General features: G+C 39.1%; 1 protein-coding gene across 1 annotated transcript; it reads left to right on the top strand.

The window, feature by feature from the left end:
• Nucleotides 1–32156: 32156 nt before the first annotated feature.
• On the top strand, nucleotides 32157–86491 carry KCNMB2 (potassium calcium-activated channel subfamily M regulatory beta subunit 2). Its single transcript, XM_042903031.1, has 5 exons — nucleotides 32157–32194; nucleotides 53187–53309; nucleotides 69135–69305; nucleotides 71691–71886; nucleotides 86207–86491. The coding sequence occupies exons 2-5, from the start codon at nucleotides 53254–53256 to the stop codon at nucleotides 86489–86491; spliced, it is 708 nt and encodes a 235-aa protein (XP_042758965.1). The 5' UTR covers nucleotides 32157–32194; nucleotides 53187–53253.
• Nucleotides 86492–144179: the final 57688 nt, after the last annotated feature.

Here is a 144179-nt window from a genome sequence, read left to right as displayed (position 1 = left end):
ATTGTTTTTAAATAGTGGTCATTCCTAGACATCTCCTGGAAGATGGTTTGGTTTTTCTGTCTTCAAGACTTTTGCCTTCTTTGCCATGTGTCAATCATAGGAGGCTAAATTATGCTACAAGTAAAACAAAAACACAACAAAATCCCAGTGGCTTAAAACAGCAAGGGTTTATTCCTCACTCATGCTACATGTCCTTTGCCTATTGACAGGGGTGGGGGTGGGGGATCTCATTGTAGTCACTGGGAGGGGGGCACCCAGACTAACAAAGTAGCTGCCATCTTGCCATCTCAGTAGAAAAGAATCCTCTAGACAGTCTCACACTGACATATATGTAAATGCTCTAACCCAGTGTGATATACATCACTTCTATTCACAACTTGTTGGCTCCAAACAACCACAAGGAAATGAGGAAACAATCCAACCATTTTTAGTAAGTTAGAGATTTAAAATATTTGACAACACTGATGACAGTCATGTGCTGCTGTAAAAATTTGTGTTTTGATGTGTCATTTGATCCACAATATCAAGTTGTATACCTTGCCCATTGTACAGGTGCTTATTATTATAATAACCTACTAGATATTTTAGGTAATTGCATGTAATAAACCAGAATACATCTATGTGTTTCAGTTTTTCATATTTTAGCTGCTTCTCTCCCTGTCTCCATTGTCACTACCATCCCTTCAACACACACACACACACACACACACACACACACACACACACACCTCTTCTCCCACCCACACGGCTCATCTAGTCCTGAAGGACTCCAACAGCTTCCAAACCGATCTTATTTCCACCCTTGCCCTCCAAAGGCCATTTCCTCACATAGCATCCAGATTGTTTCTTTTCAAAAGGAAAATCAAATCAAGGTTTCTCCTACTTAGGACCTTCCAATTTCTTCCCACGTAACAATAAAATACAAACTCTTCACCATGTCCTATAAAGATCTTCACCCTGCCTACCTCTTCAACCTCACCTGGCACCACTTCTCCTTACCCACTCTGTTCTACCCACATTTGTCTTCTTTTTGATCTTCAAATAAGCCAAGCTAATGCATGCATCAGAACTTTTGTGTTAACCCTTTCCTCTGCCTGGAACACTCTTTCCCCAATTCTTCACATGGCTGGCATCTTTGTCATTCAGTCTTATATTAATGCACCCTCTAGAGAGACTATCCCTGATCACACAATCTAAAATAGTACCCCCTCCAATGATTCAATGTTATTTATTCATTTAACACATATTTAAGTGTCAACTATGCATCAGAGACTGTTTTAGATACTTAAATATACTAACAAAAGAAATAGATATGCCTGCTCCAGGAAGTGGAGACATAGATAACAAATATATTAAATAAGTAAGTTATATATTTTATTAAATGGAAGGAGGAAGGGAAGGGAGGACAGAAGGAAGGAAGAGAAAGAAAACAGAGCAAAATAGATACCTACTTGAATAGGTTCCTACTGGCCAAAAATGGTACAATATTGAGCACTACTGTGTTTAAATCCTGCCACTTCTATATGATTTGCACTTCAGGATAATTGAAGTTGATGATAAAACTTTGAGGGGAAGTTTTTCTCTATAATCAGGGGCACTTGGGTGGCTCAGTTGGTTAAGTGTCCCACTTCAGCTCAGGTCATGATCTTATGGTCTACGAGTTTGAGCCCTGCATGAGGCTCTGTGCTGACAGCTCAGAGCCGGAGCCTACTTCAGATTCTGTGTGTGTGTGTGTCTCTCTCTCCTCTTCCATCAGCTCATGCTCTCTCTCTCAAAAATAAATAAACATTAAATATACCTATATGTATACATATATATGTACATATATATGTGTATATGTGTGTGTGTGTATATATATATATGTATAAATAATGTATATGTATATGTGTGTGTGTGTGTGTGTGTGTATATATATATATATATATACTTTTTATATTTTCTTTTTAAGTATTTGTTTTTAAGTATTTTTTTTTCTTTTTAAGTATTTCAGCTAGAAGAGCCTGGGTGGCTCAGTCAGTTAAGCATCCAGCTCTTGGTTTAAACTCAGGTCATGATCTCACGGTTTCGTGGGTTCAAACCCTGCGTCGAACTCTGTGCTGGCAGCTCAGAACCTGCTTGGGATTCTCTCTTCCCCCACTTGGGCTGTCTCTGTCTCTTTCAAAATAAATTACTTTAAAAAAAAAAGTATTTCAGTTGATCAACAAAACAGGAATGATACAATTAGTGCATCACCATTATCCAAAATTTTGGTCTGGATAATTCTTTGTTCTGGGAGACTGTCCTGTGCATTGTGCAATATTTAGCAGCATCCCTGGCTCTACCCTCCAGCTGCTGGTAATTGTCTCTAGACATTGCCAAATATTCTCTGGGAGGAAAAATCGCTTAAGAACCACTGATCTAAGAAATGAGCATCAATAGCTGTTTATATGACAAAATAAGAGACAGAGATTATGTGCTCTCTGATGGAAATACAGAACACAAGCCATAAAATAATCTCTCCAAAAAAGAAAAACAAACAAAACCTGAAACTGACTAAGCCTCCACATCTAACCATCAATATGCAGAAAGTACAGGGCACAAAAGACCATATTAAACAATACCAGAAGGACAATCAGCAAAATCCAGACCATCAGAAAAAAAAAATCTGTTCTTCATGACAGGATTGCAAGATAAAAAGAAAAAGAAAAAGTGAGGGAAGTAGAGAAGTAACTACAGATTAAAAGAGACAGCAAAAATTGGGGAAATGCAACAATAACTGGATTTTTGGTGATGCCAAGTAATTGTTAAAATTTTGGTGAAATAATAATACTGTGATATGTTTTTAAAAGAAACTCCTTTTGTTAGAGGTAAATATTGAAACATAATCTTTATTATTTGCAAATTCCATATTTGCAATTTCTCCTACACGCTACAATTTATTTGGAACACCAAAATCAATACTCATAATGTTGTTGCAGTCACTCATGCACATGCACAGAGTGGCAAAATATTTAAGTCACCTGGCACATAAGCTTTCAACTGAAGTCAAACAAGGAAATGGTCTACTTTCTTGTTTCAGCTTTTGTAACTATAAACAAGTGTCCTTTTCATGGTCTCTTTCGTGCCACACATTTTTCACATTTTTGTACTTTTTGTGAGTGATTTTGCAGTTTAAAATGGCCCCCCCAAGCATAGTGCTGAAGTCCTGTGTAGTACTCCTAAACACAAGAAGGCTGTGATGTACCATGTGGAGAAAATACATGTGTCAGATAAACCTCCTTCAGGCATCAGTTATAGTGCTGTGGGCCATGAGTTCAATGTAAATGAATCAATAACACATATTAAATAAGGTGTCTTTAAATGGAAACACACATAAAAAAAGTTATGCACTGACCACTTGACAAAAATATAACCAGATGCTCATAGAATCCTAACCCGCTATTTCCCTTAGAAGCAATGGTTCTCTATTTGCTAATTCAGTGTTTGTAGCAACTTTATGGAACATAACAACCAAAACCAATGAGAATTGACTATATAACAAATGTAATTATATGATTTTCAGACTTCTACACTTTAATAATCTTCTAGTAGACACTTTATGTGTCCTTAAACACCCACCTAATCCATGTACATAAACTATATCATACGTGCATTTATAAATGTATACATAGTGGTTAAAATAAAATTATGAATAATAAAAAAATAACAATTGACTGTATAACAAATGAAATTATATGGTTTTGGATTTGCTTCAAAATAATCTGGGATAAGGAGTAGTGGGTGAGGGTAGATGAAACAAGATTGGCCATACTGTATCATTGTTGAAATCGGGTGATAATATTTGGGGCTTCATTATACTCCATTTCTGTATATGTTTGAAATTTTCTATAACAGAAAGTTATAAAAATAGAGCTAGAGTAAACTAGAGATTTGAGGAGGTATGCATAAGTTTACAATTTCAATTAGGAGGTCAGGATAAGTCTCCCTGAGAAGATGACATTTTAGAAACAGGTGACAACACTGGCCAGAAAGCAATTTAACCAGAAGGAACAGTCAGTGCAAAGGCCCTGAAGCAAAGTGTACCTAATATATTCAAGGCACTGAAAAGGAAACCAGTGTGGCTAGAGTACAGTGAGCAAGAGGAGATAATGTCAAAGAGGTAATGGGAAGCCAAATCACATTGGGCCTATTAGTCCTCATAAGGGCTTTGACTTCTATTCTGGATTATACAGGTAGTCACTGGAGGGTTTTGAGAAGAGGGATGAAATGATCTGACTTCAATTTTAAGTGATCATCTAGCTTCTGTCGAGTATAGACTTTAGTGTAAGGAATCTGGAATGCAAGCAAAGATACCCAGAACACTGTGACAATCCAAGTAAGAAAAGATGGTGGCTTGGGGCCAGGAGTGGTAGCAGTAGAGATAGTAATAAGTAGTTGATTCTCAATATATTTTGAAAGTAGAGCTAGGAGGATGTCCTGACCAGTTGAGTGTGGGATATGAGATAAAGAAAGGATCAAGATTTTGGACCCCAGCAACTACAATGAAGGAGTTTTTAATAACTCATATGGGGAAGAAAATATTTACAAAATATTGAGGTATCTACCATTAGAGATGATACAATTTTGACCAATAAAATGTTTATGAGTACAAATAAAACTGATCCACATCTGACACATTTCACACACCCCTTTTACTACTCACAATGTACCTGAGGCTCAGAGGGGCCAAAGGGCTTGTCTTGGGACACAAGACTAGTGACTAACAGAGCTTGGCTGCAAACCCAACATCTCTCTGGACACTAAACAAATGCCTTTTCCAAAAATATCACAGTAACTTGATAATCATTATTTTAAGTATGGCAAAGAAGATAACTTTCAATTAATAAAAACAGTTAAACAGAAATATTCATTTCCTGCCACATAAGAAAACTCAATGTTCCTTAAAAGGTAGCTAATCTAAAAGAATCAACCATTTAAAATGCCCAGGCCACGGTGAATGTTGGCTTTGTATCTTAAAAGGGGCTGTTTCTAAATTCTGCACTTACTTGCTAGACTGAGACTCCCTCATTCACGCCCACTTGGGCTTTCTTGTCTTTCTCATCAAAGAACAGCCTGTACTCTCCTTTTGGGACCTTGCCATTCCGCAGCTAAAGATGAATGTCTAAGACCAAGCCCCACGAGCTGTAGAAGCATCTGACCCAACACCAGAGGCTCATTCACCTCTGCCCACGCAGTAACGAGTTTGATGGATGGCTTTGGATGACATTCATAATGTGCACCAGCTTTCAGAAAAAGGGCTTCTAAAGGAGCCTCTTGGATATATAGACTCTGCGAGTTCCAGGTGGACATCAGGAATATTGTCAAGAATAAGTTGGAAAGTCAGGGAGACAAATAATACTAACAAAGTATTTTTAAAAAAAGAAACTAACCAAGAATATTTAATCTTTTAAATTAATTGGATTACTAGTGCCAAACAATGGTCTATGATGCATGAATGACATTGCCCAGGTAATTTTAAAAAAGACTGTAAAATAATCATAGAAAGGCTGTCTACCAGCTTCATTAAAGAACGGTAGAAGCTGACGTAAGACCAGAACCCAGGTTATTCCCTTCCCACACTGTAACCAAACATTATTACAGTGGCATCATGGCAAACTTTAGCTACATCTCTTCCCCAAAATCAAGCTGCTAAAGGATCTGAGTATACATCTTACAATTTAAGGAACTAAAAACAGTTCTTTGCACTTTAATGAACTACAGCCCGAAAGATTTGTTTAGGTCTCAAATTTCCTCCTCACTACTTTTTGGAAAATGTTCCTACAGTCACTATAGTACATTGTCAGTGGGGACAAAAATGAGACAAATGAATAACAAATTTAAAACATATCTATGATATAAAACATTTACTCAACAATCATTTGCTGCATAAATCCCATGTGCCCAGCAATTTCTGGACACCTAGAAAAGAAATGTGAATGTGACATTGTCCCTGCTTTCAAGAAGCTTTCAAAGTAGTGATGGTAAAAACAACAACAAATTATAGTTTAATATGAAAAAAATATATAGACTTATGCCTAATGGTTTAAGGGAGCTGCACATAAGATGTGAGTTGAGGGTAATATCAGGAAAGACAGCTCAGACATGACAGAATTACTCAGAATTAAATTAAAATTCTTCTAAGTGGATCCCCCCTGCCGTGACTTTTGCCAGTGAAACCCAAGATGCCCACTTTGAAGAGAGCTGTGCAATAGGAAATAACCACATTTGCTGACAGTATTGCTATTTAGTAAAACTCAGCTAGGTGCCAGTAAATGTTTATCTACTGAATGGCCACAAACTGGGAATAATACCTTCCCACCCAGAGATCAGAAGACACTGATGTTTCTGTCAGTGAGTAAAAGTTGGCACGTTTGCCCATTGACAAACCATTGGTATCAATTCTTTAGTGTTAATCTCACCTTCACCACAACTGCTCCTCCCACCCCTTGACTCAATGAATGGCACCACCACCACCCAGGACAGAAGCCTAGGGGTAATCCTGACACTCTGCCTCTACTCCCATGCTAAGTCTGTCTCTAACTTCACTCCCCCTTTGGTCCCATTCATCAGCCCCTCCAGCATTGTAAAAATCCACATTCACTATCGGCCCTGCTCCATCAATCTATTCTACTATAAAATATCAGCAACATGGATGTTTTCAAAATTTAAATCTGATCCTGCTGCTCCCTTGCTTAACTGTTACTAATTCTCCATTGCCTTCAGAATACTGTCCAGGATTCATGGCCCCAAAGTCCCATGTGGTCTGGCAGCTTCAGGTTGTACCACCCTCCCCTTCATTATTTGCACTCTAACCCATTAGTATTCTCCAACTTCTCCCAAGAAGCCAAACTTCCTCCTGCCAGCGCCTTTTCATATCCCCTTTCCTCTGCTTAGAACTCTCCTACCTAAACCCCAGCCCCACTTTAAACCTCGAGTCAAATTTTACTTCCTAAGAAAATCTTTCTCTGGGTCTCCATAGTAAATCTTCCCCATTACTCCCTCACCCCCACACCCCTCCATTGTGCCCCTCTTAGCACTCTCAATCCTTACCCTTCACTGGGACATAAATATCTCTCAGGGCAGGGACTATCTGTATTGTCCACTTCTAATTCCGTACTCTGTGAATATTTGACTATGTCTGTTTCCCCTCCTCACCAGACTGTAAGAGTCATGAAATCAGGCACCATATCTAACCCATGGAATGCCTACAATAAACATTTACTGAGCCACTCTATCTCTCAACACGCAGAGAGTAATGAAAGTACATGCCAAGGTTATATATTTCAATTTTTATAAAAATATATAATTTCAAGTTATCAGTTGATATGTAATTAGGAAAAGGTCATAAGATACATGGTGTGTACAGGGGGGAAAGGGGGCTCCAGTGTAGAGAAATGTCCTCAGGTAACAGGAAAAGAATGTGTGCATTCATGCATGCGGTGGCAAGGGGGGTGTGCTATGGGCTATGTGACTTTAGCCTATGCTGCTTAACCTCTAAATCAGCTTCTTTATCTATAACACTAGAAATAAAAACACTTTTCTGTCCACCTCAAGTGATATGTTGAAGGAAAGACTTCTATGTCCAAGGAAAGGAACTCTATAAAAGTAACAGACTGTTATTGGATAGCCATGGAAATAATATCTTATTTCCACTGTTTAAATGTTTCAATGAATTTGCCTCTGGGGGACAACTCCAGATTTTTTTTCCTTGCAGAGCTAAATAAATTGTCTAGTTGGACAGTCTAGGTCTGACCAAATTTTCCAGTGAATTACCAAGGCTGGCAGAAGCTCTCCGTAGGGCAGATGCCACTTCACAGGACATTACCTTTTCCTTACATTCAAGAGTGATTGGTGAGTATAGTTTCTAAAGGTGGAGAAGCTAAATCTTCCTGACCTCCAAACTGATGCATCCTTTGGAAAGCAGTGTGCTATTGAAACAAAGTCAAGAGGAATAAGATGCCCTTAAAAAATAGGGGGGAGGGGGGTGTCACAAATTCAAATGCTTACAGGGGCAGGCAGATAACATAAAGGTGATAGGCAGTTGAGGTGAGTAGACAGACACCATAGCATACTAGAGATGAGGGCAACACATAAAATGTTGTCCCATCCCCAAAAAAGGGCATATTACTATTAATTATCCTAGGGAAATAGGCATAAACAAGGCTATCCCAGGCAAACCAGGACATATGGTCACCCAGACTAGGAAGTATGACTGGTTGGCTCCAGTTAATGTAGAACACCAACCTACCATTGACAGGTCTTCCCACTTTTCAGGAGAATCAAAAGATTGGGGCTTTTTATATAAACTTATCTTATTTTAAATACTGGAAACTACTTTTAACACTGAGTATACCACACAAAACACATATTTAGGCAGCCAGCTTATGACCTCTGTCTTTAAGGATTTTCTTCATCATTACTCACCATCATCACTGTCAGTAGAATTATTGTTCTCCAAAGAGACATGTCTGTACCACCTTCCACTGTACAGAAAGAATCTTTTGTGAATATATTAATGAGCATACATATGCTAACCACCCACCATCTGGGCAACAGATGTGCTCAGATGTATTACCTCATTTAAACTGCCCAACATCATGAGGTAGGGATTCTTATTATTCTCCACTTTACAGGGGAAAAATCAGAGGCTCAATGTAACAAAATGATTTAACTTCCCTAACAGTAGACCAGGGATGCAAAGTCATCAATTTCTTACAAGTAACAAGTTCAAAAGAACTTAAAAGGGTACAAAACAGAAGACAAGGACAGAGAGCAGCATTAAAGTTGAAAAGAAAGGAATGAGAGAAATAATCTTGACTGTCTGATATATCTTAAGGTCTCGGTTTTTGCCGAATGAATGAACATGCTTGTGAATTTGCAGTCAAGGCATTGGAATCTGTTTCATGAAAGAGAATGTATTTGGAGTTAGACACACCTGTACTTGAACATCATCTTCACTGTATACCGGAATATGAATTTTGGTAGTTATTTAACCTTTCTGACCTCAATACCTTCCCTAAAACTGGACATAACATCTACTTACAGGGCTGTTTTAAGAAATAATTGGAGCAGCATGCATGAAACAACTAGCACATAATAAAAACTCAGTGAGGATCACCTGGGTGGCTCAGTCAGTTAAGCATCCATCTCTTGATTTCAGCTCTGGTCATGATCTCAGGGTTGTGAGATCAAGTCCCACGTCAGGCTCTGCACTGGGTGTGCTCTCTCCCTCTGGCCCTCTGCCTTTACTTGTGCTCTTGCTTTCAAAAACAAATAAAATGAAAACACTTAATGAATGCTTACTTCTTCTCCCAGCCCTCTTTGGAGGAAGAGGAGACAATCCTTGCTTTTCTTTTCCCATTGATTGTATTTGCTTTCTATAAGGGCCTCTTAACCCTCATCAAATCTGTCTCTATCCATTCCTTCTTGCTTTATTTTCCCCTCCTTAACTGACTCTGGTTTGCCCCTAAGAATAGGGCTTTCTTTCCTGTTTCTCCCACAAAGGCTCTTCCCTCTACAATGCTTTTTCTCTGGGCTGGGGTTGAAAAGAGAAGGTGTTGATATGCTCTGGGCTTGCTGTTTTTAAGACAAGGATCTACATCCTCCATTCAACTATGAGAACGTAAGACCTTCAAGAGCCAGCCTCTTCTTTTTGGTCAGACCTCCAGCCTAGCTTGGGGTCAGGCTGACAGCAGACCATCAGTACATACCTGATGAGTGAATCAACTTGCCTTACAGATGATTTAAATCTCTCTTTTATAAATCCAACTCCACATCTAACCAAGGCTCATAGGCTAGATTTAAAGTTGTCCAGTGATTATAGAGAAGTTCAACATGACTGGGTAATTAACAAGCACCTGTCCAGCACTAAAGATTATTATGTGAAAAAATAAACCTAAGTTTTAACAAATTCATCTTTCTTAAATATTGTAGATGCACTGATTTATAGATATAATGGGCTGGTAAGAAGAGTCTAACCAACTGTTAATATCCATCATAAAAATACATTTCACTGAGGAATCATAGCATTGAAAGTCATAGAACACCTTATAAAGGCAATTTCACTGTCAGTATATATTTCATGGGGTACAGCCATTAAAATTACTCTGCAGTAAATGATTAGGGAAATTAGGTACATTCATTTAGGAAGATTCAAATGCTACTCACATTCATAAAACCTCCAATGGGATAGCACACTCTTCCAACAAGTCAGGGGCCTTTATCAGATGGGTTCTGCACCTGCACACCCAGGTCTCAGCTATAGTAAAATTTCTCTGATCTGACACTCACTCTGTGCTTGTGGAATCATGACCATGGCAAAACAAATAACTCCAATGACATTGGATGCTCCTCAAAATTTACTCTTGTCTGACCCCTACTGCATCATTACTCAACTCATAGGAATAATGATCATTCTTTGGTCAAGGTGAAAACAAAAGCAAATTTTTAAATTTTCTGAGACTGGGGCAGAGATACCAATAAAGGCCCATTAAGGCAGGTCTGTCACCAGCATAATTAACATCTTAGTTGAAACCTGAGGCTCTTCTCTCTGCCTCCCTACACAGCAACAAGGCATTCATGGAAAGCCCTTGTGGAGGCAGCAAATCACGATATAATGGAGGAAACGTCAAAAAATGCCCTAAGTGATACAGGAAGACAAACATACCTGTAGTACCAAGCATATGGCTGGGGATGGGGGAGTCCCTGAAAGGGTTTTGAGTCAATCGCCTCACACACTTTGCAATATTGTTTCAATATGGCTATGGGGCACCATCTCCCATCACTGTGCTCTGGCATATGCTGGCCAAGAAGTAGCCAACGCCTGTCCTGCCAAGCGGGCACTGGGCAGTTGAGGCAAAGGCACCGAGCCTTGTCCAGGCATGTCTCTCAGGCCTGTGTGGGGTTCAGGGCAGGGTAAACCAAGTGAGTTTTGGGTGATACCTTGAGGAAATACTAGGGCTAAGCCTGGTTGGCAAAGTGAGTGAGATTCCTAGGGGGGAAAGCAAAAGAGAAGACAAGCCTTGAGATAGGACCACTGTTTGCTCCATAGCAGTACAACAAAGCATGCAGAAAGGGGCCCAGGGGTCCTGTGGCCATAATCGGGCACAATGTTCTCCCTGCTCAGCACAGGCCCTCTCCCCAAAGTTTCAGCCCTATTAAGAAGTTATAGTCATAAGTGTCTAAATATGTTAAAATAATAAATCAACTCCAGAAATGAAAAACATATATTGGCTAAGTTTTTTTCAAGACAAAACCAAAAAAAAAATTATGATGGTAATCTGTCACAGCCATATCAGAGATCAGATTATATTGACCCCACCTCCACCCCAATACCCCCTCCCCATCTCCTCTTTCTAGCTCGATCCTCCAAGGCTCAGAAATTCTCAGAACAGCTGGGCTTTCTCATCTTCTGAATTTTCCCCAAGGAAAAGCAAACAGACTCTCAAGTGCTAGTACAAATGACGTGAACCCCCAGGCTCCTGCCGTGTTGACAAAATTCTGCAGGTGCAAATGGACTTGTTTGGAAAGAGCCCTGCTCACTTTAATTCTTTAATAGTGACATTTTCCAATCTCTGCATTGTGTCAACCACAAAGTTCTTCTGACAGGAGAGTGTTCTGACAACAAACTGTTTTAGCAGCCATGGGGGGGAAAGGTGGAACACAAACACAAAAGCCTGCACAGGGATACAGCCCAAAAGGTTGACTTTTCATTTACTTCTCTCTCTCGAGCTCATGGCGCTATAAGCTCCAGCATTAAATTTTAAGCATTTAATGCAGGAGGATCAAAGGGAAGCCAGAGAAGTGCTCAGATTCATCGACCACTGGTCTTGCTATGAATTTTCAGCAAGAAAAAGAGGGCCATTGCTTGAAGAGAATGCAACATTAGTCAGAATGTAAAACATCTATTTCTGGGGATTCGTGAAATGATATCATTAACAGATTTTAATTTAGAGTGCATAGACATGTGACCCTCAAGAAGGTCAATATTCAGTAGCGAATGATGTGCTAGGGTGGCAGAAGTTAAATCTTATTTTAACTACTAGCAGAGATGGAAAGAGACTGTGATCTCTGAAATTACTATGGTTAGGATGAAATACACTTAATGTAGCAAGTTAATAACACAGTATTTCACATTAAATGAAGCTATAATGGGCCTTTTATAGTTAGGCATGCCTGATAAATTGTTGACATGATAAATATGGAATAATAACCTGAAATGCCTTTTTGCTCTCTTAGTCCTTCAAATAAAAGAAATCCCAACCACTAGTTTTATGACTATAATACAAATCCTCAATTTTCTAGCAGAACGTCCTTTTCTGTAACTATTCAGACTTGTACATGAGAAATTAGTCTTTGAAAGAAAGAGAATAGTGATATCAATCATTAGAAGGAAGTAATTATACTCTACATTTGTTTAATGCATCACAGTTTTTCACTCTTTCATTCAATGAGTATTTCAGTAGCCCCTACTATGTGCTATAATAAATGATAGGTAGATGGTGAAAACCAAAACAAAGCGACCCCTATTTCATCAATCCTAGAGAACGAGACAGACAAAGGGTCGGTACCCACTGGCTCACCTCATCCATTCCTCTTTGTTGCTCACTAGAGCCCTCTCATGAAAGGAGATACTTTCTAGAAGGATACACAAGGATCTCGTGGTACTCCAAGACCAGGAACAAACATGGTAAGGTTTCCTTGGACTTGTAATTGGACCCAGGGCAGCCATAAGTCTCCTCAAGCTGATTTTGCTCTTCTTTAAACCAATTTCTAGCCATCTCTAGGTCTCAGCCACGCTTTGCCCTGCTCTGCTTTCCTCTTGTTGGGACATATCAATTGCAGAGAGGCAGTAGAAAGTCATGGTCAACAAGCAGACTCTGGAGCCAAAGAACCCAGGTTTAAATGCCAGCCTGCTTCTTCCTAGTTATGTGACCATGAAGACGTCAGTAATATTTCCGTGCCTTATTTTCCACATCTTTAACATGGAGATATTAATAGAACCTACCTCACAAAGTTGTTGAAGGATTGACTGACATAAATCAATATACAGCCTGTGGTATGGTGCTTCTCAGTCAATAACAGTTATCACAACACTGACATAGGATGTAGCAAAGTGCCAAGTAGTGTTCTAAGGGTTTTCCATGTATTAATTCATGTAATCTTCACAACAATCCTATGATGAAAGTACTATTATTATCTTAATTTCACTGAAAGGAAACTAGCGTCCTAGAGAAGTTAAATAAATTGCTGATAATTATATAGCGTATGGGAATCCACAAACTCCAAGACCTGTGGTCTTAATGACTGTGCTACCATAATAACTGACTCGGTCTTGTCCTTGAATCTGTAAATCTTTTCTTGATCTCAATGTTGCTCGATTGAAGTACCCTTAACTTCCACTCACCATGACCTGTCTTGGCCTCAATTCTATTTCAAATCTCAGCTCATCTTTTCATGACAAATCCCCTCAAAGTTTGCTGGCCCACCTTATGTCATTATCCACCCAGGGTCAGTTTGCTGTGGCTGTAGGCAGTAAGTTTACTTATTTTCAGTAGGGTCCAGATAAAAGGGGCTATAGGCATGGCAGGAAATATGACTGACATGTCTAATGTACTCATTATGCAGGTACAGCAATTGAGGTTTTAAAAGGTCTGATGACTGGGGTGCCTGGGTGGCTCAGTCGGTTAAGCATCTGACTTTGGCTCATATCATGATCTCACAACTTATGAGTTCAAGCCCCACATCAGACAAGATCCTCTGTCTCCCTCCCTCTCTGCCCCACCCCAGCTTGCTAACTCTCATGCTCTCTCTCAAAAATTAATAAACATTTAAAAAAATAAAATTAAAAATAAAATAAATAAAAAGTCTAATGACTAACCCAAGCTCATTCTGTTAATTGTTACCAGAGGTAGGACTTCGATCTGGGATTTTTGACTTGGAGTTTTGACTTGGAGACTAATAAAACTTTCTTATTTCCTCTGTGATATTTCTGTGTATATGGAGGCCAAAGTCTGCCTAGCTTGGAGCCATTACTTTATTCAAAAATAACTACTGCCAAAACTATATTCCCCAATATCAAGTAAAAAGTAAAGAACTGAAGAATATTTCAGCTATGTCTATACAATGGAGCTTAGTCTATGATAAAAGTACTTTGCTCACCTGATACAATAACTTCTCTCTAGTAAATATTTGCTCTTTTTCCTTCTTTATTCCTATATCAAGATTCCCTGTGTATGTATTAAAGAGTGAGAAACACTTCATAGTTCTATCAACACACAGTTCTTACCAGTTCAAACATTACCAGATGCCATTTGGGGAAGGAAAGGGGAGCTGGAGGGCAACAGAGGCTCCTAGAATAATCTGCCAAAATTCAAAGTTTAGGAAAGAAAAATGATGACTTATGAGTGAGGGTAGAAAATTGGGCATGATAGGGTAAAATCCTTTTTTATACTGCACAGTAGAAAGTTTTATACTAATTGATTCTCCATTAAGAGATTAGACTTTTGTCTATACCCTTTCTCCCAGGCCCACAGGAAATACTCTGAACTTTATGCTTTTAACAATTTTAGATTAATGTCCACAAGTGGAAACTAGCTATTGAAAATTAAGAATGGAACATTTTATGTGAAGTTACCTTGGAACACAAAACTATTCCTTAGCTATCCTGAGGCCTTGTGTCATGGTGACACCAGGTCCATTATGTTGAAATATTCTCCTCTGTTAGGAGGGGCAAGACATGTGCTTATATTTAAGAAACTGAAGAAACCTTTCTCTTACTGACAAGTAGTAGTGATTGCAACAAACTAGGATCCCAATTTAACAAACAAATGTTCCCAGTGATCTCAAGGGGAGCAACAACTTTATTAATGACTTTCCTAATGGTTAAGTGCTATTTATCAAATTACACACAGAAAAGGGGTAGTCTAATGGAGAAAGCATCACCCCAAAAGTCTGGCAAACCTGAATTCAAATCCTTCAACTATCTTTAATTTAGTTTCGTTTTCTGAGCTTTAGTTTCTTTAACTATAACAATGGGGATGTTAATACCTATCACACAGTTCTCATGAGGAATGCATGTGATATATTAGACTGCCTAGAGAGGAGAAAATAAAAGTTATTTCTTTCCTTCCTTCCCTCCTGAGAAACTCCTTATAAAACAAATTTCCACTAAAACAGTACACTTTGGCATCCATGATCATTACCTGACCTCAAATTGTAACACCTAGCATAGAGATATAAGCGACTTATCCTAAGAGAATTCCTATAACAATTCTAATCCAATTTGCTCAGAAGCAGATTACAACTTCCCTTTGAACCTTCCCACTTCTTCAATAAAGTAGTGAGGATGTTTCTAAAAATAACCATCTGCTAGTTTACAGTGAAAATTTCATCTAGATACTGTTCTATACCATCTGGTCATTTTGCACCCAGCACACCCACCTCTAGCTCCTCAGAACAGTTCTGTGGAGGGAGGAGGCTGAAGTCTTTGAAGACTGGGTGCTGGCACTCACTAAGAGTTTTCATCATTTGCATCTAGGAAATGCTTAAAGCCATAAACTTGGGTAATTAACTCACTTGGCATTGCTCAAAGTTCTGAGTGCAGAGAATTAATTAAAGGCAGCATTTCAAGTGCTTGCAATGGGTAAATTGGGGTGAAATTGTGACAGCTGAATTGAACAGATTGGAATATAGATGTGTCAGGGCAGAGGTGTCTGAGAAATGTTTCTAACCTCTGGGAAAGCTGATTAAATTTATCATCTCAGCATTTTGTTCTGCCTTTAATTTGGTGATGGCATTCAGAGTAACTATGTAAGACTGTAGACATGGGCTCTTTCCCAAGGGCACCGACATGAAAATCATAGAAGAACTATAGCAGAGATTCCTCTGAATATGACACATTGTACTTGAAGGCCAATGGATCTTGGATAATCTCAGGGAAGTGCCAAATAAATATTAGCTGTTAAACTCTTAAATGTTGCTCAACAAATGTTGATGCAGGGGCACAAAGAGCAGATTAGATGTATTCTTATGAAAAAAATAAGTAGGAAGACACAATCTGTACTAAACTGATAGAGAGAGATACATCCATTAACCACTTTTAGAGAGCAGAGATGGAAACTCACTCATTGCTGAGGAAATCACTTAGAAAAGAGGTCAAATAAAAATTAAAATAATCCACTCTGCCATTAAGATCTCATAGTCTTTATAGTCAATGACCTTGACAAAAAAAAAAAAAAAAAAAAGTGGTTTAGAAAATAAGACACGGAGACTTAGGGATTTTGAGAAGGAGGGGGAAAGGAGATAAAGTTTTGGTGCTGTTTTTTCTGAAGAAGAATGTAAGGTAGCTGATGTAATAATCTCACATAACTACTCTAATCTGTAGCAGCCATCTATAAAAGACCCACTTCTCAATCAACTCACTTTCTAAACATTCTCCTTTGATGAGGGCAATAAAATGGCCAGTCAGCCATTCCAATCTGAAGGGGAAATCCAACAGCACCTTATTCCAGGGCCTGATACATGAAGGAGTCTCCTCATAAAATTTGTCCCACATCTCCACCCTCATCTAATCCCATTTGGGTTTTAGGAATCCTTGTGGAGGCTTGCCTTGTCATTCAGCATACACTGCCCAGAAGGTCTCAGATAGACTTCCACACCCACATAGATCTTAGAGTCAGGTTTTCCAGTAAGAATACTGATTCCACACTGTTCTTCAGACTGTGAGAGTTTATGGGTTTCCTGCTTGGCAGAGCTTCATTAGGTAATGAGAGAGGGAGAGATCCTGCAGAGATTAATAGTTATTGATTCCCCAGTGTAACTTCCTCATCAACTCCAGCAGACAAATAATTTCCTGCCTCATGTAATGCTCATGTTCTTTTCAATTCTGCCTGCATCCACCATGGCACTGTTCTTTCAATGGATCTAGTTGGTATTTGAGAGAGGAAGAGATCCATCTGCCCCAGGACAGAAAACCATTCCCAGCTATGCTGCCTAGAGCCAGAGTGAGTTTTGCATGACTGATGTGGACAACTCATTTAAATAAATAGTTTGTCCTTTTTTGCCTAAGGAGCATGGAGTTCATTTATTCATTCTCCATTCATTGAGTCAACAAATATTTGTTGCCTACTATGCTCCAGGCATGGTAATCTGCAAAAGTGAGGCTTTTTTCTATATTGCAGGAAGACTAAAGCAAGGGGGTACAAAGAGTTTAGAGACAAATAAAAATAATAACAATAATGATAATAAAACTATTCAAAATTAAAAGCATTTACAAGGTACTAGTAAATCGATTATCTGTTCTGGAGCAACTGACATCATGGTAAAAGTGCCTGATGGTACAATAGAGAAAAAGGGAAGATAAATGTTCTTTTGGAGAGTATTCTAGAATTTAACTGCACATGTGTTTCATTATGGAAGACAATCAGTCCTGAGATTGGATGGCTCAGGCCAAATCTCAGTCACATAAAATGACTTGCCAAGGAGTGCAACCATGAAGCTAACCAATTGTTACCTCTTCTGAGCTTCTGCTATGCAGCCAGTGCTTTAAAGGTGTTATTTCTCAGCCCTCACAGCACTCATTGAAAGTAGGAATCAGAGGTAATAGCTTTCTTTTGATCCCCTATACATGCATGTTAACTGGCAAAAGCAAATTTAAAGTCAACTAAAGCCCCAAATACAGAAGATAGCTCATATTGTAAATGGTCACTGCCTGCCAAAAACCAACAACCTATATGGGGAGTAGAGGTGTACACATTCAGAAAGCTAAAATTACAGGAAAACTATGCTAGGTGGTACATGGCTTCAAAGATGATGTAATGTTTTCCAAGTCCAAGGATCTTCCAATCTATTGTGGAAAAGGCATATCAACCACCCTGTAACACAAAGAATGTCTGAAGAGAACATAAACTATAAACATAGAGTTGTTAGAAATGGCAATGAATTCTATCTTGGGGTAATCGGGAAATGACATTTGAGCTTGCCTTGAAGAAGATCAAATATTTTAACAGGTGGAGAAGAAAAGAAATTTTTTTAAAGAAGGTAGGGCATACATCCTTGGGACATGGGAACATATGATCCATTCCAAGAACTGTAAAGAACCCAGTGTGGCTACAACGTATTGGGTTACTGTGGAAGTATCATGGGAGATGATATCCAAAAAGCAGGTTGAGACCCAGTAGTGGAGTGCCTTGACCACCATGGTAAGAAGTTTATGGTCTGTCTTAGAGGCAATTAAATGCCCTTAATGCCTTTTTGTAAAAAATGTTTTTAATGTTTATTTATTTTTGAGACAGAGTGCAAGCAGGGGAGGGGCAGAGAGAGAGGGAGACACAGAATCCAAAGCAGGCTCCAGGCTCTGAGCTGTCAGCACAGAGCCCGACACGGGGCTCCAACTAGTGAACTGCAAGATCATGACCTGAGATCAAGTCGGAAGCTTAACTGACTGAGCCACCCAGGCACCCCCATTGATGCCTTTTAACAGGGAGGGATATTAACATTAACAGCAGTCAGAATAGAAGGGAAGGGGATATCTTTAAGAAACACTTAATGGGCAAGACTTAGCCACAAAGTGAAGGAGGGGGAAACTGAGGATGAGGTGGCATTGTCTAGCTTGGGTACTAGAAAGGGTATATTGAGGGCAAAAATAATTTCAGAGAAAAGTCAGTTTGGGGTACAAAAGATAATCTCATACAGAGTCTTTTGGGAAAGAGACTAGTTATGGGCTAAGCCTATAATCAGAAGTCACCCAGAATTGGCCTAAGTGTCATGGCCCCACAGGTAAGGATCAGAAATCAGGGACATTGCTTTTCTAGTTCTCCTACAGCTGAATTTGTCTTTCACAGTAAGTTTGCTCAACTCTGGTCAGGTGCTTGCTCCCCATCTGTACTTGAGCTCCACCATCATAAGTAGAATGCTGAGATTTCTTTCCCCCAAAATGCTATATAGGATGTCAGCTGTAATCCTGTAGTGATAGTTCTGTCTGGAGCAAAAGCAGTAGTAATGACTTGAACCCATAAAAGTGCTTTACACTCTTTAAAACATTCCAACACTCCTCACTCATTCATTCAACAACCTACCACTGATGTGAAACCACGGTGATTATGAGTATGTGCTAGAGAGCTGGGCTGCCTGTGTGAGGCTCTGCCACGCACCCACTATGTGACCTTAGGTTACTTAACTGCTCTGTGCCATTTTCTGATCTCATCTGTAAAATGTTTATAATAATAGTGTTGTGATAATGGCTGAATGGGTTAATTCATGTAAAGCATTTGGAAGAACGCTTGGCATTAGTAAGTGTCCAATATGTGGTCATTACTTTGCACAGGGTGTGTTGATGGATGCTTTGAGGTAGTCAAGGGTAATCAAGTATAAAGAGTCAAGTCTCTTTATAGGCAAGAGACTCCATCGTAAAGGAGTTTATAAGTTGCTGGGAGAGAAGCAGATGGAATATAGGTAATCTGCATCATTTTTAAAGTAACTCCTCAAGAACTCAGTTACGGATCTTTGTAGCTGATTCTACTACTCCCCCACCCCACCCCACCCGATCACCCATAACCACCGAAGTACTCAGAATAGCACCTGGAATAAAGTAGGCACAGCTAATAAATGTTTGCTGATGTATTTATTATGTGTCCGAAGAGAAAAGCTAATAAAGTGCCCATAGAAATCAAAAAGAATGGTTCCCTTTTTGACAGCTACAAAGGAGGCAGCATGTGTGCTATGCTCAGATGAATAAGTGAGATCTGATGTTATGTCCTCACAACAGGCAGGGAACATAGATAGAATGCATTCTATAATCTGCAATTAGTTTACAGATGATACTTTGTTACAACAAAGCATGAAGGTAAAGGGACTTGCCCAAGGTCATATCAACAACATCACGGAGTTAGAAACAAAGTGTGCCCCATCCGTTTGAGACTGCATAGACCTCGAAGCTCAGACTTCTGCAGAGACAGCCTGTTTAGCACGTTTGGCTCTCTTTCCGCATTACAGGCTATAAACAGACTGACTAAAGTTCCTCTACCGTGGCCTCTGAGTAAATGGCCATTGCGTACCCCGGATTCAGGCATCTGCTATGCAGCCATCGCCGGTGATGAAATTCAGGCCCAGCGCAGAGCAGATGGACATTTCCCTATTCTGGCTGGCACACATTAGGCTCCCCCTGCATCCCAGAGATGCTAACGCCATCAGCAGAGGAAGGGAAGCATGACCGACAGCTCAGAGAGCACCACTGCTGTGGCGGGCAATGTCAGCACCTCCTCCATCTGGGGCGGCAAGGACAGGGGACGTGCCTGGGCACCTGCAAAGCAGGGGCTCCCAATAAATGCTCCATGAAAGAACCTGATGTTTAAAAAATAAAAAGGTTTCAAAATAGACATGACAGATGTCATATTGTGAACCTTCTCATACTTATTTTGCAGTTTAGCCTTATTTTTTTTCTCCATCATATATTAGGGGTAGGAAATACCATCATCTTTTCAGGTTTGGAAACTCTAAAAGTTATAATGTTTGAATTTTTATTTAAAGCTTAATGTGGAATGACATCTGACTTCGGCTCAGGTCATGATCTCGCGGTTTATGAATTTGAGCCCTGCATCGGGCTCTGTGCTGACCTCTCGGAGTCTGGAGCCTGCTTCAGATTCTGTGTCTCCCTGTCTCTGCTCCTCCCCCACTCATGCTCTGTCCCTCTCTTCTCTCAAAAATAAATAAATGTTAAAAAAAATTTTTTGCTTAACGTGGAATGGGAAAATACCTATTAGTATCTTAGAAATATTTTTTTGGTTGAGATCATTTTAACAACAAAAAGTCATTCTCTGTATGACTTATTTCACTTAGCATAACACTCTCCAGTTCCATCCACGTTGCTACAAAAGGCCATATTTCATTCTTTCTCATTGCCAAGTAGTATTCCATTGTGTATATATTTCACTCTTATGTGGATCCTGAGAAACTTAACAGAAGACCATGGGGGAGGGGAAGGAAAGGAAAAAAAAAAAAGGTTAGAGAGGGAGGGAGCCAAAACATAAGAGACTCTTAAAAACTGAGAACAAACTGAGGGTTGATGGGGGGGTGGAAGGGTTGGGGGGGGGGGGGGTGATGGGTATTGAGGAGGGCACCTGTTGGGATGAGCACTGGGTGTTTTATGGAAACCAATTTGACAATAAATTTCATATTAAAAAAAAATAACAAAAAGTCAAAAACCTTAACCCCAGTTGGATCACCGCCACCTTTTTGTATCAAGCAAGTAAAACAAAATGTCAATGGTATTGCTGTGCTATTTTTGAATTTGCTCAAACTATTTCAAAAATGTATTCATGTTCAGCTAAAACACAACCTTCTTCCAAGTTTTACCCAACTCTGTTGTCAAAGATAGGACTCCTCAAAATTAGCCTCATGCCTAAAGTACCATATTTCAAAATTTAACCACAGTTGATTCTGGGTGGTAATTTTCCTTTCCCCCTTTGCTTTTCTTTGTACCTATCAGCATTTGCTAAATTTTCTTCTATAAGAAAGAAGTAAACTTAAGGAAAAAAGAGAAACAAAGACATTGTGCAGAAAAGTATCCAAGAGCTAAGCAACTCCTATAGGGAGCTAGGGCTTTGAAATGGGTACTATGTTGATTTAAATAACAAATAGGATTTCTAAGAAAAATGTTTATAAACAAAACAATTCCTTAGAGATAAGCATCAAGAGGAAAAAGAAGCAAATATTGGCCATGAAAGGGAAGGATCTTTATAAGAAGATACTTAAGAGTTTACTTTTTTACTACTTATGCCATTTTCTGATCAACATACCATCCAATAACTTGACTTACTAGCAAGGATGTGTACCAGTTGAAATTCTGGGTTTTAGAGCCTTGACACAAGATATTGGACGATTTCTTTAACCTTAAATTCAGTGCAAATGGGAAGGTGTGAGACCTTCAAGGTGGCATACTTCTAATTACTAAGATGAGATAACGGACAGTTTCTCTGGGTCTGCATTAACTCTCAGTCAGAATGAGCTTTAACTTACTTTTAAAGAAAACCTTCAAGCTTGGACAAAGAAGCTAGGAACGGATCGTGGTGAGTGATACTCTTGATTCCCATCCCTTGCCTCTATAATATCAGTGTTGTAAGACTATTTCCTGTGATGCCTGAATACTACTGTATATTCTGCTCAGGCCTTCATCCAGAATAAGCAATAGAAGTTTAAGGTCGGGTTGTTTAAAACATAGAAGAAATACAATTGTACTCATCTTATGCAATGCCATTTTGCCACAAACTTTTCTTAACAGGTATTATTTACCTGAGTCAACATTTCCTTACAGTCTATCCATATCCTATTAGTCCAGTTTTGATTTTGCAAAACAAAAAATAGCTCTCCATATGGGAAAGAGAGCTGTTGCATGGCAAATACAGCCAATATGGCTTATGATTTTACCTTTTAGTGCCCAATACAGACCACTTGTGTTACTGATCTACTAAAGTAATCTGTGAAAAATAGAATGTGTTACACCAGTACAGCACAATGAACAGTTTCACATCCCTTATGCATATGCATTCATTCAACAAATATTCTCACCTCCTAGGTGATGGGAAACATACCAAGCACTGGAGAAAAGCTATAAAAAATATAAACAAGATTGCTAATGTCATGCATGGACCCACTGGTTGAGAGAGAAACACAGTAAATAAATAAACAAATACACAAAGTAATTTCAGTTGTGAGAAGGATTACAAAGAAAAAAAATTTTCTTAATGTAATTTATTTTTGAAAGAGAGAGAGAGAAAGAGAGAGACAGAGCATGAGCAGAGGAGGGAGACACAGAATCTGAAGCAGACTCCAGACTCTGAGCTGTCAGCACAGAGCCCGACATGAGGCTCGAACCAACGAACCATGAGATCATGACCTAAGCTGAAGTCGGACACTTAACCAACTGAGTCACCCAGGCGCCCCATAAAGAAAAAATTTTAATGGTAGAAAGTAATTAGGAAAAAGAAGAAAAGCAAGTGGGACTCTCAGAAAGAGTGGTGATTCAAAGCATCTCTGGAGACATGATCTTGAGCTGTAAACAAAAAGATCAGAAGGATATACAGCCAAGCCAAGAGGTAGGAGCAAAGCATTCTAGGAAGACAGAACAGTATGTCCAAAGGCTCCGAGGAGACATCATGTCCAGTGTGGCCGGATGAAGAAGAATAACAGGACATAATAATGTCAGTGAGGCTACATAGGGCCCATCAAGAGTTCAAATATCAAGAGCAATGGAAATCCATTAGCAGATTTAGAGCAAGGAAAGGCCCACTCTAATTTCCCCTTTTAAAATACCTCTCTAACTGCTGTAAGGTGTAGACAATAAGGGTAAAAAAGGAAGCAGAGACATCAGAAATGAGGCTACTACTGAGGTGCAGGTAGAAGAAATGTTGATAGCTTAAACCAGGGTTGTAATAGCAGTAACAAAGAAAACTGGTTTGAGAGATAAATTAGATTGTGGAGTACTCCATACAAAGTATGGAGATTATCTGGATGTGGGAAAGTATGGTGAAGTAAAGAAAGCAATCAAAAGTTATTTTTAAATTTTTGACTTGAGGAACTGGAGTCAGGAACGCAGGAGATAAGTCTGGAGATATAAATTTGGGAATCAGTTAGCTATAGATGGTATTTAAAGCCATGGAACTGGATGAGGCCATCTAAGAAGCATAGATAAAGAAGAGAGTCACTTCAACATTTGGAGAACAGGCAGAGACCAACAAGCCACCCAAGGAGACTGAGAAGAAACAGAGAGAGAAAAGAAAACCAAAACAGTGTGGTGTTATGGAATCCACAAGAGAAGAGTTGCTCAGGAAATAAGTAGCCAACTATATTGAATGCTGTTAAGAGTTCAGGTAAATTTAGAGTAAAGACCTGTACATTGGTTCTGGCACTTAGAAATCATTGCTGACCTTGAAAAGAGGTTTTAGTGAGAGTTGGAGATTCCCATCCTAATGGAATATATGAAGACTGAATGGAGAATGAGGAAGAGAAGACAATAGGTATATTCAACTCATTTGAAAAGTTTTGCTGTAGAGATAAGCAGAAAAACAAGGAGGTAATGAATGGGAGGTGCGAGATTGAGGAATTTTTTTTTTCATATGGAATATTCTAGAATCCTGCTAATTAGAGTGATTGTAATCACAAAAGCAATAAAAAGGAAGAGAGGTGGAGAATAACGGAAGGAGAGAAAACTTTGCAGAAATAGGAGACAATAGGATCCTGAGTTGAGAATAAAGGGAAAGATCTTGGCTGAGCGCATGGGGTGGGAATCCCATGAGGAAAAACAGGAAAGGTGAGAAAAGATGCCAGCAGATGTGCAGTAGTCACCCCTGCCCCATCCACACAGTATTCTTTCCACAGTTTCAGTCACCCATGGTCCACCATAGTCCAGAGGCAAATGATTCTGCTGACATATAGTCAGAAGGTCAATAGTAGCCTAACCCTATGTCTCAACATCTATGCCATTCACCTCACTTCTTCTTATCACATAGGCATCATCTTACATCATCACAAGAAGAATGCATATAATATAAGAAGATATTTTGAGAGACCACATTCTTTTATTACAGTATTTTGTTACAATTGTTACAATTGTCCTATTTTGTTGATTTTTATTGTTAATCTCTTATTGTCCATAATTTATAAATTAAACTTTATTATAGGCATGTATGTACAGGTATACCTCATTTTATTATACTTCACAATATGCTTTTTTTTTTTTTTTTTTTTTACAAATTGAATGTTTATGGCAACCCTGCAATGAGAAAATCTATAGGCACTATTTTTCCAATAGCATTTGCTCACTTTGTGTCTCTGTGTCACATTATGGTAACTCTCACAATATTTCAAATTTTTTCATTATTATATTTCTTATGGTGATCTGTGATCAGGGATTATGACTCACTGAAAGCTCAGATGATGGTTAGCATTCTTCAGCAATAAATTTTTTTGAGTTTATTTATTTATTTTGAGAGAGAGAGGGAGAGCACAAGCAGGGGAGGGGCAGAGAGAGATAGAATCCCTAAGGGCTCAAACTCACAAACCGTGAAATCATGACCTGAGCTGAAATCAAGAGTCAGACACTTAACTTAATGAGCTGCTTAGGTGCCCCAGCAATAAAGTATTTTTAAATTTAAGGTATTTACATTTTTTAAAAAACATGATGCTATTGCACACTTAATAGACTACAGTATAGTATAAACATAACTTGTATGTGCATTGGGAAACCAAAATATGACTCATTTTATCGTGATGCTCTCTTTACGGTGGCGGTCTGGAACCAGACTCACGATATCTCCAAGGTATGCCCATAGAGGAAAAATCCTCGTATATCTAGGGTTCAGCACTACCCATGGTTTCAGGCATCTACTGTGGGTCCAGTAATGTACCCCCCACAAAACTGGGGGGGACTACCACACAGGTCTATGGTAGAAGAGGCAAGGTCATCAGTTAGGGAATTGGAAACTGTGAGATGTTTGACAGGAAAGGTGAACATATGAATTGTTTCAGAGAGAGAGATGAAACTCACTAGAGAACTGTAGGCAATGGCTGAATGCCATTTGAAATTTACAGTCATTATTTAATGTAAAACCAGTAAGTCAGGCTTTGTGATTTTCTTCAGCAAAGTTTGGCTGCCACTGTGCAGGAACAGTGAAGATGGATAGTTATTTTTACCCAAGGTTGGGGTTTAGTCCAACAAAAACAATGACAGAAAAGTGAGGCAAAGGAACTAAGGGTGTCTGCAAGGGAGGGTTATAGTGAAAGACCATGAAATACATTTAGATAATACAGAAGTAAAAAGAGGAGGTGACACGTTGATGGATAATGAGAAGAGGCAGTGGCATTGGGTTGGGGGACCCAATAAGATAAAAAAAAAATGTACCAGAGAGAATCTTGGAATCAATAAGCTTTGAAACAGGGTTGTTGACCAGGGAGTAGGATGCTCAAAATCAAGATTCCTGAAATGGTACTTACCGGTGATGATAAAATGTAGGATGAGTCAGTGGCTGAGGTGGAGAGGGAGATTAGATGGTATCTTTTGATCCTCAGCAATTTCTTGTAAAGGAATCAAGCCAAAAACATCACTGTGGGCTGGTGAAACAAATCTTTGATTTGGAAGTAGAAAACAGTGGGTCATGTTGTACCTCTGCCATTTTCTAGTGGCATGATGGGTTCAAAAACCCCATAGTGCCTCAGTTTCTTCATCTGAAACACGGGACTCATAGTAACTAAGTCAACACTCACAAAGTTATTGTTACTTTTATTTTTATTAAGTTATTGTCACTTTTCAATAGAGTGACATATATCAAACTCATTTTAAACTAGGAAACCACTATAGAACACAAGTCATGATTAGGTTTATTTTATAGAAAAGGAAACCAAGGCTCAGGGAAATTAAGTGATCAAGGTTAGACAGTAAATAAAGGATCCAGAATTAAATGCCCATTATTTGATTCATAGTCCAGTGTTCTTTCCATCACACCATTTGTCATTTTGCCAAACATAAAATCTAACGCCCATTTGTTAAAAGCAAATGCTTTTGAATATTTTGATCTTTGTGTAAATACACTCATTATAACAAGAAGCATGAATAAATTATAAACTGATTTTTCATAAATTGTCACCCAAAAAGTAGATATCCTTAATACCCTACCATTACAACATATTACTTCCTGGGGGAGTCAAGGATTGAAGAATCAGAACAACTAAGAATTCGGGGCATTTTTTTTTTTTTTAGTTTACTAATTTAGTGTGTGTGTGTGTGTGTGTGTGTGAGAGAGAGAGAGAGAGAGAGAGAGAGAGAACACACGCAAGTGGGGGAGGGGCAGAGAGAGAGAGAGGGAGAGAGAGAATCCCAAGCAGGCTCTGCACCGACTGCAGGGCTCGATCCCATGAACCATGAGATCATGACCTGAGCCAAAATCGAAAGTCAGACACCCAACTGACTGAGCCACCCAGGAGCCCATAACGATTCTGAGCACTGTCACCCAATGCAGACTATCATAAGCCTGATGTGAACGCAGGGAGCTTGTCTGGGTTTGATTACCCAGAATAATACGCATATATTAAAACTAAACTTTACCCCAAAAAACGAAAAAAAGAACAAAATCTCTCTCCTGGCCCAGAGCATTGTAATAGTCACAGGATAAAATGGAAGCAGAAGCAAGGGGTGTTTAAACAGTTATTTAACTCAGACAACTGAAGGAGTATAAGTAAACTGTAATACTTTGCGTGACCCTATGAAATCCCATCAACGAGAACAATGAACTGAATTTAGAACAGCAAGAAAAAGAAATAGTATCTTTATTGCTCTTCTTTCACGTCTGAAATGAATAACGTAGTACAGGAATCCTGCCAAAATTACAGCGTGAGCACATCCAACTAAAACCCTAGCCTCCTGCTCTCAAACATACTTTGCTAATCAGGTAATGGTGGTTGTGCCCTCTTGTAAAGTAGACACCAAAGAAACAATCATCCCAGAGTGTGAAAGTGGACATGGACTCCTGGAATCCACTCTTTCTTTCCTAAAGGGCACCGTTGTGGCTTTTGCACCACACACACATTTTAGTAACTACGTGCTAGAAAAAGAAGCCTGCCATCCGCCGGCTACCCTAGCCATCCCTTAAAAGGTCAGGAGAGAGGAGCCTTGTCGCAGCCTTGCTTTTCTGTTTTATAAAATAAAACCACCTCCCATTTCTTGTTGACTTTTTATCCCACCTTTTTTCATTTTTCTAAAGGGAGCATGAGAGGAGCTAAGAAAAGGATATTTTCTTTAGTAAACATGATTTAGCTCTCCTTCTGCACAACCTGTCACCAATTCTCCTCCTACAATACCCACCTACTTCCTCTTCAGCATGTGCCAGTCAGGCTTCCAGATCAGCTCTGCTAGAATCTGTTTAGCTGTGTGTTTGCCTGTGTGTACGTGTGTGTGCATATGGGGCGGGGGGGCTGTATCCTTTCTGGTTTTGTACAAGGCAATGCTTCTATTAATCATTGTCGGTTCCCTAATCCCCAGAACCTCTCAAAAATTGCCATTCTAGACGTTTCCCCTGTTTATCATACCCCCAAGCTTATCTCTGCTCCCCTCACATTTACTTAAATGCCCTTTCTGCTACTTCTGCTAAGAAGATGGCAATTGTAAAACACAAAGTATCCTATCTTTCCTACTCCAAATATTCTATTCTATGCTCGACCTTCCTGTGTCCCCTTCTCCCTTCTTTAGTCTCGATCTAAGACTTGCTTTGGTCTCCAACAAACCATCCCTACCATATACCTACTGCAGTTCTTTTTGTCCACATCTACTTCTGCACATCACCATTCCTCTCTGCCTCTCCAAATCTTATGAAAACATAAAAATTCCTCTCAAATCCCACCTCGTATATAAAATCTTCCCATACCTCCTCACAAAAGGAGATACCTCCCTCTTCCAGATTCCTAGGAAAAATATCTTTTAGGCAAGTGACTTGGCAATTCATTTCATTGCCTTGTGACAACTGCATTGTGATCTTGAATTGTTTTATTTTCATATTTTCTTATTTAATTTTGTTATATTACTTTCATATTTTATTATTTTATTTCTGCCATGCCTCTTCATGTGTTGCAGACAGAAACACAAACCAAACTCTTAAAAAGTAATTATTTGCATAAAACTCTTCAGTAAATGCAAAGGTAGGAACGTTTTGTACAAGGAACCAGTACTTTAAAACATCTCCTTCATCCATCTGCAACCCCTGTGAGTAGAACTAGGGATTAGATGTTAGAACTAGGGATTAGATCAGATTACGATAAGGTGCTTAGTTATGACCACTGTTGCCTCATCTACCTTCACTTCACCTCACCCACAAAATGTCAGTCAAGAGCCACCTGACATGTCCAACCCAACACCTGAAGCTGTATGCAGGTCTGTGCCTGTTTAGCCCTGAGATGGAGTGCTTCGCATCTGCACATACACTCCACATTGGCTCAATCCATTGGACAGGACTTTTGTCCAGACACCTTCTCCTTTGATCTGATTTTGCATCACCAGGGGCTGCTGTGTCCACATTCAATTTGGCTGGCTCTTGCCAGGTCTCTTTTCCCAGGGATGATCTTTCTCCATTATCTACTCCATGCAGGTAGGAATTTAAGTACAGATTTCCCCAGAACAATTCATTCAAAGATTCTTTCCGCAACTCTTTACTTAGCACCTGCTCTCCCCTGGACCTCAAACCTTGATGCCTGGGCCATCTGCCTCCCCAGTGGTGCAGCAGCCTCTCTCCCAAAGCCAGTTTCCCCCAATCCCTGAGTTGTCTTGGTTGAGAGTTTCTTCTGCCTGATCCTACTTGCTCTCCTTCTCCACCCATTTCACGAGACCAACATCATCCACATATCCCAGCCCAGGACACTTGCCACCATTGTTTGCATCTTGCAAATTGCAGCAGCTTCAAGAATTTTAAAGCCATCAAGTTTCCAAACCAACTTGAAGACTACATACTGCACTCAAAACAGGGACCTCAAATTGAAAAAGGAATACATAAGTAGATTTTTAAGCATATTCAGTATTTTTGTGTGTTTGTTTTCTGTAATATACATTATTGAAAGTAACACTTGACAAAATGTTCTTGTCTAGAAAGATCTTTGGAGTTCCTGGACCCAATTTCTGTGTGTGTGTGTGGGTGTGGGTGTGTGGGTGTGTGTGCATGCACGTGCATGTGTGGTGGGGAGGGTAGGAAGTGATTCCTACACACTATCAAGCATTTATCAGACACCAGCAGGATATTCTACAACTCAATCCAATTGTGATACTATCTACCTGGAGACAGCATCAGGTCTTACAAGACTGTTCTCTGCCTCCACCATGCCAGTCACAAGTTCCAAGTTGTTACGTGTGCTTTTGACTTACTGGCTACAAATCAGAAGGTCCCCAAACCCCCTCCTCGGGTTCAATTAACTTGTGAGAGTGGCTAAAACACAGAACTCAGAGAAACATTTTCCTTACCAGCATACCTGTTTATTACAAAAGGATATAACTCAGAAACAGCCAGATGGAAGAGATGCATAGGGCGAGGTGTGGGGAAAGGGCTCAGAACTTCCATGCCCCCCTTCAGGCACACCACCCTCCCTAAATCTCTGTGTGTGTCCTAACTTCATCCTTTTGGGGTCTTAGGGAGGCTGCATTACATAGGCAGGATTGACTAAATCATTTGGCCATTGGTGATTGATGGAAGCTCCAGCCCCACCCTCCTCCCCAGGGGTTGGGCGTGGGAAAGTTCCAACCCTCTAACCTACAAGGTCGATTTTTCTGGTAACCAGCCCCCAACCAAAGGTGCTTGCCAAAAATTGCCTCATTAACATAACAAAAGACATCTTTATTGCTCTCCTTACTTAGGAAATTCCAAGGGTTTTAGGAGCTCTGTGCCAGAAACAGAAGAAGACCAAATATGTATTCCGTATTATAAATCACAGTATCTCACAAGACTAGTCAGAAAACAGAATGAAAAGCACTGCGGGAGGCATGAATTTTAAAAGGTCAAGAGGCACTGCTCTCAGGATCCCTGCCTTGCCACTTCATTTCTCCAGAGGAGCCCTCCCTTTACTGGAGACAATGAGCATCTACTCTCAGGCTGCAGATCTGCATTTTCCCCTCTTTTATCCCACTGACCTGTGTCGTAATTCCCTCCGCATAAACAAAGAGCCCCATCTCTAGCTCACCGAGCAAATAAAAAACTCAGCCAGACTCATCAATTCTGTGTTTCTAATTTTCACACATTTCTCTTAATTTTGCACAAGTGAAGCCTGAAAGAGAAGGACACCCAGTGATGTACGAACATTGAACAGCAATGTGACAGCAATAGCCAACTTACCCGGAGGCACTGTCTAATGTCCAAAGTAAACCAAACCCCCAAACACCACCCGCTCCTTCCCCCCCAGGAAGAAACAGTTACATTTACAGGATCAGTGAACATTAACCAGCCCCGCAGGATGACGTTGAAAAGTAGCCTGCCACCTGCAGTGCAAAGACTCCTCCAGTTTTCCAAATGTGCCTTCCTTAATTGACCTCATCGATTTCATTTTTCACCCCCTGTATGTCTGGTCTCTAATTTACCTTGAATTCATTAGAACCATTTAATTTTTTTTTGACCATTACATTCCCATCACAGTAATATATCATGTAAATGCATTTCCAAGTTCTCTGAGAGTAAGAATGCTTGTACTGCTTAATGAAAGTCCATTTTATCATGTCTTATGGTTTATTCGTGCATGACCAGTTCTTACACCAGTCAGGCTGAAATGCTGGGGTGGGATAGAAGTGGGGTCTGACCCACCAGAAGACCCCGATAGATGGTGTCATTTGTACAAGGCATTAGATCCATAATAACTGTGGAGACAGGCAACAAATCCAGCCAGTGGGGTATCCCAAAAGGTTCTCTTCATATGAATTGCAAATCCACAGTTAGCAATGATATTCAGAAGTCCAGGCAGGAAGGCAGAAAGTACAGAAAGACTTGATTTGGTAAAAATGTTGATTCCCTCCAAATTGGTCCAAAATTCAGAGTCATTCCAATCAAAGTCAAAAGATTGTTGAAACAAAATTTGACAAGCTATATCTAAAATTCATCTAGAAGAGTAAATACTAAAGAATAGCCAAGAAGTTTTTGGTAGAAAAAAAAATGATGGACTAGTTCTTTCCTATATTAAAATGTACCATGAAGTTTATAGTAATCAACACTTTATTGATGCCAGAATAAGGAAATTATATAAATGGACAGGAGTATAATTCAGAAACAGATCCAGGAATTCAGTCTCTGATAAAGTTACCATTTAACAGAAAAACATCTGCTCCAAGTAGGTTTCTATAACTCAGTTGGTGGGTTATACAATTTACTGTCCAAATCAAGACAATTTAACAGTAAAAGAAAGTACCAGTGGATGCTGGAACAATAGCCAAAAATTGGACTGTCGGATGCTAATCCAGACCTATGGTTATATGTTATAAATAGGGTTGTCCATGCATAGTTATGAATAGCTCAGTGTTTCACTCTCAAAGTTTTCCAGTTTGGGCACTAAATTCTATGGTTACCCTGGTAATAGGGTCCTGGTCACCAGGAAGTTATTCACCAACTAAGCTCCAGGCTCTGAGAGAGGCTGTCGCAGGAAGAAAGCAGGTCCCACATTCACAGACAGGGTCAGTGGATAATATTTAAGTTATATCTATAGGAATTTGGGGATAGCAATCAAGGCAGAAATCTGGTTTTAATGACTTAGAAAAATAAAAGACAGGAGCATCAGGGTTACCTTGATACTGAGTGCCCAAGTCTGATCGAGGGACTGCCTCAAGCCAGTACAGCCAGAAGGTAGAGACCAAGGGTAACATTGTGCAGGGCCAGGAGCCAGACAGGGCCTAGCGTGGTTTTCACTTACTTTTATCAATGTGTAAGTGTCACAAAATTTTCAGTGAAGTTGTTGAGATAGAATAACCATTCTTTTTTACCAACATAAAAAAACAAACCATCATAAAAATTGTTCTCAGTATAAAAGCTCCAGAAGGGTGCATCTGAGTGGCTTGGTCAGTTTTTTGTTTTGTTTTAATGTTTATATTTATTTTTGAGACAGAGACAGAGCATGAACGGGGGAGGGTCAGAAAGAGGGAGACACATAATCTGAAACAGGCTCCAGGCTCTGAGCGGTCAGCACAGAGCCTGATGCGGGGCTCGAACTCACAGACCGTGAGATCATGACCTGAGCTGAAGTCAGCCGCTTAACCGACTGAGCCACCCAGGCGCCCCATCGGTCAGTTAAGTTTCTGACTTTGGCTCAGGTCATGAGCTCATGGTTCCTGAGTTCCAGCCCCGTATTGGGCTGTCTGCTGTCAGCACAGAGCCCGCTTCGGATCCTCTGTCCCCCTCGCTCTCTGCCCCTCCCCCACTCACACTGTCTCTCTCAAAAATAAACACTTAAAAATAAAATAAAATAAAAGCTCCAGAGGTTAAAATAACACAAAATGTGTGAAAGTAGTGCAGAGGGCTGCCAAACACCTCAATGGTGTCCGTACATATTTTATTATCACTGCCTTTATATAAAATAGTCATTGCTAGACACTTTACATGCATTATCTCATCTAACCACAGCCACCTCTCCGCAGAGGTTTTTTGTTCACCTCATCTAACAGAGTTGTGTGAGGCTTCCAGGAAAGATACCTCACGCCTTTGCTAAGTGATAGAGGCAGCACCCAGTGCTGTTTGCTGGTACTAGGATTGCTCTTGCAGTGAATGAATAGAAATGCCTATAAACATGGGGTAAGAGCAACAGATACTTACTCTTGGGAAAAACAATTGCACAAAATCTAGTCAGAGATTTGAAGAGCATACATACTCATTAACTGATAATTATCTGTCTGCTTGATCATTTATCTCTGTTCACCTGACAAGAGCAAAGCTGCATATGAATCTTAGAATCACCCTCACCTCCTCTTTTTCTCACACAGCCTACATTCAGCTCTCAGCAAGTCCCGTCAGGCTCTACCTTCACAAGGTATTCAAGACCCCCACTGCTACCACACCACTCCACACATCCCTCCTCTCGGGTCTTGACTATTTCTATGACCTCAAAAACTGACTCCGTGCTTCAACCCTTGCCCTCTGCAGTCTGTTCTCAACACACCAGGCACAGCGATTCCAGGAAAATCTACGTTGATCATGCTCTTCCAATGCTCAAAGTCCTGCAATGACTCCCCATGTCACCTGAGCAAAAGCCAAGTGCTGGCCTAGCCTCCAGCCCCTTAGAGACCTAGCCGCCTGCCTCTTAACTCTCTAACTCACCTCCTGCCATCCCATCGCCGCCCAAATGCTCGGGCCACACTTGGCCTCCTTGCTGTTCTTCAAAAACAAGAGGCACATGATCACCTCAGCATCTTTACACTTGCTATTCTCCTGCCAGCAGGTGAGATCTCTTACCTCCATACCACTGGCTCAATCCCTTACTGCTTCACCAAAATATGAGTTTATCAGTGAGGCTTCCCTGACTGATGTATATAAATGATCAGGCCCTCCTTACCCTGTGTGACAGCCCCCCAGGCACTCGTCACCAATGGACATGATACATGTACTGGCTCATTTATTTTTCATCTCCTTATCCCCACTCGAATACATTCGGTTAAACCGTATGGAATGGCCATTTGCATAGGTCAAAAATGGCCAAATATCTTCAATTTCATATGGTTTAATTTAGTAGCTTTATGAGGACCGGTTTTACTCCCTACTAAATTTTCCTATGTAGGTAACAATGCCTTGCATAGAATGGTGTTCAATAAACACACGTTGAAAAAGTGATTTGTTTGAGGTGAGTTTTAAGGAACCAGAACATGCAGGAACAGTCAGGTGTCTTATCTAACTGGTAGCAACCACTCTCCACCTTAGCTCAATTTGGTCCTCGCTCACCATCTCCTATGCCCATCAGGGATTTAGCCTCACCTGAACACCCCTTGGTGGTTTCTTCAGAACTCAAAGCCAGTGGCACCCATACAACTTGCCTCTATCACTTCAAAGACAGAGGTCGGATGACGTTTTTAGAAGGACAAGGTATCCATTACTTTTCGCTGCTGATTTCCATTACAACCCTTCCATATTCGCAAAGGGAGACCCGGCGTAGGCCAGGGCATCTTATAGTGTCAGGCAGGCCTCCAGAGCAACAAGCCCTGACTGCCCTGATGTGGGAATAGGGAAGAGAGAAAAGGCTGAAGGGCCCTTCTGTCTGCTCCCTCTGCTCAAGGCAGAGAGATTCCTGATATCCAGTCTTAACACTTGCTAAACACATTTTATTTCCTATTCATTATTCTCTGGCAAGTTACTCCTCTTTTACTGCTTTCTTACTAATCAATATAACCTTTATATATTTGCATGGTGATTATTTCTTGATAGCAGTATGTGCTTAATAATCTCAGGCCAGCTCATTCCCCTTTTTTAATCTGAGTCCAGAATAATCAAATAGGCTTTACCCCTTTGTTCAGACACATGTCTTTTTAACAAAACAGGACACTCTTACACTCAGAACGTGATCTTTACAGGGGTACCTGGGTGGCTCAGTTGGTTAAGCATATGGCTTTTCATTTTGGCTCAGGTCATGATCTCACAGTTTGTGAGTTCGAGCCCTGCATGGGGCTCTGTGCTGGCAGAGCAAAGCCTGCTAGGATTCTCTCTCTCTCTCCCTCTGTCTGACCCTCTGCTGCTTGCAAGCGTGTGTTCTCTCTCCCTCAAAATAAATAAACTTAAGAAAAAATAACATGATTTTACTGGACTGTAGTGAGAATGCCCTCATCTAAGAAAAGACCACATATGCATGTTCATTGCCCCTTCCTCCTCACTCTCCTCATTAACCCATACTCCAGATCAATGTCCCCCTTTGTGGGGGGTGGGCGCCTGGGTGGCTCAGTCAGTTAAATATCCAACTCAGTTTCTTCTCAGGTCATGATCTCACGGTTTTGTGGGTTCAAGCCCTGTGCCCAGCTCTGTGCTGGTAGCATGGAGCCTGCATGGGATCCTCTCTCCTCCTCCTCCTCCTCCCTTCCCCTCCCCCCCTTGTGCTGTCTCTGTCTCTTTCAAAATTAGTAAATAAATTTTAAGAAAATGTTTTTAAATACTCAAAAAACAATGTCCCCTTTGGGACTCTAGAAATTTAGCAGGCACAGTCTCCTGAAAGTTTATGGTACCTCATCTTCCATTACTGAAATGATTGCTGACCTGCATGAAGTAAGGGGTTCCCCATTTGCCAGTTCTCATTTACAGTCAGAAAGCCATTACATTTTTCATTTCTGCCACAGAGCAAATATTCAGTATGCCCCTATTCAAACACATTAACTTAGGGGGTTTTTTTAGGACAGGGTTTTCTGCTTCAGCTACAATCCTAGCCCTCAGGGCTACTCCTTTCTTCAGGCTGGATGTTGGAAAGATACAGAGCAAAAGAAATAAAGATGAGTAAGATAAGAAAGAGACCTACAGAGTACTTACTATGTCTGTCTTCCACCGAGCAATCTGCTAGCTATAACAGAATACCACAGACTGGGTGGCTTATAAACAACAGAAATTTATTTCTCACAGTTCTGGAGCCTGGGAAGTCCAAGATCAAGGTGCCAGCAGGTTCAATGTCTGCTGAAGATTCACTTCCTTATTCACAAATGGGCAATCTTTTCACTGTGTTCTCACATGGCAGAAGGTCGAGGAAGCTCCCTGGGGTCTCTTTTATATGGGCAGTGATCCCATTCATGAAGCCTCCACCCTGTGAACTAATCATCTCTCAAAGGCCCCACCTCCTAATATCATCGTCTTGGGGGTTAGGAATTACAAACATTCAGTCCATTACAATAACCAAGGGCCCTGTTTCCTACTCACAGTCTTGAAGAATGCATTAGATCCGATGGGGTTGAGCAAGAGAACACCTGGGGTTCAGTGGGTCCTCTGCTCTCATTTATATACCAGGAGAGGTAGGCGTACATGAGGCCAGACCTGTGCCACAGACACTGAGGAAAGCACACACTGAGAAGACCCAGTTCTGGACTGGAAAGGAGACACATGTAATAGGCTTGCCAAGAACTACTTCTAGAAGTACAAGAACTTCCTTTTGTCCATTCCAACTTAGAACAACTTTGCCATCTTTCTCTTCCCTATTGAAAATATATCCAAGAAGAGCAGACAGTAGGGACAATAGCTCAAAATGATCCCAACAGTTTAGATGTCATACCTAGGGCAGTTTTGAAGGTCAAATGTGTGTTCCTTCTATCTAACACCTTAGTATTTTCCTTGTCTCTTTGACCTTAATTTTAAATAGAAAACTCCTCTGTAAGATAGCAAAAGATTTCAACTTACAGAGGCTAATAGGCCTCCCAGAATCATCCTCATACAAATGCAGGGACAGAACTGCTTTCTGAATATTCTGTAATATTTGCAGCCGGACTCCAGAAATGCATCAAAGTTCAGAGACACATACTGTTTCATCTTTGACTTTCTGGAGCAAGAATTCATACTCGATTCCCACAAGAATAAGTAGGCTATTAAAAATGGCCAGCAGTTCACCAATCAATATTTGTTGCCAAGTCACCACGTTCACTATTGTGCGTTAAGTGTTTGATTTCTTTTAAGAATTCCCATATTTCTGATAATGGCCAAATAAAAGGAATTAATCCTTCACATGCAGTATGCGACCTGATCTAGTACGTTTCTAACAAATATTGGATAAATTGAATGCATCAATGAATGAGAAACTCACAGAAATTGTTTAAAAGATAAAAACAAGGAGAATACTTTTTTAAGAGAGGAAACTAAGGAAAAATGACCTAACATTTGTATTCTAGACAAAACAGACTCTTAACTCTTATTTTACTGGGATGTAAACTTCCTGTGTTTTTACACAAAAATATCAGATTCTTACAAATAGGAATTCGTTTTCTTGAGAGATAATCACTTACTATCCTCAAACATACCACTTATACCAAACGGTCACCCTGTTCAAGTATTTGGGGACCATCTTGAAGTGATGAACATGGTTCTTGTCAAACATTATTCCTTATGTAAATGTAAATTCATTTACAACTGACAAGGCAATAAAGAAAATCAGAAGCATTTTGCTTGAGTTTTGACACAGGAAGACATCAAGGGCAGCGCAGGGACTTTATCCTCTGGGGCTCCCAAGAACAAGAACAAAAGCCAAACTTCAGCACGTCGTACACGGCTGGACCTTCCGAGTTTCTACACACATCCACCGCCTGCAGCCCTTTACTGGGTGTTTCACTTGACATTTCCTTTATCCTTCCTGACCATCCCTGCCCTCCCCCAAACTCCATCCCCCCTGCCCCTGCCCCAGAGCACCCCTCCCTTTACTATATTCCCCACTGTGGTAAATGATGCCACCATCCACACAGTCCTCAAGGGAAACCTGAAAATCCTTCTTAAATCTTCCTCCCATCACCTTTTCCCCCTTGAATCCAATCAGTCACTGAGTTCCGACCTCACACCTTCCAAACACTGCCTGGGTCTCTTTGTTCTTTACCATCTCCACTTCCTTTTGGGTCTTGCTTGGATTATTGCCCTCATCATCATGTAATTCCCTGCTTATCATTTCATCCCGCTCCAATTCATCCTCGATTCTAGCTTCAGAGTAGTGTTTCCAATATGTAAATAGGATCATGTGGCTTGCCCCCATGCTCAAAAATGTGTGATGGATATCAAAATAAAAAATGAACACTATGATTCATCATATTAAATGCAAAATAGGACTCCATCATCTTCCAGATAAGGACTTCTGCATGGCCTCTGCAAGACAGATGTGGAATTTCAGGATCTGACTCTTGATTTAATTCCCTGTCTGTATCAGTCAGTCATAATGGCCAAAAGTGTTAATGTGATCTCAGGATACATACACAGAAGGAGGTAATAGTTTTGCCATTCTCAGCCTAATCAAATGATACTAGAAGTAATATATTCAGAAAAATACAATTGTACAGTGTTTAAGAGTATAGATTTTGAGTGTAGGCAGCCAGGGTTCATTTTCTTGGTCCTCTCCTTATCAGCTCCGTGACTTTTGGCAGGCTATTTAAAGTCTCTCTGCTTCTGTTTCCTCATCAGTAAGATAGGAATAATAAGAATACCTATCTTATAAAGGTTCTGTGGCAACTAAATTAATTTTTTAAATATAGCACTATTAAATAATAAATTTTAGTATTGTTCTGCCCATGATACTTTGGGAAAGGCATTACCCAATGGAGTATGGCCTAAGGTGGGAAATAAGAAAAGAAATTGAGATCATGTAATGTGATAAACAGTTAGATAATGTTCAGTTTATAGTGAAGAAGTATTGGCAGAATATTACAGCTGACTGAAACAGCTGGAAAGCAATCCAGACACAGAACCAGGAACAATATGGTACTCTAGGAAGGCAGATTACAGCTCAAATTATAGAAACATTTTCCAACAAATAGAACTGTCCAACAATGGGGGGAGGTTGTCTCCAGGGGAAGTAGATTCCTCACCAGTAGCGTTTTTTAATCAATAGCCAAATAACTCCTTCTTTAGAACATTCCAAAGAATTGAAGCATCAGATACAAGGGAAAAGAATGACCTCTAAGGATCTTACGAGTCTCAGATGACAAAGGGCTTAACATATCACTAAGCAGTAAATAGGTGTTTATAGTAATTGAATATTTTTGGTGAATTCCATATCGCATAAATATTTATGTCACTAACACCAGCTTAGGTTGGTTTGTCATCTAGTTTCCCTCAATAAACCTGCTGTCCCTGTGCTGTGTAAACTCTAGATCTGTAATACACCACAGCATCTGAAGCAATCTTCCTGGTCCCACAATTCATGAGGGACAAGTCTAGCCAAATGTCCTCAAGTGGCAGCTATCCTTGGCTACTGCAGCTGCATTTCTTTTTGTTTCTTACAGAATTCTGTTCCTTGAAAGAAACAATGACTGTCTTTTCCCTCTACAATTTGTTTGCAGTGTTTATTTTCATTCACTGACATGTTTTGAAAGCAATATGGCAAACATGAGTTTGAGAAGAGCTTTATTTTGGTCTTAGGCATCAGTTTATATAAGGTGAGAATGCTCAGAAAAAAAGAAATGGGTCATCTTTTGACCTTGACATAATTGAAGCTTTGAGATAAATCCATTTAAAAGAGCTACCTGGTGGAGTTCCTTCCATGTGCCAATAATAAGTCTATTTTTAAAAATCAGGAAACAAGCTAAGGTATGCTTAAGTGCCAACTGATAGCCACATAGTCAATAAGGGGGAAAGGAGAGAGTCACATGCCAATAAAGATGGAAAGCACTTGCCTCCAAGCCTGCCTCACTTATGTCAGGACCCTCTCCTCACTTGTTCCAGGCTCGCTCCCTGCATCATAGAGCCAAACTTGTCTCAGATCTTGAGAGGATCAGAAGCCACTGTGTCATTCTCCATGATCCTGAACACCTTTCCCTCTTGGAAACACACTAAAGCCAGTCTTTGAATCTGAATATAATTCTTGACATTTGTATTTGTCCTTCAGTCTTGGACCTGCATTTGTCTGCTGGCTCTGGACTAGCCAATTAGAATATTCCTCATTGTAGCCCTAGCACTCTTGACCCAAACTCCTGCCAACAGGTTGCTGGGCTCTACCTTACCACCATCAGCACAAGAGGGGTTCTCCACTGGGGTAACGAGACACACTGTACTGTGATCGGTTATGAAGGCCACCACATTAAAGCTGGTGCATAACTGGGAGACTATGCTGCAGCCTGACCTTCAGAAATTGGTGATGCCCATGGAGTAGACTGCATGAGAATGTGTGTCATGAAGGGGAAAAAATTAAGAATCACTGCTTTAAAGAAGAGCTTCATCTTGGGGCGCCTGAGTGGCTCAGTCAGTTAAACATCTGGCTCTTGATTTCACCTCAGGTCATGATACCACAGTTCATGGGTTCAAACCGCACATCAGGCTCTGTGCTGATGGCCTGGATCCTGCTTGGGATTCTCTCTCTCCCTCTCTCTCTACCCCTCCCCTCCTCATGTTCTCTCTCTCTCAAAATAAATAAACTTAAAAAAATTTACAAAAAGAAGAGCTTCATCTTATAATGATATTTAAGGAGCAAAAGGAAAAGTGCAATGATGTATCCCACTGCACCAAGTATCAACTCCTCTGAGACCTGGTTTTCACAGCTCTTCACACTCTAGCTACACAACACGGACCCTCCACTTCATGAAGTTCCAACCTCCCACCCAATCCCTACATACTATGCTCACATCAGAGAACATATTCGATTGCCCTTCCCAGAACGTCTGTCTAATATTCTTCCTCTTCTTTGCCTATCAACTTCCCCTTCATCTAGAAAGCCTTCCCTAAAGTTCATGTTTATATCACCCTCTTTAGAGTATTTAGAGCCTGTGAAATATTTCTTGGGTTTACCTACAGATAATGGAAAGCCATTGATGGATGTTAAACAAGGACATAACCTTACTAAAAGTATGCTTTAGAAAAAATAATTCTAGTGGAAATGGACTGCAATAAAGATTAAAAACAGAAGAGAACATGACTTTTTCCTTTCATAGTCTGTAAATCAGAATCTGAATAAAATTCAAATGTTGCAATGGGTAAATATGTTTTTAAGTCTCATTAATCTACAGGCCCCTTCTCTATTTTATCTTAGCAATTATTTATTAAACACTCCAGGGTATCTGTTCTCAAAGTCTCAATTTCATTGATTGCGTCCCCACTATATTTTATAACATGTTCTTCTGTCCTCTTTGTTTTCTATAAATTGTTTGTTGGCTCCAGAGAATTGATAAGATTCAAGTTTGGTTATTTTTGTTTCTGTTTTTCACAAGACTAATTCATAACTGATACTCTTTTTTGATGATAACAGTCATTGATGATCAAAGCCTAAGAACTTTAGCTTCTTAAGAGCTGAAAAATGATGATAGTTCAATCTTCCTTAATTAGGTGAAATATTTCTATAAAGACAAACTTTACTTTAGCTATTTGGTTTCCCAGTGCTTTTGTTAATATTGGAAACGTAGGATGAGTGATTCTTTCCCTATACTCACCAATTTTCAACGTAATAAGTTTGTTTCCTAGCATCTTCTAATGGTAACCAGTTGCCTTTTTAAAATAATACTGTGAAATCACAAATTAAACATATTTGTTATATTTCCATTCATTTTAGTTGTTATTCTGATTAATAGTCAGATTGTTCTATCTCTGCACTTTCAAGTCAGCCCCTAAATCCTTTTCAAATGATCCCGATAGTCTTTGATAGATGTCTTGCTACCTGGTATGATTCCTCTTGTATAGCTCCTGCCCTAGATCTGGCTTCGGCTAAGGAAACTTCATCCCTTTTAGGGACAATGCTGGCATTTTCACCAGCAATCTTGACCCACTCTGAACTCCTGTTATATCCCTGCATCTCACCCCAACCCTATACCTCTAAGTGACTTGAGAATGAAATGAGGGTCTGGCTGGTCCTCATGAATAGGTTCAGGCTCAAAGACTGCTGAAGGTCAAGAATGTCTGTGACAAAAGTTACTAGGTGATAATGATAAAATAATGGCACTACATTTGAAGTGGCTATTATGACATAACCACATCAAAATGTCCTGCTGTAAGACAGGTAACCAGTTAGCTATTCGAGGAAACCAGACAGACAGTATGATAGACAGTGGAATCAGACTGACCTGGATTTGAATGCCAGATCTGTCATTTAAAAAGTTGTATGACCTTGGGCAAATTATTTAATCCCTGTAAGCCTCAGCTTCATCATCCATAAAATAGGGTAGTTGTCAATGTGATGCATATAAAATACCAGACTCATGACATGGCAAGTACTCAATAAATGAAAATGACGATTATTTTTTGTGTTTTATTTTTGTCACAAAAATTGATGTAGTGACAGAGGGTAGATTCGAAAATAGTCCAAAACACTAGCCACTGTCCACATGTGCCTACTGAGCACTTCAGATATGGTTAGCCTGCATTGCTTTGTGTTACAAGTATAAAACAGGCACTCAATCTTAAAGCCTTCATTTTCTTTTTTAAAACAAAGCATAAATTATTCTATTAATAATTTTTATTTTATTACATGTTGATAAAATTTGGAGTATATTAGGTTAAATAAAATATATTCTTATAATTAATCTCTACTCTTTCTTTTTATTTTTTTATTGTGACTATTAGAAAACTTAAAATTACCTATATGGTTCATATTATACTTTCATTGAATAGTGGTCCTCTAGAGATAGTAAGAAATTATATACAAGAATTTGGAGACTGAGTGGCTGAGGTGTGAGGGACAGGGAAATCACTTCTTTCGTTTATCCCTATATGTTTAACATCTTCTAATATGAAGCAACTTTTAATATATGCTTTTTTAAATTTTTTTAATGTTTATTTATTTTTGAGGGCGAGATTGAGAACAGAGCATAAGCAGGGGAGGATCAGAGAGAGGCGGAGACACAAAATCTGAAGCAGGCTCCAGGCTCCGAGCTGTCGGCACAGAGCCCAATGCGGGGCTCAAACTCACGAGCTGTGAGATCATGACCTAAGCCGAAGCTGGACGCTCAACCGACTGAGCCACCCAGGTGCCCCAATAAATGCTTCTTAATGGCTTGATGTCCGTTTTTTCGAGACACCAACCATATACACTGGCTGTTTTTCCCTGCTTGAAAAGAGGCAGTTTTTCTGGGTCTTGATAACAGATGTTGGACAAGGTAATGAAATCAGTTCCTTTCAGAGAGAGATTTACATTGATTAGTACCTATCATACTCCAGGCACTTAACATGTCTTCTCACTTAATACCAAAACAATTGTTGGAGGTAGATATTACAGGCCCCCTCATTTTTACAGGTAACAAAATTGAGATTCAGAGAGGTTAATTAACTCACCCCATATCACAGAGCAAGGAAGAAATGAAAGTGAGCGGTAAAAGTGACCCTATCTGCCTCCATGCTGCTTCTTTCCAATTTGGGTGGTTATTTAGGGGTAGATGTGTAGGATTCCAATTTCTGACACTCGCTCATCTTCGGTGGTTTCTCTTAGTCTCCTGGCTTCTTAGTTCTTAATGTGGAAGCCAAAATCATATATGCTACAAAATGCAGAAGATGCAAGATATTTAAGCAACCTATTCCAAGGTAATTATATTATTTATGTTATAATTATCCTTAGCAATTGAATTATCACATCAGGCCTTTTTTAGACAATAATAAAAACATACATTTTAAAAGGAACTATATAGCTAACATATATTGTCAAGAGTATTTCACCACAAAATCCAAGCAGTTTGAATGGGTTTTTCTTCAACTTGTGGCCTTCAAAAAGGAATCACTATTTCTGCTGCTGGTTCTTTTTTTTTTTTTTTTTTTTCTTGTATCTTTAAGTACAGTTCCTTCCACCAAATCAAAGTAGGATTTAGAATTTAAAAAATATTTTCCTTTGCCGACTTAGTGACTTTGCATCATGAAAAACTACTTTTATAATTAGACCCATTTGCCTTTTACCTGAAGCCTTAAACAGCTTATCTAAGAAAACCTAAAATCTCCAGGACTAATTATTGGCATATGTCCTAGAATATTTCTGGTATCTCTTCCAGCTAGTATTCAATGATTTCTTAGAATTCTGTCTCAAATCCCTTTATCAGAATAATGGTATTAATTTGGCATATTAGGTATATTAGTATATACAGATAAACATTTATTTATATACACATAAATAAATAGCTACATATAAATAAGTAGCTGCCAGTAATGTCAGGTTCATTGTTGTAATTAATCCTCACAAAAAAATTTTGAAGATTACATCATATTCCCACTTCACAGATAAGGAAACTGAGACTCGGAGAAGTTAATTAACTTGTATCCAATGTAATATTGATAGCAAAAGGGCAGAAATGGGACATGAACTCAAGTTTACTCTGCTTTCAGAGCTCATGGTTTCTTACCACTATTCCATTTAGCAATTAAAGACAAGGATAAATCAAAGGAATAATCCTGTTGGCAAAAAGAGAGAGATAGCGCACTCAATTTGAGGCTGAGAACAGCAAGTTCAGAATGCTAGTTTCCTCCAGGAGTAGAATTTTACACATATTATCAGTAGTCCGTTCAGAGCACCTACTAGGAGAGACCATGGACTAAATAAAGTCCATTCAGTGATGACCACAGTTGGACCTATGAACTATATTCTCTTGCCCCCAAAATATCTCTCTCACCAATATGCTACAGCATCTAAAGCATTGACGATCACAGCCCCCTCCTTGGGATAGAGTGGTGATTTAACAATTGAGTTATAAATGAGCTGTGTGGTGAGGCAGCGTAGGGAGTGGGAGAAATTAGATAGAAGAGTCTGTTGGAATCCTGACACCAAGACAGGGTTTGTACCCAAGATGTCCCGCTCTACAGAAATGCCTAGGTCCACTGAAATCCTTTTCAAGAGTCATGGGGGGATTTCATTCTGCCTCCTTATTTGGTGCTTAATTTCTCCTCCCTCTACTTTACTAGATTTCCCATGAGCATTACTGAAGACTTCATTTTAAAAATTAACAGAATGTAATATAGAAAGAAGTTATATCTAACCAAAGTGAAATTATAAAGCCATGTTGTAGGAATAGACCTTGACTGCAATTTTCCAAAGCAGAACGAAATAAAATTTTTCAGATGAAAGGAAACTTAGACTCATCTCCTTCATTTCTCTCATGTTATATATGAGGAACAGGAGGCCAGGAGGCAAAAGCGGTCTCAAAACCTCAAAAGAGGTTGAGAGAGCATGGGTTTTGGAGTTGGACAGGGTTGGTTCGAAATTCTGAATCATGACTTTATAGATCAATAGTTGATAGCTGTGACTTGAGACAATTTACTTACTTTTCTGGATATTGGCTTCCTCTTCTGGTAAGCAGCGAGAGCTCCCAAACAGATTGCTGTATTTCATGAAACAATTCATCTACATGCATTATTTGTATAGGTCTGGAGAAGAACCTCATACCTTTATGTTTATTATTGGCATTTCTAGCTCTTCTCTATTAAAAAAAACTCTTATTATAGTTTAGCGTCCTTGATTTTCAACTGAAATAGAAGAATTAAACCATATTCACCAAAAAGAGATGGATGGTTTCAGCATAAATCTGTCATTTGTACCAATCTGAGGCACACGTGAGTTATGAGCAGGTTTTCTCACACCAGCTGTGTATGTGTGATGCCCAATAGAGTGAATGTTTAACAATTAAACTAGTTTTAAATATGTAGCATGGAAGGAATCAAACTGAACATCAGTTGTGATTATCTGCTTGAAAAGCTCATTAAGAAATGAATTATGGAATAGTGGACTAATTAAGCCCATGTAGAAATATGTGTTCCATTTCTGCATAAGACTCTTTTTTTTTTAAATGACTCAAACAGAAGGACTTGATATATTCGTATGGCAATTTGGAAAAAAAGATTCTATTTCCTCCAAATGAAAAACACTAACATTTACTGAGTGCCTACTCAATGTCATACATTATTTCAAATTATCTGCATGGTGAATCTTTATGATATCTGTTATTACTCCGATTTTCTTGATGAGGAAAATGAGGCTCAGAGAAGTTTAACAATGTATTTAGGTTATATAATTACTGTGTTGTAGAGCTGGGATTTCAACCTGCAACTAATTTCAAGGCTTTTTCAACTAAGCCTGGAGACAATTATTTCTGATAGCTGTTGTGACTGTAGATGTCATGTACAACTTGCTTCATTATATGCACATGCATAACAATCTTACCTTAAAGACCCCCATGCACCCCTGTGTGGCCGATCTGGTCCCTCCTCTAGACTGTAAGGTCCATAAAAGGGGGGCCATGCATTTTGTGTTCAGCAATATATCCCCAACACCCAGCTCAGTGCCTGTCACATGCTACGTCTTCAGTATTTGTTAAGAACTGAATTCACTAAAAGAATAGCGTTGAGTTCCACATCCTTTCACAGATGGCAACATTGAGGATAAAAGGAGTGTTTTGCCTTCATTCATACAACTTTTCGGCCACAGAGTGAAGATTAGAAGCCCAGAGCCTCAGAAATGCTATGCTCAGTGAGCCAAGTCACCAGCAGGCTAACGGACAGGTACATTATTTAAGTCGGGCTGTGTCCTCCTGAAGCAGAAGTCAAACACATCCTGATTACATGAGCAGCAGTCCAGTCAGCATATGTGACAGGTCACAAGTGACTCCTGCACCCATCTCCAGCCACAGGAGTCCGAACATTGTCAACCCGGCTGCTGAAAAGCAGTCTGCAAAAAAAAATTCACAGAACCCATTTTCTCTTATTTGATTCCTCTCAAAGAGGCCATTAGTGTTCAGTGATACCCTTCTTTACCTCTACAACTGAGCAGCAAACAGTGCCATTCACTCCATCTTTCAGGCATCAGACTGGGGAGGAAAGGTCTTTCACATCCCTGTTAGGAGATATGGTCACAAGGCTTTTCAATGGTACTGACTAGTCCCCCAGATGATACTAACATTTAGGGGGCAGAGAGAGGATCAGGCACCCAACAAAGAAACGGAAGGAACAGCTAGAGAGCGAGAAAGAAAAACAAGAGAGCCTTGTCCTGTAAGTCAAGGTTGTAAAGCATCTTAGAAGTAGGAAACGACCAACGATATTAATGTCAAATTCCGTAAGCTGAGCAAGTTAAATAAGATGTGAAGAGACAAGAAACTATCAGATATGCCTACTGGGAAGTCACAGCACCCTTAGAAAGAGCAGTTCTGGTAGAGTGCAAATGTCGATTTGTTATTCCACTCCTCCATAGACTGTACACTCTCCTTAGGAGCAAATATGATGGCCTGTCACCCACAGCACCCAGTACGGTGCCTGGCACGTACAGGCACTTCACAAATGTCGTCAAATGGACGCCCAAATGAACTCATTAAAACAAGACGTCATAGTTTATTTTAGAAAGAAACATCCCAAAGACATTTAAAGCGGCTCTTAAGATGTACCAGTGTTTTCTACATTAAATCACTAGGTCTAAAATTATCACCATACATTTGGCTTCTCCCTCCAAAGGCCCTGAAGCCAAAACAACTCGGTTCCTATGGAGAACATATAATTTGCCGTCTGCAAAGATAGTGTCTCTCAGATTAGAAGCATTCCTAAATTTCTGTGCTTAGAGTGACCTTTCAAGTTGCTGCTGTGATGTCATTAGTGTTACAATTTTACACAAGATTAGGCATGTAATTATGTGTTAAATAGTTCTGCTGGCTCCTGCTTGCTGTTTAATAAAGCAGAGTGCGTTAAGAGTATCCCATATGCGTAGCTCAAGGCCACCGACACCAGAAAACGGCATCCGTCCGCTTGTTCTTCCCCTGCCTCATATGCTACTCGTCCTTGCAGCTGTCACCCCGAGGCCTCGGCACTGGTTCCAGTGGAGAAGCCACTGCCCAGAACAGTACTCAGAAATGTTACTCTCCCGCTGAAGCTTCTAGAGACAGGGCGAGTCTCCATAAAGGATTCAACTTAAATGAAATCAGAACCTGAGAGTTTGCAGCCGTGTTTCTCACCTGGGCTGCACATCAGAATCACCTGAAGCAGCTTTTATACAACATTCCAGTGCAAGGTCCCCACCCCAACGATCCTCACTGGTCAGGCTGGAGACCCAGTGTTTGTTAGACATTTCCTCAGGTGGTTGTAGTGTGTGGCCAGGGTTCAGGGACACTGTCTTTTGCTCTCCCGGCTTAGGATACATACCAGAAATTAACGGGAATGAGGAAGTACTTCAGATTTCATGATCTCAGTATCTCAGAAAACTGTTTTTCCTCTATTGAGTGCCACTGACCCATCAGAAAAAAAAAAAAAAAAATCAATAGTCTAAATGTGCAAGTACCAAGCAACTTAATTGGATTTTTTTTTACAAAAAGATAAAATCCCATTCATTTGCTATAAAAATTAATAACAAGGGGAAAAAGAAAGAAACTGATGTTTAGTATGTGCCTCGATCTCACTTTAGGTCCTTAGGCATCTGTCACTCCACTAATCTTCCAAGCAACCCAGAAAAACAAATGTCACCACTCCCATTTTTCCAGTTGAGGAAATTTAGACGCCGAGGTGTTAAACTGACTTGTCCAAGGTCACACGGTTGGTAGCTGGTGATGCCAGGAGGCAAACAGACAAATAGGCCCCATCTGGCTCTCCTTGGACCATGCTGCCTTTCTAAAGAAAACCTTATTGGATGACAATTCAGCAAGCAACAGAAACTTTTGGCCAAGTCAGTGAAAGAGACAGAGGGAACAGGACAATCAGGAGAAGGAGCAGGAGGAGGTGTGAGTGGGGGAAGGAATGACAACCTGTGCTGAGCTCAGGGTTGGTCAGGAGGGAGCTGCAGCTGCACCCAGCAGCACTGAGCCACAACACGGGAGGCCAGAGTCATACCAACAATTATGCTTTCAAATGGCTACTTGGACAGTCAGGCGGCAAACATAAGCAGCGTGTCATTGTGTGAACTACATTGTGCCATAAACGTATGTAAGATGCAGCCCTGCCCTGGAAGGGCCTGTGGCCTAGCAGGGGTGGCAGATTTGCATACAAGCAGGAGAGACCATGCCTTGCTCTAACAGAAGTGGAGTACCAAGGATTGGGAGCAGAGCTGAGGGAGCTGCTACCGTGGGTCAGAGAAAGGCTTCCCAGAAGAGGTGACATCTGAGACAGCCCTGGAGACAAAGAAACTCCTTCACCAGGCTGGGAAGTGAGGCAGAGAGAAAGCTTGAACAGAGTCAAGGAGGTAGAAACCAGAGTCAAGGTGTGCTTGAGCAATGAAAGAGGCCCTTTGTAAGTTCCTGAGACAAAGAAATTGTCACATTCTCACAGACACCCTGTTTTCATTCAAGGCTGAGATTGGGTCTTTTAGGTTGCTGGGTTTTCGACCACATTCATCTGGAGTCACACGAGTCATGGCCCTGCCAGGCTCACTGCAAGTCCTAGGTCACTTTGTGATGGAACTGGATCCAGGCTTCCGCCCCCTGCCCACAGCCCGTGCCACCACTAACACAGGTCTCTGCTCATGCTAGGATTCCAAATCGCAAAATTGTATAAAGTGTTTTTTTCTGTCTCTGTATCACTGTTCTTATCACAATTCAAATGAGATGTTCCTTGTCTTAGAATGTGAGTGAAGTTGAGGTAATTATTTAAGAGTTCAGGAGGACTGCCTTTGAGCTCAGAGAGCCTCCAAATCAACTTCCATTAACATATCCTGGGAGTTTCTTTGAAGCCTGGAAATTTTTTCAACTTCCACAGAACCTTTATACTGTTGTCCTGAAAGCAGCTACTCCTTTTCAGTTTAATTAACAGCAAACCTAACAGGCTTTAAATAACAGTTTGTCTTTATGAAAGGACATTGGGCTGGAGAAACCCCAATTCCACTCAGTGACCTAACCTGAGGAGTCACTGAGTCCCTTCTAACAAGCTTTACATGGTTAATTAGAATGAATATATCTTTCGTCTCCCACTTTCCATATCTTAAAACGACAGAGCCAGGTACATGCTAGAATAATGACACACAGTCTGAAAGTATCCTAAGCATATTAAAATCACTGCAGCTCTTTGCACTTAGAATGATTTCAAAGCATCCATAATGTGTATGGTGTGTCTATTAAATGCTGGTTAATAACCAGTAACAGGGCAGGAACTCACTAATTTATTGCTTTACCTTAACTCAAAGTGTGCCAGTTTTCTGTCTACTCCACGTCCCTAGTCCTTCCAGAGTGACTGAGCTGAGCAGAAGATTCCACTAGAGTCAGTGCTGAAGTAACTTCCTGGAAGTTTAAGCCAGTCCACATTCTTATGGAGTATTTCATTCAACTTAGATTCAAATCATTCTTATCTCCTGAAGGCTGACTGGCTTTGGTAATGGATTTAATCTCCATGCTATTTGATGTGTTTTACAGATCTTCAAAAAGGAACATAACTAACTTTCAGTATCTCAGATCCAAGTCATTTAAAGACCTAGCAGATTTGGGGGCACCTGGGTGGCTCAGTCAGGTAAGCTTCCGACTTTAGCTCAGGTCATGATCTCATGGTTCTTGAGTTCAAGAGCCTGCATAGGGCCCTCTGCTCACAGCGCAAAGCCTACATTGGATCCTCTGTCTCCCTCTCTCTCTGCCTCTCCTCACCCCCACATGCGTTCTCTCTCTCTCTCTCTCTCTCTCTCTCAAAAATAAATAGGGGCAACTAGGTGGCTCAGTCAGTTAAGTGTCTGACTTCAACTCAGGTCATGATCTCACACTTCATGGGTTTGAGCTATGAGGGGCTCTGTGCTGATAGCTCAGAGTCTGGAGCCTGCTTCGGATTCTGTGTCTGCCCCTCTCCTGCTTACATTCTGTCTCACTCTGTCTCAACAATAAATAAACATTTAGAAAAACTTTATAAATAAATAAACATTTTTTTAAAAATAGCTATCAGATTCAACTTCTAAGCCTTTCTAAAATTGTTAAGGGCTTCCATTCAGGTGTATCCTTTCTTCATCTATACTGGTTACCAAACCCCTGCTATCTCCATGGTCCCTGTTCCTTCTTGAATGCTGGCCCCAGAGTTGCAGAAGGAAATCTATTCCCAGACCTAGACCCAGAAAGGCAGTACACAATGAATTGAATATGCTTGGATTCCTTCTACCATTTACTGAATCACAAAATGTTGGACCTGAGAGCAATCATAAAGGTTCTCTATTTCAAACTTTCTATGTTACAGATTAAAAACAATCAAGCCCTGGGACACTTGGGTGTCTCAGTGTGTTAAGCATCCAACTTCAGCTCATGTCATGATCTCACGGTTCATGGGTTTGAGCCCTGCATCAGGCTCTGTGCTGGTGGCTTGGAGTCTGGAGCCTGCTTTGGATTCTGTGTCTCCCTCTCTCTCTGCCCCCTCCCTACTCAAGCTCTGTCTCTCTCTGTCTCTCAAAAATAAATAAACATTGGGAAAATTAAAAAAAAAAAAAAACAAGAAACAACCAAGCCCTAGCAAAATTAAGTGACTTTCCTAAGGCCACACAGTTATATAGTGACAAAATTGGGCCTCTAATCAACCACTGACTCTAAGTACATGCTCTGAGCCCTTGCTGCTCAGTATTTTCTGAAGACATTCAACAACAGCATCACCTGAGACTGTGTTATTAATGTAAAAACTCAGGCCCTACCCCAGACCCCACCAAATCAGAATCCACATTGTTGTAAAACCCCCAGGTAATTCACAAGCACATTACAGTTTGAGATTCACTGGGCTGAGATCATAATATGTCTTTCTACAGAGAACATGAGAATTTGAGGCAAGCAGACATTGGTTTTGAAGCATGGCTTCACTTTTTCTAAATCTGAGCAAATATTTCAATCTCCTGGAAGTATCATTTGTAATCTGGAAATAATAGCACCATCCACCTTGCAGTTTTCATTATATAAGCACAAGGTGGATATATGAATATACATCTCAAGATATATGAATAAATAATATATGCAAAGTGCCTGGCATGTAGTAGCTAATATATCATATAATAGCTAGTATTTCCAGTCTCATGCCTCCCATTAAAATAGTATTCAACCAAAAAAATGAAGTCATAAGTGATTGTACGTCATGAAGGAATCACTTTCCTTCCTTCCTTTGTTCTATTTGCTCAATATTATTTTAACTTTTATATGTGATTAAGATTTCTATATTTCATATTTCTAAATCCCTAGAAAGTGACTATTATGCAGAAAACAAATAATAATAGCTAACTGCTTTCGGTGCTATGCTTAGAGATGAAAAAACTTACCCCTAAGCCAAATCCTAACCAAGAGAACACAACATTCATCTAACATCCTGACTCTTGATCCTATAAACCTAGCCTCTAGGAACCAGAGAGTATCTGCTTCTGCTCCTGCTGCTGTGATTTTCTCAGAGACTCAAACACCACAGAATGCACCCAACAGCTTTGGCAACAGCAGAGCATATTTAAAAGATGATGTTTTGGGGCCCCTTGTGACTCAGTCAGTTGAGCCTCCAACTTCAGCTCAGGTCATGATCTCACTGTCCGTGAGTTCGAGCCCTACGTGGGGCTCTGTGCTGTCAGCTCAGAGCCTGGAGCCTGCTTCGGATTCTGTGTCTCCCTCTCTCTCTGCTCCTCCCCCACTTGTGTTTTGTCTGTCTCTCTCTCTGTCTCTCAAAAATAAACACTAAAATTTTTTTTAAATAAAAAATAAAAATAAAAGATGATGTTTTGTCATCCAATATGCACATCTGTCAACATCAAGGAAAAGAGTTTAAATAGGAAAGGAGAAATAGAATTTTAGTATCCAAATCTGAACCAAAATAGAGTGTACCAAAGAGTGTGAAACCATACCAAAATTAGATTTGTGGAGAAGGAATATGATGCTAACATCAATTAACCAGGTTTCCCTACGGCAGTGGCTCGGCTGTGGCTCTCCACCCTAGCAGTGCATTAGAAACAAGGAAACTTTTTAAAAATTGAATGCATATTTCTGAGGAAGGGATCTGGTTTTTAAAAGATTCCCAATTAATTTTCATATGCAGCCAAGGTTGAGAACCACTGCCCTATAGCAACAGAAACCTGGCCTTATTTAAGAGAGTCGATCCACCGAAGCTATTGGTTGCTACTGATACAGAGTTCCCCACACTCAAGGCAATGGATTTAACTTCAGTGTGTTCCCCTTCTAGGTCTTTTCACCATTCCTCCAGGACTTCCACTGTAAGGAAAACAGCCCCGGGATCAACATCCTCTAAGATGTTTATATGGACCAGTGGCCGGACCTCTTCATCTTACAGACACGATGAGAAAAGGTAAATTACTGGGGACTCCCGGGGGCTTTTCAGAATCATTTAACCCAACTACCCAGACAGAGTGCCAGTAGGAAAGCAAGAGGCAACTGAGCCTCATGTTTGGCAAGTGTTAATGAGGAACGGGCACTACATTGAGGGAGTAGGGTTTCTGACACTCTGGCCCACCGCCTTGCACTCTCGGTGCTCCCTCCCACTGCATGGCTTTGCAAAGGCTATTCCCTGTCATAGATGCCCTTCATCCATGAACACACATACCTATTCATCACTTAGCTAGCTCCAGCTTTGCTTTCAGAATATCCATTCAATCAGAGCCTCCCACGATCCTCTTGACCAGCACAGACTTTGTAGTTCACAGTGAATCCCCAGCACCTACCACTGTTCCTGGCACACAGTAAATTCTCAATAAATACTGAACCAAAGTGATAAAAATTGCCTTTCAAAGACATATGACAAGGAAGGAAAGCAGAAACTATGAGAGGGTGAAAAGAGGATGGACAAGCCCATGCAGCCCTCAAAGTCCTTAGAAGAAGAAGTAGCATGGGGTAGGGGAGGAGTGGAGGAATGAGAAGAAAGATTGAAAGGCAGAGGCAATGTTAATAAAAGACAAAACGACAATTACACATCTCAGTCTAGCTCTCCCACTTGTGTTTAGGGAGCACATCCATTCATAAAATTCTCTGGCCATTTTTAAATATTTGCTTTCTCTCCGTTTATTTTCTGCCGCTTCTCTCTTTTCCTCATTGACCTTATACTATTACTTGGGTTTGGTGGAGTTGGAAACACAACTACCTACACCAGCATATTGCAACTTAAGCAAGGCTCATCTGCCTGCAGAAGCTGACAGAAACCAGACCTGATAAATGGTGCTGGACACAGGAAGGACCTGAAGGAGGTTGGCTTGAATGCAGTTTTGAGAGCTGGTACTTTCATTTTTCCTTTTAAAGTCTGTATTACCCTACAGAGGAAATCCTTTGAAAAATTCCAAAAGCAAAATTGTTCTTCGCAGTAACTATATATTACGGCGAAAAACTTGGAAGCGACATTAGTATTCACAACAGAAAACCTGTTAAATAAATCATGAAATGCAATATATCACTTAGCACTTAAAAATACTTTGACATCATATTAACTGAAAAATCAAGTTGAAAAATTGCATACAATCTATGATTGCAGCCACCTTATGTGTGTGTGTATCTACACACACACACACACACACACACACACACACAGGAAAAAGCCTGGAAGGAAAAACATGTTTTTTACTTCTCCATTTTCTAAATGCTTTGTAATATGTTATACTATCTTAATTATGGGGAAAATAATGATATGATGTTTAGGTAAAATTACAGCCCAGAGGCAACTAGTGTTTGAACAAAGTCCTAGTGCTCAACACAGCACAAGAAGATGGACTGAAAATTCGCTATGTTTGTTCATCTGTAGGTTTCCACATGCTTTTTCTCAGGGCTTAATCAAGTTATTTTTCATTTGCTTTCAATCCAAGTAAGTGAATCATTTTTCAGCAAGATCTTTACTGTAAGACTAAAACTCAGTGTGTCATTTGAAAATTGCATATTTTGCATATAATCTCGTTTCCTTAAAAAAAAAAAATTCCCTGACAGTGATAGTGAGAAATGGCAGAGATTGTGCTGCTCTAGAGCAATATTGTGACTTTCAATGGCCAGCCTGTCTGAGATTTTGAAGGCTTCACCAGAGAAGGTGAAGCGTGACTTATTTCACCTCCTATTTATTCTCATCAAATAATTTAATTAAGTGTGTGTGTGTGTGTATATATATATATATATATATATATATATATATATATATATACATATATATATATAAAACATTTTTACAAAAAGTTTAACACCAGAGAAGAAATTACTATGCACTATATGTTTTATATAAACTGCCCTCTTAATTTATAAGATAGAGATGATTGCGCCCATTTTACAGATGAGGAAGCTGAGGCTCAGAGATTTTTAAATAACTTCCAAGGGTCCAACGACTGGCCAGTGATGGAATCAGAATTTGAACTCAAGGTCATATTCTCTCCCCTGCACCCAGAGCTTCCATCGGCTCTTTCAAACATGAGACATTTGGAACAGCAATGAACAGCCAAGCCCGCAGCGGGGGAGACTGTATTAAAACACAGCTGAAAATCGCATATCAAAGGAGACAGTAAACATGTGGATATGATATGTTGGCAATGTTTGTGCAGTTAAAGGGAGCCAATAATTAGCTTCATATTCTACACCATTAAAATTATATGAAACTCTTAAATTACTACTTTCATTTTTTTTATTTTCAAGTTATGATTTCAATAACTATAAGATTTAAAATAATTAAACTATTGACTATAAGAAATAATTTTCAGCAAGCTTTATTTATGGGATAGGAATGCCAAGGCCTATGAAATCAATCTGCACGGTTTTAGCCTTGAAAGTCAAAGACAAATGGAAAAACAGCCAACGAACCCAGCAACGGAATCTGCCACTAAGCCAGTATCCTTAGTTTGATGTTGGTTCATTTGTCTGTACCTCTGCCTTGACCACACCTTCCTCTTCACTGCCTAATTCACAGACTCCTGCAGGACAAGACTCCGATTTTAAAACTGATTTGGAACAGCGTCTATTGTGCTGCTTAAGATGCTCTTAGTGGCAGTAATCATGGTGGTAATGAAGGTGATGATGGCTGATAATGAATCTAGATCATTAAGGTCCTCAAGTTAATTACTTGGAAATAAATGAAGTAGGTTGTCTGGCAGCACTGCCCAGCCCTGCTGGCAATGGTTCCACCTCCACTTTCTTATTCTGCAAAGCTGGCCTTTGTGCGCCAGGCTCCTGCAGCGATCCCAGGGGCCAGGCAGCCAAAACTCCTCAGCTCCACTCCGTGCGCCCTCTTCGAGAGACCACAGCCAAACTTGTTAGGACACTGGCTTCCCTGGGATTCCTCAAGAGGTGGAACATCAGGAAATAGCTTACAGACAGGCAGAGCAACCAAAGAGAAGGAAAAGTCCACCCCAAATCCTGAAACCAAATGTCTTATGGCTCAAGGGAAGTTAAAGTCAATTTTGCATTTTTTTCCCATCTGTTTAAATCAAAGCCAGTCCTTGTTCTGATCATCTGCTCTATGCAAAATACTGGTTTCTATCCTTATCCCCCATTCCACGCACCAGCACTATGAAGGAAAACTTTTTCATCTCTGAACAAACTTCTTGGTTAGGTGAGCTTAGTTTAATCCCAAAATTGCAGGCAGCAGAATAAAACAGCATCAACAATAACTAATTCAGAATTTAAAGGAAAGAGAGGTTATCGGCTAAGGACAGTACAGCCAAGCTTTTATCAAATATTCTTTGGGTTGTTTTTATTAAATAGTGAACTGATATAAAGGAATATTCATCATGTTAACACACAAAAGATGATGATATAATAAGCATCTGAGCACCCTTCATTAAGGTTAAAAAATAAAGCAATCAGAATTTTTGAAGCCCTTGTGGATGCTTCCCTAATAGCACCCTCCTCCCTACCCAGAGATAACCACCATCCTGAATGTTCTGTTTGTCATCCCCTTGCTTTTTCTTCAGTTTATCACATTGGAATCTTTAAACAATATATTGTTTACTTCTGAATGTTTGGAGGCTTTATATCAATGGAATCGTGCCTTATGAATTATTCTGAAACTTTTTTCACCAAACATTATGTTTCTATGATTTATCAGTGCCAATGTGGGTAGCTACATCTCATTTTCTCTGCTGTGTAGTCTGCTCTGATATGAATATACTACCATTTATTCATCCAGTCTATTGCTAATAGACATTTGCATCATTTCTAGTTCCTTTTGTACCAACAATGCTGCTATAATCCCTCTTGTCCATGTCTTCTTGTACACTTTGTACAAATATTTCTTAGGATATGTACCTAATGGGTATATTTAGTTCAAAAGTATGTACAGCTTCTACTCTACCAGGTAATGCCATTGCTTTCCACAGCAGCCATTAATGTCATTTCATTGCTCTACAACTTTACATAGGGTTTTCAGACTTTGTTTTTAAGTTTATTTACTTATTTTGAGAGACAGAGAGAGAGCATGAGCAGGGGAGGGACAGAGAGAGAAGGAGAGAGAGAATCCCAAGCAGGCTTTGCACTGTCAGCACAGAGCCCAAGCTCAATGAATTGTGAGCTCATGACTTGAGCCAAAATCAAGTCCGATGCTTAATTGACTGAACCACCCACATGCCCCAGGTTTTGAGATTTTTAATTTTCACCAATCCAGAGGGCACTATGACTTCGATTCCCATTTCTCGGATTACTAATAAGATTGAGCCTGTTTCCTTTGTTCTTTTCTGTGAAGTGCCTGTTCAAATACGAAGTCAAGTTTTCTACTGGATTGTCTTTTTATTGACTTGCAGGAATTCTTTGTAAAAATTTACATTAACCCTTTGGCTGTTTATTGTGTGCAAATAGCTTCTCCCAGTTTGTCCTCACCCTGTTTATGATGTCTTCTCATAAATATATGTTCTTATTTTAATGTGTTAGCATTTTTTTGAACATTTTAAAATCCCTTCCTACTCCAAGTTCAGTTTCCTTAATATTTTGTAGGTGTGCCTTTGACAATTAAGTCTTCAATCATCTGAAGTTGACTTTTGTGTTTTGTGAAGTAGGCATCCAATTTTTTTTCTTTATGGATAACCAAATGGCCCAGCACCTTTTCTTAGATAGAATATCCTTTTCCCAGTGATCTAAAAGCACACATGTATCATATATCAGGTTTCCACACATGCGTGGATATGTTCTTGGATCTCCATTTTGTTTCACTGGTCAACTCTGTCTACCTCAAACAGATACCACCCTTGAGCTTACAAACTTTTGCATTGTAAAAATCTTGGTATCTGACAGGACAAGTTGCCCACCTTGTTCTTTTATAATCAGAAGTGGATTTGCTATCCCTAGATGTTTGTACTTCCATATAAATTTTAGAATCAGCTTGTCAAGTCATACCTACCCCACTTGAAATTTTTATTGAAGTTCTTGAAATTTTATTGGAATTTTATGAAATCCATTAATTAATTTATGGCAAATTTGCAACTTTATGTCATCAAGTCTTTCACTGAATATGATTAATCTCTACACTGATTTGTCTTCCCTAATATTTCCCAATAAAACTTCATAGATACTCCAAAGAGAACTTGCACATAGCTCATTAGATTTATTCCCAAGTGTTTTGATTTTTTAATGTTTAAATTATATTTTCAAAAACAAAATGAATAAATATAAATTATATTTTCTGCTTTTACAGGCATGTGGAAAAGCAAATATATCGACTTTTTCAACTATACTAATTTTCTAATTAATTTTAATAATTTATCCATAGATTCTTTTGCATTTTCTTCACAATCATATCATTAGTGAATAATACATTTTTGCTTCTTTTTTTTCAATAAATATAAAATTCATTTTTTTTTCTTGCCATATTATACAGCCAGTAAACCACAAATAAAACAGATAATAGTGAATATCTTTGCTTTGTTCCTGCTCATAAACATTTTACCACTAAGTATCAGGTTTACTATATTTCCTCTATTTCATCATATTAAGAATGTTTCTATTTCTGGGGCACCTGGGTGGTTCAGTCAGTTGAGCATCCAACTTCAGTTTAGGTCATGATCCTGCAGTTTGTGAGTTCAAGCCCCATACCCTGCTCACTGCTGTCAGCGCAGAGCCTGCTTCGGGTCCTCCATACCTACCCCCCTTGGCCCCTCCCTCACTTGCACTCTCTCAAAAATAAATAAACATTTAAAAAATATTTTTATTTCTAATTTTGTAAAAGTTTTTATCATGAATGGATGTTAATTATTATCAAATATGTTTCTCTTCATATAATGGTAACCCTTTAATATGTTTATACATTACATTGATAATCAAATGATGACCAACATCATATTCCTGGAATAACCCCAAATTGAGAATGATGTGTTTTCACTTTTATATATTGCTAGATTTAGGGAGCTAACTTGTTTTTTAAATGTTTGCATTTATGTTTATGAATGAAATTGGTCCATTACTCTCCTCTTTGTGTTGTACGATTTGCTTTTGGCATCAAAATTTACTAACCTCATAAATAGGTTGGATAGCATTCCATCTTTTTCTATACTCCAGAATGATTTCCATTATGAGGATATTTAAATTTCATGATTCAATTTTTTAATGATTTAGAACTATTCAGATTTTCTAGTTATTTCTGAATCCATTTCAGTAAGTTCTATATTTAAAAGAATTTACTGTATATTTCAGTAAATTATGTATTTCAGAGTTTTCAAATGTCTTGCTATAAAGTTGCTTTAAATATCCTCTATTATCTTTCTAATCCATGTTGTATCTGTATTTATGGTTTTTTAATTCTTAATATTTATTTGGCCCTTCTCTATTTTATTCTTGATCAGTCTTGTCAGAGGTTGTATATTTCATTAGTCTTTTCAAAAAATTAATTTTGAATTCATTGATCCTTTAATATAATTTATCTTCTATTATTTATTATTTCCTTCTTGCATTTTCTTTTAATATATTTTCTTAATCTTTTTATAACTCCCTAAGTTAGATGTCTACCACATTAATTTTTAGGCTCCTTTCTTACCTAATACAAGCATTTAATGTATTGCTTATTTAATGTATGTATTTACATTTAATGTATTTAATGTATGTATTGCTTTAGTCACAACCCATTAGTTGCTCTTTAGTGTTTTGTTATTATTCAGTCCTAAATATGTCCTACTTTATCATGTTTTATTCTACGACCCATGAGTTCTTTGTAACTCTATTTTTATCTCCATGTATAGAGTCATTCTAGTTATTTGTTACTTATTTTTACCATTATTGCACTAGTGCCAAATACTGTAGTCAATGTAAAAAGCAGTACTTCTCAAAGACCCTTTAGGTTATCAAGTTACCCTACCTTAGCTGAATGATTCACATAATTTTCTTTCCTTCTATTTTTCACTAATGAGTTTTTAATCAATTCCAATATGTTAATAGATCAGGTAAAAAATAAAATTAAGTGGCTACAATATGATTAAAAATTAAGAATTAAAAATTAAGATACCACTGGGAAATTGTGTGATCTGGTAAGTTAAAGGCAGGACTAAAAAGAAATAACTCCTACTTTTATCTCCATCATTTTGCTTTCATCCTTTGTCTATTACTCATAAAATAATATTTCAAGACTTCCTGGCAAGTCCTGTGGATTAATAAGTTTACAATAACAGTAGGCTCATGGACAAAACGTCTCTTGTTAATGACTATATTAAATGTGACTACCATTTGTTCCCAAACTCAAAGCACATTTCTCCCAATGGAATGTACTTTAAAAGATTGGAAACAGAATAATTAAATTTATATGTGCACACACACACACACACACACACACCTATTAGCTCAAGGAAAAGAAAACATGAAGTGTGGAAGTAATAGAAAAAGAGGATATACATATGAAGAAGCACATCTCAAAAACATGGAAGGCTTTGATGGACAAAAGGCAGAAAAATGGCTGGTTTTTTTTGTTTTGTTCTGTTTTCCTTGAAAGTTTATTTCTTTTTTCTTTTTTTAATTTAAATTTTAGTGAGTTAACATACAGTGAAATATTGGTTTCAGGAGTAGAATTCAGTGATTCATCACTTATATACAATACCCAGTGCTCATCACAAGTGCCCTTCTTAGTACCCATCACCTGTCTAGCTCACCTCCCACCCACCTCCCTCTGTCGACACATAGTTTGTTCTCTATCATTAAGAGCCTCTTGTGGTTTATTCCCCTCCTTTCTCTCCCCCCCTTCCCATATGTTCATCTGTTTTGTTTCTTAAATTCTACATATGAGTGAAATCGTATGGCATTTGGCTTTCTCTGATTGACTTATTTCACTTAGCATAATGCATTCTAGCTTCATCCACCTCAATGACTGTTTTAATCAATGCCACTCCCAGCTCTGCCATATGAGATAACAGTTTTTGTGTTCCTGGAACAGAAATATATAGCAACTCTGCTCATTTCAGCTCACCTGACCCTCAGCCATCCACTGCCCCATAGGTTCATCCCCGAAAGGATGTAACAGAAGACTCTTTTCCTTGAAGTCTGGAAATGAGAGCTCTTAGTGTCTCAAAAGTTTGAAGTCTTTCTGGAAGTAATACTAAATTTGTTGGTGGTAGAGTCCAATGGACACTGACAGAAAAAGGAAGACAGGAGCCTGCTGTAGCCATGTTTCCCTAATTTAGTTGGTTTCCATTGGTCATTTAGCTTCCTAATGCTGGCTACCTCACAATCTAAGCATATCGTAGCCATATCTAGCCCACATAAAAGGAATATATTTTGTGACCCTAATAAATCCAAGAGACTGAGCCTACAAAGATGAATGTGGTCTGGCTCTCACTGTCAAGCAGCTCAGTATTCATTAGACCAGAAAGACATAAACATAAATATTCAGTATGTTAAGTATTATGTATGAGTTTCTTAAGTATCCCCCCCAAGTAATTTCAGATATACATAATTGTTTACTTTTATTCATATCTTTCCCACACCCTCCAGGCCCCCTCACCTTTCACACATTCTGTACCCTTTGCAGATCTGTCTTCTTGCCCTCTCTGTTCCATCCAGCACCCTCACTGTCTTTTGTTTCTCTGATGAGAAAATCTCATTAAAATCCATGGTGTTACTTGTTCTGGAAACCAATGATGCTCAGATCTAAATTTTCATCTCCTCTGCCACTGCTTTTTTTTTTTTTTTTTCCAGTTCCTCTTTACCTAACCCCTGAAACATTGGGAGAGTTCCAGAATCAGCCTCCACCTCCAGACTTAAACTTTTCTAAATAATCAACCACACTAACTTGAGTGATCTTCCTAAAGTACAAATGAGATTATATCATTTCATTCTTTAAATTCTTTTAATGGTTCTTCTGACTTAAGAAAACACACAAGATCCTTTACCTACAGCCCCTGCCTACCTAACCAGCTTGCTGCCTGCCATCCCCCACCTACCAGATCCTAGAATCCAACTATTCTCAGCTACTCCTATTCTGTCACATTCTGCTAGATACTCTTCTCTTTCTAAATTGTTTGCTCATCAGAGACTCAGTTCAGTCTGCTATAGGACCCTTAACCATAGCCAATGAAATCAAGTTATGGCCTTCAACTGGCACACTTCTACACCACCTTCCTGCTTATAAATAATAGCCCTAGTATCATTTATCTACCGTCAATCTGCTGAATGCCCAGCTCAAGCAATACCCAACACAGTGATAGCCAATTTGCCTGAAACCATTACTCACCACCCCCCCCAAAAAAATTTGCCAATCATTTTGATGAGTTTCTCAAATTTAGCTACGTACCAAAAACTTAGTATGCTCAATGTAATCCTACATAGTTCTACAGGTTAGCAGACTGCCAATCTGTGCCATATGCTGATTTCTCCTCTTCAATTTTCCCCCAGCAGAGGGTCCCACCATTTTTACCCAGATGCCTCCCGTTGCAATAACAGGACCAGAGCAGAGACAAATTAAACATTTTGGAAGATGATGTCATAAGGACAAAATAAAAACTTTTCAAATGAAACTTCAAAAAATCTTCAAAAAGCTGTTAAAATTCCTGTCCAAAATTAACTACCATAACCTTATAAATAGTTAAAAGAAATTTGGTTAATTGATAAAGTTAACAAATCAAAGTAGTCAATATGAAATTTGTCATAAGAATACCAATGATGCTAAAATGTTAGCAAAATGGCAATGACTCTAAAAAGGTTTTGAAAAAATTAATATAAACTGAGATTCTTCCAAATCAAATGCCAATTTTTGTTATATCTATTAGAAGAATATATTCACACACGTAGTCAAGAAAGATATATCTATGAATATATTCATAAGAATATATTTATAAAAAGACTCAGTCTCCCTAGGAAGCTTAGCTTTAAAAAAAATCAAAGAGATCTTACAAAGCTGCTAAAAAGAATATATTCACAAGAAGAATTTACTTTTTGATTGAATGTGTTCTTAAAATATCCATAACAAAAAGGTATCCGTATTCATTTACCATACTTAAGATAATACTCCTTTAAAAAGTCTTTGTTGGGGCACCTGGGTGGCGCAGTCGGTTAAAGCATCCGACTTCAGCCAGGTCACGATCTCACGGTCCGTGAGTTCGAGCCCCGCGTCGGGCTCTGGGATGATGGCTTGGAGCCTGGAGCCTTTTCCGATTCTGTGTCTCCCTCTCTCTCTGTCCCTCCCCCGTTCATGCTCTGTCTCTCTCTGTCCCAAAAATAAAATAAACGTTGAAAAAAAAAATTAAAAAAAATAAAAATAAAAAAAAAATAAATAAAAAGTCTTTGTTAAGTGTGTAAATGTGATAAAGTAGGCAAACTATCCATTTAGCAAACTGATCCTTCAGTAGATTGGCTCTTGGTGAATGAGCTGTTCACTAACTGATCCTTTGGCAAATGGCTGCACCACACTGACTTGCTTCTCTTCTGTATTCTTCTCAAATCAATTTCAGTGGTCTCTTACCCAGCCCCACAGGACATGCCTTACTCACTTTGTATCCCCAGAACTCGGCACCATATATTTCATCCGATGAGGACTTAAAAATATTGACAAACAAATGAATTAATAAATAATCTTTTACCCTGCCTTAACCTGAATATTTTCTCCTGGCAAGCTAACTATCAGGAGAATCTGAATTTAAATAGGGAAGGCTAGGGAGAAAAATCTTACACATTTTACTCTTTATATCCATGTTTGCATATAGATAGTCTTGTAAATAATTTGCTTATGAACTATAGCCTCAGTCCTAATATCAAACTTTAAGAAACTATCCAAATATGGAGTTTGAAATAAAATTATATTGTGCTGACTACTGTTTGGGGGGGGGGGGTGAAGGAAGCTTTATTAGATAATTGAAAATCCTTTTTTATGCAAGATATTTTATCATACTTGGATTTGCCTTGTAGATTTATTGTGAGACTTTTATTGTACTTGGATTTGCCTTGTACCTTTATTAATAACGCCCATTCACCAAAAAGATTTGGACAGAATGCTCCCTGCACACGTAGTAAAGACTATACATTATCTACTACTTATTCTGTCAACATCTATAAATGTTGACTTATATCCACTATATTGATTCATAGTTCATCCTGAAGCCACGACTGCCTCAACAGAGCTCAAATGTACTGCTTTTCCAGAACACACCAAGGCTAGATCTGCACCAAGCTTAGAAATCCAAATTCCTGGAGCACCTGGATGTCTCAGTTGGTTAAGTATCCAACTCTTCATTTTGGCTTAGGTCATGATCTCATGGTTTGTAGTTTCAAGCCCCACATCAGGCTCTGCACTGACAGTGTGGGGCCTGCTTGGGCTTCTCTCTCTCTCCCTCTCTCTCTGCCCCACCTCCACTAATGCACTTGCTCCCTCACTCTCTCTCTCAAAATTAAACATTAAAAAAAAAATTTTTTTTAAGAAATCCAAGTTCCTGCTCTATACCTACTGTTGTTGGACATCGCACATGTTCAAAACTGAATTTGTAGTCCTGCTCCATACTGATTCTTCCTCCCAAGACTGTACTTCATTGAACTGTACTGGCCTTCATTCCCTTATTTCTCCTCTGCCCCCTTTCAGGTAGATTCATAGAGAATAAATGCAAAGAACCAAAGGGAGATGAAATACCAGCTCTGTTAGTGCTGGCACAGTAACTTCCAAAGTACAAGCTTTCCTGGTATGAAGCCAGAAACATAGCACTGAAGACAGCTTGGCATGAAAGAGCCCACCTAACTGACCACTTGGTTTTGGCTATGGATACTGCCCTCCCCCACTGGGGCTTACTACCTAGAGATAGGAAAGTCAAGGCACCCCAGGCCTGAACACAGACAAGTCCAAAAGGATTTTTAAAAAATTGTGCCATACATGAACAATGACATTCAAAGTCACCCAAAAGATAGACCTGGCCCATGACTGTCATGCTCTGGTCCATCTCATCAGTCAGATTAGTCACTCCTCACCTGAGCTCAGGACACTATGCTTGTGGGAGAATCTGTGATGCACCCTCAGCCTCTCCCTTCTTAGCCAAGGCAGCAAAAGTCCCTTCTTTGGGACCCTGAAGAGTAAGAACAGAAGAATCCCAGTTTTAACACGTTGTACCAATCCCCAGTGATCCAAGCCAAGTACTTGGGCCTAAATCTAATCTACATCCTTCCTCTGACTTCCTCATCATCCTCTACATTCTATCAATCATCAAACCCTAAAGTTTTACCTCTACATATTTCTCCATACATCGTTTTCTCTCCATCTATCCTACTTCAATCCTATATCCAGGCCTTATCACCCTTTGCCAACACTACAGTAACAATTTCCTAATTCTTTCTGATTTGTTTTGTTCTATTTCTAATCTAATCTCCACACTGTAGCCAAAGTGATCATTCTGAAACTCAATTTTGATTATGTCACTCTTTGACTGCTTCCCGTTAACTACAGGACAAAGGCCAAGATCTTTAGAAGGATTTACAAAACACTTCATGACCTAGTGCCTTTCCAAACTCACCTGCCCCATATCCCCTGTCCCACATTCATGTAATAGTAAAATGCTTGTAGTTTTTGACAGTCGCCTTGCAGTTCCAAATCTTCATCCCTTCCTTCATGTGATTCCTTCTGTTTGAAATACCCTAGAGTCCGTGTCTTATTTGGTTAACTCTGATTCAATCTTGAAGATTCTGCTTAAGACATTACCTCCAGGAAGCCTTCCCTAACCTTAACGCCTATTGCTTCCTGTCCTGCTCCCTCCAGGCTAGAGAACTTACTTCCCTTCTGTACTCACTCTGTGAATCGCTCCATCATTGAATTCACTATTTGTTGATATTTATTTTCATGCCTTTCTTGGGCAGGGGCCATATCCCCAGGAAATAGAGACTTCCAGCACTTGAGATAAATTTGTGGACTTAAACTGAATTCCTTGTTTTTCCAAATTGTTCATTCCTTAATTTATCCATGAATTCAATAATAATTTACTGATAAATTTCATGAGTATGTCCCACTCGACTCATCCACTTTCTTTTGACTGAGTAATATCCTAATTTCCCAAATACCTTTGGCCTGTGTGGAAACCAACCATTTTCCATCTTTAGAAATTCCAAAGCATATGAAGATCATTTGTCACCCATTTCCAAACTGTGATTTGTTTTTAAATTACTCATTTGAATCACTTTTATATGCTTCTTGTTCTGGTGACATAACTGACTGATTACACTGCATCTTTCACAGATATGGGCTGACATAAGTGATGTGGAGTAACAGCCTAATCCTCTGGAACCGTCAGACTACTGTTTTCTCTTTGCTGGCTTCCCTCTGCAGGAAATGCAAATTGTAAAGGCAGCCATCAGAATTAAATACATTTTGATAAATAATAGCCTAGTAACATCACATTACTTTTACAACAGGTCTATTTTTTAAGTTTATTTATTTATTTTGAGAGAGAGAGAGAGAGAGAGAGCACAAGCAGGGGAGGGGCAGAGAGAGAATCCCAAGCAGTTTTGGTGCCAGCACCACAGAGCCTGATGCGGGGCTCGAACTCACAAACTGTGAGATCATGACCTGAGCCAAAATCAAGAGTCAGATGCTTAACCAACTGAGCCACCCACGTGCTTCTACAACAGGTCTTTGAAGCCACTCAGTTTCTTCCTGCTTACTATTGGCTTTAGCTGCTAATGGGAAAAGATTTTTTTTTTAATCAAGTTAATAAAGAGTCAAGTTTAAAGAGCTTTTATATAAATCTTATATTTTCCAAAGGAAATCTCAGGAAACAAATGGAGAAACTTAGAGGTGGGCGGTGGACAGTCTATGGAAGTCTAAAGCACAGCAGCTAGTCTGGGGGCACTAGACTTGGGAACTGGAGAATAATGAAAGATATGAACTCTCAGGGCTTCTGGCAATGATGATAATGAGCAGCCCAGAGTGAGGGAGGGTGGAGGGGAGCCAAGAAGGACAAGACCACAGAAATATGGCTTCTATTTAGCTATGATTCTCCTACTACAATGGGCCCACTCTTTAAGGAAAGATTAAGATTTGTATAAACTACTTCATGAAAAGAACTTTAAATAATAATAAGCTAATTGGTTAATTTCATACTCCAATAACTAAATTAATAAATACTCTACCCTAAAACCTTCTGGAAATATATTAAACTAATACACGTTTTCACACTTCCACAGAGAATCAAAATATCTAACAACCAGTCCAGAATGAACTAGCCAACCAAAAAGGATGCCAGCCATCAATATCAGTAAGGCCATCCTGGAGCACAAACCTAAATAGAAGCCCTGAATATATACACAATTGTACAAGTAACAGGCATCTCTTCCTTGCCCTGCAAAGTTCCATTCTGGATTTCACTCTGGTTTCTTTTCCAAGCAACAAGAATGACTAGTGATAAAAATTTTTAAGGAAAATCTGAAGTTATTCTTGTGTATATTGGCTTTTTTGCCTGAAGCTAAAAAAAAAAAAAAAAAAAAAAAAAAAAAAAAAAAAGCTCTAAGAGTTTCCTTCTCCATTTTCAGCTTTCTATTTGAAAGACCCTAAAGGCCAACAACAATACCCCTACTCCTGGACTCCTGCAATCCAAAACTTGCTTCTCAGAATAGAAACTAAAGGAAGTCCTGAGCTGCTCCTTCCCCAGTCACCTGCTTTACCAAATCCTACACTTCTCACATATCTCTCCAAGCATCCAGCAGCCCAGCAATTTCTTGTTTTTTGTCTTCTCTTCCAGATCTTCTTTCAAATCCAGTCTTCTGCTCATAAGCTTTCTACATTATTCATTTCCCTGCCATTCTGTCCTTTAGAAATTCCTTGGAAGATTGTAGCAATTTTAGGATACTTCGATGCACCTGTCACGGAACTATAGCTCCCCACCCCATTTTCCAGTGGGAGCACTTGTTAAATGCTTCACGTCAGTCATTCTCTTGGATGATTTACTTATGTCATCTCACTTAAACATTACAATGCAGTTAAACATTATTCCCACTATGCAGGAAACTGGGAATCAGAAAGGATGAGGAACTTGCATTGATCACACAGGTAGTCAGCAGGGAAATCAGATTTTGAACACAGGAGCCAGTTTGGTCCAGTCTCATGTCCCTTCTTACTCTATGTTTCTGCTGTAAAAATTTTTTAAAAATACTAATAAAAGTAGTCAAAGTTATGCAGTCTGGCCCTTGACTGACATTTTTCAAAACTCACTCAAGTGTTTACATCTATGAGAAAAAAGACTGGGTCACGACTCCACATTTTCATACTGCTTATAAATCTCAAGCCAACAGCGCCCTAAGCTACCCTAAACTTGAGAAAAATGTTAACCAAAATAATTTTTGTCTATTACTACTGAAGGGAAATAAGGTATTAAGTTGATAGATTTCTGAGGTATACTGCCATTTATTTGAATTAATGTTCCATTAGGTATTCAGAGAGTTTAAAACGATCAATAATGATCAGCTGGAGGTTAAATGGCAAATCCAAAAGCATTCTTTTAAGAGTTGAAGGAAGTGCTTTCTTTCTTCAGATTTAAGAGGAGGAAAAAGGTGCTTACAACCAGACATGGGCCCCAAGGAAAGAAGGGGGACTTGTTTCGGCTCAAGGTTGGTGCATGTGTGTGTTGGGAGATAGTTGTCACATGGTGGGATCCAATTGCATTCAGGTAGGTTTAGAGGGCTCCTCTGAAAAGTAAGGAAAGCATGGGCAGAAACTTACCCACTCTCTAGGAGTGTGCTGATTAACTGTGAACTTCATGTAAGACTGTATTATTTTCAACCTCAGAAATATTTACCAAAAAATCAGGGACCACGACCTCCTGGACAAAAGGAAAACTGTCACAGCACTGAAAGCAGGAGAGGACCGGGCCATTCTCCTGGGACTGGCCATGATGGTCTGCTCCATCATGATGTACTTTCTGCTGGGAATCACACTCCTGCGCTCATACATGCAGAGGTAATGCCATTGGGTGGTTGGGACACGGTCGTTCGTCTTCTCCTCCTTCCTCTCCCATTGCTTATCAACCCTAAAGTCCTCTTCCTCACCTCCTTTCCCAATAATAACTATTAGCAGTGACTGGCATGTAATATTTTTAATAATGCTACCGGATAATAATGATAAAAATAGTACTACCTACTATGTGCAGGAACTTCCCTTCCCATACTTGACTTGCTTAACGCTCACACGTATGTTATAAAGGCAGTATGATACAAATATGCTCCTTATAAGAATGGCAAAACTGAGGCTCAAGATAAATCTAATTTGCCTGATATCACACAACTCTAGCATATGGCAGAGGTAAGATTCAAACCCCCATCCCACTAATCCCAGAGTCCCTATTCTTGCCTCTTCACACCTCTGTTCTCCACCATCATTCTTTTCCAGCCCACACCCCTCTTCATCACCCCACATGTCAGTGGTTCTCAACTGCACATTTAAACCTCCTGAGAAACTTTAAAAAATACTGATGCTCAGTCACCCCTCCCCCATCCTCCCAGAAGGTCAGATTTAATGGCATATAGTAGGACCCAGTCACCAACATCTTTCAAAGTTCCCCCAGGCAATCCTAACGTGCTGTCAAGGCTGAGAAATACTGCTATGCATCAACTTTTAACAGTAGCAGATTTTGAACTCCTTTCATTTTAATATTTGCCCTAGGTTTACTGAATAGATAGGGAGGCAATTAAATACTGAGACAGCAAGTGTATTCCCCCTGAGTAAGCCACATGATAAATCCCCACAGCCTCTCTAGCTAACTGTTGTCCATACATTGGACACTTTGAGCACAGGGGAGACCAGCATTGCTGTAACTAATGGGGAAAGTCTCACTGTGGTTTGGCTCAAAGGAATGAGGCCCTTTCAAATGAAAAATTGAGATTTCGATCTGAAAGAGAATCAAACCATTTTGTGGCATTCATTTATCCACCTAAATTAATACTTTCATTTTAGAAGCAAAATCTAGCTGAAAGACAGTAATTTGCTAAAATTAAGGCATCATCTTTCCCATTTGTGGCTGCTCTGCTCTGTGTCTCTGATGCCTTCAGCTGTGCTCCTTCTCAATGAAAGCGCTGATGCCTCAGGCCTGAGTGTTCACTGTTTCCAAAACCGCTTTCAGATCTTCACATCTGTGCTTAGAACCATCTAAGACTTTTTTTTCCCCTTTGTATAAGCAAAATCTGACCATCCATATCCTAGGAAAATACAATTTGCCACGCCAGAGGGGGTCAGGGCCAGTAACCTGCCTCCAGCATAAAGCTGGACATGAAAAGGGAAGTCAACACATGTCCAGCAAAAAGAAAGAGTATTCATCTGTGAAGAAAATGTGCTGTTTTCCAATCACAATGGTAATCAGCTTATACCCAGAGGCAAAACTTTGATTGCTTGTGTGTCTCTTCTTAATCACAAATGTTACCCTTGATCATAAAATTACATGTATTTTAGAAGGAAAACTGGCCAATGGGCAGCTGGAGGTTTGTTTACTTTTTCTTTTTTGATCTTTCTAATAGAGGTTCCCAGGGCACTGACATGAACCCATTATCTCCATGGAAGGGCCTCTCTTCCACTGTGTTCAAAGGGTGTCAGCGCAGTACCACGGAATAAGCCTGGGCCTTAGAGAAATGCCGGACTGGGTAGAATCGCCATTTCCATCGCTTTACTAGCTGTGTGCCCTTGAATGTTTCCTGATTTCTCTGACTCTCAGTAAACTCACCTTAAAAAAATTCAATACCCAACCTATAAAGTTTTGGAAATGTATACAAAACACCAGTTAGGGTGAAGACAGATGCTACAAGTGATCGGTTTTGGTACAATAAAGGGTGGAGTTATCTTTTCTCCCTTATTAGAAAGACCATACAAAGAAATGTATCACTGACCTCGTATCTATCAAGTTAGATGTCAAGTCCGCCCACCCTCTGCCATCTTCCCTCCGCTTCTCTCTTACACCTCTGCTACCTACAAACTAGGCAGACACTGCAGAGGTGAGGACTGGGGTGTGACGGCTGACAAGATAGGAATGCAGGGTGACTACAAGTGTGATATAAAAGATGCCTTATGCTTACCAGCGAATTTGATAAAAAAGTAAAAATCTAACTTAAATCAAGCATTGGATATTATAGTACATCTGATAGAAGTCACTGGAAGTTTTCAGGTGCCAGGCAGTTTATCCATCTTTATATTGTACCTTGCCTAAGGCTGCTCAATTCAAAGGCATAAACTATAACAAATAGATTGTACGATAGATTTGGATTCTTCAGGTTAAGGAGCTAACAGATGATCCCCTCTGATTATGCCTTCCTCGCCCTTAGTGTCTGGGCCTGTGTTTATTCTCCCCTCTCTCTGTAGCGTGTGGACTGAGGAGTCTCAATGCACCTTGGTGAATGCGTCCATCACAGAAACATTTAACTGCTCCTTCAGCTGTGGTCCAGACTGCTGGAAACTCTCTCAGTACCCCTGCCTCCAGGTGTACGTTAACCTGACTTCTTCTGGTGAAAAGCTCCTTCTCTACCACACCGAAGAGACCATGAAAATCAATCAGAAGGTAGGAGCTTGGCACACACACACACACTGCATTTCGGTCACCCTCACAGAGCTCCTGCACTCAGCCCTCTGAAGTCCTCCCATGCAGGCATTTCAAAGGAAAATACCACTGGAAAGCGGGCCCTGCCTCATCCATTCACAGAACTATTTGACTCTTGCCTGGGAGACATTTATTTTCTGTGCATGCTGTGGACAGATCATTCCCCCATTTTGTGGTAGTGTGGATTTACCCTTTACTTTCATCTAGGAGAGTAAACATCCTATCATTTCTACACAAATAGACTAGGTCGTTCAAAGCAAACATGCAGCTTAGTCCAAGTGGTACAAGCCAAAACAAAAACAAAAAAACAAAAAAACAAAAAAGAGGTATTCGTCATATACCTGAGAGCACTAGGGTAAAACTGCCTTTTGATTGCCACAGGGACATAACTTAATCCCTCGGAGCTTCAGCTTCCTTTTCTCTAAAAGGAGAAACAACAATGGCCATCTTGCAAAGTCATTTGGAGAATCAGAGCTGTGTATGTAAAGTGTGCAGCAGACCATGGTCCTTGGCACAGGGGAGACCTTCAATCCATGGTCACGGTGTGTGTGTCTGTGTTTCTCTTCTCATATGCACTAAGTTCAGAGAGGCTGAATTTTCTAGAGCCGATATATTCAACTCCACAAGGTAGATGGACAACAAAAGTGTATTGTGTGAAAGCTGTACAGAACACTTGCATTTCTAAGGTCTGAGATGATGAGTAACGTGTCAGCAGGACCAACCTGCTATTATCAATGTTAAGTTAAATATATTGAGTATAGGATTTATGGTAGCAATTTAGATATGCCAAGACCACCTGATGTCACTCTCCAGTAGGATAACTGGCTCTCATTACTAGGATACAAGCCTCATGAACCGTACTGTTTCTGTAAAAACTTTTATTTCCATCACAATTATCAGCACCTAAATGATACAGGTTATATGTATTGAAAAAAATGCAGTAGTTTGGAAATTAGACACTAGAACATCGGACCTGTTTTGTGTTATATGGACACAAAGGAAGAAAATCCACCTTGCATTTTGGCCACAATAACTTGAAAGAATCCTTGCAGATATCTCTGAGGACTGAACATAATGAATATTTCAGAGACCATCGTTTGAAAATGTCTGCTCTGATTTCCTTTCGTTTGTGGCAGCTACAAGTAATACCAATCCTAACCCTGTTCTGCAAATACATAAAGCTTGGCTCTTGCACAAGTGTTTGTTTTTCAAGATCTTCCCTCAAGTCAGATCTTTAAATCAAAACTGACCTGTAATGGCAAATGCCTATAAAACTCTCAGATCTCTGTGGAACTGGAAATTGGCCAAAGTTGAAGAGGCATCAAAAAGTAGGACAAATTTCCCTTTCCTCATTTTGACATTTTATCACTACAGCCCTGTGAATTCATTATTTAGGCTATAAACAGGGAGTGAACCTACCATAGAAAGTCTCAGTTAAAAATTTAGGACCAGTATCTGTCTGTTGTCAGCATGATACTAGGTCATTGTTTGGTTTATTTGCCCCATTACCTTGTTTTTAACCGTGGATTATAACATACAGAAACACGCAAGAAATCAAAGAGTGCAGCTCAAGTATTCATCACAGAGACCACCACAAGGGTAAAGAAATAAAACATTTCCTGCACCGCAAAAATACCCCTCACGTACCCTCTCAATAATAGGCTGTCTCTTGCCAAAGATAACAACCATCCTGACAATATGGTAATTACTTTTTTAAATTTTTCTTTGTAGTGTTATCACCTAAGCCTATATCCTTAAACATTATCTTTTAGTTTTGCCTGGTTTTTAAACCTGATATAAATGGAATTATACAGAATATTTCCCTTTGTGTCTGACTTCTTTCACATTATACTTAGGTTTGTTAGAGCCATTCCACTTGGTGACCATTCATTCATTTCCATTACATATCATATCCCACTGTATGACCATGCCACTTTATTTATCCATTCTACTGCTGATGGACATTTTGAGTCCTGTACAGTTTGGGGCTATTACAAATAATTCTGCCATGAATATTCTTGTATATGTCTCTTGGTGCACAAGCATGCACATTTCTGGCAGATATAAACCTGGGAATGAAATATCTAGATCAGAGGGTACACACATCTGAAAGTTTAGTAGATAATATCAAATGGTTTTCCAAAGTGCCTGCCCAGCTACACTCCCACCAACTCTAAAGATATGAGAGTTTTTATTGTTTCAAATCCTTACTGACATCGCTATCATCTGCAATTTTAACTTTAGCTAATGTACTGATATTTCTTTGGGATTCTGATGACTAATATTGTCACATTCCTTTTCATTTATTTATTGGCCATTTGGATGTTCTCTTTTGTACAATGTCTGTTGAAGTCCCTTGTCCATTTTTCTATCAGATTATTTCTTCTTCATATTCATTGTAGGAATTCTCTATAACTAGATATGAACCTCTGTTGGTTACATGCATTGTAAATAACTTCTCTCATTCTGTGGCCTTTTCAATTTCTTCATGATGTCTTTGAATGAAAGAGCTTTCTAATTTCAGAATAGACAAATTTTTTTGTCAGTCTGTTTTTGCTGTTGTGGTGGTTGTTGTTTTGGTGTTTGGGTTTTGGGGAGGTTTTTTTGGTTTGTTTTGTTTTTCTGGTATTTTTTTGTCCTGTTTAAGAGTCTTTACCTATCCTGAGTTCATGAACTCACTCTCCTAAATTATCTTTGAGAAATGTCATTATTTCTCCTTTCATATTTAGAATATGATCTGCCTGGAATTGATTTTTATGAAAGTGGTTTCTTTCCACTGCCCCCACCCCACACCCCCCCACCCTCCAGCCACCACCTCCCACCACCACACCCGCCACTCCCCACACACCCTCACCCCCTGGCTTCCCAAGACTTTATTTAAATTCAAGTTGGTTAGCATAGAGTATAGTATTGGTTTCAGGAGTAGAATTTAGTGATTCATCACTTACATGTAACACCAAGTACTCATCACAAGTGCCCTCCTTAATGCCTATCACCCATTTAGAACCATCCCCCACCCACCTTCCCTCCAGCCTGGTTTCTGGGTTTCTCTTTTTTTCTCATGTGGATAGCCATTTGCCCAAGTCAATTTATGAAAAGACCACATTTTCCTCACTGGATTATTTTATAATCTCATCCCCCCCTTTTTTTCTTGGATGTTATCTTTTGTATTAGTATTCTTTTAGGATTTAGCCTACAGATTACAACTTGTGATATTGACTAAGGACATTAAAACATCTTAACTCCTACTTACTATCTTCCCAAGGTATGTATTATTATTTTATTCTATATATACTTTTTTTTTCTTAATGTTTATTTATTTTTGAGAGTGAGAGAGAGAGCACAAGCGGGGGAGGAGCAGAGAGAGAGGGAGACACAGAATCCAAAACAGGCTCCAGGCTCTGCGCTGTCAGCACAGAGCCCGACATGGGGCTCGAACTCACATACCATGAGATCATGACCTGAGCCGAAGTCAGACACTCAACCGACTGAGCCACCCAGGCACCCCTTCTATATACACTTTAAATTCATGCAGACATTATTATTGTTTTTGTAGGTGGTAGATATTCATTTAGATGTGTCCTCATGATTCTCTATTTTTATTATCATTCATTCCTTCCTTTATCTCTGTTTTTCCATCTAGGATCATTTTTCTACTACATAAAGAATACTCTTCAGTATTTGCTTAGTGCAGTATCTGCTCTAAAGCATTATCTCAGCTTTCATTTGTTTGAAAATATTTTTATTTCATTTTTATTCTTGAAGGATACATTCACTGAGCCTAAAATCTGAACTTGGCTGTTATTTTGTTTCTGCACATCAGAAACATTCCATTGTCTTCTGGTAAGCTTTATTACTATTTAGAAATCAACTCTCAGTCTAATTGCTGCTTCTTTGAAGCTAATCTTGGTTTATTTTACAGATCATTTTATTTGGTTTTGTATAGTTTAACTCTTAAGTGGCAGAGAGTGCATTTATTTTTATTTAGCCTGCTTACTGCTTCCCAGGGCTTCTTTTGCGGTTCCTTGATGTTTTTCCTCAATTTCAGAAAGTTCTCAGTCAGTATTTCATCAAATATTCTCTACTTTGATTCGCTCCTGTTTCTCCTTTTGGCACTCATACTGGCCATATCTCTCTTTTTTGTAGCTATCCTCTGTTTAATCTCTCAGTGCTTCATCCCCAATACTGACCTATCTTCTAATTTGTAATTCATTCCTCAGCTTTGACAAACCTACTGTTAAACCTACCCATTGGGTTCTTAGTTTCTCGTATTGTATTTTTCATTTTGGGAATATCCATTTGAGTCTGTTTTATCATTTCTAGTTTTATGAAATATCTCATGCTTGTCTTTTAAATCCTTCAACATTAAAAGTAAAATTATAGTTATTTTAAAGTTTATCTTCATGACTTCAATATCCAGAGACACTAATGTGTTATTTTCTTTTCTTCTCTTGTATGTTTTCATGTTTGTCTTGTAATATCTAGTTATTTCTTATCAGGTGTCACATTTGCAAAATTATTTATAAAAATAATTTTAAGCCTGGGATGATGTCATGATGTCATCTTTTCCAAATAGTATTTCTATTTGTTTCTGTACGTGATCATGTCATTCTGACTTCATAAACTGAGATATACAAGTCTGAATTGAAGTCCCTTTGGAGATATACTTCAGGTTGCCATTATTCCTAGAATGCAGTCCCTTCAAGGTCCCAATACAGTGAATGGGGGGGGGGGGTCATTGGGGCCCCTACCTGATAGATCTTCAATGATGGTTCCTGCCCCTACCTCTGCAAGGCTGTCAAAAATTCTGTTAAGCTTTCTAGGCTTTCAGTCCCCTTCTAGAATCAGCACATACTCCCAAGGGAAAGGTGGCACCAAAGGTGGCTCACCCTTCTGGCCCCACAGCTCTTCACGCTCTGGACAGCTGTCCTCTGCCTTTAATCAGAAGCATATTTGGGGGGCACTTGAGTTAAGTCAATCAATTAAGCATCCGACTTTGACTCAGGTCATGATGTCGCAATTTGTGAGTTCAAACCCCGTGTAGGGCTCTCTGCTAACAACTCAGAGCCTGGAGCCTGCTTCAGATTCTATGTCTCCCTCTCTTTCTGCCTCTCCCCTGCTCGCACTCTGTCTCTGTCTCTGTCTCTCTCTCAAAAATTAATAAACATTTAGAAAAAAAAACAAGTATATATATTGAAAATACAGTTACCTCCACATCAGAAGGTCATTAAACCACTCTTCATGCAACATGGGGAGTATTCAGGATATTCCTATAGAAAACATAAAAATATTCTCTATGTGGAGCTCTCCTTCCTATTACCCTCCCACAAGCTTACAGTCTGCCCCAGAGTTGCCAAGAAATGGGTATTGTTTTATTGAGATACATAAGTCACCACTGACCATGTTTGATCTGAGAAAACAGGAGGCAAAAGGATATCAGTCAGGCTGTCTGTATCTTTGTAGAAAATATCCAAAAGAATTTTATTTTTAAATTTTCAATCTCTCATATATTCTTTTTTTTTTTTAAGCCTTTAAACCCAGTGCCCAGCCTCTTGTCAATATTACAGTTGGAGCTGCTTAAGCTGATAAGCTGGCATGCTCTTGTAGAGCAATTGGCTGACTGTTCCTGTTTGCGGCAAGTGGGCTCAAGGGCCCCTGCCTCTCAAGGCCGCAAGGCTGTCAGAGGAATCACAAACAGTGGCTGATGATTAATTCACTATGGTTGTTAAATTCCTCAATGCTGATCTCCTTTGGAAGTTTAAAACCTATTCTGCCCACCAGGGATTCTCAAAACATGACTCTGTAGTTTGAGAGTGGATTTAAAATGAAATTTGGTATAAAACAAGAAAACGTATCCATTAAAGGGGTTCTGAACTCAATGCCAATGTGTGTGGGGCGGGAAGAGATGGTGTTTCCCACACCATCAAGTAATCCTCCAAAACCAGCTGAGTGTCCTACAATTCAACTCAAATCTGACACTATCTACCCAGAGATAGCATTAGATTCCTTACATTAAGAGCCTGTTCCAAAAGACTGCCCCCACCTCGAGTTCAGATGCCAGTCACAAGCCCAGGTTGTCAGAGATTCCAGCAACCCCTTCCTTAAGTTCAATTAATTTGCTAGAGTAGCTCACAGATGCAGAGACACATTTTGCTTATTCGATTCCCAGGTTGTTTTAAAATTATAGAACTCAGGAACATCCAGATGCAAGAGACATATAGGGCAAAGTATGGGGAAGGGCACAGAGCTGCTCCAAGCATGCCATTCTCCCCAAATCTCCATGCGTTCATCAACCCGGAAGCTCTCCTAACCCTGTCCTTTGGGTTTTTATGGAGGCTTCATTATATAGGCATGATTAATTAATCCATCAGCCATTGGCAGTTGATTCACTCTCCAGCCCTTCTCCCAGGAGGTCAGGGGGGTAAGACTGAACATTCTAATAGTCTAATCACATAGGTGGTTCTCCTGGCAGCCAGCCCCAATCCGTAAGTGTGGTCCCAAAGTCACCTTATTAATCTAACAAAAGACACCTTTATAGCTCTTATCACTTAGGAAATTCCAAGGGTTTTAGGAGCTCTGTTCCAGAAACAGGGACAAAGAACAAATATTTATTTCTTATTATAAATCGCAATATCACATCCATTCTTTGGTTATGTGGGATAGTACCATATTATATTATATTTTATGTACAATTGTCATAGGGAAGACAGCTATTATTGATGTAATAAGTTCTATAAACTAATCAATTATTTGCAACTCCAAACTCACCATTGTCCCTCACTTTGTCATTTTGAAGCTTTTGGGGTTTACAAAATGCAGAGAATATACGTATCTAGACAGGGATTTCTCAACCTCAGCACTGTCGATATTTGGGGATGTGGGGGCGCAGGGGATAGTTCTTTGTCATTCTGTGAGGGTGGCTTCTGTCCTGTTCAATGTAGGATACCTGGTCTCTGCCCCCTAGATGTCTAGCATCCTCCCCTCTCCAATTGTGACAACTAAAAATGTCTCCAGACAGTGGCAGAACAAGACTTTATGTAACTTTGAATGTAGATGCTGTAAGATCCCAAAATCCTAAGCAAAGTTTGGAAGCACTAAAGTCCTCTACATTGTATTGGTAGGGTAAGGGTAAAAGGGAAGAAGGGTAAAAGGGTACAAGTGAAGTTGAAAATCTAGACAGGAAAGAAAAGAATCTGATATTTGTCAAATGTCTGCCATGTATAGTGTCCCTAGCACTATGCTAAGAACTTTACAAAGATCATCTCATTTAATCCTGACTAAAACCATACTCCTAAAACAACAGTCAGATTTTATCAAGAGTTTACAATGTTCCAGGCACTGTATCATATTAAATATTTTACATGAACTCACTTATTTTTTTTTAACGTTTATTTTATTTTTGAGACAGAGAGAGACAGAGCATTAACGGGGGAGGGCCAGAGAGAGAGGGAGACACGGAATCTGAAACAGGCTCCAGGCTCTGAGCTGTCAGCACAGAGCCCGACGCAGGGCTCGAGCTCACAGACCGCGAGATCATGACCTGAGCCGAAGTCGGATGCTTAACCGACTGAGCCACCCAAGCGCCCCTGAACTTACTTAATTACAGCAGCAACCCCACATTTTAGGTACCACTATTATCTTCACTTTTTGCAGTAATGGAACTGAGCTCAGAAAATGAAATAATTTTCCTAAAGTCACACATTCACTAATTAGGTCTGAATAAAACTCGAAGTCTCTTCATCTCATCCTACTGTTAAAGAGGAAAACATGAGAGCATCCCCTTGAGAGGACGAAAAATCTAATTCTATGAAATATTTATCCTCTGATAATACGTTTTAGTGTACAGGTGAGAATCCATGCCATTCCATCATATCCCAAGAGCTGCTTAGAAGCAAAAGGTCATCGCACCCAGAGTAGAATTATCTGTGATCCATGGGGAAGGTCAGGGCTGTGTATTCATCACCAGTTTCCAAGAATAGATACTAAACAGATAGAAGTGAACCCTGAAAGGGGGCAGAAGACATGCCTGGAAATGTGACGTATGAAATCCCCATAATTAGCACTTTAAATTGAAGGATATCTAGGAGATTTTGCTGAAGCTACCTATGGACCAGAGATTCAGAAATGCTTTTATGATTGACAAAGTTTAGTCACTTCTTGCCAAAACTGAATTCTGGGACATCCCAGGGCACCTTTGTGCAGAAATGAAAGAATGTGCCCAAAAGGACCCTGAACTAAGCATCAAGAAGAAAAGCATGGAGACATAATCTATTCCTTTCCAACTGCTGAGAAAGAAGATCATGTCAAAGGGCAAGGTCAGAGGACGTGTCTGACTTACTCTAATCCTAACTGGATACACTGTGAACTGGGAAGGGGGATGCCTCTGTGGTTTAGCCATCTTGGGTATTGACTAATCTCAAGACTTCAGGTGGCTTGTATTTAGTTAGTAGACTTCCTGGGTCCTTTTAGCTTCTTCTCTACTTCAAATCAGGCAGAAATGCCGTAACAGCGTGGCAGCTCTGGGAAACACAAGAAAGGAACACTTCTCTCCGGAGGGACCTGTGTCTCGATACTGAAAGGAACATTAGCGCATAGCAGAGTGTGAATGCTGTTTTCCTTTCCTCTTGCAAACAATTCAAACAGTCCCACTTGCCAAGATCAAGCAGACAGTAGATTCTGTGGGATTTTTTGGGATTCACTTTTTTTTAGAAGCCACGATAAGGAACAAGAAGTCTCAAAAGGGAAAGAAAACATCCCGACTGACTCTCTCTCTCATCTCTTTTGTCCATCACTTATATCCAAAAAACTCAAAAGTTTAAAATACACTTGTGGACTGGAGTAACCCAGGGCTTCCAGCAGGTGATCTCTATATTCTCTCAACATGCGGATCCTTTCTTCTTCTCCAGCACAGAACACAAACCCTGGCATGTCACACAGTGGACCAGCTTCATCACCACATGCAGGACATTCGTTGTTTGAGGACATGAGAAACAATTCCATCTGACTCTAGAACCAAGAATATCTATGTTTCACATTAGCAATCTTTATGTTTTTATCTCATGGCCATGGTGGGCTTAGGATGCCCTGGCTACTAACAAGTTCTGAGAGCAAATTCGTGGTCCACCCCATGGAGGATATATCTTTACTGAAAACCTCATTAGCTTCATTCCTGGTCCCACTGTTATCACCCCATCCTTGCTTTATAACCTCTTCCTGTTTCTTTCTAATGATCTGCCTTGTGTTATTTATGTTTTTTTAATGTTTACTTATTTTTGAGAGAGAGAGAGAAAACAAGCAGGAAGGAGAGGATGGGGGCGGGGGCAGGGCAGAGAAAGGGAGACACAGAATCTGAAGCAGGCTAGGTTCCAGGCTCTGAGCTATCAGCACAGAGAGCAATGCAGGGTTCAAACTTATGAATCATGAGATCATAACCTGAGCCAAAGTTGGATGCTCAACTAACTGAGCCACCAAGGTGCCCCTATTATTTACGTTTTTGATGCCTGTGTCTAGCATGCCATCAGGCACATTAGAGACATTCAACATTGATTGGATTTCATTAAACTTCTAACCACTCTCTGAAATAAAACTCTTCTCTTTTTGTAAAAGAACAAATGAAGAACAAACCCTTCCCTTGAGGCCCCTTGATAGCCCCTTTCCTACCAATATAAAAAAGAGAGACTGGCCAGTGAGGTTACTCAGCCAAACCATCCCCTTCCCACTGCCCCCCACTTCTCCCCACACCTTTTATGTTTAGGGTGAAGGCCTGTCACTATTTACTTTATACATGCTTAGCAAAGCATGTCTAAGCAAAGCCCAACAGATAGTTCCTCAAAACTTCTGTCCATCATCAGAATAAAAATAACTCCAGTGATATCAAAGATTCTGGAAGTGAGGTTAATAAAAGCGAATTTTCAGCCACTTTTCAAAGAATTGTAGAAAATATGCAATGCTGGGTCTTCATTGCCATGTAAGGGCCACAAGACAAGTTGTCAGGACCCAGGTTTCTTCAGCTAAGAGAGGAAAGGCCATACCCCTGAGCCAGCTTGATGGTTTTCAATACCAAAGAGAATTTAAGGGATTTGGGAAAGCAATAAGATTTGTTAACAAAACTCAGGATTGAGAACAGGTATGTGAGACTATGTCTTCCACTGAATGAGCATCTCAGAGGCTTGAAAGGTTTATATATTCATATGTTAAAACACAAAAGAAAGAATGACTCAAGGCCATGGTAAAAAAATTACCATATTTTTATTAGTACTTAAGTGTGTTGTGTGTATAAAATTATAACTCATATGTTCCTTTATCATATATATCATGCAGAGTCTAAAAGTTAAATCTTTCCTAACCCACCCCTCCCACTAAAAAAAGAAATGATCTAAAATGCTGGGATTTTTATCTTTTCAATCCACATTATATTTTCCAAATAAACATAGATCACTTAGTAAAGTTTCCATATGCTGAAATGCATTCTGCGTATTTTAAACCAAACACAGAAAATGATCCTCCAAGCATGTGATAAAATCATAAGATCATTAAACATTCACCCCAAATTCACACCAGCCTCAGGAATGTACACATGGCTAAGTTTGAGCCATAGAGACAGAAACCTAGAATCCTAGTGTAGGATTCAGCATAATGTCAACTCTCCTGGGACACAAAAGCAAGGACCATAACATAAAAGCCATTGAACGGCACTCCCCCTGTGAAAACCACATAACTAATAATTTTGCCCTTCTTAGAAGTTTCGTAGTTTAGTATGCGGCACTTGGTTGAAGACTTTAGAAGATCATGTGGACAATGTGATATTCCAATAAGAAAGTACATAAATGAAAATGTATTGAGGCTTTAGGCATATTCATCATTTGCTCTTCACACAAAGCCTGCCCGGAAGGCTCTGTTAACCCCTTTGTACAGATAAAGAAGTTGATTCTGAGGAGCCAAGTAAATTGCCTATAGAAACACAGTAACCAGATCTCCTGAACACAGCTTGAGCTCATTATGCTACCACATGCATTGGTCATGACAAAAGAAGGATTCATCAATAATAAAAGTAAATGAATGATTGACACTGGCAGAGTCAGTCCAATCTCTATAGAACATGCCTTATCTGGCCATTCCAAACGTATATGAGACCCTGATAGTTTGAAACTTTAATAAGGAATAGTAAACCTGTACTAGATCCTTCCTAGACAGTCTCAAAAGTACTTTATATCAGGACGCCTGGGTGGCTCTGTCGGCTAAGCATCTAACTCTTAATTTTGCCTCAGGTCATGGTCTCATAGTTCGTGGGATCAAGCCCTGCATCAGGCTCTGTGCTGACAGCATGGAGTCTGCTTGGGATTCTCTCTCTCCCTCTCCCTGTGCCCCTCCCCTGCTCGTTCTCTCTCTCTCTCTCTCTCTCTCTCTCTCTGTCTCAAAATAAATTTTAAAAAAACTTTTTAATACTTTACATCTCATTTTACTTGAAAGAATCTTACCTAGTGACAGAATTATTGTTATTTGACTGACAAATGTTTCTTAAAAAAAAAATTTTTTTAAGCCAGATCAATTCACAAGAGCATAAGAAAAACTCCATTTTAATGGAATGCCAATTTTACTGAGATCATTTCAATAATTTGGTACTGTTAACCACTGAAACCACTACTATAAACTGTCTTGGCACAAAAATATACAGAAGCCTGATGCATTTATGATCTAAATTGGCTCTGTTCAAATTCAACTACAAATGGCTTGTCTGTGATGTCTTTAATGCTTTGCTTCAGAAAACATTTTTTAAAGCTATAAAGACATGAGGCAGCTTTGAAGAAGAAAAAAAATAACAAAGGTAGGTATCTCCATCCTGCCTTAAACTCTTTTGATTCAAAAGGCATCCAACTGGTAGAAAATTTGTTTCATGGAGTCATAGGCTAATTTTGTACTAACTTGTAACTCACTGAGAAATTCTGCTTTTTTGGAGCTACTTTCAGACCCTTAATGTTGTTCTAGTGCCAGCTCTCTGCTGTACTCATATTGTGAGTGTACTCACATTTATTCTTAGCTGATTACATGGGAAGGTGTCAACCAGGCCTGCTATGAGAACATTACTTTAAGCCTGGTTTACGATTAATACCAGCATACTCCATCTCCATTCTTAACTAAGTAAGACTCTTCCTGCTGTTTATAGTCAAAGAATCCAATGATTACAGCACTGTAAACAAAATAAGGGAAAAAGAGTAATCCAAACATACTCCATTAGCGAAACCCATTCCATTTCTTTTTTATATTTTTTTTTCCTGTGAAATCTACAGGCCTAATTGTTCTGGAATTCCAGAATGTACCTTAAAGGTCAACAATACCGCACCTCATTTTGTGTCTCCACATACAGTTGTGTGAGTTATGCACTGCACAACCTTTGGGATACCAGTCACACTGTAAAAAGTCATAGATGTGAATATTTGTAAGCACAACTTGTAAGTTGGCAATAGCAGTAAAATATGTGAGGCTTTTTCATAAAATAAGTGTATTAGGACAATTTTTTGACAGAAAAATAATAGTGTTCCAAAGAGGGGACACAGCTGTCTAATTTACACCAAAACATTATATAGATTAGCAGTGATCTTGTCACAAACCAATTCAATTCAGAAAAATCAGTTAAATTAATCATTTGATAATGTGTATAACAATAAGGCAGGGATTTTTTTTTCCTGTTGAAAGGCAATTATGATAAAGAGGGGAAAGAGTTAGCTAAGGACTCACACATCTCCCTGGAAAGTGACTTAAATCACTGTTAGGGTGGCCAGTGACACAGGTGGCAAAGAATTGCACGGAGTGAAGCAACAAGCAAGACAAGAGTTTATTTACTCTTCAAGGGAGGAGAGAGGCCAGCCCACATTTCTGTTAGGCTGGGCCTTTTAAGGTGTTTTGAAGGATGTGAAAGGGTTGCAGCTATCCTCTGGGGAGAATGTGGGGCCGGGGTCAACTCGTGGCCAGTGGAGCAAGAGGGGGCAGGTTTCTCAAGGGGTTCTGACTGGGGCTCATCTGGGATGTGTGTTGTGGTCAGGCTAGAGAAAAACATGTTTTGTAGTCGGGGTCGATTTTCTAAGAATGTAATGCCCTGGGATCTAGAAAAACAAAGAGTTAGGGCCTAGTGCAGATCCCTGTGAGTTTTGTCTGTAAGGGTGGCTGGGGTGGGAAGGCAGGAGGGGGTTTGAATAGATTTCTTTCAATCACTTTTTTCCTAACTTTTTAAAAAATCAGTTTTGTCACTGCCCATTGACAGGCCAAGGGAAAAGGGGCACAGAGATTTCATCTCCTTGAAGACTGCTTTTTAAATTAGGAAAAAATGGTTCCAAAGTATATGCAATAAATAATAAAAACTCAAAGTTCTTTAATTCCATCTGTACATAGAGAAGTGGGGAAGAGAAAGAAAGGACAGGCAGAGGGAACAGAGCAGAAAATATAAAGTGAGGTGAGGAGTCAGGGCAAGGCAGGGAAGAAAAAGAGACACAAAGAAAGCAATCCAAGAATATAAGTATGTAGGAGGAAAGGAGAGACATGTAGAAGAGATACAACAGTAAAGATAAGAGAGGGGAAAAGTTCAAAGGAAATATAGTGTAAATTTTCAGATGAGCGCTGCTTGAAGAGAAAACTCATTTGGTTCTGTTTTATTTTTCCCTGGCTTATGGAAAAAGTTGCTTTGTCATGCTATCATGCTCACTGAGCATGAACAATTCATCACGGCTCTTTAACTAGTCAGTATCTCTACCCTTTCCAGGATTCTTTTTCAGCAACTCACCAGAGGTATAGCTATTTCCTTGGCTACTATAGCAAGGTGACCAAGGTGACTTGGCTGAATAAAGTAAGCCAAGCAAAAAGAGAATAAACTACTTTCCCTGAGAGAACTGGTAGCTTTTGATATTATATGGACAGCCGTGGATAGACAAAAGACAGAAATTGACATTCTGATTCCATGGAAAAGTGTGTTCAGTAGGGAATAATTAAAACTCACCATGCTACGGTGAAAAGAATCCATTGGAGTCATCCAATTCTAATCAATAATCAAACTATACATGGGTGAACTATTTAGGTCCATGTGGGTCAGATACCCAAAAACATTGTCTTCATTACTGTGTGAGATCTTAGGGTTTCTGGAGACACTGGTTTGAATACAAGAAGAAAAACCATCATGATTATTTCACAGCTCATTAAGCTGACCTCAATATCCCATCCCCTCCCAGAACCAGACATACATAAATACACAAAGAAAGTATCTTCTGGTGACAGTTTATCTCATTTTCCACAGTGCTCCTATATACCTAAGTGTGGAAAAAATTTTGAAGAATCCATGTCCCTGGTGAATGTTGTCATGGAAAACTTCAGGAAGTATCAACACTTCTCCTGCTATTCCGACCCAGAAGGAAACCAGAAGAGCGTCATCCTCACCAAACTCTACAGTTCCAACGTGCTGTTCCATTCACTGTTCTGGCCAACATGTATGATGGCTGGGGGCGTGGTGATTGTAGCCATGGTGAAACTCACACAGTACCTCTCCCTGCTCTGTGAGAGGATCCAACGGATCAATAGATAAAAGCAAAAGGGATGAGATCATTTTCTTTAAAGCTCAAATACTGTTTTCTTTCATTCTTCACCAAAGAACCTTAAGTTTGTAATGTGCAGTCTGTTATGAGTTCCTTAATATATTCTTATATGTAGAGCAATAATGCAAAAGCTGTTCTATATGCAAACATGATGTCTTTATTATTCAGGAGAAGAAATAACTGTTTTGTGTTGGTTGGTTGTTTTCATTATCTTGTTTTGATGCTGGAACTAGTACTTCCTTCTCTCGTTCCGCCAAAACAGGGCTCAGTTATTCATTTGCCAAGCTTTGTGGAGGAATGTAGACAATATCAACACGATAAGGTCTGTGTTCTCAATTGTCAGATCTCTTGAAGACATTTCTGCAATATTTTTCATCATTCATTGTTTACTAAAGCTGCAGCCAAAAATGTTCTTTCTTTTCTTACTCAAAACTGAGCCCTGTAGCAAGTGAAGGGACCAGATTTCCTAACTAAAGGATGTTAAGCATTTTCCTTATATTTCTACCATATCACTGTAAAGAAGGGAGAAAACCCAGACAGTTATTTCTCTTTTATTATTTTCTATTCATAACTTCAGATTTTTTAACTGATTTCCAAAAATAAGCTGTTTTCATCAACTGATTCTATAATCTCTTCCTGTGATTTAAATAGAAAATGAACAGAGCCCTTTTCCATTTAAGACCCTGCTACTGTGTGAGGAGATAACACTTACAAAGAGTTTCATTACCTGTGAATTGACTGAATGTTGAGTAGGTGCACCACTGCAATCCACGAAAGTCTATGTCACTAAGATATTTATGTGAAAATCTTTATTCTATTTCAAGTCAACTGTTAGATGGTAAAATTAAGATCCTACTTGCTGGCCAAGACTGGTAGACTGATTTCAGTGGGTAAATCTACTGTGGCAAATTAACATATTGCAATGTTACTCTTTGGGAATTTATGTTTAACTTAACGAGTATGTAGTCTCTCTTTCTGACAAGTGTTCCCCATTGGGATTTTAAAACTATGTGCACAGAATATTTGTCTCCTCTACATGTTTTATTTTTCTATTTACAATTCTCTTATTTTTTGCTAGATTTTATACACAGAGTAGACTTTTTTCCTAACACACACTTAAAATGAGTAACAGCTCTAAAGGAAGACTTTGTTCACAATGCCATTTACTTATTGTGTTGAGGGGGGCGGGGTGGAATGAGGGACTGATTTTAAACAAAAACATTCCATCTTTTATTTAACATCAATATCAAAAGGGAAAGACATACATCTATCTTTCTCATCTATATTTAAGTACCCTTTTGTAATGTAGTATCAAAGTTTTCTACAAATTGGAAAATTTTACAAAACATATTTGTGGAATGAATAGTGAAACTAATCTGATGAAGTGGAAAATATCCTGTAATACTGTAATTCATAGTTTGACTTTCCATAAGCACATAAATCCTTAGGGTATAATCAGGACTTCAAATGTGTAATTAAAATTTAAACAAAAATCCATGACATCAGCAAGATTTGAATACCTCTTGCGTTCTGTTCTAAGCTGACAAGCCCATGGCGGTCCAAAAACCTATGATTCACTACATTTACAGCATTTAAAGAGATTATAATGAAAGTCCCTTTGACATCCAAACACATAAAACTTTCAAGCAATATTATGAATATTTGGAAAATATGATGGAAAATTCGACTCTTACTCTAAAAACATAATTCTGAAGATGATAGAAAAATCGTGGAGCTAAAAATTTATAATCTTCAATATTTCTTGAGCTTCCCTTCAAGTAATCCAAAGATGACTTTTTTTTTTTTCTCGGACTTGTAATTAAAAATTCCCAACTAATGTTTCAGAGAAGAATGAAGAAATCTCAAAATAAAGACACCAAAAAGAAGTTAACTAGTGCCCTCTAAGTTCCAGTAAAACAACGGCCCCTTCAAGTAATTTAAATGTATCCACAATTAAATGCTCATTATTAAAGGAGAATGAACTGGGAATAATAATAATATCTTAAATGCTTTGCATGGGTTAGCTAATTTAATCTTTATTACAATCCTATTGGAGGGAGCATTATTATTTTCCCATTCTATAGAAGAGAATGTTGAGGCTTAGAGGTGTTAAGTAACTTCCCGAAGGTTACACAGATACTCAAATGGCAGAGAGCTGAGAAAATACCCAGCCTGTACCTTCTCCCCCATTTCCATGGCTTTGGAGTATTGTTGATAACACTGAGGAATGCTAAAGTTGGGAAAGGATTATAGGGGTAAAAGGTAAAGAAGACCACTGAGCTGGAAGGCAAAGATGTCTTTCAAGACATGGTGACTAGATGACTTCAGGCTTCTCAATTAGTCTCTTGACTTCTTTAATTATAAGATTAGAATGTGTGGCCAGCTGATCACTGAGTCCCCTTATAACATTAACATTTCATCCTAGGTGTATGGAAGGAAGGATGAATACCATTCTCCAACCTTCATAGCACAGAACTGATCCTCAAATAGAACCTACACATATTTGTCCATGGATTAAAAACGGCCTCCCTGCTAATATTCCCCATAAGCCACATGTCCCTTCTTTAGGGCCCAAAACTTTATTTACACCTCCCAGAAGCAGAGCTCTGAGTCTCCACATTATTCAACAAAGATGATATCCCTTACAGAATACCTATGCTTCCAAATCACTTTCATTAGCCAATTGGCATATCCCATCTAAAACTTTATTGATTTCAAATTCCCTGAGTTGTAATGATATTAAAACCCAGAAAATGGTAAATATACCAATGATTGCATGCAAATAGCCATAATAAAAAATATGGCTTTCTACAGAAAGCCACTGATGAAGTGCTGACTGATCATAATGATGGTGTAGGCAATCATAAAATACCTCTTATATAGGCCACGTGACATTTAGGGTTCCAGCACATTACTCTTTTCTCATTGCTGTAAATAACCAAAAAAAGTGATTATGCGTGGCATTTATATAACAAATATTATTTTCAGTATGTCAAGCCATAAACATCACATTTCAGTGGGTAAAACATCTTGGCACTGTAATCATTGACATTAACAGAGAGATCTGTTAGGACAGCAAAATAATATGAGCAATTGATGCAAGTGAGTTAAAACAATAATTTTAAAGCGATAATTTGTCATTCACAAGCACAATTAAATTTCCTCCCCTCCCCTGCCAAAATACTGAAGCAAACAATGCTCCAGCAAGCAAGGGAATTTTTGTCCTGATGAGGAAAAGGAGGTGATTAAAGGTTGGACATTGTTCCTCTTCTTCCCAACTTCTACTTTTTTTCCCTTTCTCTATGTAAAACATTCAGTAAGAACAACCTCACAGTTCTGCGGTAACCACTCCAATGTATGTACCATGTGAGAAGTTTGACTCAAGGAACAAAGTTTCAGGACTCTCCTGAAGAACCTGTCAGGGTGATGTGCACAACAGAACTAAGCAGACAACTTTTTAGGTGAATCTGTTCCACCTTTCCATAATGGCAGCAACTGTAAGGAATAATACAAGTATACAACACTGCCTTCTCTCCTAAGAATGAGTTTGTAATTAACCAGAAGGGGTCAAGACAATGTATATGAAAAAGTAGAGAGAGAGAGAGAACAGTTAGGTCTCTAATTCACATCTGTGTGCATAATATCTACAGAGGGTTCATATGAGGTTGACCTGGGGTATATATGTAAAATGCGTAGCACTGTATATAGCATATAATAGATGCTTACCAAGTGGCAATTATTACTATTAATAGCAAAATGTAGAAGTAGTATTAATAGTATTAATCATATAACCACTAGTAGTACATAGTCTCTTAGAGCTAGAATTGCTCAAAAATGTCGTTTTGCCCAGAACTCACAGCAATGCCTAAATCGCTTCTACAACATCCTTCACAGGGATCATCTAGTGATAGGGATAGTTACTACTTGAATCCTGCCAGCAGTGGGATAGCTTACCAATTAATAAGACAATGCTGGAAAGTTTTCCTGATACCAGTTTGAAATCTGCCTCCCTATAATATCTACCCACTAAATTCACACAAAATCAGATCAGTACTCCTGTGTCACTAACTTACCCTATTAGTGCGATTTTATTAAAAAATGGAGGAGGGATTGGGGAAAGAGCAATTTTCATTTGTTTAGAATACAAAACCATGGAAAATCACACATTCAGCCAGGATTATGACATAAATGAAAATTTATAAATGACATCAACTTTAAAAGGTTAATAATATACCTATTAGAACCTACACATTCATAAATGATGAGCTAGCTTAACCCTCTGATGCCCATGTGAATTTTAATCCTGCACCATCTCTCAAGTAATTTCACTGTCTGAAATTCTACATTATGTTCTTATTCAACTCTGACACCAGACTAAGTTATCTAAGTAACCAGATTACTTAGGAGCATAGATATGTTCCTAACAAGACACTACTATAATTATGCCATGGATTCGCCTTGGCTAAAGTACCATTCTCCAGTGCAAGGCCAAGGAACTGGAAGGAAATGTCAATCTGTGAACTCCAGCAGTGACTTTATGAATTAACTGCTTCATTTAGGTAGGAAGAAAAGTTGTTCTCTCAATATAATCACCTAATTAGGGCTTCCAGAACTGTTCTTTAGCCAGCTTCTTCCAAAACAAATGTAATCCCCAAGCCCTTGCAAGTTGTAATGTGACTTGTTACCAACATAGTGTGATATCAGGACATGGAGAAGGCTCAAGGTCATCTACACAATTTCATCCCCTATTAGCACTGTTAGCAGTACCAGAAATTGCTTTGGGTAGAAATCACAACTTCCCTTCATAAAAATATCTCTGTCTCTCCATCTCCCTCTCTCTCTCTTTCTCCCTCCCTCCCTCCCTCTCCCTGTATCTCTCTGTTTCTCTCTCTCTCTCTCTTTCTCCTAGCTTTTTTTTTTCTGTTGGTTGTGTTCTTAATCTTCATACACCAGCAAAGATGGCCCCATGGTGACAAAATTCCTCATGTCTATAACTGCAGGAGGAGACTAAGCCAGAACTCCGCTCAGTCCTCCAAACTGCCAGCTCTCTCTGTATCACTTGGCCACTACTGACCCACCCCAGTCACTACGGAGCAGCCCACTGGGTGGGGTCAAGTAACTCCCGAAGGAAAATGGACATGTGAAAGAAGAGAAGAAGGGGTGCCAGGCAAGCAAAAACAACAGATATCCACTACCGGCAACCTGGACCAAGTGCTTCTACCAACAGAGATTTTGGGTGAAGGAGAAAGAGCACTGCAGACATGAGAAAAACTCATGGGACTGAAAGAGTAAAAAAGAACTAGTACTCAGAATTTACTTTGCAATTTTTCTATCACTCCCCCAGTTATTAATAAAATTTAAAAGAAAAAGAAATTTCTGATTTTCATTCAATGAGAGATGTGGGGATACTTTGGTTTCAGCAAAGGACACAAGGTTCCCTTAGAAACAACTGATAGGGCAAGAAGAGGGAAGCTAGGAAACAAATTAACTTAAAAGGGAGAGGATGATACGCCACGGGGAAAGGAGATTGGGAATTCGAAAATCTAATTAAAAAAACTATTGCTATTCATCCAATACTGAAGAATTTCTCTGTGTTTTTCTTAAGGGCCTTGGATTCTTTGGACTGATAAATACCTATTTGGACTAGCACAGATTCAGTTGTCCCATTTGCTGCTTATTTTGGAATAAATTCATTTAAGGAGCATATGAAGAGAGGAAAGCCTGGGTTCTTTCTACCCATTAACTGTTTCACACATCATAACATTTCAGAAAATGATTCCTTCTTGGACCATACAGTGAGAGAGCTTATCACAGAGATATCAACAAGAAGCATCCACGACCTTACCTACCATCTGCGATGCCATGGTGACCTCAGCATCTACACATCCATATAACACTTTCAACTTAGGTCTGTCCAAACTCATCAGCTTCCTCCAGCTGGACAGTCACCAAAGCTCAGTCCTTTTATTTGGTGCATTAAAACTCCAGCAGTCAGTGAGGCAGCTGTAAACCCTGACAGTTAGCTCCTTCCAGTGGTGAGGAAACACAGCAGGCCACCCCTGCATCATCCTTGACATGACAGAAGTATCCTTTTGGAACAATTAGCAGTATGTGTATCAGCTGCTGTAGCTAACATCTAGCAATACTGGAAAGAAAGTACAGAGTTTAAGCTCGGGGACTCATGTTGTATATAAAAGATATCCCTTCCGTTCAACTATTGTGGCAAATACACAATTTGGTGCCAATACTACAGTTAGATCCATCTCTAGAAAGTCATAATCAGCTGAGAAATTTCAGCTTTCCTAGAAAAAGAAAGTGTTCTAACTACAGCTCTGGCATCTATCAACAGAAATCTCGGGAGCCAGGCCCAGCTCCACCAGCTGAGGCCTCTCACAACAAACTGGGTTTGAGCTAACACCAGTTTTGAAGCTAACATTTCAAAGAGGCTTTCCAGGCCTCCGTTTCTTTAAAAATGCTATCCTGTCTGGCTGAATAAATAACTCTTTAAATACTAACAGCCTTCAAGTTAGCCTGGCAAGCATCCAAGGCTATTTAGAAGATTCTGCTTGGTATGTTTGAAAAGCCACGTGTCCAAATTGTCTAATAGTAGAAATCAGCAACTCTCTCTGCTTTAAGAACGAAGCATTTTAATAGTTGAGTAGCCGCAGAAACTGAACATTTACCATTAAACTCAATTCAAAAAAAAAAGACTAAAAAAAAAAAAACCATGGAGAACTGGAACCTTAAAGAGGCCCTTCAGAAGAGCAGTTAAAGCCAGCCAGCCAGCCATTCACTTTACCTCTGATATCAGTGTAGCCTGTGATCCCTGAATAGCAGCCACTGGGAAAACTTCTATTGTATGGAAAGCAGTAAGTGGAGCCCAGAGTAACTTTGGCATCTGCAGACTTGGAGGCCTGCTAGGAAGTGCTTTGCATTCAACAGACTGTAGCCCAGCCCAGTGTTCTGCCTTTACTTAGGAAGATTTACACCCCAGAAACTGCTGTTGCCAAGGACTTGGATCATGGAGTGAACTGGCCCTTCAGATCCCCTTCCCATCATCACCCCCATATCCCCTACTCTTCAGCCATGGGATCAGTGGCCATCCCCAGTCTTCCAAATTCTTTCTCACCTCTGGGCCTTTGTGTTTACACTTTTCTCTGCCTGAGACTCCCTTCACCAACCTCCCTTCTAGCCACCTGGCTAACTTACACTCATCCTCTAAGATTCAGTTCAAACTTCATACACACCAGTTGGTCGTTCCTGAGCTCCCCAGGCCCAGGCTAGGTGCCTGCCTTCTACGCTTCCATAACACCCCATTGCACCCCCTATGGAAACACTTATTACCCACATTATTGTCTTGCTTTATTTCTCTAGTACTCCTACAAGATTCTGGAGGGCATGGATTTATTTTATTCATCTTTGTTTTTTGTTAAATTCTTATCATCTGGTCTAATACAATTCCTGGCCTATAGAAGGGACTCAACAAATGCCAGTTAAATAAATAAATGAATAAGTGAATTATTAATAAAAAGTAGGCAAATTAAGTAGACTTCTCTGTACAGGAAGATCTTTCCAAATGACAATATACCTGAAAAGCCATCATTAGAGATCTGTTCCTTTTACTATAGATTCTGGTGATCTGACAGCAAACTTGCAGATGACCATAAGGCAATGCTGTCTCTCTCTGCCAATACGTCCTCAGTACCCTAGAACCATCATGCCAGAAAGCAAAGAGCAGGGCTGCAGGAAAACGTAACAGTTAAATTCTGATGGGAGACAACTAGAATCTTAAACCTATAAAATGAAATAATGCCCAAGAAGGGGAAGGTAGTCTAAACAAGCGATTAGCACACAGGCCTTGGCATCATTCAAACCTAAGTTTGAATCTTGGTTCTGCTACACACTAGCTGTGAGACACAGGGAAGCATACTTAACTCACTCATGCATCAATTTCTTCATCTGGGAAATGGGAATAATAATATCCAAGTCATAAGATTAAATGAGATAATATATGATAATGCTTAGCAAAATGTCTAGCATATGGTAAACACTTGTGGGATGACAGCAATCACTTCATAGTAATACACAATAAAAGTCAAAGGTTATTATTATTTTTAGTACTGAGCACGGAGAGTTTGGAGGCAAAGGTAAAAAGATGGATGCAGTACAAATATTATTAAAATGAGCTTCATGGATTCTACAATTTTTTCTAGGACTGACTCCAGCCTTAGCACCACCAAACAAAATCTCATAACTAAGGTCAGTTCTGGGAGACTTGAAAGCACCCCTATCAACAGAGAAATGTGGATGGGGAGTCAAGAGATTGACTTGAGATATTGTATCACATGCTCCCCAGTTTCTCTGGAGGAGAAACCTATGAAGAGGATTTCTGTTCACTGTCACTACCCACAAAGTGTTAAGAACTTGCATCAAACCTCATCTAGACAGTGCATGAAATCCCAGAAACATTTTTCAAAATAGAAGCACAAGATGCTGAGAAAACAAGCGTCTGAGTTGAGGGGCTCCAGAGAGCCACCTGTAAAAGAAACAAGGGTACAGGGAGAGACACAGAGGAGGAGGAGAACATGAATATATACACTTGAACCAGAGTCGTTAACACCAAGGATCCATTCAAGAGTGCCAGACACTGGATCCAAGTTCTTGTTTCTTGCAAGAAAAGAGTCAAGAAACTGGCTCTGATTAACCACACACCTTATCTAAGTACGTTGTCATTTTTATGCACAGGATTACAGGGCACTTGTTTTCCACTGAGAGTGAGAACATAAACATAAGCTCTCAACTCAGCAATGAAAATGTTGTTTATCCCCTACTTTCTGTCTCTGATTTCCAGCAAACTGGGAAGAGTAAGAAGAAAATGATCCAATATATGGCTAAATATCCTCACACTGGAAACAATTTTTATTCTCCCAAAAGGAAAGGATGGCTATAGGAGGAATACTTTCTGCCCTCACAAAAATACTTTGGATAATCAGGAGGTCTGAGGTGGTGGGAAAGGGACCACAGTGCTTTAAAAAATCTATACATGTGCACATGATCACAGACACATACCATTTGGGAAAAAAAGTAGCTTTATTCAAGTTTTTTATCAGTCAGGGCACATCTGCTTCCTAAGCCAGTCATTAGCATGTAGTGGCTGTGTTCTAGGCATTTTAAAGGGGGAAAGAGGGGAGTGAATAGGGGACAGAAGTTCTACAAACTGTCCCTTCTCACAAGTAAGTCATAACTTGATTTCTATCACAATTAAAACAAACTTAGCAAATTCTCATGATCAAAGAGAAAGATCAGGATGGTGATGTTTTTGTGCCTAAAACAAAATCAGTAAAATTGACTGGCAATTGGTTAAAACGGAAGAAAGCTGAGAAAACACAACCGAGGGTGTCCTGCCATCATCTGGGATCATTTTTCCCCACCGTCACTTAGCATATTCTCAGAGAGGTGGGAAAGCAGACTGCCAACCACAGCAAGAACATGACAAGCCCCCTCCTGCTCTCTGTGTACGTGAGCTGCTCCTTCAGCCGGTTCGACTCAGTTCAAACTGCGGCCACCCCAGGGACATTACAAGGGCTTGACTCACTTATATATATGTGACATTGTCAGGGTATTTTTCCCCAAGTAGATAAAATATGACACAAATCCTGTAATAAAACATGTCACAATTTGTTACATATAAAACCTCTCCTGCAACATTTTCCAAATCTCAGTATCATCTCCCTGGCAAATAAGAAAAGGAAAGAGGTTTTTTAAAGTCTTGGCAAAAAAAAAAAAAAAGGTTGGTTGTGTTCTCTGTATTCAGAGGGGCTCTGTGTCAGGGTCTTTTCCTGACATGACTTACTGTACTGTTTGGAGTGTGCTTTCCCCACAGCATGAAAGGAGGAAGAGAAAAACCTCAGGAAGATTTATTGTGGGCATTTAGGATGTCCACTGAATAAATGTGAATTATTACAGCCTAAAACTTAATTCTATAGAGTTAGTTTGCACATGGCCAAAAATAATGAAAAGGGAAGACGACCATGGTGACAGCTGACGCAGGGATGAATGGACTGAGAAAAACGACCAAGATAAGCTGAGCCTCCAAGAATGCACCTGCAAGCATTGCCTTGAAAAATGGGATTCGTGTCATTGATGCGTGTATCCAACCATTATGTTAGATGTCTGTCAAATTACCAGCAAATAAGCAAAAATGCATAAAAGAATATTATACATCATGATTAGACATATGCCAGATGTCTACAATATATGAGAGACATATATAACATGAGGAAAGAAATGATACCTTCTTTAAAACAAAAAAAAAAACTTTTCTGGAGAGAGCCTCTATCACTCAATATAGGCAGGCAGATGTATTTTGGGAGGGACAGTGCAGTATGATGGGAGGAGCACTGGATATGGAGCCAGTAGATCTATTCTTTGCCTCAGCTCTTCCCCCTTTCCAGCTAAGGGAGAAGCCACCTTACCTCTCTCTATATCCTGATTTTGTCCCTTACAAGATGATGGTGAAAATCATCTTTCCTCCCTATCTCAGATGGTTATTATGAAGAGCAAGTGAGATCATTTGCAGAGCCCTTTTTCCCTTTTCCCAAGGAACTCCGTCCATGCGTAGCGCATTAAGATCTTCAAATATCAATTAATATTTCAAAATTTGTATGTCTAGTTATGGGCTTTTTCTGAAATCTCAGAGCTCTATCTTTATCAGCTTCTGGGAATCTCCACCTGAGTAGCCTCCAGCTACCTACAACCCAATACGTCTGGTTGAAATGGTCCCCTTTCTAAATCTATACAAACACACATAGCTCACACATGCCCCAGTTCTCCCTGCCACCCACCCAATACTTCTCACTGTCCACACATGCCCACAACCAGACTCGTCACCAAGTTGCATTGACCCTGTTCTCGAAGCACCTGTCGGGTCACCTTCTTTTCTATCCACACTGTTGCTCTGCTAGTGGCTACAGCTCCAAACCAGTCTTCTTCTCTCCAGTCTCCCCACTGCCTCTCACCCCAATTCATTCTTTCCACCAAAAGGAACTTCTGCAAAGGCTATCTGACCATATCACACTCTGAAGAGAACTGTGTAATGACTTCCTGTTGCCCTCGTAATAGAGCTCAAATGCCTTAACCTAACCATGAATTCACCCCAGGCTACATTTCCAGCTTCATTCCACCCCCCCCACCCCCACTCCAGCCAGCCACATCCTAGCCCCCTAGATGTTCTGTTCTAGCCATACTGAACCATTTCTTCAAACCCACCAGACTTTCTCAAGCCTCTGTGTCTTTACCCCTGCTCTCTGCCCAACCTGCCTCCTCTTGTCAGTGGTAAAAGCATAGACTCAGGCTTTAAGTGCCTGGGTTCAAATCCTGTCTCTACCCTGTGTGTGTTACTTGTCTTGGCTCAGGTTCACCCAGAAGCAGACCCTGAGACAAGGATTCAAGTGCCAGCAGTTTATTTGGAGGCTCAGAAAATACCAATAGGGGAGTAAGCAAAGTGAAAAAGGGAAGAGAGATCGCCCCAATAGAGACCATGTTATCGAGCCAGCTCCCTCTGCGGGCGGCTGACGTGTCATCCCACGGGGAAATTCTGAGAGATAGTGAAGAACTGTTGCTTCAGAGACATCCTACCCAAGAGATATCCATCTGAGAGGCAAGCTTCCTGGGTTACCAATACACAATTCTTTTTTTCCAGCTCTATTGAGATATAACTGACCTATAACGTTGTGTAAATGTAAGGTGTTCAACATGTAGACAGGGAGAAAAGATTACCACAGTAGGGTTAGTTAATGCCTTCATTGCCTCACATAATTACCATTTTCTGTGTGATAAGAATGTTTAAGGTCTACTCTCTTAGCAACTGTCAACGATATAATACAATATTGTTAACTATAGTCAACATGCTGTACATTAGATCCCCAGAACTTATTTATCTTATAACTGGAAGTTTGTAGACTTTGACCAATATCTCTCTACTGCCCCCACTCTCCCCCGCCAGCCCCTGGAAACCACCATTCTACTCCCTGTCTCTATGAGATTGGCATTTTTAGAATCCACATATAAGTGATGTTATACAGTATTTGTCTTTCTCTGATTTGTCTGATCTAGCATAATGCCCTCAAGGGCCAACCATGTTGTCACAAATGGCAGTATTTCTTCCTTTCTCATGGTTAAATGAATATACCTATATGTATATACATACCTATATCTATAGACACCTATGTATATGTGTACACACATATACATATATCTTTATCCATTCATCAATAGATACTTAAGTTGTGTCAATATCTTGGCCATTGTAAATAATGTGGCAGTGGACATGGGAATGCATATCTCTCCTGGAGATCCTCATTTCATTTTCTTTGCATACATCCCCAGAAATGAGATTGCTGGATTATATAGTAGTTCTATATTCTAATTTTTTGAAGAACCTCCACACTGCTTCCATAGTGGCTATAAGACACTCTCCTAGCTCCAAAAGTATATTTCTATCATTGTATTTGCCATATTACTTTTGATTATATTTAATTATATTCATTATATGTTGTTTTGGGGTTTTTTTTTTTTTTACTCAGTGGTGCCTTGAGGGAAAGTCTTCTCAAATTTTGTGCCCTTTCAAAGTAAGCACTCAATAAATGTCTGTAGAATTGAAGCAAACTAAGTTATCTTTCAATAAGACTTGTTTTCCTTCTATGCCAAATAAGGGAAGAATGTGGTAAAAAGTTATAGTTAGAAAAAAGAAGGAATAGAGGAAGGGGCTGTTCATTCAAGATGCATTAATAACAGGGAGTCAGTCAATATTTGCTGAATAAAGTAATAAGTGACTAAGAAATGAGTACCTATCATGCATCAGGCATTATGTGAAGCACTTGAAATACAACAATGATTAAGACAAGGTCCCTGTCCACAAGAAAATTACAGAGGGGATATACAAATTAATGAATAAAAGAAATAGACATTAATGAGTTAAAGAATTTTGGGAAGAGACATAGATAGCCAAAAATAGTCATTGGCTTAGGTTAATGCTCTTCAACCACTACACAAGGGCTAAACGGTCATGACTAAAACTGGTCTAGATACTGGTGCTCTGAGAATGTCCCTGCCATTTTGCTAGCTTCCTGCTTAGGTACCAAGTATTTCTAGTTCTATGAGGTCAGTTCAACATATCAGGTATACAGCACAACTCGGGCCTAGAAAGGAGCTTGCCCCTCACTGTTCAATTCCACTAAATCACATTACTAAAAATTAGTTTGGCCACATAAAACAAAAAAATAAAGCAATCTCTTAGAAAGATGCATAAAACTCTGCATGCACTGATATGGAATATTTGTTAAGGACTTATTTAGTGAAAAGAAGTAAGGGAGAAGCCAGTATATAGGGCGTGCTTCAAGCAGAAAAGATGACCTGTTCTATGGCTACCAGTCAGCATGTTTCCCAGCCACCCCTGTCATCATCCAATTGACTCACGAACAAAGTGGCTATGGTGGAAAGGATGGCAGTTACGTATGGGCTCAGCAACATGCACTCCCATTCACTAAGGCTGATCTGGCGATGGCCACTGCTTGAGTACCCAATCTGCCAGCAGCAGAGACCAACACTAAGTCCTCGAAAAGGCATCATTCCCCATCTAGTGGCAAGTTGATTACATTGGACCACTTCCATAATGGAAGGAGCAGCACTCTTTCTACCTGAAACAGACACTTATTCTAGATATGGATTTGCCATCCCTGGATGCAATGCTTCTGCCAAAACTACCATCCATGGACTTATAGAATGCCTTATCCACTATCATGTTATTCCATACAGTATTGCTTCTCATGAAGGAACTCACTTCACAATAAAAGAAGCTCAGCAAAGGGCCCATGATCATGGTTCACTGGTCTTACCATGTTGCCACCATCCTAAAGCATCTGGCTTGACAGAGCAGTGGAATTGCCTTTTGAAAACTCAGTTACAGTGATGCAATACCTTGCAGGGGCTTGGGCGAGGTTCATCAGGATGCCATATATGCTCTAATTTAGCATCCAATATATAGTTCTATTTCTCCCAGAGTCAGAATTCATGGGTCCTGGGACTGAGGAGTAGAAATGTGAGTGGCATCATTCACTACTAGTCTGAATCATCCACTAGCAAAATTTTTGCTTCTTATTCCCATTACCTCCCATTCCCAGCAGACCTCTGCTCTGCTAGTCTAAAGGTTTAAGTTTCATAGGGAGCAGGGCTGCTCAACCAGAAGACACAACAATGATTTCTTTGAACTGGAAGTTAACATTGACATTCAGCCACTTCTTCCTCATGGCTCTGAATCAACAGGCAGAGAGAGAGTTACTATATTGGCTGGGGAGACTGATCCTAGAGTTGCTACTACACGATGAGGGTAAGGAATAGTGTGTCTGGAATATAGGAGATCTCTTAGAGTGTCCCTTAGTTCTATCATACCCTCTGATTAAAGTCAATAGAAAGATACAAAAACCCAATTCAGACAGGAATGCTAATGGCCCAGACCCTTCAGGAATGAAAATTTGGGTCACCCCACTAGGCAAAGAGATAAAATAAGCTAAAGTTCTTGCTGAGGGCAAAGAGGATATTAAATGGGTAGCAAAAGAGGGGAACCTGGGTGTCTCAGTTGGTTAAGTGTCTAACTCTTGGTTTCGGCTCAGGTCATGATCTCATGGTTCATGAGTTCAAGCCCAGCATCAGGCTCTGCAGGACAGCACTGAGCCTGCTCGGGATTCTCTCTGCCCCTCTGTGCTCACGCTCTCTTCCTCTCTCTCAAAATAAACATTTTTAAAAACTATTTTTTAAAAAAGAAATGGGGGGGGGGAGCGCCTGGGTGGCTCAGTCGGTTAAGCGGCCGACTTTGGCTCAGGTCATGATCTCGTGGTTCATGAGTTCGAGCCCTGCATTGGGCTCTGTGCTGACAGCTCAGAGCCTGGAGCCTGCTTCAGATTCTGTGTTTCTGTCTCTCTCTCTCTGTACCTCCCCTGCTCACGCTCTCTCTCTCTCTCTCTCTCTCTCTCTCTCAAAAATAAATTTTAAAAAACAAAGAAAAACAGGGGCGCCTGAGTGGCTCAGTTGGTTGAGCGTCCGACTTCAGCTCAGGTCATGATCTCACGGTCTGTGAGTTCGAGCCCCTTGTCAGGCTCTGTGCTGACAGCTCAGAGCCTGGAGCCTGCTTCAGATTCTGTGTCTCCTCCTCTCTCTGCCCCTCCCCTGCTCATGCTCTGTCTCTCTGTCTCTCAATAATAAATAAACGTTAAAAAACACTTAAAAAAAAGAAAAACATAAAAAAAATACTTAAAAAAAAAGAAATGGGTAGTGAAAGAAGGTAAGCTATAAATACCAGATATAACCACTTGACTAGTTGCAAAAATGAAGACTATAGTAATTACAGATACGTCGTCCTTATTTTGTTATGAATGTTTGTATATATTTTAAATGAATATATTTATTTTCTCTCCTTTCTTATACCTTGATCGTCTAACATAAGATATACTAATAATAGGTAACTTTACATCACAATAGTTGAATTACAGAATATCAAGAATAAGAGTGAACATCACCCAAGGGTTCTATATTCTTTTTTGGGAAAGAGTTAGTGTATTTTCACTGGATAGCTGTGTCATGTTGGGTGGAAGTATGACTTGGCTATCACCTTTATTTGGAAATTAAGTCTGGTTTAGGGAGGGGTTCATGGGTCGCTCAGCTGGTTTAGTGTCAAACTCTTGGTTTTGGCTCAGACTGTGATCTCACAGTTTCATGAGTTAGAGCCCTATATTGGGCTCTATGCTGGCAGCACGGAGTCTGCTTGGGATTCTCTCTCTCTCCCTCTCTCTCTGCTCCCCCCCCCCCAATTGTTCTGTCCTTGTCTCTCTCAAAAAAAATAAATAAACTTAAAAAAAAAAAAAGTATGGTTTAGGGAGATGTGTATAAATGCCAAGATGACAAGACATGAACAATCAGTTTTATGTGTAGATTTGGCTAGGACATACCCCCAGTTATCCAATCAAACACTAATCTAGGTGTTATAATTAAAGAATTTTGTATGTGTGACATACATCTGATTGATGTGTCTACAATCAATTCACTCTAAGTAAGGGAGTTTATCTGAGATAACTTGAGCAGGCCTGATTATATCAGTTGAATGGCCTTAGGAGCAGAATCAAGGTTTCCCTGAAGAAGAATTAATTCTGCCATGGCTTGTACCTTCAGCTCATGCCTGAAATTTCCTGCCCTATATATATGTATCTTGCTTGCACATGACAATCTTTGCAAAATGCACAAGAAATGATGTTTTATGTCTTCTGGGAAGAAACTTGGTGGCTAGAAAATAGTGAAGGGAAAGACATTTGAGAGAGAGAGAGAAGAGGAGGGGCAGCGAAAGAGGGAAACAGAGAGAATCCCAAGCAGACTCGGTGCTGTCACCACAGAGCTTGATGCAGGGCTCGATCTAACCAATCATGAGATCATGACCTGAGCCAAAATCAAGAGTCAGAAGCTTAACTGACTGAGCCATCTAGGTGCCTCAAGGCATTTTTAACCATATACCATTTAGTAACTTTGAATTTTGAACTTACTTGAATTTATTACCTATTCAAAAACTTTTTTATTTTAAAGACACATAATTCCTCAAGAGTCTAATTCTAATTCTCACTGACTTTTTTCTCCCCTTTTCCATACATTCAGGTCTTATCTATATCCACCACAGCAGATTGACCTAAAACATAGTCACTTCTTAACACAAAACTTTCAAAATGTGACTCAAAAACTACCTATGCCTGGAAAAGCTCAATGGACAACACAATTTTTAAAAACTTTGAAATTGTTCAGGAGAGTCTATGTATTTGCCAAACTTTGGGTCCATAGGCATGATGATGGAATTCATGAAAATAAACATCTATAGAGAGAATGCTTAGTTAATTCAATATTTTATATAAAAATATTGTTGAGATTCACTTTGAAATAGGAAAAACATCAAAGAAACAAGTGAGCACTCAATTGTAGCCCAACAGGGAGTCCCATTACACTATGATACAGGGTAATCATTCACATTTAGTGTTTCCTGGGATTTTGTAATGTCATTTGAAATCATGTAATTTGATGGTGAGGCTGGACCAGGACCAATTACTGCAGTGTGAAATGGCAGATGCTGTTAAATATATATATACACATGTATATGTATATATATATATATATATATATATATATATATATATGTGTGTGTGTGTGTGTGTGTATACACACACACACACACACACACACACACACACACATATATATATATACATGTATATATAGATACACCATATTCATATCAGATACCATTTCCAATTCAGATCCCTACTATGCTAGATGAAACTATAGGGAACTAACTCTCCGTCAATAAAATGGCAGGGAATAAAAAGCCAACATACAAATGATGCCGAGGGAAACTAAGAAACAGCCTCATCACTAGCATGACACTAGAGTATCAGACTGTGAGCTTATCCACTAACTTCTTGCTTTCTTTGTCACTGATTTTATTGTAAAATTTTAAAATGCTATATCTGTGAATTATAGGGTGTGAAATAAGGAACTTAATAAACTAGCTTCTGGTGGTTCCAGGAAAAAAATTAATTAAAATAACAGCTGAGTAAATAAACATGAAAATTTTATTTATAGAAAAAGATATCTAGAGAGCTCAGATGTGTCAAAGATCTTGAAGAATACAGTCCATTGAAAATCACAACTATAGCCAACTATCAGGCCACCGTACAGTTGTCTGGGTTTGCTTGCACTATGGAAATCAAATACAAACTCTGCAAAAAATACAAAATCAGCAAGTTTTCTACTCATAGCCTAATAGAAAGTTGATAAGAATCTCCTAAGCAACACACAAAATGTAGGAGCCATAGAGGAAGATACTGACAGATTCAACTACAACGAAAATATGCACAGAGTCAAAAATATCCACAAAACAAACCAAAAATGAAGTTCACAAGCAAGTGAAAAATATAGGTAAAATATGTATAATTCATAAAATAGACAAATTAACTTTATGTTAATAAATAAAAGGCTTTTAAAAATAAATAAGAAAAAGACATGGCAAGAGACAATAAGCAAGGGACAGACAAAGGCAATTCGTAGAAAAGGAAATAAAAGTGGCCAATAAATGCTTGAAAAGATGTTTGATCACATTAGTAAGCAAGGAAAAGTAAACTAAAAAATGATATATCACTTTCCCTTCATATGTCACTTTCCCCTCGGGCTGTAAAATATTAAAACTGTATGATTCCTCATATCAAAGCTGTGTAAAAGTAAGTGCTTGTTCTGTTTGTGCAAGTGCAAATTATTATAGCCTTTATGGACAATAATTTAAAAGTACTATCAAATGCTAAAATGTGAATCCCATTTGATATAGCAATTCCACTTCTAAGGATATCTCTTAAAGATGTAACTAACTACACATAGATATTTGATCAAGGAATGTGTACTGTAATAGTCCTGTTCATAGTAATAAAGAAAGAAAGAAAAGGAAGATACATCACTAAGGAAAGTAGTTAAGTGTTTCACAGTACATCTATACCTTGCACACTTATACAGTAGTTAAGAAAATTGAAGTAGACCTATATATACAGATGCAGAAAGACCTTCAAGACAAAATATTTAAAAAGCAAGTCAAATTTATGATACACATAAAATGGATATAAGCACAGAAACGTATATTATGTAAATCTATATATCTGAAGTTGTAAACACCATTTAACAGTGATGTCTTGGGGAGAAGAGTTGAATGGAGGACAAAAAGTAAAGGAGGGGCTTTCACATTTTACTCTTTATTCTTCTATGTTACCTAAACCTTAGTTTTTATAACATGGTGTACCATGCTAAAGAGTGCCCTCTGGGGCACCTGGGTGGCTCAGTCGGTTGAGCGTCCGACTTCGGCTCAGGTCATGATCTCACAGCCCGTGAGTTCAAGCCCCGTGTCTGGCTCTGTGCTGATAGCTTGGAGCCTGGAGCCTGCTTCAGATTCTATGTCTCCCTCACTCTCTGCCCCTCCCCCACTCATGCTCTGTCTCTATCTCAAAAATAAATAAACATTAAAAAAAATTTTTTTTGAAAAACAGAATGCCCTCAAAGATATGTGTCCTTTGATGGTTAGTCTAATGTGTCAACTTGGCTAGACAATAGTACTCAGTTATTTAATCCTATACTAAGCTAGGGGTTGCTGTGAAGGTATTTTGTAGATGGGATTAACATCTGGATGGATGACTTTATAGGGGATTACCCTTGATGCCATGAATGAGCCTCTTCAATCAGTCAAAGGCCTGAAGAGTAAAAACTGAGGTTTCCTAGAGAAGAAGAGATTCTGCCTCAAGACTGCAGCAACAATTCTTCCTGAGCCTGCCCCATGATCTACAGATTTCAGACTAGCCGGCTCTCCTCTGAGCCAGTTTCTTAAGAGAAAAAGAGAGATGTCCTATTGGTTCTGTTTCTCTGGAGAACCCTCACTGATGCGTATCCAAATGTCTGGAACCTATAAATATTACCTTATTGGGAAAAGCAGTTTTCTGCAGATGTGATTAAGTTAAGGATCTTGAGATGAGACAATCATCCTGAATTATCCAGGTGGGCCCTAAATGCCATCATAAGCATCTTTATAATAAGAGAGAGGCTGAGGGAATCTTGCTACTGTAACACAGAGAAGAAGGCCATGTGAGACAGGCAGAGATTTGGAGTGGTATGTCCAAAAGTCAAAAACTGTTTTGGGGCGCCTGGGTGGCTCAGTCGGTTAAGCGTCCGACTTCAGCTCAGGTCACGATCTCGCGGTCCATGAGTTCGAGCCCCGCATCGGGCTCTGGGCTGATGGCTCAGAGCCTGGAGCCTGCTTCCGATTCTGTGTCTCCCTCTCTCTCTGCCCCTCCCCCGTTCATGCTCTGTCTCTCTCGGTCTCAAAAATAAATAAATGTTAAAAAAAAAATTTTAATTAAAAAAAAAAAAAAAAACTGTCAGCAGCCACCAGAAGCCGGAAGAGGCAAGAAGTAGATAATCTCCTGGAAACTTCAGGGGGAGTATGGCCCTGCTGATACTTTTATTTGTCCCAGAGACACTGATTTTGAACTTCTGGCCTCCAGAACTGTAAGAGAATGCATTTCTGTTGTTTTAAGCCATCAAGTTTTTGGTCATCTGTTATAGTAGTCATGGAAAACTAATGAGCATGCCTATATTCATGTAGCACTTGTATAAAAAATATACACCAACACATGGGTGGCTCAGTCAGTTAAGCGTCTGACTCTTGAGCTCAGCTCAAGTCTTGATCTCAGGGTTATGAGTTTGAGCCCCGTATTGGGCTCCATGCTGGGTGTGAAGCTTACTTAAATATATATATGTCATATATATATTTAACTTTCTATGATGGCATGGTAGCCTGAGCTCTAATTCATGCTGCATCACTAGCTACGTGACTTCAGGAAAACCTTTTAAATGTTGAGCCTGTTTCCTCTTCCGTGACATGGGTTAACCATACCTACTGTGGAAGACAAAGACCCGAAAGACATCCGTGTCCTAATCCCTGGAACCTGTGCAACCTATCACACATGGCAAAGGGGACTTTGCAGGTGTGATTGAGTTAAGGATCTTGAAATGAGAAGATTATTCTAGATTTTCCTGGTTGGCCTAGTATAAACACAAGTTTCATTAGAAGAGGAAAGCAGAAGAGTCTGAGTCAGAAATATTCAGCAATGGAAACAGAGGTGAGAGAGAGAGAAAGATTGAGATTGGAAGATGCTGTGTTACTGGCTTTAAAAATGGAAGAACAGGGGCGCCTGGGTGGCTCAGTCGGTTAAGCGGCCAACTTCGGCTCAGGTCATGATCTCGCAGTCCGTGAGTTCGAGCCCCGTGTCGGGCTATGTGCTGACAGCTCAGAGCCTGGAGCCTGTTTCAGATTCTGTGTCTCCCTCTCTCTGACCCTCCCCCGTTCATGCTCTGTCTCTCTCTGTCTCAAAAATAAATAAAAACATTTAAAAAAATGGAAGAACAGGCCCCCAGCCAAGGAAGGTGGGCAGCCTCTATCAAGGAGCTGGAAAAGCCAAGGATGTGGATTCTCCCTTAGAGTATCCAGAAGGAATGCAGCCCCTGCCAAAACCTTGGCTTTAACCAGGCAAAACCCGTTTCAGACATCTGACCTCCAAAGTTGTAAGATATTTGTGTTGTTTTGGGCCACTAAATGTAGTAATTTGTTACAGCAACAATAAGAAACTAATATACCAACCTATCAGAGCTGTTGTGTTAAAAGTATTCTTTTAATTATGGTAATATTTATTATTAGAAGTGACTATTTTTTAACTTATTCTGAGAAATGACTTGTTTGTTGATACATAAACTGTCTCCATAAGCCAAAAATTCTTCTATTCAACTGTTCAGATTTTCAAAGTCTTAAGTATAGAGTTCATTTTTGTGTATTCAGTTCTCCACATGTGTAGTAGAATGCTTCCCATATGTCCCCATAGGATTAGATATTTTTAAGAGAAATCTTTAATTTCCTAGCTTCCTAACCTTGAAGTCATTATTCAAGGAAGGCATTTGGCCAAGAAAACTAAATGACCTCTATGCATTTTTTAGTTTTTATCAAAAGGAGACAGACCCAAAGTTATTTTTTTTCTAGTGAAGGTTTGCCAAGTTTTCTTTGTAAAAATTACCTTAGTTTTATTTAAGAAGTCAGTTTCTCTCAAATTCCTTGTGAATTAATGTGAACTCTAGAAAGATGCAGTAAAATATCCATCTGACCTCTGCCTACACCTTTCCTTCCATTTCCCAGGCTCTTTGGTCATCAGCTCATTTCAACCATCACTTGGCTTGTTTTTCCACCTGGACCTCACAGTCCCTCATCAACTATGCTCTCACCTGCCCTCCAGAACCTCTCTCCTCTAGAGCCTCTCCTGTACCTTACTGCCAGTCCCAATTCTGGGTAAACTCCTCCACTTTCCCTCTCTGCACCTTCTCTCCACCCGGGGAGGCTTGCCAATGTGAGTCTCCTAACTGGCCATTTGGCTGCATGGTCCACCATGAAATCATCCTGTTGTCAGCCAAGCCAGAAGGGCTTAGCTGTTTACCTTGTGCTCATTTTTCATGAGCTTGCCATAGCATGCACTACATCTCTGTTCCAACCCTCTTCCCTCTACTAAGCCATTAAATATTCACTACATCTCCATTCTCTCAGCCAATAAATGTACCTGTGAGCTTCACTCCAGGGTAATCTAGTGAGCTCTTTAACATCCTTTTACTCTGGCTGAAAAGGCCTGCTTGGCCAAGATCCTCTGCCTTCATCATGTTGTCTTCACTCTCCCCTCACACCTGCATTAGCCATCCTTTATTCTAGCACCAATATTTTCTTTTACCCTGTTTTACTGGGCCAAAAAATATTCTCAAGTTTTTCCTGTTCTTCAATCACCTTTCCCTCCAGGTTTCTCAAAAATATTGAAATGCACTACCTCTATTTCTTTTTAGCAACTAGTATTTATTGAATGCTTCTTGTGGGTGAGGCACTATGCTAAGTGTTTATATGTATTGTCCCATTTATTCGTCCTGAGGTAGGCACTGCCATTAGTTCATCAATACCAACAAGGGAACTGTCTTGGAAAGCTGAAGTAACTCATCAGAAACACTGAGCTAGGAAGAATGCCGATTTGGACCCAGACTAGCTAACTGCAAATGTCTGTGCTTAACCATCCAGCTGTATTGCCACCTCCCATGATTGACCTTTCCCTTCTCAACCTCTTGAGGTCTGACTCTGATCTGCTAACACTGCTTCCGGAGGGCCATAGTTCTTGATTCCAAAATCCAATGGCTTTTTTCCTGGTTCTCCTCAAAATGACCATTTTACTCTCTCCTGGCTTCAGGGATGCCACAGTCCATGTTTTCCTTCTCGGAAACATGTAAGGAATTTCTCTTCCTCTGCCACTACTGGATTCCTTTCCTGCTCAGGTCTACTCTTGATTCTCTCCTTGATTCTTTGTATTCTTACCTTTTGCTGGCAGCCAGTCTCAAAGATTAACAAGTCAGCTCTCTTTATATGACTTCTTTTAGTAATTCGACAATTTTTAGGCTTTCCCCTTCTAGTCCTGAAATTTTTATTCTGAGAAACGTGGAAGCTATTCCAGGACATGGCTACAGTGTACCAACCACTACCTGGTAAAGGTCCGCTAGCTAAATGCACTGTGACAGCTTTGATGGGACCTGAAAAGAAGATGCATGAAACACAGTCTCCGCGAAGGCTATTCGCTTTTACGCTTTGAACTGAGAAAGACATACTCTAAAACTTCTTTATTTGTAAAGGGGGAGTAGGACCATCTCCCTGCTTCAGCAGCATCTGGGAAGACCAGAGCATGATTTATAAATAGTAAATATGTAAACCATAAAGAAAACAAATAAAGGACCAATAATGTCCAAATATCAAGTAAAATACACCTGTTCAAGCTAATTAGCCTTTGTTACTTATAAGGTTACTCACACAGTATGTTATTTTCTATCTGGCTCCTCTTTCAGTTTGGATTTCTGATGAATGTGGTTGGTGTTCTGTGTGCTTTCTCAGCTTAAGCAGGTCTCCTTGAAACTTTTTCTAGCAAATGTTTCAGATAACACCCAATGGACTGACTCCAATAAACTGTATTAAGCCAAACTATAATGAGATGGTGTTTATTTATTAAATTGGTGAGAAGTTTTATCTTTTACTAAGGGGCTTAATTCTCCTCTCCTGTTTCAGGAGAATACAAAACATACTTTTCTAAGGCAAGGACAAGAAGAGAACCCTCTGCCCATTATCTAACAATGTTCTCAAAAGTATCCAGATTTTTCGCCCTGGAGCATACCTCAACTATCATTGGGATTCCCACAGCTGTGGCGTTGGTGTTTACCATGGAAAGGGAATTGAGATGGAGAAGGGCACAGGTATGCATATTCAAGCTTTATCCATCCCGTCATCCCTAGCTTTGGCAATGTCCCCTTTGTTATCAAAATGTGTTTTTCAATTTTATATTTCTGTATTTAGTAACCTTAATTCACACAAAAAGAATTACAAAACCAAAATGGCCACCAAACTTTCTGTTTTTGCACTGTGGCTATGTGAACCAAGGGGTCGAGGATTCATAACTAGGTAATTTTCCCACACACTCTCTAAATTGGAAATCAGAAAATTAAGGCCACCTTCTGAAAGTTAATCTAAATAAACTGACACATAATGGTAAGAGAAACAGTTTCTTTGATCCCATAGAAAAATTGCTCTTTTTAAAATTCTTTTAATGCTTATTTATTTTTGAGAGAGAGAGAGAAAGACAGAGACAGAGACGGAGAGACTGAGAGACAGAAACAGAGTGTGAGCAGGGAAGGGACAGAGAGGGACAGAGACACAGAATCTGAAGCAGGATCCATACTCTGAGCTGTCAGCACAGAGCCCAATGTGGGGCTCGAACCCATAAGGTGTGATATCATGACCTGAGCCAAAGTCGGATGCTTAACTGACTGAGCCACTGAGGCACACCTTGCCCTTTTTTTATTTTAAGCAGGTGACAAACACTCATGATTCACTGTTGTTATTGTTATTGTTGTTTAATGTTTATTTATTTTGAGAGAGAGAGAGTGAGTGAAAGTGGGGAAGGGGCAAAGAGAAAGGAAGAGAGAATTCCAGGCAGGCTCCACACTGTCAGCACAGAGCCTGATGATCCCACGAACCGTGAGATGACCTGAGCCAAAATCAAGAGTCGGATGCTTAACCCACTGAGCCACACTCAGGTTCCCCAAGACTTGCTCTTGTAAAAACAGCAACTTTCTTGGTAGTAAAAATGCACCTAAACAAAGAATGTACTAACAGAAGTCAGTGGTCAACAGAAAAATGCTGGGTCCAGAAGGCAAACCTAGGAGCACGTGTGCAGAACTAGCCAGGAGGATGAAAATGGCTCAGGCAGAATTCTAATATTCTAGACCTTGAAGAAATGTTCACTATCTGCTTAGGATTTGAGGAAACTCAATTCCAGTAAGATCCAACTGAAATGAACTCCAAGACCATTGACCTGCCTGCTCCCCAAGCAAACTTTTCATTGTTAAGTTTATTTCCCAACCACCTCATAATAGAGAATGAAAATGCTGGGGCACCTGGGTGGCTTGGTTGTTTAAACATCTGACCCGGCTCAGGTCATGATCTCATGGTTCACAACTTTGAGCCCCACATAGAGCTCTCTGCTGTCAGTGAAAGGCCCACTTTGGATCCTCTGTCCCCCTCTCTCTCTCTGCCCTTCCCCCATTTGCATGTTCTTTCTCTCTCAAAAATAAACATTTTTTTTAAGTGCCTTGGATTAAAACATAAGATCATTCCCATTCCTACAAAATATACCTTTTCATGGTATACAAATTAGTTACCATTCTGGTTTATTCATTTTGTCCCCTACTAATGTGGTTTTTATCCATCTGTAGAGGGTATTGGTGAAAGTAACTGTAAATTCAAGACTAAGGTTCACAACCTGTGAGACCTCTAAGGTGGTCAGTTAGCTGCCCCTCCTTGGATCCCAGGTCACTTGTTTTCCTCTTAAAAACACCAGCAATAGTCTCACTTATAAGAAACAATAAGCAAGTTTAGTAGATGGCCATTACCTAATAAATGTAACAAAAAGCTATGGCTTTTTTTATACCAGCAATATATAGTTATAAAATACAGTGGGGAAAAAATAGCATTCTCAGTGGCAAAAAAAAAGAAAAACATACCATTTCTATGAAGAAATTGACAAAATTTAACCAAAGGACATGAAAGATTTTATTAGAGACCACATTCCTGAATGAAGAGACTTAGTATTACAAAGAAGTCTCAGTAAATATCCTATATATTTAATATAATTCCCATCAAACTTTCTTAAAAAAAAACTTTTGGGGAAACTGACAATAAAATTCTGAGCTTCTTCTGAAAGAATAAACTAAAAATCTATTCAAGAGAAATTTGGAAAGAAATAGAGGCTGGCTGGCCCTACCAGATAATAAAGATAAAGCAATTAACCAGCATAGCATCAGTGCAGAAATAGAAAAAGTAACTAAAATAATACAAAGCCTAGAAACACATCATATCTTTGACAAAGATGGGACTTCAAAATTAATGGAAAAATAATGGCTATAACAGATGGCACTGGGATAACTAATATCAATTTTAGGAACAGTAATATAGTTAAATCACTATTTCAAAATTTAAATATAAATAAATTTTGGGAATGCAAACTGGTGCCGCCACTCTGGAAAACAGTATAGAGGTTCCTCAAAAAACTAAAAATAGAACTACCCTACAACCCAGCAATTGCACTACTAGGCATTTATCCAAGGGACACAGGTATGCTGTTTTGAAGGGACACATGCACCCCCATGTTTATAGCAGCACTATCAACAAGAGCCAAAGTATGGAAAGAGCCCAAATGTCCATCGATGGATGAATGGAAAAAGAAGATGTGGTATATATATACAATGGAGTATTACTTGGCAATCAAAAAGAATGAAATCTTGCAACTACGTGGATGGAACTAGAGGGTATTATGCTAAGCGAAATTAGTCAGTCAGAGAAAGACAAATTTCATATGACTCACTCATAGGAGGACTTTAAGACACAGAACAGATGAACACAAGGGAAGGGAAGTAAAAATAATATAAAAACAGGGAGGGGGACAAAACATAAAAGACTCTTAAATATGGAGAACAGAGGGTTATTGGAGGGGTTGTGGGAGGGGTGATGGGCTAAATGGGTAAGGGGCATTAAGGAATCTACTCATTAATCATTAGTTGCACTATATGCTAACTAATTTAGATGTAAATTAAAAAAATAAAGTTAAAATTGTTTAAATATATAAATAATAAATACATACATACATAAATTTTAAATGAATCAATGATTTAAGTGGAAACATAAAAGTATCTGAAGAAAATCCATTTTTTTTATTTTATTGATATAAAAACATTTAGCACGTTATACCTTTTAACTCAATTTTAAGAGTATAATCGTTATTGTAAACTATAGGTATAATGTTGGATAGCAAACTTCCAATGTTTATTCATTTTGCTTAACAGAAACTTTATGCCCGTTGATTAGTAACTCTCTTTTTCCTTTGCCCCTCTCCCCTTGTAACCACCATTGCACCCTTCAATTTTATTAATTTGGCTATTTTAGATACCTCATATAAGTAGAATCATGCAGTGTTTGTCTTGCTGAGCTCATTTCATTTAGTATAATGTCCTTGAGGTATATCCATGTTGTTGCATATTACAGAATGTCCTTTAAGGTTGAATAGTATTCTATTGTGTGTATGTACCACATTTTCTTTTATCCATTCATCTGTCAACAGACATTTAGGTTGTTTTCACATCTTGGCTATTGTAACACTATAATGAACACAGAGTGCTATCTCTTCAAGATCCTGATTGCAATTCTTTTGGATAAATACCCAGAAATGAGACTGCTGGATCATATGGCAGTGGATTTTTAAGTTCTTCATAAACATCCACATTGTTTTCCATAACACTGTACCATTTTGCATTTCCACCAACAGTGTGCAAGGTTTCTAATTTTTACACGTCATCTCCAACATTTGTTGTCTTTTGTTTTTTTGATAATACCCATCTTGACTAATGTGAAGTGATATATATCATTGTGGTTTTGATTTGCATTCCCTGAAATGGTTAGTGACACTGAGCATTTTTTTCATAGCCATTAGTCATTTGTATGTCTTTTTTGCAGAAATGTCTATCCAAGTATCCAAGTCTTTATTTTATTTTTCAATTGGGTTTTTGGTCTTTTTGCTATTTAATTGTAGGAGTTCCTTACATATTTTGGATATTAACCCCTTATCAGATATATGGTTTATAAATACAACACCCAGTGCTCATCAAAGCAAATGCTCTCTTTAGTACCCATCATCCATCTAGCCCATCTCCCATCTACTTTCCTCTGTCAACCCATAGTTTGTTCTCTGTCATTAAGAGTCTCTTGTGGTTTGTTTCCCTCTCTTCTCTTTCCCTACCCCCTTCCCATATGTTCATCTGTTTTGTTTCTTAAATTCCACATATGAGTGAAATCATATGGTATTTGTCTTTCTCTGATTGACTTATTTCATTTAGCATAATACATTCTAGCTCCATCCGCATCATCATGCCAATCTAACAAATGGCAAGAATTCATTCTTTTTGAAGGCTGGGGAATATTCCATTTTGTGTATATATGTGTGTTTGTACACACACACACACACACACACACACACACACATACACATACCATATCTTCTTTATCCATTCGTCAGTAGATGGACATCTGGCTCTCTACATAGTTTGGCTATTGTTGATAATGCTGCTGTAAACACTGGCATGCGTGTATCCCTTCAAATCTGTATTTTTGTATCCTTCATGTAAATATCTAATAGTGTAATTGCTGAATCATAGGGTAGTTCTATTTTTAGTTTTTTGAAGAACCTCCATACTGTTCTCCAGAGTGGATGCACCAGTTTGCATTCCCACCAACAGCGTAAGAGGGTTCCCTTTTCTCTGCATCTTTGCCAACACCTGTGTTTCGTATTTGTTAATTTTAGCTATCTGACAGGTGTGAGGTGATATCTCATTGTGGTTTTGATTTGTGTGTCCCTGATGATGAATGATATTGAGCATCTTTTCATGTGCCTGTTAACCATCTGGATGTCTTCTTCAGAAAAGCATCTGTTATGTCTCCTGCTCGTTTCTTCACTGGGTTATTTGTTTTTTGGGTGTTGAGTTTGTTAGGTTCTTTATAGATTTTGGATACTAATCCTTTATCAGATATGTCATTTGCAAATATCATCTCCCATTACATAGGCTGCCTTTTAGTTTTGTTGATCGTTTACTTTGCTGTGCAGAAGTTTTAATCTTGAAGTCCCAACAGTTCATGCTTGCTTTTGATTCCCTTGCCTTCAGCAATGTATCTAATAAGAAGTTGCTATGGCCGAGGTCAAAGAGGTTCTTGCCTGTGTTCTCCTCTAGGATTTTGATGGTTCCCTGTCTCATATTTAGGTCTTTCATCCATTTTGAATTTATTTTTGTGTATGGTGTAAGAAAGTGGTCCAGTTTCAGGGCGCCTGGGTGGCTCAGCCAGCTAAGCATCCAACTTTGGCTTGGGTCATGATCTCACATTTGTGAGTTCGAGTCCCACATAGGGCTCTGTGCTGACAGCTCAGAGCCTGGAGCCTGCTTTGGATTCTGTGTCTCCTTCTCTCTCTGCCCCTCCCGCACTTATGCTCTGTCTCTCTCTGTCTCTCAAAAATAAATAAATATAATTAAAAACAATTTAGAAAAAAAAAGTGGTCCAGTTTCATTCTTCTTTATGTTGCCATCCAGTTTTCCCAGCACCACTTGTTGAAGAGACTGACTTTTTTCCACTGAATATCCTTTCCTGCTTCATCAAAGATTAGTTGGCCATATAGTTGTGAGTCTCTCCTGTTTTCTTCTCAGAGTTTTACAGTTTCAGGTCTCAAGTCTTTTATCCATTTTGAGTTTATTTTGTATATAGTTTAAGATAAGGGCCCCAGTTTTCCCAACACCATTTGTCAAACTGACTATCCTTGCCCATTGTGTATTCTTGGCACCCTTGTCAAAATTAAGTTGACCACATATGTGTGGATTATTTCTGGGCTCTCTATTCTGTTCCACTGGTCTGTATGTCTCTTTATGCCAGTACCATACTGTTTTGGCTAGTGTACTATATTGTAATATATATTGTAAAATATATTGCAATATATTTTGAAATCAGGAAGTATGATGCCTCCAGAATTATTATTCTTTCTCAGGAATTCTTGGGCTATCCACGATCTTTTGTGGTTCCATTTGAATTATAAAATTATTTTTTCTATTTCTGTAAAGGATATCATTGGGATTTTGATAGAGATTGCATTGAGTCTATAGATCACTTTAGGTAGTATGGACATTTTGACAATTGTAAGTCTTTCCAATCCCTAAATACAGGATGTGTTTCCATTTGGTTGTGCCTTATTTAATATCTTTAATCAGTGTTGTGTAGTTTTCAATATATAAGTCTACCATCTCCTTAGTTTATTCCTAAGGGTTGGTTTTTTTTTTTTGGTACTATTGTAAATGGGATTGTTTTCTAATTTCTTTGTCAGATAACTCATTGTTAGTACACAGACATTCAACTGTTGATTTTGTATCCTGCAACTTTACTGACTTTGTTTATTAGTTCTAACAGTTTTTTGGTACAATCTTTAGGGTTTCTACATATAAGATAATGTTATCTACAAATGGATAATTTTACTTCTTCCTCTCCAATTTGGATACATTTTTTTTCTTTTCTAATTGTACTGGCTAGGACTATGGACTGCTGGTATTAAGTTGAATAGAAGTGATGAGAATGGACAACTTTGCCTCGTTTCTCATCCTAGAAGAAAAACTTTCAGGTTTTAACAATAGATTACTTTAGGCAGTGATGTAGGTTTTTCATACATGGTCCTTATTTTGTTAAGGCACTTTACTCCTATTCCTAGTTTGTTGAATGTGTATATTGTGAAAAATGTTGGATTTTGACAAATGCTTTTGTATCTATTGAGATGGTCATGTGATTTTCATACTTTATTCTGTTAATGTGGTATATCACATTAACTGATTTTCATAAGTTGAAACATCCTTGTATCCCAGAGATAAAATCCCACTTGGTGTATTATCTTTTTAATGTGCTACTGGATTCAGTTTTCTAGCATTTTGTTGAGGATTTTGCATCTATAGTCATCAAGGATATTGGCCCATGTTATCTTATGGTGTCTTTTCTGGTTTTGGTATCAAAGGAATGTTGGCCTTATAAATGAGTTTGGGAGTGTTCCCTCCTCTTCAATTTTTTGGAAAAGTTTGAGAAGGATTGTTGTTAATTCTTCCTTAAATCGTTGGGAGAAATCATCTGATCTGGGCTTTTCCATGTTGAAAGGGTTTTGAATACTGATTTAATCACCATGCTAGTTACCGGGCTGCTCAGATTTTCTATTTTTTCCTGATTTAGTATTGATAGATTGTATTTCTGGGAATTTATCCATTTCTTCTAGGTTATACATTTTGTTGGCATGTAATTGTTCATTTAGTCTCATCATCTTTTTTATTTCTGTGGCAAAATTTGTAACATCTCTTCTTTCTTTTCTGATTTTGAGGGTTTTTTTCTTCATCTAAAGGTTTGTCAATTCTGTTTCTTTTTAAAAATCTTTTTAAAAAGCAAACTCTTAGGTTTCATTGATTTTTCTCTATTGTTTTTCTATTTTCTATTTATTTCTGCTCTAACCTTTATTGTTTCCTTCCTTCTACTAACTTTGGTTTTAGTTTGTTCTCTTTCTAGCTCCTTGAAGTGTAAAGTTAGGTTGTTTACTTGAGATCTTTCTCCCTTTTTTGTAGTTGTTTATTGCTATTAACTGTGCTCTTAGTACTGCCTTTTGTGTTTTGTTTTGTTTTGTTGGCAGCCCATACATTTTTGTATGTTGTGTTTTTATTTTCTTTTGTTTCAAGGTATTTTTTAATTTCACTCTTTATTTCTTCTTTGATCCAATGGTTACTTAAGAGTGTGTTTTTTAATTTCTACATATATGTGAATTCTCCGGTTTTTCTTCTACTATTGATTTCTAGTTCCATTGTGGTCAGAAGGATTAAAGGTAAAATTTCAATCTTCTTAAACTTGTTAAGGTCTCGTTTTTAGGCTTCTGGGGAAGATGGCAGAGTAGGAGGCTCCTAATCTCACCTTGTCTAATGGATACAACTAGATAATACCCACATCAGTGTAAATAACCTAGAAAGCAACCTAAAGACTGGCAGAACAGACTCCAAAGCTAAATGTAGAGGAGAGGCCACATTGAAGAGGGTAGGAAGGGCAGAAATGCGGTAGGAGCTAAACAGACTCCTGAGACTGTCCATGGGAGGGAGGGACACTGTGAGCATGGAGAGAGGAAATAAACACACACACTGGGCACCCCAGGAACAGGGGAACCCATACAGTGAAGACAAATCCCCGTAATATCCGGCTTTGAAACCCAGAGGGGTCTAATTTCAGACAGTCTTACAATCAGTGGAGTTTAACACCTGGAACTTTAAAACTCAGCAGGCTTGGCTCAGAGTCAGAAGGGCAATAGGAGACTGAGTCCCCACCCTTAGAGACAGCACAACAAACAGTCCCACTGAGACACAACATAGAAGCAACACTGAAAAATGCCTGGGGTACAGTGAAGATTTATTTACTAATATCAGAGTATGTGGCTGGAGGGGAAGGGATCACAGGGAAACTTCTCCAAGAACAAAAGAACTGGCAGGCACCATTTCCCTCACAGATCCCGCAGCCTAGATACATGGTCACCAGGGCCGTACCAGTGCAGCACCAACACCCTCCATCTAGCTTAATAACAGTGCACACCACCCTTGCACACCTCTGCAGATCTGCTCCCTCCAACCTGGCCAGCCTCAGCAGGAGTTTTTTTGGGTGCCTTCAGGTCCCTTCCCACAGCAGACTTGCATGGACCTTCCTGGCACTGGGCGCCCCACCCCCGCATTCTATTTAAGATGGACTTAACAGATATATTCAGAACATTTCATCCCAAAAGAGCAGAATATACATTCTTTTCAAGTGCACATGGAATATTTTTCAGAATAGATAACATGTTAGGCCACAAAACAAATCTCAACATATTCAAAAAGATTGAAATCATACCATGCATCTTTTCTGACCATAACACTATGACACTAGAAATCAACCACAAGAAAAATCTAGAAAGAACACAAACACGTGGAGGTTAAATCAATGAAGGGGTCAACCAAGAATTCAAAGAGGAAATCAAAAAATACATGAAAACAAATGAAAATGAACACCACAGTCCAAAATCTTTGGGATGCAGCAAAAGCTGGTCTAAAAGGGAAGTTTAGAGCAATTCTTCTTTAAAGAAGAACCTATTCTCCTCAAACTATCCAAAAAAATAGAAAAGGAAGGAAAGCTTCCAAATCCATTCTATGAAGCCAATATTGCCCTGATACCAAAACCAGATAAAGATATTACAAAAAAGAGAGCTAGATCCAATACCCCTGAAGAACACACTTGCAAAACTCCTCCACAAAATATTAACAAAATAAATCCAACAATACATTAAAAGAATTATTCACCACAATCAAGTGGAATTTATTCCCAGGATACAAAGGTGGTTCAATATTCACAAACCAATCAATGTAATATATCCCATCAACAATAGAAAGGATTAAAAACATATGTTCATTTCAATAGGCACAGGAAAACCATTTGACAAAGTACAACATCCATTCATGATAAATGTCCTCAACAAAGTAGGTTTAGAGGGAATATATCTCAAGATAATAAAGGCCATACATGAAAAACTCATAACTAACATCATCCTCAATGGGGAAAAAGTGAGAGCTTTTCCATTAATTAGGAATAAGACAAGGATGTCCATTCTCTCCGCTTTCATGTATCTCCTCTTCCAATTTAAGCCCTTCTCCCTGTTTCTGTCTTCTGCTGACATGAAATTAAACTGATCAGCATCTGTATAAACACCCTTATTGAAGCCCAGGATCATTTTACCTCCCTGGACCCATTTGACAATACTTCTCAAAGCTTCAAGGCCAAACAAAAGGGGAACAATGAAAGAAGTTCTTCATTGACAATATGTAGAGATTAAATCTACTTAACATGTACTATGTCCTACTGAGCAGGTACATGAGCTGGACACTCTGCTCCTAAATTTAGAATTCAAAGCCAGAGTTTATGAAATATGTTTATGAATAAACTGTGTAAAGTACACAGCAAAAATGGGCATTAAATGGTATCTATTGACCTTTATTAACATTATAATGTTATTTCTATTAATTCTCATTTCCAAGAATATCACCTTGAACACCTTGCTTTACACAAACTAAGATTTCATTAAATATTTGAAGATAAACATTTGGGAAAGGACAGAAATGAGGGAAAAGGGAATGAGGGTTCTTCTTGCCTTAGATATAATCTTCCAAGGAAAGAAGTACTACCAAACACCACTTCAAGACCTTGATCATTAAAGGAAAGGAAATTATGACCATCAAATCCAGAGTCCCTACACTACCTCCAAGAACATAAGTCTCTTTGAAGAAGAAGTCAAACTTTAGGATTGTTGTACTCAGGAAAAACATTTAAATAAAGTATCAGAAATCAAGTTTATGTAATTTAAAAGATGATTTGTCTCACTTCTTAAGAGAAAGGGAAAATTAAGTATGAAAGATGAAAATGGTTTTCCACAAAAGCTAGCCCCTCTCCTGATAGCATTTGAGTGTATTCTTAGCTAAATTCATTCACAGTCTGCATAATTCACAGCATAATTTAGCAGACTATGATAGAAAGTGATAGAGGAGAGAAGATTCCAAAAGAGCTGTTGGCTTCAGCTGAATTGTTTTAAACTTGCTGGGCTTTTCCCATTCATAAATGCTAGATTTATGTAAAATGTATCTCACTGAGAGCTTTCTCTTTTGCTTGTATTTTTAATCCTGCTACCTAATTTGTTAACATATGGTCTGAGCGTTGGACAGTTCGTGCTTAGGAACTCAAATTTATGTTAAGCCTAAGAAAAACAGAATGACTGTGATCTTGATGCAGAACATATTGCTATCTATTGTTTGTCAGAGGAAAAGGGATGCAAATTTCAGAACCTAAGTGAATAAGATAAATTTGTATCTGGGTGGCATTTGTCTCATAAACATTCCAGCAGAAATAGGGAAACAGGACAACCCATCAAGATTAATAAAAAGAAAAAAAAGTAAAATTAAACATTCATTTTAATAAATGACTTACAATCATAGAAAATTCTAGGTAGGTTAAATGGGGGAATTTAAGGATAGAGATATTGAAGGCATTTGACCATAACAGCATTGGTAAGGTCAAGTACCCCAAACCCTAGGTAGTGGGCCATCTGAAATTCATTAAATAGGTGAAAATGGCTTTTTACAAACTGTAAATTTTCCTTTACACTTTATGACAAATCCTCCAAAATTTTACAAACTGTAAATTTTCCTTTACACTTTATGACAAATCCTCCAAAATGCTTCCAGAAGATCCCTAACAGATCTGGAGATTATTTCAAGAATGTAAGCTCTGTGAAGACAGAGATTTATATACATTCTTTCATCCATTGTATTGTTAGTGCCTGGAACTAGGCATGGAACAGGGAAGGTATTCAGTAAATACTGTTTAACTGATTTCATAGATTTAATATTACATACCAAGTAGTGAAATTAGAGATTCCTTGTGCCCATGAGGAAAAAAGGAAGGAAGAAATGAACAGAGGGAAGAAGACAGAGAAGAAAGGAAAGAGGATAAAAGGAAGGAAGAAGGAAAGGAAACAACGGTGGAAGGAAGGCTCATTTCTCTTAGCAAATAAAAGAAATAACAGGTTAAATACTGTACAGTCCATAAAATTACCATTACATTGCCCTATCAACTAAGTCAAATCTTCAGGAATTAATTCTACCCCAGTCATCATGTGTATTCACGAGGTCAGAAAGCTCGGATCTAAAATGTCTTGAATTATGGAGTAAGTTGCTACACAGTAGAAACACAAATAAAACAGGGACATACAAATCTCCATCAATTGTAAAACCCTCACGTGTGTTTCTCAAACTTAAAATAAATCATGGAAAGACACAGTTAAAGTAATTTACTTAGTAGAACCAATTCCATTTAGTTCAGTTTGGGGAGAGAGTTGAAGAAGGTTTTTGTGTTATTAAATGAAGAACTTCTGTTTCTAGCACTATTTGTCTTACATCTATAACTCCTAAGAACCACCTTCCTTTTGTCAGTGATGACAATCAAGAAAAGGTGACCCTCAAAACAAAACAAAAACAAATTTTACGGGCACCTGGGTGGTTCAGTCAGTTAAGCATCCAATTCTTGGTTTTGGCTCAGGTCATGATCAGGTTCATGAGTTCGAGTCCCATATCAGGCTCTTTGTTGATGGCATGGAGCCTGATTGGGAGTCTCCCTCCTTCCCCTTCTCTTCCTGCCCCTCCCCTCCTTGTGCTCTCTCTCTCTCTCTCAAAATAAATAAATAAACTTTAAAAAACTGTTCTTATGCAAGAGGAATATCCTCCTCAAAAAAAAAGCAGTCCTTTAAATGCTAAATCCTGGATCAGCCTCTTTGTGCTAGAATCAGAAGTCTGCACTCCAGCTATTTTCCTTCTAGAGTTGCTTTCTAGCAGTTGAGAATGGTAATAATCTATTAAATGTGTAATTTAAAAACTAACCTTGCCCATCCAGTACCAAGCTCTTCACTAATACTGGTAGTCGATTATCACTTGTCCTATTGTGCCATGCCCCAGTATAAGCAGTCTGCTGACATTCAGGTAACTGGGCTGACCTAGCTGATGGATTTCTCCCAGTGGCAAAGGTAAACAGCCAATCCCATGGAATGCAATCTGCTGGTGGGCTGAATCCACCACTTGTTCTCACCAGAAATAATGAACTGCCACATTGAACATTTTCCCTGAACTTCCAGAAGTCACTTTTAAGTATATGTGACAGCTGTGTCCATGAAGAAGAGCCTTAGGATATTTTAAGAGAAATTAGATCAAAAACCATACCACCTACAGAAGAAATCCAGGAGGCCCAACACCGTTTCACCTTGTATGTCGCCTCCCAGGCTCAAATGAATGTTTAGGCACAATAGAAGACTGGTCCTGGGAATATTTGGAATATTTGTCAGGAGCTCTGCAAAAGGGCTCTACCTCTTCCCTAATGTACCCCCATACCCCAAAAAAGCCTCTTAACAGTAATCAAAAAATTTTGAGAGATAAAAGTTAGGAAGAAAGCTAGCATTAAGTATTTGCATGCTGTGGTAGGTTATCATTTAGTATTTGTATTCTTTGGTAGGTGTTCTACACCCTCCTATGTCATTTCTTACAACAGTATGAAGCAGACATACTGTCCTCATTGTACAGTACAGGAAACAGAGACTCCAAAGGGACAAAATACTTTCCCAGGCTCAGATAGCTGGTAGGGACAGAATCAAATTTCTTAATCACAGATTTATTGTGCTATTTTATCTTACACTGTAGGGCAAGGTAATATGATAAAGCCATGCTAAGGAAGAAATGACTAATACTGTATGTCTTTTTTCCCTAAGATTGGATCTTAAGAGAAAATAATATTTGGTGATTATAAGTGTAGACTTTAGCTTAGTCTCAGGATATAAAAGGAACTCTGAGTACCTATAACCACCTTCACTTGTATCCCAAGTTTGTCCTGAACACATCTATAGTTTTAAATATAGATGTAAAGAGAATTGTGTTTAGAATTTATTCTGTTGCCAAGTAGCACTACAGTATGAAGATCAATGTGAGTCATACCCAAGGACCATAGTAAAACAGGTAAATTCTGGGGTCAAAGTTTTATTTGCTTCAGTAAAGCCAAAAAATTTCACTTCAATGCACCTGGAATTGCCTTCAGCCTAAATAAAAGGGTCAGGGTAGAGGCAGAAGCAGCAAACACAGACCAAGCTGGCCTTTTGAGGTCTCCCAGAGCTGTCCAACAGACCTTTCTGAAATATTGGAAACGGACTATATCTGTGTTATTCAATACAGTAGCCACTAGCCACATGTGGCTACTGAGCACTTCAAATGTAACTAGTATAAATGAGGAAATGAATTTTTAATTTTATTTAATTTGAAATTATTTACATTAAAATAACCATATATCACTAGTGGCTACCATATTGACTAGATTGGCTCTTATGACTGCGTGGACCCTCAACCTCCCATGGCACTCTAACATATTGACCCGGATGGGTAACCTGCGTTGAACCAGAATTGACATATGTCATTAAAGCGGAGAGATGTGCCGGGGCACCTAAGTGGCTCAGTCGGTTAAGTGTCCAACTTTGGCTCAGGTCATGATCTCACAGTTTGTGAGCTCGAGTCCCACGTTGGACTCTGTGCTGACAGCTCGGAGCCTGGAGCCTGCTTCAGATTCTGTGTCTCCTTCTCTCTCAGCCCCTCCCCCACTTGTGCTCTGTTTCTATCAAAAATAAATAAATGTAAAACAAAATTTTTTAATTAAGTCAAAAAAGAGAGGAGGGATCCTGGGAAGATGGCTGCGTAGGAGGACGCTGGGCTCACCGTGCGTCCTGCTGATCACTTAGATTCCACCTACACCTGCCTAAATAACCCAGAAAACCACCAGAAGACTAGCAGAACAGAGTCTCCAGAGCCAAGCGCAGATGAGAGGCCCACAGAAGGGTAAGAAGGGCAGCGAGGCGGTGCGTGCTGCACGGACTGGCAGGAGGGAGCCGGGGCGGACGGGCGGCCCGCCGGCCAAGCAGAGCCCCCGAGTCTAGCTTGCAAAAGCGGAGAGGCCAGACGGAATGTGTTCCGACAGCAAGAGGGACTTGACATCTGGAAGGTTATAAGCTAACAGCTCTGCTCGGAGAATGGGAGGGCTGGAGGACAACGGAAGGGAGAGCTGTTGAGCCCCGGACAACAGAGCTCAGCTTGGCAGGGAACAAAGGCACTCGCCAGTGCCATCTCCCTCGCCCATCCCCCAGCCAAAATCCCAAAGGGAACCGGTTCCTGCCAGAGAACTTGCTTGCACCTCGCAAACACCCAAAGCTGTGTTTCTGTGGATCCACCCCTCCAGCGGGTCTGACTCCCCCCTGGTGCCGCAGGGCCCCTCCTGAAGTGGATCTCTGAAGGAAAAGCGAGCTGAGCCTGCCTCTCCCACCCCTGTGCACCTTGCCAATCCGCCCCAGCTAATACGCCAGATCCCCAGCACCACAAGCCTGGCAGTGTGCAAGTAGCCCAGACGGGCCACGCCATCCCACAGTGAATCCCGCCCCAAGTAGAGGGGAAGAGAAGGCACACACCAGTCTGACTGTGGCCCCAGCAGTGGGCTGGGGGCAGACATCAGGTCTGACTGTGGCCCTGCCCACCAACTCCAGTTATACACCACAGCACAGGGGAAGTGCCCCGCGGGTCCGCACCACTCCAGGGACTATCCAAAATGACGAAATGGAAGAATTCCCCTCAAAAAAACGTCCAGGAAGTAACAACAGCTAACGAACTGATCAAAAACGATTTAAACAATATAACAGAAAGTGAATTTAGAATACTAGTCATAAAATTAATCGCTGGGCTTGAAAACAGTACACAGGACACAGAGAATCTATTGCTACAGAGATCAAGGGACTAAGGAACAGCCAGGAGGAGCTAAAAAATGCTATCAATGAGTTGCAAAATAAAATGGAGACAACCACGGCTGGGATTGAAGAGGCAGAGGAGAGAATAGGTGAACTAGAAGATAAAATTATGGAAAAAGAAGAAGCTGAGAACAAGAGAGATAAAAAAATCCAGGAGTATGAGGGGAAAATTAGAGAACTAAGTGATGCACTAAAGAGAAATAATATACGCATAATTGGTATTCCAGAGGAGGAAGAGAGAGGGAAAGGTGCTGAAGGTGTACTTGAAGAAATAATAGCTGAGAACTTCCCTGATCTGGGGAAGGAAAAAGGCATTAAAATCCAAGAGGCACAGAGAACTCCTTTCAGACGTAACTTGAATCGATCTTCTGCGCGACATATCATAGTGAAACTGGCAAAATACAAGGATAAAGAGAAAATTCTGAAAGCAGCTAGAGATAAACGTGCTCTAACATATAAAGGGAGACCTATAAGACTCGTGACCGATCTCTCTACTGAAACTTGGCAGGCCAGAAAGGAATGGCAGGAGATCTTCAATGTGATGGACAGAAAAAATATGCAGCCGAGAATCCTTTATCCAGCAAGTCTGTCATTCAGAATAGAAGGAGAGATAAAAGTCTTCCCAAACAAACAAAAACTGAAGGAATTCGTCACCACTACACCAGCCCTACAAGAGATCCTAAGGGGGATCCTGTGAGACAAAGTACCAGAGACATCGCTACAAGCATGAAACCTATAGACATCACAATGACTCTAAACCCATATCTTTCTATAATAACACTGAATGTAAATGGACTAAATGCGCCAACCAAAAGACATAGGGTATCAGAATGGATAAAAAAACAAGACCCATCTATTTGCTGTCTACAAGAGACTCATTTTAGATCTGAGGACATCTTTAGATTGAGAGTGAGGGGATGGAGAACTATTTATCATGACACTGGAAGCCAAAAGAAAGCTAGAGTAGCCATACTTATATCAGACAAACTAGACTTTAAATTAAAGGCTGTAACAAGAGATGAAGAAGGGCATTATATAATAATCACAGGGTCTATCCATCAGGAAGAGCTCACAATTACAAATGTCTATACGCCGAATACAGGAGCCCCCAAATATATAAAACAATTACTCACAAACATAAGCAACCTTATTGATAAGAATGTGGTCACTGCAGGGGACTTTAACACTCCACTTACAGAAATGGATAGATCATCTAGACACACGGTCAATAAAGAAACAAGGGCCCTGAATGATACATTGGATCAGATGGACTTGACAGATATATTTAGAACTCTTCATCCCAAAGCAACAGAATATACTTTCTTCTCAAGTGCACATGGAACATTCTCCAAGATAGATCACATACTGGTTCACAAAACAGCCCTTCATAAGTATACAAGAATTGAAATCATACCATGCATACTTTCAGACCACAATGAAAGCTTGAAATCAACCACAGGAAAAAGCCTGGAAAACCTCCAAAAGCATGGAGGTTAAAGAAGACCCTACTAAAGAATGAGTGGGTCAACCAGGCAATTAGAGAAGAAATTAAAAAATATATGGAAACAAACGAAAATGAAAATACAACAATCCAAACGCTTTGGGATGCAGCAAAAGCAGGCCTGAGAGGTACATTGCAATCCAGGCCTATCTCAAGAAACAAGAAAAATCCCAAATACACAATCTAACAGCACACCTAAAGGAAATAGAAGCAGAACAGCAAAGACAGCCTAAACCCAGCAGAAGGAGAGAAATAATAAAGATCAGAGCAGGAATAAACAATATAGCATCTAAAAAAATTGTAGAGCAGGTCAACGAAAACAAGAGTTGGTTTTTTGAAAAAATAAACAAAATTGACAAACCTCTAGCCAGGCTTCTCAAAAAGAAAAGGGAGATGACCCAAATAGATAAAATCATGAATGAAAATGGAATTATTACAACCAATCCCTCAGAGATACAAACAATTATCAGGGAATACTATGAAAAATTATATGCCAACAAATTGGACAACCTGGAAGAAATGGAAAAATTCCTAAACACCCACATGCTTCCAAAACTCAATCAGGAGGAAATAGAAAGCTTGAACAGACCCATAAACAGTGAAGAAATTGAATCAGTCATCAAAAATCTCCCAATAAATAAGAGTCCAGGACCAGATGGCTTCCCAGGGGAGTTCTACCAGACGTTTAAAGCAGAGATAATACCTATCCTTCTCAAGCTATTCCAAAAAATAGAAAGGGAAGGAAAACCTCCAGACTCATTCTATGAAGCCGGTATTACTTTGATTCCTAAACCAGACAGAGACCCAGTAACAAAAGAGAACTACAGGCCAATATCCCTGATGAATATGGATGCAAAAATTCTCAATAAGATACTAGCAAGTCGAATTCAACAGCATATAAAAAGAATTATTCACCATGATCAAGTGGGATTCATTCCTGGGATGCAGGGCTGGTTCAACATTCGCAAATCAATCAACGTGATACATCACATTAATAAAAGGAAAGATAAGAACCATGTGATCCTGTCAATCATTGCAGAAAAAGCATTTGACAAAATTCAGCAACCTTTCTTAAAAAAAACCCTCGAGATGGGGCGCCTGGGTGGCTCAGTCGGTTAAGCGTCCAACTTCGGCTCAGGTCACGATCTCACAGTCTGTGAGTTCGAGCCCCGCGTCGGGCTCTGGGCTGATGGCTCAGAGCCTGGAGGCTGCTTCCGATTCTGTGTCTCCCTCTCTCTCTGCCCCTCCCCCATGCATGCTCTGTCTCTCTCTGTCTCAAAAATGAATAAAAACGTTAAAAAAATTAAAAAAAAAAACCCTCGAGAAAGTCGGGATAGAAGGAACATACTTAAACATCATAAAAGCCATTTATGAAAAGCCCACAGCTAACATCATCCTCAATGGGGAAAAACTGAGAGCTTTTTCCCTGAGATCAGGAACACGACAGGGATGCCCACTCTCACCGCTATTGTTTAACATAGTGTTGGAAGTGCTAGCATCAGCAATCAGACAACAAAAGAAAATCAAAGGCATCAAAATTGGCAAAGATGAAGTTAAGCTTTCACTTTTTGCAGATGACATGATATTATACATGGAGAATCCGACAGACTCCACCAAAAGTCTGCTAGAACTGATACATGAATTCAGCAAAGTTGCAGGATACAAAATCAATGTAAGGAAATCAGTTGCATTCTTATACACTAATAATGAAGCAACAAAAAGACAAAGAAACTGATCCCATTCACAATGCACCAAGAGGCATAAAATACCTAGGAATAAATCTAACCAAAGATGTAAAAGATCTGCATGCTGAAAACTATAGAAATCTTACGAAGGAAATTGAAGAAGATATAAAGAAATGGAAAAATATTCCATGTTCATGGATTGGAAGAATATTGTCAAAATGTCAATACTACCCAAAGCTATCTACACATTCAATGCAATCCCAATCAAAATCGCACCAGCATTCTTCTCGAAACTAGTACAAGCGATCCTAAAATTCATATGGAACCACAAAAGGCCCCGAATAGCCAAAGTAATTTTGAAGAAGAAGACCAAAGCAGGAGACATCACAATCCCAGACTTTAGCCTCTACTACAAAGCTGTAATCACCAAGACAGCATGGTATTGGCATAAAAACAGACACATAGACCAATGGGATAGAATAGAAACCCCAGAACTAGACACACAAACGTATGGCCAACTAATCTTTCACAAAGAACATCCAATGGAAAAAAGACAGTCTCTTTAACAAATGGTGCTGGGAGAACTGGACAGTAACATGCAGAAGATTGAAACTAGACCACTTTCTCACACCATTCACAAAAATAAACTCAAAATGGATAAAGGACTTGAATGTGAGACAGAAAACCATCAAAACCCTAGAGGAGAAAGCAGGAAAAGACCTCTCTGACCTCCGCCGTAGCAATTTTTACTTGACACATCCCCAAAGGCAAGGGAATTAAAAGCAAAAATGAACTACTGGGATCTTATGAAGGTAAAAGCTTCTGCACAGCAAAGGAAACAACCAACAAAACTAAAAGGCAACCAACGGAATGGGAAAAGATATTTGCAAATGACATATCGGACAAAGGGTTAGTATCCAAAATCTATAAAGAGCTCACCAAACTCCACACCCGAAAAACAAATAACCCAGTGAAGAAATGGGCAGAAAACATGAACAGACACTTCTCTAAAGAAAACATCCAGATGGCCAACAGGCACATGAAAAGATGTTCAACGTCGCTCCTCATCAGGGAAATACAAATCAAAACCACACTCAGATATCACCTCATGCCAGTCAGAGTGGCTAAAATGAACAAATCAGGAGACTATAGATGCTGGAGAGGATGTGGAGAAACGGGAACCCTCTTGCACTGTTGGTGGGAATGCAAATTGGTGCAGCCGCTCTGGAAAACAGTGTGGAGGTTCCTCAGAAAATTAAAAATAGACCTACCCTGTGACCCAGCAGTAGCACTGCTAGGAATTTACCCAAGGAATACAGGAGTACTGATGCATAGGGGTACTTGTACCCCAATGTTTATAGCAGCACTCTCAACAATAGCCAAATTATGGAAAGAGCCTAAATGTCCATCAACTGATGAATGGATAAAGAAATTGTGGTTTATATACACAATGGAGTACTACGTGGCAATGAGAAAGAATGAAATATGGCCCTTTGTAGCAACGTGGATGGAACTGGAGTGTTATGCTAAGTGGAATAAGCCATACAGAGAAAGACAGATACCATATGTGTTCACTCTTATGTGGATCCTGAGAAACTTAACAGAAACCCATGGGGGAGGGGAAGGGAAAAAAAAAAGGAGGTTAGAGTGGGAGAGAGCCAAAACATAAGAGACTCTTAAAAACTGAGAACAAACTGAGGGTTGATGGGGGATGGGAGGTAGGGGAGGGTGGGTGATGGGTATTGAGGAGGGCACCTTTTGGGATGAGCACTGGGTGTTGTATGGAAACCAATTTGACAATAAACTTCATATATTGAAAAAATAAAAAAAATAAATTAAAATAAAATAAATTAAAAAAGAGAGAGAGAGATGTGGAAATGGGGAGAAAACAGGGAAAGTGTCAAAAACATTTCCATTTTATTTCCTTTTATAAGCCCCTAAAATTGTTACTTCAGATTGATATTTGTTGAGCATTATTTCAATCAATGCAGGAATAAGTGAGACACAGTGTCAGCACTCTAGATCACAACCTAGCAATGACAAAGGTGATGCTTGAGCCAAGTGGGCATGGGTCAGACAAGGAGTGTGAAAAGGAGATACATGTATATAGTCAAGAAGTGAGAGCAAGCAAGACCTACAGTAGTTTAGCATGACTGGAGCATGGGTTCATGGGCTGAATTGTGTTTCCCCCAAATTTACAAGTTGAAGTTCTAACCCCCAGTACCTCAGAATGTGACTGGATTTAGGGATAACGTCTTTAAAGAGGTAACTAAGTCAAGATGAGGTCATTAAGGTGTGCCTTAATTAACTTTCCTTATAAGAAGAGGAAATTTGTATACACAGAAGGAAGACCATGTGAAGACATAGCCATCTATAAGCCAAGGAGAGAGGGGTCAGAAGGAGCCAACCTTGCTGATACTTCATTCTTGAACTTTTGTCTTCTAGAACTGTGAGACAACAAATCTCTCTTGTTTGAGGCACCCAGCCTGTGGTGCTTTGTTATGGCAGTGCTAGCAAACTAACACTGGTGTATACGTAAGAAATGAGCCTAAGAGAATCAGGCTGGAATCAGTTTCTGAAGGATCTTGATAATATTCCGCAGAATTTAAGATCTATCCTGAAACCACTCAAGGGTTTTAAGCAGGGAAGTGGCATGATAGGTTCGCATTTTTAAAGTTTATTTTGTGTGTTAGGTTTAACCTTGCCTTGACCCTTGTTACTTGTTTAAATTTGGCTTGCTCATCTCCAGCCTTTGTTCTGATTTGCCTTTAAATATTCCATGATGGCAAGTACAACGTTGATAAAACACACGGTTATTCTTAACTCTCTGATATTTGTCACAGGTCAGTAGACAGCCTTGTCTTAACATGTTTTAAAAGCCTATACTCGCTGCACCTGGGTCAGACATGATTATTCCACATTCACTGAATAAAATTCCCTAAATGCCTAAGTGATTCTAAGGTAGAAGAAGTTCAGCAAAAGGGGATGTGCATTAACTCTTTCAGGTCACTAGGCTACCATTTAATGCATTATTGCAAATGCACTTTCGAATAAATAACAGGTTGTAAGAGACATTGAGACAATTAGCCTCCTTAAGCTGACTAAAATAAAAACATGACAGGCAGCCCTGAGCCATATGTACAATGACTATGATGTAGGGAGGCTTTAAAACAAAAATAGACCAGAAAATTTCCATGCAAATGAATGCTGTCATCTTAGGAGTCAATTTGCTTTTTCTAAAAATCCTTCTAGTTACTTAGAATATTTTAGAAACACCCCTTCTGGACATGCCTCCAGAGCTGGATGAGGAGATTCCCGTCTCCAGGTCTCACAAGGGATCCAGTCTACAGTTAAAATAAGGGAGAATTTGCTCCATCTGAGGAGCAGAGGGCTCACTGCTGGGCTTCCTGGAAGAGCCTCCCTGGGCCATGCTTTTGGGGAGAAAAAAACCTCTCCCTAAGTGTGCTCCTTGTCACTCACACCTGGAGACTGGGCAGAGCTCTCTCGAGGAATAAAGAACCCCAGTATATATTTAGCACCTTCTATGACAAATTGCTTTCTTAATCCTCATAATAACCATGTCTTAGGGAAGGCCAGGTGCTGAAGAAGAGATAGGAGGACAGGAAGAATCTTCCTGAGCAGCAGGATCATGGATATACCATGGCACGTCTACGCCTAATGAGAGAAGAAGTGCTACTGCTTTGAATCCCTTACTGCCAGCCAACAGAACCCACTGTTCCCAACTTGTGCTTCTCCAGCTCCTTGACTTTCTTCTGGTTTCTTCCCAATGTGGTTGTCCTCCTTTCTATGCGTGCTTAAACCCTGCTTCTTTCTCTCGGGTCAGTTCAAACTTTCTTTATCAAGTCTTCTTTAAACTCCCCAGCAAGAAATAATCCAGCCTTTCTCTAAATTCCCCTATCCTCTATTTTGCCCTCGTAATATGGTCATTTATGGTCTTCTCATAAAGGATGAGCTTCCTAAAGTCATGATCTAGGCACTGTTAATTTTGGTATCTCCCAATTTTTAAAGCAATGCTTGGAACAGAGTATGAAAGCTTTTGAACCAATTATGAGAGAAAAAAAGCAATTCACAGTAGTGTTAGTGTCTTAGTTCAGGCTGCTGTAACAAATACCATAGACTATGTGGCTTAAACAATAGATATTTATTTCTCACAGCTCTGGAGGCTGGCAAGTCTGAAATCAGCAAGGCAGTATGGTCAGATTCTGGTGAAAGCCCTCTTCCCAATGTGCAGATAGACAGCCATCGTCTTGCTGAATCCTCACATGGCAGAAAAAGAGATCATGTCTCTTTGTGTCTCTTCTTAGAAGGGTACCAATCCCATTCACAGGCTTCATCTTCATAACCTAATTACCTGCCAAGGGACCTATCTTCTAATACTGTCACATTAAAAATTATGCTTCAACATATAAATTTGAGGGACACGAACATTCAGTCAGTATAATTTTTTCCAATTATCAGCATAAAGGGTATGAACAGAGTATGATAGCATAAGAACAAGACCCAGAAGGACAGAAGCAAAGAGTAAGATCAACAAAAAAGGCCATGAACCAATGAGGAAATAGAATGACACAGATTCTGAATCAGAGATGCAGCCATAGACAAAAACATGCCCAAACCAAAACCAACAACAGAGTACAGAACACAGAAACTGAGGAAACTTTCATGACAAAGCAAATATCTACTTCAGGCTCCAAGCTCCTTTGTCATCTAGAAGACAGGACAGGAGCGAGTTGTTTGCCAAATGTTGTTTTCATATAATGAGTATTTGGAATTTAGAATATACTTTCCCGTAGAAATAATGCTAAAGTGGAAATAAATCACCCAGACAGCCTTCAATCCTATTTAATTCATTAACATATCTGAAGCACACAACCAATAGAACTTTTCAACTACAGTTGACCACTGTTTGTAGAATCAATAATGTTTTGAAAAATAAGAGGAGGCTTCCAGTTTAAACGAACAAAGTCCACTATCTCTCCCACAAATTACACTCTGGAAAGACTATATAATGGAACTTCCTGAAGACTCTGGAAAGTTATTAATAACATGTGAAATAAGTAGGAAAATCAAAACTTGAGGAATTATCAATATGATAGTGAGTTTCCTAGAGTTCCCTTTTCTCCTCCTCTGTCTTCTTACTTAGATACTAAAGCAGCCTGAATTGCAGACCCACATAGCAAGTTTATATAGAAAAATCTCCAAGAAAATCTTCTTTCTAGCTACAGGACAGGGAATGAAGGTAGGAGCCTACGTGACAGAGAGTCTAGGGAAAATCCCCAGTGTTTTTCTGTTTTTACTCTCCTGGGCCTTTCCTGAGGCAAGCTCAGGCCCAGGCAGCACTCCTATGGTGCAAACAGTATGCAGACACCTAAAACTCTGAGAGTAAAATCTTCTCTTTTACTGGAGAAACCAGGAAATGAGGCTGATATGCTCTGAACAGTGCAGTGAGAAATTTCCATTATTTTTCTTTCCTTTTTTCTCTTGCTGTTTCACCCCTGAGGTGCACTTGATAAAGGGAAATGAGTGACAGTGCAGGGAAGCTAAAACCCCAGCTTGCAGCCAGGGGTCTAGGGAAAGGGGTCTCTTAGGACTGGAGAGTGTGGGAGGTATCACAGAGAAGAAGCTGAAGAGAAGAGGACCCCCTAAATCTATACATGATGTCCTGGGCTCGTGCATGAGCTGTGCATGCGTGGAACTGAACCAAAGCCGAATAGAAAGATTTTGAGAGTGCACCTATAGAACAAACCACTGCTTAAGTCCCAGACTGGCCCCTGGATGGACCATAGGCAGAGCTCCCACAAGAAGATCAGGGCTCTTTCTCCTCATCTGCTGCAGGTCTCGGATGGCAATGGGTCACTGGAAAGTCTTTGAAAACTAAATTGCTATCAGATCCACAGTCCACAGAGGATAGATTGGGACTTGTGGTCTAAACTGAACCAGGTTGACTCTTGACTTTCTCCAGAGGATTTTAATAGGGCCCAAAGACCCAGACTCTCAAAACATACTGTTCAAAATGTCCAGAACACAATACAGCATTAATCAAAAGACCCAGTAAAATCTCAACAACTCTCAAGGCAAAAGACAATCAATAGATGCCAATCCCACAATGACTAGATTTTAGAATTATCAAAGACTTTAAAGCAGCTATTGTAACTATGCTCCATTAAGGAAAGGCAAACTCTCTGGAATGAATAGAGAGACAGAGCGTTCAGCAAAGAAATAGAAATAAATAAATAAATAAATAAATAAATAGACATTTTGAAACTAAAGAGCACATTACTAAAATATTAATGAGATGGTCTCAATAGCAAAACAGAAATAACAGAGTAAAGAGTGATGGAATTTAATAGATACCAATAGAAATTACCCAAGTTAAACAACAGAGATTAAGAAAAAGAGAGATGAGGTTTGGGGGAATGAACAGAGTTTCAGGAATCTGGGAAACATCCTCAAAATTCTAGCATTCAGATCCCTGGAGTTCCAAAAAGAGAAAAGAAAGAGATTAGTGAAGAAAAACATTTGAAGAAATAATGACTAAAATTTTCCCAAATTTGGTAGAGGACATAAATTTATATATTCCAGAAGCTCAGATAATCCCAACAGCTTAAATTCAAAGAAAAACACTCTTTTGTGTTCATTATACATTATAATCAAATTGTTGAAAACTACTTTTTCTCAAGAAAAAATTTTTCAAAACATAAAGCAATACAGGAAATAGAGGGGGAAAATGATTTAAATAGCTAAAGATTTCTCATCAGAAACTATGGAGGACAAAATACAATTGAATAATTTTTAAAGTAAACTACCAACCAAGATTCCTATATCCAGAGAAATTACCTTCACAAATGAAGAGGGGCAACAAGGCATTCTCAGATGAAGGAAACTAAGAAAACTTCATCAGCACCAGATCTTCTCTAAAACAAATACTACAAGAAGCTTTCCAGGTGGCAGGGAGATTTATAACAGAAAGAAACTTGGAATTTCAGCAATAAATAGGGAAAAACACAAATGGTAAATATCTAGGTAAAAAAATAAATGATATTTCTCTTTTTATGTTCTCTAAAATATCTATGACTGCTTAAAGCAAAATGACAACATCACCTGTTGTGCCTTAAAATTATAGAGACATTATACATATGTCATCTACAACATAAAAAAGAGACAACAAAGTTATCTATATAACTGTGAGGTTCCTATATTTCACTTCAAGTGGCCAAATATTAATTATAAGCAAACTAAAAAATTAAGCCAGTTTATTGTAATCTCTGGAGAAAGCACTAAAAAAAATCAAATAACCCAAAAGAAGTCAGGACAGGAAAAACAGATAAATAAAAAATAGAGGAGACAGACATTAAACAAACTAAAAATTGGTACAACTAAATCCAACCATATCAATAACTGCTTGAAAGCAAATGAGGAAATGGTCTAAATATACTAATTAAAATACAGAGCTGGTCAGAATGGATAAAACATAAAACTGATGAGGTAAAACTAAAACGATAGAAAAAGATCTACCACAGAAACACTCTAGAAGAAAGCCAGAGAGGCTATGTTAATATCAGACAAAAAAAGGATCTTAAAGCACAGAAAGTTAACAGCGATAAAGACATTACATAATGACAAGAGTCAATGCATACCAAGAAGACACAGCAGTCCTAAATTTGTATATACCTGGAGATATCCCTTGAAAATAACCAAAACAGAAACTGACAGAACTGAAAGGAAAAAGAGAAAATCCACAATTATATTTAGAGTTTTCAACATTTCTCTCTCAACTATCAGTAGAACTAATAGTAAAATCAGAAAAAGATACAGAAGGACTGAACACCATCAAACCTAACTGACATTTATCAAGCACTCTACCCAACAACAGCAGAATGCATATTCTTTACAAATGTACATGAAACATTAACCAGCATAAGCCATGTTCTACCTTGTACCATGAACTTTAGCAAATATTGAAGACAGGATACTAAGTGAAAAAAGTGAGACAGAGAACGACACTGTTTTATATGTGAGATCACATATAAAACAAAACAAAACAAAAACCACCAAACTCATTAAAAAAGAGATCAGATTTGTGGTTACCAAAGGCATGGGTTGGCTGAACTGGGTGAGGGAAGCCTGGAAGAAAATGATCAAAAGGGACAAACTGACAGTCAGAAGATAAATTAAGTACTAGAGATGGGATGTATACCATGACTACAGTTAACTCTGCTGTATGATACATAGGAAAGTAGTTAGAAGAGTAGATCCTAAGAATTCTCAACAAAAGGAGAATTTTTTTCTTTCTTTTTTTTTTTTTGGTTGTATCTATGTGAGATGATGAATGTTAACTAACCTATTGTGGTTATTATTTCATAATATATTTGAATCAAACCATCATGCTGTACCCCTTAAAAGTATACAGTGATGAATGTCAAACATTTCTCAATAAAACTGGAAAAAATAAAAGAACTGAAATCATACAAAATATGTTCTCTTACCATAATGGAACTAGACTAGAAATCACAAACATAGATATTTGGAAAAAAATTCCCCAATACCTGGAAATTAAACTACACACTTCTAAATAACCCATAGGTCAAATAAAAAGCCTCAAGGGAAATTAGAAAATATTTTGAACTAAGTGAAAATACAACTCATCAGAATTTATAGGATACAGTTAAAGGAGTGCTTAGAGGGGAAATTTGTGGTATTAAATGCTAACATTAGAAAAGAAGAAAGATTTCAAATAAATAAGGTACACTTCAACCCAGGACATTAGAAAATAAGAGAAACCCTGAGAAAGTAGAAGAAAATAAAAAATAATTACAATGCCAGAAATCTATGAAAGTGAAAAAAGAAAACAAAAAAATTAGTGATTCCAAGTTTGTTTTAGAAAGAAACCAATGAAGTTGATATCTAGCCAGATCAATAACAAAACAGAAAAAACATACAAAATGTCAACACCATGAATAAAAGAGGATACATCAGCATAAACCTCTGTGATATTAAAATGTTAATAAGGAAATACTAAAACAACTCCATAGCTATAAATTCAAAAACAGAACAATTCCTTGAAAGTCAAATGACCCAAAACCTACTCAAAAAGAAATAACCTGAATATCCTTATATCTATTAAGGAAATTGAATTTGTAATTAAAATCTTCCTGACAAAGGAAACACTAGATCCAAATGCTTTCACTAGTGAATCCTACCAATTGGTTTTTGACAGCAATGCAAAGGGAAATTCAATGGGGAAAGAATAATCTTCACAACAAATGATGCTGGGACCACTACACATACATATTCAAAATTAAAGCATGTAGATCTCACACCTTATGCAAAAAATAACTCAAAATGCATCATAAATCTAACTATAAACCATAAAACTATAAAGCTTCTGAAGAAAACATAGGAAAAATCTTCATGACCTTGGGTAATGTAGAGTTTTTAGATACAATACCAAAGCATGAACCATAAGGAAAATAGAGGCTGATAAAACAGTTCATCAAAAGTTAAAATTTTTGTTTGGTGAAAGACAGTATTAAGAGAATAAAAATACAAGGTACACACTGGGGGGGAAATATTTGCACATCACATACCTAACAATAGATTTGCATTGGGAATATATAAAGAACACTTGAAACTCAACAAGAAAACAAAAAAATGGGCAAAATATTTGAATAGACATTTCACAAAAGAAGAGGAACAAATGACAAAAAAAAAATTGAAAAGATACTCAACACCATTGAACATTAGGCAAATGTAAACTAAAACCACAGTAAGATAGCTACAGTACTGAGAGAATGATTTTTTTTTTTTTTTTGAGCAACTGGAATTCTAAAATGTTGCTGGTGGGAATGTAAAATAGTACAGCCACTTTGGAAAATAATTTGGCAGTTTCTTATAAAGTTAAACATACACTTATCATATGACTCAAATTCAGAAATCTCACTCCTGGTATTTACACAAGAGAAATGAAAATTTATGAATATAAGAGCACACACAGAAAACAAAAAATCAACTTTGACACAAATGTTTATAGCAGCATGTTTTTTATAGTCACCACAAGCTAGAAACTACCCAAATGTCTTTCAACAGATGAACGGATGAACAAACTATGGAATAGCCATACAATGAAATGAAATAACTCAGCAATAAAAATGATTTATACATAAAACAACATAGATGGATCTTTTTTAATGTTTATTTATTTATTTTGAGAGAGAGAGAGAAAGAATACACACACAGAGGAGGGGCAGAGAGAGGAAGAGAGTGAACCCCAAGCAGGCTCTGCTCTGTCAGCACAGAGCCTCCCCCCTCCAACATAGGGCTGGATCTCAGGAACCATGAGATCATGACCTAAGCTGAAATCAAGAGTCAGACACTTAACCAACTGAGCCACCCAGGTGCCCCCATAGATGAATCTTAAAAATGCATTATCTCAAGTGAAAAAAGCTAGACTCAAAAGATTACATGCTGTGTGATTCCATTTATTTATTGGACAATCTGGGAAAGTTAAGACTAAAGAGACCGAGAACAGATCAGGAGGAGATTTCTGCGGGGAAAGTTTTAACACATGGCGCAGCAGGAGGGAGGTGGACAGGGATAAGGGAACTTTTCTATATCCTGCTTGTGATATTGCATACCTGATTTTTGCATTTGTCTAAATTTTTTATTTAAAAAATATATGACATAAAAATAAAGGGAAATAAATTTCAGACGGAACAGACCCTCTACTCTGTTCCTCACTTACTTCTGCATCAACAATTCCCAGAAACAGATCTGAGCCCCATTTTGGTGGGAGAGACAGAGCAAGGAGGGACAGGGCTACTTTCTGGACTCTACATTCCTGTATTTTTATAATACAAGATCTTTCTAGCTCATTTACTCTGTTTCTTAGTAGTCTTTAAACAGGGACCTGAGGCAACTATCCCTAGAAGAGAATGAAGAGAAACAGCTGACTTTGTTTACATGGGCAAACCCTTCCTAAATGAGCTAATCTGATTTTTATTGACATGTACTTGACACAATGTTCCTTTAGTTTCAGTGCATGTACAATGATTGGACAAGTTTATACCTTAGGCTATGCTCACCACAAGTGTGGCTACCTTCTATCACCATACAACACTATTACAATCCCACTGACTATATCCCCTTTGTTGTACCTTTTATCTCTGTGACTTATTCATTCCATAACTGCAGGCCTGTATCTCCCACTCTCTTTCATCCATTTTGCCTATCCCCTACCTTCTCCCCTCTGGCAACCACCAGTTGGTCCTCTTTATTTATTGACCTATTTCTGCTTTTTTGTCTGTATATGTATTTGTTCATTTGTTTTTTAAATTCCACAAGTACGTAAAATCATATGCTATTATGCCTTTCTCTGTCTGACTTATTTCACTTAGTGTAATACCCTCTAGGTCCAATTACGTTGTGGAAAATAACAAGATCTCATTCTTTTCATGGCTGAATAATATTCCATTGTGTATATATATATATATATATATATATATATATATATATATATACACCACATTTTCTTTATCCATTCATTTATGGATAGACATGAGCTGCTTCCATATCTTGGCTAATGTAAATAAATATTTATTGTAAATAAGTATAGGAGTGCAAATATCTTTTTGAATTAGTGTTTTCATTTTCCTTGGGTGAATAGCCAGTAGTGGGATTACAGGATCATAAAGTATTTCTATTTTTACTAATTTGTCTATTCTTACATCAGCGTCTTCCTCTATTTCTTTCACTGTACCTGGAAAAGGCTGATACCATCTAAGTAAAAATTTAGTTTTGCTATTTAAAAATAAAAAATCTGTTGCTACTCAGTGAACTTTTCAAAACAAAACCTTCTCCTCTCGTGTTGGTACTAAACTGAATAGAAACTCTTCTGTTTCTTTTTTATCCTATCGTATTTTGTGTATTTCTGTAAGTTACCTGATTTTTTTCTTTGAATGAGTAGGATAATTGTTTTTAGCTTTAATTACTTGCACTTTGTGTTTGACAGTCATTTGTGTGTCTGCATGTCCTATTATATATTTGACTACCTCAGTCTTACTTGTTTAGAAACATAATTTCCTATTATACAAAAAAAAGAAACGGTTCCTGTGTCTTTTCATAATCTTAAATAAGTTTTGGTGCAATAAAATCAGATTGGCTTGGTTAAAAATATTTTACTGCATTGTTATAGTGCTATATTCACTGGACACAATCTTCTTGAATGAATTAAAAACACTGCTACAATGGTTGTTTTAGCCAGCTGGAAAGCTCTAAAAACTGACATTTTTATATCTCTCCAGTATGAAACTTCAACTACAAATTATACTGATCAATCAGAGGCCAGCCTGGGTCAGATTATATTATCTTTGGCTAAGATATTGCAAAAACCACAGTGTAGATACACTACGAAACAGACCTGAAAGGAATACAATAGAAGCTGTCTCACATGACTGACTAAGCAGCAAAACCTAGAGGAAAAAATGAAATCTCTCCCTGAACTTCACACAGATACGAAAGAGAATGCTTCTTCAAGTTCATAAGACACGAAGATAATTGGCTCAAAAATAAACTCTGATTAAGAATGTAGAAAGCCATAACTAGCACTGAAAAACAATGGGGTAAACTGGAAAATACTTGGAGGAAGAAAACTACAGAACTGAATTGCCTCGAGATCTTTCTTTATTAACATACTAAGGCTTAGAGATGAACCAGTTCTTTCCCTTGAATAAAAGCTATAGGTTGAAAGGCTATTCTTTTTCCCAAGTACTTGAGAAGTGACTGGCAGCTAGGTCAAGGCAAAGCATGTGCTCATTTGTACTCCCCTCTTCCTGCCTCCTGATTCGGCTTTGAACATGTCATTCAGTGTGCCTTCACTTCAACCTCAGGCCATGTTCAGAAATCACTAACCCTGGCATTGCTTTTGTAATAGGTTCTTCCATTTCCCCAATGATATGTACATAAGATATTTTATTCAATTATCAAAAATAGTAAATATAACACAACAGCTATCACTCAAAAAGTCATTCCTTCATCCACTTAAGAAATATGGTTTGAGTTGCTTTTTAGGTAGGTAGCCTTTGCTAAAATCTAGAATTATGAGGATGAGCAAGACAGAGTGATTTCTGTTCACATGGACTATATAAAGTCTGGTATAGAAAAAAGACACTACAAAATAATTGCACAAATAATTATTAGTTGTGATATAGACTCTGAAAGAGAAGTGTCGTTTGCACAGAGAGCGTGTATCAGAGGGACTCCTTTGTCTGGACAATCTGAGTGTCCCCTAAAGAACTAATATTTCAACAAAGTGCTTACGATTCCAACTGAAGATGACCTAAAGAGGGAGACAGGTGGACAAAGCATTGGAGTGGGGAACAGAAGAAGAATAGAGGGAACTAAGTATCAAGAAGTTAACCATGTTATCTTATTGAATATGCAAAATGGGAAATTGACATGTAGTCAGAGGAAATAGATTTCTGCCCTGGCTTTGCCACTTAGTTACCATGTGACTGTGGGTAATTCACTTACTTTGTCTTCTCCTTAGTATACTCATCCATAAAATAAGGATAATAGCTGTCTTATAAGTTCCACAATATTTAAATACCATCAATTAGCATAGCAACAAGCATAGAAAATACATTCCACAATTTTTAACAGTTTCTGTCATAATTTCTGCCAAGTGTTTGTTTGTTTGTTTAGAGAGAGAGAGAGAGAGGAGGAGGGGCAGAGGGAGAGAAAGAGAATCTCAAGCAGGCTCCACGCTCAGCACAGAGCTTGATGTGGGGCTCCATCCCACAACCCTGGGATCGTGATCTGAGCCAAAATCGAGTCTGATGCTCAGCCCACTGAGCCCCCCAAGTGCCCCATTCTGCCAAGTTTGGTATGAGCATGATGACAAATGGCATTTAAAACCCAGGCATATAGCTTCTACTTTCTGAATTCCACTGGCTCCGGGCTTCCACATAGAGTATGCCTGTACTGGGAGCTAGCTCATCCCATCCCCTAACCTCTCTGTCCTTCTTAGGAGGTGGCAAATAGGTCCAAAATGGACACAGGACCAAAAATGTACCATGAAGTAGAGATATTTAGAAAAAGTAGAGAAAGTAAATTCTTCCTAGAGATATTCCAAGTGCCATTTGGAAAGTAGTCCCTAAGCTACTTTTCAAAGCGCCTAAGCTACTTTGAATCTTGAATTTGAGAAGCTACCTGCAAAGAGGAGAAGAGGCATATCCTGTATAATTCATCATCTTTTCTGAGTTAAGCTGATGATGCAAATCAGGGATGCTAGGTAGATGCTAAGCAGCAAATCAGATATAGTGATAAGCCTTAAGAAATTTCACTGAGGCTTTGATATGGGAAGATAAACTCGATGGATTGCTATTCCCCCATCCAAACAGTGATTGAAAAAAAATCACAATGACAGGACTAAATAGCACATTTACCTGTCCCTGAACCAAGCTTCCAAAAGACCACAGAACCTAACCAGCAACTCAGAGTAACCTCCGTTGCAAGAATGAGGCAATGAAAAAGCTACTAGCTTTATAAGACAGATGTATCCCCTTTGTGTCCCCTCAGTAACAGTGTTAATCTTTCTGCTTTGTGTAAAAGATTCAAAATTGCTTTCTGAGTGACTGGCTATTTCACAAGGATTCCAAAGAGATAAAGCCTTTCACCTCTAGCTGCCCAGCCTGAATCAGTAGTGCCTGAAATTTACCACCATTTAAAAGCCAAGTGTTGACCTATGTGAAATGAAAGGTTAGGGAATACAATGCCACATAGGCAGGTTTCAACAGCTCAGGGTGACACTTGAGTCAATGATGCAAATGGAACAGCTGGAAAGGATGGAAAGGGTTAAACTGCTCTGGCTGGGCATTTATTTTTAAAGCAAATACCAAAAAGAAATTTGGCAGGCCATAATTACCAAGTAGATGAGCAGAGAAGGATTACCTCATCATGTTTCAGAGATCACATGACTCACTGTCCGGGCACCAGCTGTGCCTACACTTTCTAAAATGTTTAATGCATGAGGCACCCCATGCACACACAAATGTAAGCTCGCTCTCTCTCTCTTTCTCTCTCTCTCTCTGTCACACACACACACACACACACACACACACACACACACACTTGAACAACTGGTTGCTGTTTTCCTCCTCCTGAGTCTATACTCTTTTTCTTAAGATCCTCTATCACTTGTAACATTCTGACTTTTCTGAACACTAAGGGTGACATTTCAGCTATT

Source organism: Panthera leo, chromosome C2 (genome assembly GCF_018350215.1).
Source record: "Panthera leo isolate Ple1 chromosome C2, P.leo_Ple1_pat1.1, whole genome shotgun sequence".
NCBI lineage: Eukaryota > Metazoa > Chordata > Mammalia > Carnivora > Felidae > Panthera > Panthera leo.
This window is presented reverse-complemented; position numbering and strand designations above follow the sequence as displayed.

Bases quoted from the DNA above. Each gene is read 5' to 3' on its own strand.
- KCNMB2 (XM_042903031.1), top strand. From the start codon at position 53,254: ATGTTTATATGGACCAGTGGCCGGACCTCTTCATCTTACAGACACGAT. The intron at 53,310-69,134 runs GTAAATTACTGG...TTTCAACCTCAG, and splicing joins TACAGACACGATGAGAAAAG to AAATATTTACCAAAAAATCA. The intron at 69,306-71,690 runs GTAATGCCATTG...CTCTCTCTGTAG, and splicing joins CTGCGCTCATACATGCAGAG to CGTGTGGACTGAGGAGTCTC.